The sequence below is a fragment of the Schistocerca gregaria genome, chromosome 3 (assembly GCF_023897955.1).
Source record: "Schistocerca gregaria isolate iqSchGreg1 chromosome 3, iqSchGreg1.2, whole genome shotgun sequence".
NCBI classification, from domain to species: domain Eukaryota; kingdom Metazoa; phylum Arthropoda; class Insecta; order Orthoptera; family Acrididae; genus Schistocerca; species Schistocerca gregaria.
This window is the reverse complement of record NC_064922.1, coordinates 433715735-433859913: the sequence shown is the minus strand read 5'-3', so window position 1 is coordinate 433859913 and position 144179 is coordinate 433715735. Positions and strand designations below refer to the sequence as shown.

At 42.3% G+C, this 144179-nt stretch overlaps 1 protein-coding gene across 1 annotated transcript; it reads left to right on the top strand.

The window, feature by feature from the left end:
• Positions 1-31578: 31578 nt before the first annotated feature.
• LOC126354273 (solute carrier family 22 member 7-like) lies at positions 31579-134666 on the top strand. Its single transcript, XM_050003814.1, has 9 exons — positions 31579-31689; positions 50536-50807; positions 50978-51205; positions 76585-76742; positions 98529-98697; positions 110156-110377; positions 120587-120801; positions 123845-124032; positions 134391-134666. The coding sequence occupies exons 1-9, from the start codon at positions 31666-31668 to the stop codon at positions 134571-134573; spliced, it is 1659 nt and encodes a 552-aa protein (XP_049859771.1). The 5' UTR covers positions 31579-31665; the 3' UTR covers positions 134574-134666.
• The last annotated feature ends 9513 nt before the right edge of the window (positions 134667-144179 follow it).

Genomic DNA, 144179 nt, shown 5'->3' with positions numbered 1-144179 from the left:
AGAAACTGAGTATGTTGATACAAAAGCATAATGAATCTGTTGAATTTTTCTCAGCTGGATACGAAAGATCAGTGCACTAGCAAACACATAATGAAGAAGTCAATTCATCTGATTTGTCACTGTTATCAGGATTAGATCACTAATGGAACAGATAGGTATAGCCACTAGAAGGTGTGGTGGCCGCTTCATTAACAAAATGTCGCATTTGTGGACAATAGGGCCACGTTCTACAACAGTCATCTGGTGGGATGCTACGAGTCTGGACACGTGATTAACGACAAATGTTCTTGTTAAACACATTAGCTAAGATCCATGAGAGGCTTTTATGTAACGGCCTCCAACGTCACACGGAACTCCATGACCTTAGCACCAGGCCGGGAAAATCTATTGACGATGTTATTAATTGGGCTTTACAAATTGTAGAGCAGACGTTACAGAAGTACACATTTGCGATTCTTATTGACACTGCTGGAATTTATGATAACCTTTGATGGTCAACAAGGTTTGCACGATTTCGATAACTATAGGTACTTGTACAAGAGCCTTCGAGACTATTGTGGAAACAGAGTGACTGAGTGGCAAAAGGGCAACCGCAAGGTTGTAAAAAGAGTTACCAAAGGATGTCCACCATGCTCTATCTGCGGACTCATCTTCTGGGATGTCATAACTGAACCGCTCTTGAATTTAATGTGGTTATTGGGGAAGGAGACCAGACAGCGAGGTCATCGGTCTCATCGGATTAGGGAAGGATGGGGAAGGAAATCGACCGTGCCCTTTCAGAGGAAGCATCCCGGCATTTGCCTGGAGTGATTTAGGGAAATCACGGAAAACCTAAATCAGGATGGTCGTACGCGGGATTGAACCGTCGTCCTCCCGAATGCGAGTCCAGTGTCTAACCACTGCGCCACCCCGCTCGGTCTTGAATTTAATCGAGGGAGATGAACGTTCAGATGGAATCGTTGCGTATGGTGGCGACCTGTTAGTTGTGATATCAGTCAACACAAGAGCAATGTTGAAAAACAAGGCCAGTGGTATGCTACGTACCATAAAATAGAGGTGCAACCAAACCAAATTATCTACAGCAGCACAAAAAACACAGCGCACTATGCTTAAAGGTTCATTAAAACACACCTGGCAATAAAAATAAACAACACAAACAGAAAATCCGAAGTATAAATTAGATATGAATCATCTTGGCAGATTAAAACTGTGTGTCGGACCGAGAGTCGAACTCGGGACCTTTGCCTTCTGCGGACAAGTGGTCTACCGTCTGATCTACGGAAGTACGACCCACGACCCGCCCTCACAGCTTTAATTTTGCCAGTACTTCGTCTCTTACCTTCCAAACGTCACAGAAGCTCTTCTGCGAACCTTGCAAAACTAGCACTCCTGGAAGAAAATATATCGCATAGACATGGCTTATCCATAGCCCGGGGGATGTTTCCAGAATGAGATATTCACTCTGCGGCGGAGTGTGTCCTGATATGAAACTTCCTGGCAGATAGAAACTGTGTGCCCGACGGAGACTCGAACTCCTTGCATTCCGCGGGCAAATGCTCTACCATCTGAGCTACCCAAGGACGACTCACGACCCGCCTAACAGCTTTAATTTGGCCAGTATCACGTCTCCTACCTTCCAAACCTCACAGAAGCTCTTCTAGTTCTGCAAGGTTCGCAGATGAGCTTCTGTGAGGTTTGGAAGTAGGACACGAGGTACTGACGGTCGACATGGCTTCAACGAACTCATACGATTAATCACAAACAAAGCAGAAAGTATGCTTCCGAAACAAGCAACATTAAATTCGACACGATACAGACTACCACCCCCACACATAAGAATGTATCACTGTGCACTTTTCGAATTAGTATTGAGCTTTGCAGCTAGCACGTGGGCACACATACTCTCTCTGGTCTTGAGCAGGATTACTGTTAGGCGGTGGTAGAGGAGTGTGCTATTTGGAGTACCTGGGGCGCTTGGCACCACATCAGATAGTGTCGGAAGTTCCATGCGTCTTTTCGCGGATGATGCTGTAGTATACAGAGAAGTTGCAGCAATAGAAAATTGTAGCGAAATGCAGGAAGATCTGCAGCGGATAGGCACTTGGTGCAGGGAGTAGCAACTGACCCTTAACATAGACAAATGTAATGTATTGAGAATACAAAGAAAGAAGGATCCTTTATTGTATGATTATATGATAGCGGAACAAACACTGGTAGCAGTTACTTCTGTAAAATATCTGGGAGTATGCGTGCGGAACGATTTGAAATGGAATGATCATATAAAATTAATTGTTGGTAAGGCAGGTACCAGGTTGAGATTCATTGGGAGAGTCCTTAGAAAATGTAGTCCACCAACAAAGGAGGTGGCTTACAAAACACTCGTTCGACCTATACTTCAGTATTGCTCATCAGTGTGGGATTCGTACCAGATCGGGTTGATGGAGGAGATAGAGAAGATCCAAAGAAGGGCGGCGCGTTTCGTCACAGGGCTGTTCGGTAACCGTGATAGCGTTACGGAGATGTTTAACAAACTCAAGTGGCAAATTCTGCAAGAGAGGCGCTCTGCATCGCGGTGTAGCTTGCTCGCCAGGTTTCGAGAGGGTGCGTTTCTGGATGAGGTATCGAATATATTGCTTCCCCCTACTTATACCTCCCGAGGAGATCACGAATGTAAAATTAGAGAGATTAGAGCACGCACGGAGGCTTTCAGACAGTCGTTCTTCCCGCGAACCATACGAGACTGGAACAGGAAAGAGAGGTAACGACAGTGGCACGTAAAGTGCCCTCCGCCACACACCGTTGTGTGGCTTGCGGAGTATAAATGTAAATGTAGATGTAGATCAATCGATTCGCGGTATGTGGTGTTTCGAATATACCCGATCGATATAACCATTGGATATCGGGATGCAACATATTTTTTGAAGATGGGCAGACCTGAGAGAATGTTGCTGATTACTGGGCAGCCCATAGAATAAAGGCCCCAACTAAAATATTGAAGTACGGACACTGCGGAAAAAGAGTCGAACGAGAGTGTTAAAAATGGCTCTGAGCACTAAGGGACTCAACATCTGTGGTCACCAATCCCCTTTTTGGAACTACTTAAACCTAGCTAACCTAAGGACACCACACACATCCATGCCCGAGGCAGGATTGGAACCTGCGACCATAGCGAGAGTGATAATGGGCGTCAAGTCTATTCATTTCTCTCCAATATCAGGCAGTGGTTACGTTTGCACCATGTCAACCCCGGCAGAGGCTTGGTTCATTTTATGACTGGACATAGCCTTAGCTCACGCACTTGCAGCGCATGTCGCTTTCAGAAAACAACCGTTGCACACAGGAGGAAATTGGTTCCCCAGAACACTTGTTTTGAAATGCTTTACGTACTAGTACTTACGCAGTAACGTAGAACAGATAACGGAAACAACACTATACGATGCACTGAGGAACCCAGATACGTGGACACAGTTGAACGCAATCTCCAAAAACGCCGCAATAACATTTCAAAAGCAGAAGATGATATATAGAAACAGACTCATCAATACAGAAGACGCAGAAGACGAAGGGAGGTCAACATAGATAGTTCGAGCAGCCCCAGTACTGACGACGATACGAATGAAAGTGGCAACACTGAAATAACATGAAATACGTAAAACATGCACTACCATTCATGTGAAAATTAACCATACATTTCAATTCATATCTTATTAAGAATGAATATAATTAGGAGGACAACTAATTAGAATGGTCATTGGATAGATATTGTTCTAGAACCCACGCTAAACCTGTAACAAACTTTGTTAAGTGGTTACATAATGAACACATCATTGTAAATGTAATAATATGAATGTAATATAAATTTTATATAAAGTAAGAAAGGGAAATCAAACAATGTAAATACACAACGGAAACAGATCATGTATATTACGTAATTATACAAAATTAATGGGTCCACTACTTCAAGAAGTGCTACTTTTATTCTACAAAGACGTTTTTACATTGTTAATAATAGGTTAGTGGCGGTTTGTTATTTTCTTACAGCTATGTAGGAACGGTATGTAATTTAATGAGATTAACATTGAGGCAGGATATTGTTCCAAAGTCATGTAGAATTTGTTTAATAACAAACCTACTAGCAGTAGTTGTTATGTAACCTACCAGATATCAACTCACGCAGCACTTCAACAAACCACACAGACTGAACTAATCGAGTTTTCACGAAGAGCGATATTCATGTGATAATTACTAAAATGGGTAACACAATATATGGACGCTGGACTTGAAGTTCAAAACCAAGACTCTTCCCCATGTATTGTTGCTGAAAGTATTCTACATATACTCTTTCCTGCCTCCTTTTATTCTCTTCTTAAATTATACCTATTTCCAAATTCCTGTGTTTTCCTTTAAAAGAATAATTGCTATAAGTAAATAAAAGATAATACCAAAGTGCAGACAAAAGAACTCCACGCAGCCCCTTCCCTATCTGCACATGAACTGCACGGTCAACAGTGCCCATGTGCTCAGCTGTGTAGCACAATTTTGCTGCGCGGTGGTGACGATGGATACTGGCTAAGAGGTCAATGTGGAACACTATGACCTGCATATAGTAATAAAATGGCAGGCCCTACTAGTCATAACGCTACCTGAAAAAAAAGAAAGAAAGTTTTGCAAGATAAGTTGAGAAGACAACTTGGCTGCTGAATTGTGACTGTTAACAAGAGAAGACGTCTCCACTGAGACCACAGTGAGATGGCTATAGTGGCCTTAGCCACTGCAGGCTGCCAATGCTGTTTGGCTTACACACTAACGTACTAATAATACAGGGACCAGGACTGGTAAGTATTTCTCACAGTGGGCTATACGTTTATGTGTGTGGCTTTGGAATGCTCAGGCAGAACCGACAAAACTGTGGTTAGTGATCGAGTGATATGACAATTCTTCAGTGCGGTTGCAGGAGGCACTTGCAGGATAATACTTCTGTTAAATAACGCATTGCAGAAATTGTTTATTGTATGATATCAGTGAATTTTTGTTAAATTAATAAGATGTGGTAACTGTTTTACACAGTGCTTACACATATCTTACAATGGAAACCGATGACAAATACATTAATCGGCAGAAAAATCATGGCAGATTTAAGACAAATATTGGAAAACAATCACCTCACAGAAGCGCTCGAATTACACGTATTATTTAATCCCGAGAGCATCACGTCGCCACAAAATAAAATAAAGAAAAAAAAACCTACTGCTCGCACTATCGTATATCTGACGCACACCCATACACAGAAATGAGCAAACATGGACGTCAAAGGGTGAGGTTTTCTTTTCTGGTACAGTCGATTAAACAAAATATAACTTGCGCTGGAGACATTTGCTAGTGTGCCGATTGTTAATAACAAGTCTTTCCTGGCAATAGTCCACTATTTAGAGGGACATGTAATAAATGTTTTTTAGAGTGAATGCACTCTGCTTATTCTGCTACTTACTCTGACAAAATGAAGGCTGCTAATGTTACTCTTCTCAGCTGCTTCCTGACAGGTAGCACCTCTAAAGTGTTAGTGTGTGTGTGTGTGTGTGTGTGTGTGTGTGTGTGTGTGTGTCTGCGGGTGGGCGAGCGGTTTGGTCCCTCCATCTGTGTTGTCTCCACGTTAGGTCCTGTCGAGTGCTGACATTTTAGTTCTGCTGTAGGACAGAGGCAGTATCAGTGGCCAGCATCTGTACGAGTCGTGGTCAGGAAACACTTCGTGATGACAAGCGGCTGCAACAGTCATTTCCCAGCCGATTACCATGTAAGTTGAATGAAGGCAGTTACGTGTAGGATCCCACCGTTTCCTTTTCTTTACTTTTTTTCAAAATAAAGTGCTTGTCGATCCTACTCCCATCTTATGCTGGTTGGTGAGTTGTTTTTATATTATTAATTTAGTGATATGTTGTGATTGGATATTTTATTCGTCGTTTATTTACTAGTAGCATCTAGAGAGACTCTTATACTGATGTAACACACATTGACTCCGTACGAATAATGCACACTTGGTATGTATTTATTGCTGTGCGCTATTTGTTTAACATGAGAGAGGCACGTATTCGTTACTGACAATTCGGAGAATATGCCATGACATCATTAATTTATGGTATTTAACTACACACTGTAAAGTAAATGTGTCTTACCTTGTAAATTACGGTAATATTTATCGCCATTTTTCCAGTATTCCACCCCCACACTCGCCGAGATTACTAAAAAGTGCATCGGAGTATTGCAGTATAAACATAGGTTACAGATGGATGGCAGCAACTCTATCTCGAACCTTACAACCCACGATGTATGCAAGCACTCGTATAAACTGATCGCATAATCACGATGAAACTCCCTGTTATGAGTGTTAAAATTAGAATACATAATGACACTACCGATAAAAATCGTGTTACATGATTGACGAATACTATGCTGTCAGGCATAATTCGCCTAGAGCAATAACATTTTCCAACATTTTGAAAATATGTCACAACGTCGTATTTATTTTATCTACCTCAGTATGGAAACGTGACTATTTGTGTGAAAAACGGTGTAAAAATATAAATATTGATATGCGGAGGAATGCTTCTGCCACTGTTTTTAACACACTGTCACGTGGTCAGATTGCCATTGTAAATGCCGAGCAGAAGGTGCTGTTTATATACTCGGTGGCTATAATCAAACTCGATATGTTCTGACTGCTGATGTGTGGGCTGTATACATCGCAGGACGCTGAAACACAGTTCGTATGTTCAACAATCAGAGTGCCTGTAGAGCACGTTGAAAAATGTAGTCTTTCCTATACCAGGTAAAAATTTGGCGCTGTAAGCAGGCGTAATGTGATTTGGATGCAGGAAAAGGGGAGTAACGATTAAATATATGTCAAACGTGGTTCTGATACGTTTATTAGGATATAGTCACTATTTACATGTTTGCAATATTGTTTCCCGACCCAGTAACATGCTGCGTCTGTAACATTGCATGGTCGTCGATTGCTCACAGTATATCCAGTGTAATCAGAGTGATATATCATCGTATAGATGATAGAGAAACCAGATACTCGTACATCCATGATAGACACGATCTTTCAGATATCCTCACAGCCAAAGGTCACATGGATTTAGGTTAGGAGAACTGGAAGATCACATATCTTGAGATCGTTTAGCGATGGAGCAGCCATTAACGAAGGTTTCACGAAAGAAATCTTTCACCTGGCAAGCAACGATTGCGTCGCCATATTTTGCATGAAACTAGTGGTGTGGACACATTTGCGTTCATGCATAGCTGGAGCCACTTGTTGCACAATGAGAACCTTCTGACGAACAAATGCCACTGTGCACCTAACAGACCCGCAAAGTGTCATCTCATCGAAGAAAAGCGGACTGACGATGAAGGAGCTTGTGAAACCACGCCACGTAGTCACATAATGTTGGTGCAGTGGACGTTCAGGCGACATTTGAAGGAGTAGAAACACATACGCAACAGTTCTGCGCTTTCACGCCCCCTGTAGAGTAAAATATGCCTCGTCCGTCCTAGGAATATTCCTCATCGACTTGTCATCCATGACCATGTGTGCCGGAAAACGAAGGGCAAAGCTACAGCTTTGGAGATTATCTTGGGCTACGTTTGGTGCACATTCTGAATCTTATATGGATACCTGCGTAAAACGCATCCCCAAAATTTTCTGAACTGTTGACTAGTTTAGGGAGAATTCCCGCCACACGGCTCAACCACTGACTGCAAAATCTGAGGCATGTGCTGCACGGTCGGCTATAGCCACAGCAACTTAATCAACAACTACCACGGCACTGAGCTGTTTCCCTCTACCTGCTGCAACACCTAACACACCTTTTTCTTCAAATTCGTTGATCATATTCCGTAGACCTTTTATTGACACATGGCCTCTTCGCAGCCGTGTCTGCCGGCGACACTACCGCATTGCAGAGCTGTTTGCTGTTGCTACCGTTCTGATAAAACAACTTTCCCAGCAAGGTACTGCCTTTCCTCTCAACTGCCATTATGTTTCGTACAGAAAAGTTCGACCCTTTTAACATTTTACACGCTTCACAAAAGAAATCAACGTATGTCATCAATCGACAAACAGCGTAATGACGTCAGGATATGAAACATTTCACATTCTGACTCCTTATTGATGGCAGAATGTGGAACTAGTTTTTTTTTCAAACTCCTGCATGAGCTCGTCGATTAATAAACATACCTCCAATGTTTCAGTGTCCTTTGATGTATACAACCCACACTGCAGCACTCTAGACACTGTCAGCTTTTAACCACCAAGTACAAGGATTGTTCTCCACAGCTCTTGGTCGTCACAGACTTATATCGCATGCCTGAGTTAAAGGCACGGAGAGAACTGAGTTGGTCCTGGATCAGTCCATGGAAAGATCGTCATGTCAAGTGCACTGCTTCACTTCTTTCAACCTTCCAAGGAAACTGCATGCGTATTTCCATCAGGCTAACCCTACTACCTGATGAACACAGAAGGATTGGTGGACGCAGTACTAAACAGTTCCACACTTTTAGGGGATGTGTGCGCTAATAACTATTGTTTATTTTCTGCACAGTATCGCACTTGGTAAGTGGACTACTTACAGAAAAATGCCCAATACCTTGCTGCTAATTGTGTTAATTAAAATAGAAAACTTGAAAGTAGCTATTTTGAAGCAGTAATGATGGTAATTTTTGCAACCATTCTAGATAGAATAGTCGCCAGCCACACACAGTTCGCCTAGAGGAGTGGATGGATTGACATTTTCCACTACTTTGTAGACTCAGAAATGCAAAATATCTTATAAACCTTAAGAACCAAAATTTTTGTAATTACATGTTCTTTCTTACAAAAAATATTCGATCAGTGTACTTCAGACAGTCGGTGAGATAATGCTAATAGGACTATTCTGCTTCATACATTCGTAAACTTGTGTTTGTGTATCAGCTACATTGACCACACGTCTTTACAAACTCTTAACCCATATCAAGTGACAAGATGGGATGATAATAAGGTTAAGTGCTTATGTTCAGCCAATTCTTACGTATATAGATTTAATTTGAATAATATAGACACCGTAGGAGCAGAAAAAATTATTTGATGCCTCGGTGTGCTTTCATGGTGTTCTAAATCTAACATACAGGTTGTTTCAGAAGTCATGGTCAATATTCAGGGATATGACAGGAATGAACATTCTAAACAAAAAGATGAAGTATACATGTGCTCTAAAATGCATACCATAAAAGTTATGAGCACTTTTTCATTTGAAGATTAGTTTTTAAAAATAGCGAAGATGAACAGGTGCTCATAGCTCGTAAGGTACTCATTTTAGAGCTAATGTTTACTGGACATTTTTTTCTTGTTTTGGTCCATTACCACTTTCCAAAATATGGAAAGCAAAGAACTCCCAATAGAAGAGATTTGTTCCAGAGTATCGAAGATCAAAAAGGTGATATCAGTAATTGTTTCACTTTATTTTCTCTCCCCCCTCCTCCAAGTCTCCTTCCTCCTTCAATTTACATAATACGTTTATTTGTCTTTCTGCTATGATCTGTGTGTGTGTGTGTGTGTATGTGTCACGTATTTTTATTGCATTATGTTGTTATTATTTAATAGTTGTTAACAGGAAAGGATAGGAGATAGGAGAACCACTTGTATGAACATCAAGAGCTCGGATGGAAACCCAGTTCTAAGCAAAGAAGATAAAGCAGAAAGGTGGAAGGAGTATATAGAGGGTCTATACAAGGGCGATATACTTGAGGACAATATTATGGAATTGGAAGAGGATGTAGATGAAGATGAAATGGGAGATACGATACTACGTGTAGAGTTTGACAGAGCACTGAAAGACGTGAGTCGAAACAAGGCTCCCGGAGTAGACAACATTCCATTGGAACTACTTGCGGACTCGGGAGAGCCAGTCCTTACAAAACTCTATCATCTGGTGAGCAAGATGTATGAGACAGTCGAAATACCATCAGACGTCAAGAAGAGTATAATAATTCCAATCCCAAAGAAAGCAGGTGTTGACAGATGTGAAAATTACCGAACAATCAGATTAATAAGTCACAGCTGCAAAATACTAACACGGATTCTTTACAGACAAATGGAAAAACTAGTAGTAGCTGACCTCGGGGAAGATCAGTTTGGCTTCCGTAGAAATGTTGGAACACGTGAGGCAATACTGACCCTGCGACTTATCTTAGAAGAAAGCTTAAAGAATGGCAAACCTACGTTTCTAGCATTTGTAGACTTAGAGAAAGCTTTTGACAATGTTGACTGGAATACTCTCCTTCAAATTCTGAAGGTGGCAGGGGTAAAATACAGGGAGCGAAAGGCTATTTACAATTTGTACAGAAACCAGATGGCAGTTATAAGAGTTGAGGGGCATGAAAGGGAAGCATTGGTTGGGAAGGGAGTGAGACAGGGTTGTAGTCTCTCCCCGATGTTATTCAATCTGTATATTGAGCAAGCAGTAAAGGAAACAAAAGAAAAATTTGGAGTAGGTATTAAAATCCATGGAGAAGAAATGAAAACTTTGAAGTTCGCCGATGACATTGTGATTCTGTCAGAGACAGCAAAGGACTTGGAAGAGCAGTTGAACGGAATCGATAGTGTCTTGAAAGGAGGATATAAAAAGAACATCAACAAAAGGAAAACGAGGATAATGGAATGTAGTCGAATTAAGTCGGGTAATGTTGAGGGTATTAGATTAGGAAATGAGACACTTAAAGTAGTAAAGGAGTTTTGATATTTGGGGAGCAAAAAACTGATGATGGTCAAAGGAGAGAGGATATAAAATGTAGACTGGCAGTGGCAAGGAAAGCGTTTCTGAAGAAGAGAAATTTGTTAACATCGAGTATAGGTGTAAGTGTCAGGAAGTCATTTCTGAAAGTATTTGTATGGAGTGTAGCCATGTATGGAAGTGAAACATGGACGATAACTAGTTTGGACAAGAAGAGCATAGAAGCTTTCGAAATGTGGTGCTACAGAAGAACGCTGAAGATTAGATGGGTAGATCACATAACTAATGAGGAGGTATTGAATAGAATTGGGGAGAAGAGGAGTTTGTGGCACAACTTGGCCAGAAAAAGGGATCGGTTGGTAGGACATGTTCTGAGGCATCAAGGGATCACCAATATAGTATTGGAGGGCAGCGTGGAGGGTAAAAATCGTAGTGGGAGACCAAGAGATGAATACACTAAGCAGATTCAGAAGGATGTAGGTTGCAGTAGGTACTGGGAGATGAAGAAGCTTGCACAGGATGGAGTAGCATGGAGAGCTGCATCAAACCAGTCTCGGGACTGAAAACCACACAACACACAACAACAGGAAAGCTTTTAGAAAGCTTTGGTATCATAGTTCTGGCCATAATTTTCGTTGTAACTCCTCATTTTACGTCACCTCGAGTAGGACTGTGACATTTGTAATAACAGCAGCAACAGTAAATCAGTATCATTGATATCATTTTGTATAGCATAATATGGTGCATTATCTTCACCTTTCTTGAAACGGTGGTCACAATAATTTAAATACGGAAAACATTTCATTTGATAGTGTAGTGTGACTTTCGTCTAAGAGTGGTACTAGTTAGTTGCAATGAGAGTGAGTGCTTACCTGCTAGCGTAGTATTTTATCTAACACGTACTTTTATGCAGTTACAAACCAAATCAGTACGATTTACATCAGCTTCTTAAACCTATCTTCGAAAATAGTGAAATGTCATTAGGCATGGAAAAAGCGTTGGACTACTTACCTTAGAGCTTCAGTCACTAATTTTACGACTGTGCGTGTATGTGGATATTAACATTACAATAATACACATCAACATTGCACTTCCCTTACAATACAGACGTTTTTTTTGCTAACTTTTGAGAATACGGCGACACTTGACAAGCAACACTGATGTGGAAAATGGTCAGTTGTTAGTAATTTTGGAAATAGCATTGGAGTACTTACTTTAAAGTGTTAGACACTCATTTGACAACTATATGCTTTTATGGAAAATCAGATGTAATTACTGAGACTTTTATACTTGGACAGAATACTCGTATTGTGGCATTTCAGAAGCATTATTGACGTGGAAAGTAATTAATTTACAGTTCTGTTGTTTCTTATACCAAGAGCTGTATATAGAAAGAACAGCGTCGTTTTTTCACAAGTGCAGACATCTGTTGGTAACTGCGTGGAAGGGGAGGGGAGGGATACAGCGTGATCTTCTATACAACGTAAACAATTGTGTCAGCTGTAATCTGATACCGGATGTTGACAGTGGAAAAAAATAACTGACATTAGTTATTTTCGATTCAGAATCCGCAGTGCTATCCAACTCATAGGTTACACCAGTGTACAAGACAGAAAATAGGACTAATCGTCTGACCCATATCACTGATTTCGATTTGCAGTTGGGTTTTGGAACATTTACTGTATCGGGACATTACGAATTATCCCGAAGAAAATGATCTGTTGACAACCAATTAGCACAGATCCAGAAAACATCGTTCTCTTCTTATTGACACGAAGTAATGAACGTTGTAAGTAGGCTGTTTATGTGTTTGTATGTTGGCAGCGCTATGTAGCTCTCGGCATTAGTAACTCTGAGAGTGCTGTGCGCCCTCTGTAACAGACTCTGTGTGGCTGGTCGGTCTCTCAGCTGGAGGTGAAAAGCCAGCAGTGGTGGAGGTTGGTAGTGTATACTCAGCAGTGATGGAGGTTAGAGGTCTGAAGTGTTAGCGCGAGCGGATGGTCTGGACGTGTCCGTCATAGAGATTTAATATCACTGACTGTTACATAATTTTTTGGAACTGGATGTCACGGACGATTATATAATTTTTGTACTGGTTATCACATGATTAAGGTAAAATGTGCTAAACACATTGTTTGCTCTGTAACAAAATCTTTCCTTTGCTAACCACATGCCTATTAATAGTTAGAGCCAGCAGTAGTTAGAGCCTGCGGTAGTTAGAATCTTTTATTTAGCTGGCTGTATTGGTGTTTGCTGTATCGCTGTAGTTCGTGTGATGAAGATTTTATGTGAGGTAAGTAGTGTCTCCTGAAATGTAAGGTGGTTGTTAGGTTTTTCTTCTAATTCAGGATCATTCTTTTGTATTAATTATTTGAGCAGTCAGATTTCGTTTGAGTTGTATTTGTCAGTAATAATTCTGTAGGTCAGATATGAAATGATAAGACAAGCAAAATAACTGTAAGTTCAGTTTCACTTAGCAGTTTCAGAATCAAATAAATTAAAAAGTTTCATCGTCTCAATTATTGCAATTTATGTAAAAACATCATATTTAAAAGTTTCAACGTTATCGACAAGGGTATTTAAATTGATATTGTAAGAGGGCTGTTTCTGTGTTGGCAGCGCTGTGTAGCTCTTTGCATTGGAGCTCTGAGTGCGCTTTCTTTGTTAGAGGCTCTGTGGCTGGTTGGGCTCGTTGTTAGAAGTTGGAAGTGTTGTGCAGTTGGAAGTTAGTCTCCAGCAGTGATGGAAGTACTGTTGGGCAGTTGGAGGTAAACAGCCAGCAGTGATGGATGTTAGATGTAAGAAGTTAGCATTGATGGATGGTAGAGGACTGAAGTGTTAGCGTAGGCTAACGCCCTGGAAGTATCCTACTTGGAGATTGAAAATTGCTCATCATTATATATCTTTGTATTGGATGTTAAGGACGATTTCTATTCATTTTTGAACTGGATGTCACATTATTAAGGAAAAAAATAAATTATTTGGTTTGCAACAAAATCTTTCCTTTGCTAACCACATGCCTATTAGTAGTTAGTGGCTTTAGTAGCTAGAATCTTTTATTTATCTGGCAGTACTGACGCTCTCTCTATTGCTGTAGTTCGTGTAATGAAGATTTTTGTGAGGTAAGTGCTTAATGAAATGCACAGGTTATTGTTAAGATTTCTTTTTAGTCAGGGCCATTCTTTTGGATTAATTATTTGAAGTCAGGCTGTAATTTTTCCGAGCAGTCAGATTGCATTGCGCTAGAATATTGTGGGTCAGTGTTGACACGAAATGGAAAAGTAAAGAGAAAGTAGGCTCAGTAAGCTGTTTCTGGATCAAATAACGTAGAAGTTTCATCTTTTCAGTCATTCTGCAATTTCAGTACAGACACACTCTGGAGTTTCAATATTTCTAGGTTTATACACGGCATTTGACACAGTTCCAAATGATTTCTGATGAGATTTTGGTGTCTATGGAGTTGTGCAAGTGGATTCGTGGTTTCCTGTCGGAAAGGTCACAGTTCGTAGTAATTGACGCTAACTCGTTCAGTCAAACAGAACCACTAATGGGATTCCCAGAGCACGTGTTGTAGGACTTCTACTGTTCCTAATCTACATAAACTAATTAGGAGACAGTTTCAGTAGCTTTCTTAAACTGTTTGCAGATGATGTCATTTACCGCCTCATAACTTCATCCCAAAATCAAAACCCACGTGCAAAATGATTTGGACAAGTTATGGTGCGAACAGTGGCAATGGAACCTAAGTAATAACAAGAGTGAGGTCATCCAAGTGAGTGCTAAAAGGATACTGTTAAATTTCTATTACGCCACGTACCACATCACCAGCCGTAGCATCGCCAGCAGCATCATCTGCAGCAGCATAATCAGCAGCTGCAGGAACCACACCATCACAAGTAGCAGCCCCAAAGCTGCCAGTCAACAGCAGCTATGACCTTTACACTGGTACCAGCATGTAAACGTTCCCTACCCTCATTCCTCCCGCTACCTCCCTAACATACCCAAAAAAACCTATTATATAAACTAACAAAACACACCGTAAATGAAAGTTTCAGATTGAAACTAAAAGGACTCAGCTAACTTTGGCAGATGCTGACTATAAGAAGGTCGAAATCAACTGAGAACCACAAACCCTAGCACATTCCCTCTCCTTTTTTCTCAGCAGATCCTGAGTTTCTAAAGCCTAGAAAACTTCTCACACCAATGCAAACCAGCAACTAATCCGTGAGAGATACTACGTCACCATCAAAACAAATGATCCCCATTCCCATTCACACCTAATGGAAATTATCCCCTGTTCTCTACATCTACATCTACATCCATACTCCGCAAGCCACCTGACGGTGTGTGGCGGGGGTACCCTGCGTACCTCTATCGGTTCTCCCTTCTATTCCAGTCTCGTATTGTTGGTGGAAAGAAGGATTGTCGGTATTCTTCTGTGTGGGCTCTAATCTCTCTGATTTTATCCTCATGGTCTCTTCGCGAGATATACGTAGGAGGGAGCAATATACTGCTTGACTCTTCGGTGAAGGTATGTTCTCGAAACTTTAACAAAAGCCCGTACCGAGCTCCTGAGCGTCTCTCCTGCAGAGTCTTCCACTGGAGTTTATCTATCATCTCCGTAATGCTTTCGCGATTACTAAATGATCCTGTAACGAAGCGCGCTGCTCTCCGTTGGATCTTCTCTATCTGTTCTATCAAGCCCTATCTGGTACGTATCCCACACTGTTGAGCAGTATTCAAGCAGTGGGCGAACAAGCGTACTGTAACCTACTTCCTTTGTTTTCGGATTGCATTTCCTTAGGATTCTCCCAATGAATCTCAGTCTGGCATCTGATTTACCGACGATCAACTTTATATGATCATTCCATTTTAAATCACTCCTAATGCGTACTCCCAGATAATTTATGGAATTAACTGCTTCCAGTTTCTGGCCTGCTATTTTGTAGCTAAATGATAAGGGATCTATCTTTCTATGTATTCGCAGCACATTACACTTGTCTACATTGAGATTCAATTACCATTCCCTGCACCATGCGTCAATTCACTGCAGATCCTCCTGCATTTCAGTACAATTTTTCATTGTTGCAACCTCTCGATACACCACAGCATCATCTGCAAAAAGCCTCAGTGAAATTCCGATGTCATCCACAAGGTCATTTATGTATATTGTGAATAGCAACGGTCCTATGACACTCCCCTGCGGCACACCTGAAATCACTCTTACTTCGGAAGACTTCTCTCCATTGAGAATGACATGCTGCGTTCTGTTATCTAGGACCTCCTCAATCCAATCACACAATTGCTCTGATAGTCCGTATGCTCTTACTTTGTTCGTTAAACGACTGTGGGGAACTGTGTCAAACTCCTTGCGGATGTCAAGAAACACGGCATCTACCTGTGAACCCATGTCTATGGCCCTCTGAGTCTCGTGGACGAATAGCGCGAGCTGCGTTTCTCACGACCGTCTTTTTCGAAACCCATGCTGATTCCTACAGAGTAGATTTCTAGTCTCCAGAAAAGTCATTATACTCGAACATAATACGTGTTCCAAAATTCTACAACTGATCAACCTTAGAGATATAGGTCTATAGTTCTGCACATCTGTTTGACGTCCCTTCTTGAAAACGGGGATGACCTGTGCCCTTTTCCAATACTTTGGAACGCTTCGCTCTTCCAGAGACCTACAGTACACCGCTGCAAGAAGGAGGGCAAGTTCCTTCGCGTACTCTGTGTAAAATCGAACTGGTATCCCATCAGGTCCAGCGGCCTTTCCTCTTTTGAGCGATTTTAATTGTTTATCTATCCCTCTGTCGTCTATTTCGATATCTACCATTTTGTCATCTATGTGACAATCTAGAGAAGGAACTACAGTGCAGTCTTCCTCTGTGAAACAGCTTTGGAAGAAGACATTTAGTATTTCGGCATTTAGTCTGTCATCCTCTGTTTCAGTACCATTTTGGTCACAGTTTGTATGGACATTTTGTTTTGATCCACCTACGGCTTTGACATAGGACCAAAATTTCTTAGGATTTTCTGCCAAGTCAGTACATAGAACTTTACTTTCGAATTTTGGAGGGAATGTAACCATAACAACCGCCATGAACCCTCCAACAAAAGAACTACAGCCTCCACGCTACCTCTTACTTCACAGCATTAATAAAAAAGGGTGACAGAGTACACAGATGAAGAAATAGAAGTGAACTGAACTCTCAATCAGGCGCACATTGTCCAAGACTCTGTGCATTAAGAGTGCTAATGGATCTCGCTTCTTAGTAAGCATAATCTCAAAATCACTGAACACCGTCGCCACGCTTATCAAAAATAGGGCCCTAATTTACCATCGTAAGCATCCTGTAGAAGCATGTAAGTGCATCACTTTCATCAATGCCACCAATAAAATGACCGCTTGACCGAAAATCTCAAAAACCCAACATTTCTCCGCAGTACAAGCTTAAAACCCACTTACCTTCCAGACCTGCACCCAGTCTCACCCTAGCTTCTCCCACAAGTGCAAATGTAAATCATCTCTTCAAAACCTTGATCCCACCGTCCCCATCTGCTCAGTTGATTCATCAAAAAACTCCCCCTGTCAGCACTGAAAATATTATACATGTCATAACCTTAGACCCGCAAAACACACCCTTTTAGAGACTCCACATTATACAGCAAATGACACTCGCCACACGGTCTACCTTCCATCTCAAGACATAGGTCAGCTATTCCCAGAGTCACACCCATTCCATTTTTGATTGCCCTCAACAGTAAATACACTTTTATTGAAAATATGGCTGCAGACACAACAAGTTAAAGAAAAATATCGGTTCCCTACATTATAATAAACATCTCCTTATCCATTCCCTCCAACAACACGAAATTCATGCCATCCTTCTCAGCAAAACATTTCTCTGATCCTACCATTCCATGCGCATATCTCCATGCACCCTATATCACACTGATAATTCCAGTTCTATTGCGCATGGCGACACAGCCATCGTCCTTCCCTGAAATCTCCTCTCCCATCGCTTCTAAGTCATCCAATTAAGTATCCCATCCTAGGCAGTTTTCTTCCAAACTTACATTAACCCTATCACTATCTACATCTGTCTTAATCATCCCACCCCTTACGATTTCTTAACCTATGTAGACCGTTACTTTACCACATACATAATCGCAACTGACTTTATCCTTCACTCGCACACACCTGCCAAAAAACGACGGTGGCGTTAGTTTATCAACATCTTTGATGGCCACGATATCGACACGCCTATCTACACCTGTCCTGCCACAGATACTATCCAGGAGGCCATTATTGTCTCCCCTAACCTCTTTAGGCACACCGCATTAGAAAGTCCTAGAGCCATCTGGGCGTGATAAGCTACATTTCTCCAAACCTCATATCATACACCAAACCGAACCCTTCCCAGACGGAATCATTAATCCTGACAAATCCAGGATTATTTCTGTACAGACGGGAATGCGTACTGTCCTCAAATCCATACCCTAATCGAAAGCCATGATTCCCACCTGAAAATCCTGGAAACATCTTAAATGAGACTGACTTCCTACGTCACACCATCTCAGACGCAATTTACAGTCAGATCTCACTCCAAACTCTGTACTATGTCTGTCATAAAAATGTGTGTGAAATCTTATGGGACTTAACTGCTAAGGTCATCAGGCCCTACGCTTACACACTAAATTATCCTAAGGACAAACACACACACCCATGCCCGAGGAAGGACTCGAACCTCCGCCGGAACCTGCCGCACAGTCCATGACTGCAGCTCCTAAGACCGCTCGGCTAATCCCGCGCGGCTATGTCTGTCATACTCTTCCTTCACGTGCTTTTGCCCTTCTTAGGATATCCCACTGAGTCTACAAAGAATTCCACTCTTCTTGTGACTGGGACACGCTCGTACGTTACTGACAGTTCCAGCGACATTTTCGCAAATACTTACAAGCTACATGATGTACACACTCATTCATGATATGAACTAAACGAAACGAAACTTCCTTAAACTCTAGAGAATACTGGAAATCATTTCACAGACTCTCCAGAAACAACCCCACTTCTCCCTATCCCAGCGAACATAAAAACTGGCCACTCATAACAACCTCACCAAGCCCAGCCACTTCGCATGTTACATGGAAGACATATTCACCATCTGACAACCCATCTCTGATTAGTCGATAGACAAGTATGTGTATGAACGTACCTACACAGCTATCTCACTTCTTGTATCAAACCTCCAATACTTACACAGCACTCCACGAACATGTCTCAAAATGTCAAGAGCAACTGAAGACATTTTACAAACACTCGCTAAAAAATGAACACTGCACCTGGCCACATAACAGTTACCTGTTATCACCTCAAGGTCTGCCCCAGAGCTAACACGGAACCCTTTGCCAAGCTTTACAATACCATCCTCTACACATGTTACGATGCAGAGCAGTGGAAAAGGTCTAAAGTCCTCGTCTGCCTAAAACCTGATAAACCACACTCGCAGATCTCATCCTGTTGCCCTATTAATTTCAAGTCATGTTTCAGCAAAAAGCCTGGAAACTATTCTTACCGAGCATATGCATTGTTGCCTTGCCACCACCTACCCCTATCAACTCAATAAAAGGAAATCTGCCTTATTTACTCCCTTGATATACAAAGTGCCTTTGACTGGGTATGGTATTCTGGACTGCTGTTCAAACTACAAGCTTGTACACTCCTAGTTAACAATGTCTGCATTACAGGATCTTTCTTTTCCCGATATCCTACATACTATAATCCACCATCAGCCACACCTTCTTCTGCATATTCCATACTACTGCAGGTGTACCTCAAGGCTCTGTCCTTCCTTCCCTTCTTTATGTTCGGTACGCTGCAGACATTCTCAAATCACCACTCCCAGTCTAACTCTATCTATATGCTGACGACAACGCATGCCTGTTCACTCCAATGAGTCCCTTCAACGCCACTTTAATGTCCTGGTCGAACGGTGTGACACGTAGAAACAACAAGAAAATCCACAGAAAAGCCAGCTACTAACAGGCCACGCCTGGGGTCTACATCCTCCTACCGTTATCCTCACCTATAAATTCTCATCCTCACCTATACCAAAGCCATCTGGATCTCCAACTCCACTAAATTCTATAAGTCCCTTGATATCCTGGAATGGTATGCACACCACCCCACCTTCTGCACCTTCCCCAACTTGCATCCAGTACCAATTCATCAACTTCCAACACAAGTTGCTCTATGAAGGGGAGGCCCTTCCTAGAGCACCTTCAAATATGACACATTAATCGAAAAACCCAGTCCCAGAATTCAGTTGCCCACCTTCACCTATTCACGAATTCAGCCATGTCACTACATCCATATTCCTTTAAGTTGCGAAACATCATGCGTATTCCAGACAGTCAGCGATTTTGTGCTATAAGACGAATGCCCTGGATGAAGAGATAAAATTCCACAAAAGTTGTGGGTGTTAAAATACTCCTTTTTGTTAACTCGAGTTTTACCACCGACCACCGTTCAAATGTTTCACCACTTCTTGCGAAGGACAGCTGCATTTATCAAACTGTGGCTGAGTAAGCACTCCATATTACTTTATACAAGTGGAGCCTGTTCTTTCAGACATGTCCAAAAGAACAGGCTCCTTTTTGATCCTGCACCCATTATTAAACAGGATACAAAGGAATTAAAGACATTAGCTGCCAGTGGGAATTGACTTATTTTAATGAGGCAGCTAACGTTTTCAATTGATTTGTATCTTGATTCACACTGGCTGCAGGATATGTCTGAAAGAACAGATTCCACATATACATATTTTTGTAAAGTGCATTAGTAAGTAACCACAATACTCACGCTAAGAAGCACAATTTATTTTCATAGGTACTGAAACTAACAAATATCATTTAATCACGAGAGTTTGCTGCTGTAATTAGAATAGAAACAATTTTACAATATCTGATATTCGGCGTTGAGGCTAACCACGTTTAAGAGATTCTTCTTGGCTCTTGACAAGTATCCAAGTCCTCTCAAGTCTTTTTTCTTACTTTTGTGGACAAATTTGTTTACGCTTTCTGCATGCTCAGACAAGGTGTTTCAAAAGGCAGTGGGCAACATTGAGGAAGGGGATGTACCTGTGAATGAAGTGACGCTGGAGCTTGAGACCATTGTGCAAGCTTTAGAGCTTGGAAATAAATGTACCTTCACGACTTCTCAAGTAAAAGATTTTGTGTTACACCTGCCACAGTATCAGCAGCAAAAATTTCAAAAGGAATTTATATCATTTTGTCAGACTGTTGTAGTTTACCTTACGGAATGGGTACTGTTGAAGGCTATACCGGATTATGAAAATGTAGATTGTTTATTGAAGTGGCTACAAGAAAATAAAACATTCAGAGTTAATGAATATCTACAATTTTACTAGACAGAAAATTCAAATGTTTTCTAGGAAAGACAAGGTATCAGTATTTAGAGATATTGCCTCACAAAAAATGGGTAGAATTTTTTGAAGATTTTGTTTCTGTAGAGCAATGTTCAGAACTGTTTCCAATCGTGGAATGCTATTTCTGCGTTCCAGATCGTAATGTAAACGTGATGACAGTATTTTCTTTAGTGAATACTCAGTGAATAGATCAAAGGAACAGACTGGCATTAACTTTGATCAGTGCAGTGCCTATAATTATGTATAACATCGGAATACGAGTTGCATTGGTTTTCATAGACTCATTCAGAATCAGAGAAAGTTCCTTTCTTCTGTTCAACACTCAGAGAAATATGTCTGGCGCAAAGCTTAGTGTAAAATAGATCTTAACACTAAAACACAATTACGTAAATTCTGGTGATATGTGTTTAGTGTTTTAATTAAATAGCTGTACAACGAAAACTAAAAATAAATGTTCTTCATTAATTACAACTCTTTTGCCGATGGTGTTGATGCTTGGACTATGTCCTCGAGTAGGGTTGTTTGATTACGGCATCCATAATATTGCCTCTTTCTCGCACTTTCATGTTTTATCCATCCTCTCCGGTCGGAACTCTACTCTCTCCCCCCCCCCCCCTCCCCAACAACGAAACCCGTCAAGGGATATACCCCTCATTTCAACACTAGTGTTTACTCCCCACCTCACCCCTTCCTTCCATTTTTCTCCCCGCCACTTCCTCCCCCCTTGCTGACTTTCAGTCGCTTCCTGTGGTTCCAGAAGGCCCCGTAATCATATCCAATAGTATTCCTTCGCCATTGGCAAGGAAAGCGTTTCTGAAGAAGAGAAATTTGTTAACATCGAGCACAGATTTAAGTGTCAGGAAGTCATTTCTGAAAGTATTTGTATGGAGTGTAGCCATGTATGGAAGTGAAACATGGACGATAAATAGTTTGGACAAGAAGAGAATAGAAGCTTTCGAAATGTGGTGCTACAGAAGAATGCTGAAGATTAGATGGGTGGATCACATAACTAATGAGGAAGTATTGAATAGGATTGGGGAGAAGAGAAGTTTATGGCACAACTTGACCAGAAGAAGGGATCGGTTGGTAGGACATGTTCTGAGGCATCAAGGGATCACCAATATAGTATTGGAGGGCAGCGTGGAAGGTAAAAATCGTAGAGGGAGACCAAGAGATGAATACACTAAGCAGATTCAGAACGATGTAGGTTGCAGTAGGTACTTGGAGATGAGGAAACTTGCACAGGATAGAATAGCATGGAGAGCTGCATCGAACCAATCTCAGGACTGAAGACCACAACAACAATCATGATTATTTTGATGCATCGCCAGTATTCCGCAATATCATTGACATTAACGTTAGCAGTTTTATTTTAAATGTAGCGTGACATGATCTGAAAGCTCTTCAAAATTCTCCTCCAGTGTGCTTCTTTTTTATCTTAATTTTGTCACCTGCTTTACTGCAAAAATCGTAAATATCGTCCACCACTGTGTTTTTAAAAATCATCACATCTTGTCCTCTGTTTTACGTATTTTAAGCTGCATTTCAATTTGTGTATTCTACGGCTGAAGTGAGATTTTATCCGCTGACAATCCACCTCCTTTGTGAGAAATTGAAATAGCATTAAAGGAAGAAGAAAACAGGCGAAACTGATTATCGCTTATACTCCTCCTTCCTGCGGATTCGTAACCGGGATACACTCACACACCACCGGAAAATACAGAGACACGTCGTATTTTACTAAATGCTAAAAAACACCGGCGTCAGATATGTACCAGACACAACGCTACACTCCCCATTAACTACTCCAAGTACTAAATAGCAGTAATTCCATTCCACATTGCCCACTCCGCCATAACAACATCCCTTACCTGACAACTTGAGCAAAGCTGAACACTTTACATCCTATCTCTCAGATTTCCTCTCAGTACGTAACGACCCCAGTTTTGACTACTGCCCGTCCCCTACAATCCGTGAACGCACAAACACTGTAGGCAGTACATGCGTCCCACTCTGTATCCAAAGGGTTTTAAAAATATGACATAAATGTAAACGAATGTTATTAAAAGAGTAAAATTTACAATGATTTTTAAAACTATAAAAATACAGAATTTAGTTGGTGTTTGCTTAAAACACTTGCTGACAACTCTCTCCCATATTGGGCAGGTGAATACAATTACAATGATGAAATAAATAAATAGCGAAACTGAGGTCATGCTGTCCTTAGGCTTGGTAGTCCTTGTTTTACAGCTGTCACCTCTGTAGCACATTAATTTTTTGTTACTGAAATTTAAAAATATATAGTACCTGTTCATTAAGTGGCACTAATTCTCCCAGAGGACAAGAGTACTTGAGTTTTGAATTACCTGCCAGGGCAATTTAAATATCAGTGTGCTGCAGGATGTAAGTGTGAGCTATTGGCCATATGTAACTTAAGTCAGTTTTGTATTTCTCGCCCTTTTTCAATATGGAGCAAAATATAAGCGCGCGTCTTGCATTTTCATGCTTCCTACCATTCTATACTTAGCACAATAGAGCTTCTAGCAGATATATCGAATTTTTTAATTTCCTAACATGCACATTCCAAACTTTTTGAGAAGTGTAGATGTCGACCACGACTGGTGAACCAGATGCTAAATGTAATGGATGAGTCACTTTTGAAAGCTATCTATGAATAGCCCCTAATGGATGAAATCTGTATTTGAATGCTAAGGGTTTGTTGTTGCATTTTAAAACTTGGTTCTTTGGGTGATAACACTGCTGTAGATATGGAATCTCGAGTATCCAGTGCTGCTGGCACTTCACTGCCCTGCTTGGTCTGGTTGGTGACTATAGCCTGTGACAGTCAGCGGAGGTATTGCAGTGTCAGCAAGAAATGGAAGAGGTCCTCCAGGTGCCTCACTCGTTTAAATAAAAACACAGCACCTCTCATCCTACCCTACTAAATGAATGTGAAAGTAATCAAACTTAAATCACAGTGGTTTGGGAAACACAGGGGCCATTGGACTCTTAACACAAGGAATCTGGGAATCTTACAGGCTGCCCTCAGGTACGTCATCTTGAATTTTCTACTTAGGACAAATGATGTGGCAACCATGCTGGCTATCCTCGTATCCACAGCTATGCCATCCTTGATCCCCATCTCGGATATTGACATCATATAGGTTGTCCTCATATTCCCAGGACTGCAATCTTGGATCGCCATCTTGGATTCTGATGTCATAGAGGATTTCCTTAGGTCAACCATCTTGAATTTCGTTCTCAGAACACTTTGCCTATGTCCACCATGTTTAATTTTTTTTTAATTTCCCCCAATTTCATACTTACAAAATTTAGCTATTTTGAATTTCCTAAGATTTTTTTTCAATCCCCCATCATTTTATACATACGGCACCTGCCTTATGTCCACTGTGAGATCATAGGTCTGGGGGCAGAACTGAGGGAGAACTTCGGCAGCAATGCAATTTTTTGACATCATCGAAAAAGTTGTATGAAACCTGGCAACAATGAACACTTCCCCTCCACCCCTTGACAATAAAATAAAAAGATGGCTAACGGTGTGTAGATAGAAGAATCAGGAGAGCTGACTTCATCATCAGTCAGCACTTATTACATTTTTCCTCTTCTTCTTCTAGTTAGTATTTGGCTCATCGGTTTAGGTGTGTAGGATGTCTGTCTGCCTGGGCTCTTATTTATTCTGTCTTGCTATCTTTCGCCGTGCCTTAACCATAAATCCTTCACAGTTCTGTGCTAATCGTCTGCCATAAGAACTTTAGAAAGCAACTGAATAACCTCCAAAATTGTAATACGGTATTTTCCTCCAAAGTGACACACTAATATAACACCTAATTTTAATGTTGTTTCTATTATCACTATTATTATTCAAACACTATTGGCCATTAAAATTGCTACACCAAGAAGAAATGCAGATGATAAACGGGTATTCATTGGGCAAATATCTTATACTAGAACTGACATGTGATTACATTTTCACGCAATTTGGGTGCATAGATCCTGAGAAATCAGTACGCAGAACAACCACCTCTGGCCGTAATAGCGGCCTTGATACGCCTGGGTATTGGGTCAGAGCTTGGATGGCGCGTACAGGTACAGTTGCCCATGCAGCTTCAACACGATACCACAGTTCATCAAGAGTAGTTGGGTTGGGTTGTTTGGTGGAAGAGACCAAACAGCGAGGTCATCGGTCTCATCGGATTAGGGAAGGACGGGGAAGGAAGTCGACCGTGCCCTTTCAAAGGAACCATCCCGGCATTTGCCTGGAGCGATTTAGGGAAATCACGGGAAACCTAAAGCAGGATGACCGGACGCGGGATTCAACCGTCGTCCTCCCGTCAAGAGTAGTGACTGGCGTATTGTGACGAACCAGTTGCTCGGCCACCATTGACCAGACATTTTCAATTGGTGAGAGATCTGGAGTATGTGCTGGCCAGGGCAGCAGTTTAACGTTTTCTGTATCCAGAAAACCCTGTACAGGACCTACAACAGGCGATCGTACATTTTCCTGCTGAAATGTTGGTTTCCTAGGGATCGAATGAAGGGTAGAGCCACGGGTCGTAACACATCTGAAATGTAACGTCCACTGTTCAAAGTACCGTCAATGTGAACAAGAGGTGACCGAGACGTGTAACCAATGGCACCCCATACCATCACGCCGGGTGATACGCCAGTATGGCGATGACGAATACACGCTTCCAATGTGCGTTCACCACGATGTCGCCAAAGACGGATGCGACCACCATGATGCTGTAAACAGAACCTGGATTCATCCGAAAAATGACGTTTTGCCATTCGTGCACCCAGGTTCGTCGTTGAGTACACCGTCTCATGCACTCCTGTCTGTGATGCAGCGTCAAGGGTAACCGCAACCATGGTCTCCGAGCTGATAGTCCATGCTGCTGCAAACGTCGTCGAATTGTTCGTGCAAATGGTTGTTGTCTTGCAATCGTCCCCATCTGTTGACTCAGGGATCGAGACGTGGCTGCACGATCCGTTACAGCCATGCGGATAAGATGCCTATCGTCTCGACTGCTAGTGATACGAGGCTGTTGGGATCAGCATGGCGTTCCGTATTACCCTCCTGAACTCACCGATTCCATCTTCTGCTAACAGTCATTGGATCTCGACCGACGCGATTAGCAATGTCGCGAGTCGATAAACCGCAATCACAATAGGCTACAATCCGACCTTTATTAAAGTCGGAAACGTGATGGTACGCATATGCCCTCCTTACACGAGGCATAACAACAACGTTTCACCAGCAACGCCGGTCAACTGCTGTTCGTGTAAGAGAAATTGATCGGAAACTTTCTTCGTGTCAGCACGTTGTAGGTGTCGCCACTGGCGCCAAACTCGTGTGAATGCTCTGAAAAGCTAATCATTTGCATATAACAGCATCTTCCTCGTGTCGGTTAAATTTCGCGTCTGTAGCACGTCATCTTCGTTGTGTAGGAATTTTGATGGCCAGTAGTGTATTTAGGACATTACTGAAACAATATTTTTCCCCTGAATGTAAGGACATTTACATCGAATTATACATCACTGCACTAACTATATTTCATGCCAAAGAAAGGCAAACTGCTGACAAAAGCATTCTCTCTTTCCCTGCTCTGGAATCACACGGACAGCACTGTGGGATGTATACACTATGACATTGGAACTTAAGATCAGTTCGGGAAGTGTGCACGCGTAGTCAAAATTGTTAAAGCGACCACTCATGAGAAGCCTGATATCAGGTTTCGAGACCAGAATCGGCGCAATTTCTTTTTGTGTCTATAAAATTACAATACAGTTGGTGTAACATCGTACTCGCAATTTACGAATACATTTCATGGTTTAATATGGCTTTAGAATGTCAGCAGTGTCTGTGTCTTCATACATTAAGGAATGTATGAAGGAAATTTCCATTGAAATACACAGACATTATCAGGTAAAAACATTGCCCTACCTGTATTTCATATCAAATGAAGGCAAACAGAAGAGAAAAACATTATCTCTCCCTGTACGGGATCATAGACATTACGACATATGGAAGTTTGTATCGATTCGGGAGACGTCCACAGATAGCCAGAGTGTTCAAGACGAGTGCTCGCGATAAAAGGGAAATACGGGTTCGAGTAGCAGTCCGGCAGAAATTTCTATGTGTCTGTAGTAAAACATACAGCTGACGTAATATCTTGCTCACAGTTTGCGGATACATTTAATAATATACGGTTATATTTATGCAAATTGAGATAACAACAGGCAGTGTAGATATATCTAGTACCTAAACAACTGATTGCTGCAGTAATAAGTCAATTGAAGACAGATGCAGAATAATATATGTAGGATACTGTTGACGACATTTATTCTATTCAACAACACGAAGAAACTTATTAAAAGTATAAATCGCGGTAAGACACTCATTAAATCGGACAACATGAGTGTTTCCAGACCAGATAACATCTACTACCCCATGATTAAATTCTTGTCCTCCAAGGACAAACAGATATTATTAAACATGTTTAACAAGTGTTGATAGCAAGATGAGCGTGCTGGAATTGAAAATTTTACTCAGTATGCCAACTATAAGAAGTCTTGAACAACTTACTAATTACAACAGGGTTTCTGGGTTTCAAGCATGTACAGTGCACGGCAGACATGCGGCAATGACATCCTCTTGTGTTACACTACTACGAATAATTATTTAATACCTTTTTATGAACCTCAGCAATGCCTACAATAAATTACTGTTATCCATACGTGCTCGAAAGTTGATTAACTTTTAGCTTGCGAAAGTTTGAAGATGAGCTGCTAAATAAAGTTATTCGATCCTGCAACAAGATGCTGCACCAGCCGACGTTGCACAAACACATCAACACAACCATTGGTGAAGACATTTTCAATCCTAAGCGTGTTTCAGAATCTCATCCAAAAAACGCGACTGCTATAGTATTTTAAGCAACAGCACCAAAATATTAACCAGTTGCAGGGCTCACGCATTAATATACTAATGAGGAACAGCAAAAAGGTGTTTCAGCAGATTAACGTTATCAAAACAATGGCTATTAGGTGCGCGAAGTGAAGGAACTCTACTAATTCCAGAGCACAATAACACATGACTGGCGAATCAAGGTGGACATGAAAAGAGGACTAGCACAGGCTAGAAGGGCATTCCTGGCCAGTAAAAACTTTATCAGTGCCAAACGTTGACCTATATCTGAGGTAGATATCACTGTTTGGACATGAATAATGAATTGTTTGGAAACCAGAAAAGCAAAGAATATAAATACTTGAGGTGTGTTGCTACAACAGTAAAGGAATGTGGAAAATTAGATGTACCGATAATTGGCAATCAATGCTATACAATTGCAATAAAGTCATGAGGTGTTCAATTGACTCTTTTATTAGAACATGTTACGCGTTTCGGGATTACACCGATCTTCAGACATCACAAACTTCAACTCCTTCCAATCCAACCAGGCGTACAGCCTTGACAACTGAAAGAAAGTGTTGAATAAACCTATCAAAACTTTCTTTGAGTTGTCAAGGCTGTACGCCTGTCTGGTTAGGAAGGAGTTGAAGTTTGTGATTCTGAAGATGGGTATAATCCCGAAACGCGTGACATGTTCTTATAAAAGAGTCAATCGAACATCTCGTGACTTTATTGCGATTGTACAGCAGTGGTTACTAATTATTAACATAAAAATGAATGTAGGCTTCAGGCGGGGATTTTATGTCCTGTATATCCGATAAGATAGGAAATGAGGAGATTTCCGCAAAGTCGGTGAGCAGAGGAACAAAACAAGAAGCGAGCACTTTGGAAGCACTCTCGTCGGTCCTTTTTCAACCAAAGGAAATCTTCAACTACCATCTACCAAGCATGGCGAAAGCTGCAGCTTACAGTAAAACCCGATGCCCTTTGCAACAATTATTTTCGTTCAGAAATCCAAAAAAGCTCCAGAGGTGAAAATATATCAAGTTAAACAATACTGCCACTGATTAAGGCCCAAATTGGGAATGATTGGTTTTGTACCTTTGCCTTATTGGAGGCGAAAAGTAACTTGCACTACGAAAGCCCAAGTAACGCAGAATCGTTTTGATGAATGTAGCTGATGATTTAATACCAATACGTTCCTGATAAACTACACTATTCACGTCGAAGTGTTTCAGCGACTCTCTACCATACTAAAAGAAATGAGGGAGTAATATGTCACAGTGGTTCAGACGCAAGACTCGCTTTCCGAATTAGAGGATGTAATTTCGCCATCGAACCATCACGATTACCGAGGATGTAAAATTTGTTGAATGTCGGAATCTGTTAAGCCTATGTAATTTCGTACCAAGATACGACTTAAGCTAATGTATACTACGAGCTGCCGAAACAAACTGTAGTATAGCATTTCCACAGTTGAGATGGCACATTCCAAAAATCAATACATTCAACAAAATCAAGATTTTTCCACTATTCCAGTAGGACACGGCAACAGAACGCCTTGACATTGTTTTCAACAAGGTTGCGTCTGAATCCTTTCCCTTTCTGACGAGAGAAACTATTCTCCCACATTTTCAACTTTTGTAGACCTGTCTTCCTCAGTTAGCGTGTAATATTACGGTATATTGATAATTTTTACTTATGGACCGTCTTACAGCAACTGAATAAAACACTATTTTAGTGCCATACGCGTTTCGCCTTTATTTTCTGCAAGGCATCATCAGTGGTCTGGAATATGTACATATGTTTGCTATTTAATTTACATTTTTGTCATTGTACCTATAGGTTATAAACAGTTCTGGTGGTTGATATTTCCTATTAAGTAGTGATGTTTTGAACTGTACTTACAGGTTGCGTGGACAATTTCTTACATCCATATTACGCTCCTGTTGCATTTTTGGTGTTGTTCTTCTTCTTATCAACTGCAATTCGCGGTTTTTTCCACATTCTACAGCACTATGAAGTGAACGCTTGTTTCAATGCAATGTTTTGGTTTCTGTTGACCACTGTCAAATGTTTTTGTCAAAGATCGAATATTATTGGCATACTTTCGAGTGTAATTATTGAAGTATCTGTGATCTGTTCGTGTATGCATCTTTGTGTGCGTTTGTGTGTGTGTCTGTGTGTTTGTGTTTTGGTGCTGTATTTATATAATATATATATTTTTTTTTGTTGGTGGGCGCTGCTTGTGTGTGTGTGTGTGTGTGTGTGTGTGTGTGTATTGTACCACATCAAAATACACACACACACACACACACACACACACACACACACACACACACACATACACAAACGCACACAAAGATGCATACACGAACAGATCACAGATACTTCAATAATTACACTCGAAAGTGTAATAACATTCCATCTTTGGCAAAAACATTTGACAGTCGTCAACAGAAACCAAAACATTGCATTGAAACAAGCCTTCAGTTCATAGTGCTGTAGAATGTGGGTAAAAAAACCGCAACTTGGCATTCATAAGAAGAAGAACAACACCAAAAATGCAACAGGAGCGTAATATGTAAGAAACTGTTCACGCAACCGGTAAGTACAGCTCAAAACATTACTACTTAATAGGAAATACCAACCACCAGAACTGTTTATAACCTATAGGTACAGTGACAAAAATGTAAATTAAATAGCAAACATATGTACATACTCCAGGCCATTGGTGGTGCCTTGCAGAAAATAAAGGCGAAACGCGTATGGCACTAAAATTGAGTTTTATTCAGTTGCTGTCAGACGATCCATAAGTAAAAATTATCAATATATCGTAATATTCTCTCACAGTGTCGAGTTACACAGTAACCATCCATTTCCTTTACCGAATTACGTTAGAGGCTCTTTCAAGATGTCTTAAATTATAGTCTTGGAACATAAAAATTTAGCAGCATGCTTATTTAACACAATGTAGCAAAAGAAAGCGGAATTTCCCCGTAAGAGCATAAAGACTAATTGACGTGCGGCTCACTTCGGTTATCTCTTCCGTGCATTCTCAGAACTCAATTACCGATATCGCCTGCTGTGGCACAGGCGTGTCAGGGCACGCATTCGCTTGTTTGTGTCTCTTCACATGCGCACATACACATTAATGAGCAGGAAAGTATCAACTAGTTCCATACAAAAAAAATGCGATAAAAGAAAAGGAGAACCGGTAAAGGAGAAACAATTCGATGGAAGGCGGTTGCTGAGAGTCAACTGCCAGGCTAACGCCTCATTATTTTATCTGCTTGTAATTAACAATTTCAATGTCATCCTGCAGCGGCGCAGTTCCTCTTTCAGCCTCTCCTTGTCGGTCATTCCCCGTATTGTTCCCCGTTATGGTGACTGATAACCTTGCGCTCCACCTGTTGGCGACAAAACACGCACATACATTTAGTCCGTAGTGTTGTCGGGCAGCTCCCCTCGAGAACATTCATTCCTTCCTGTGCTCGCGCACGTCTGCCGTACAGAAATGGCTCCTAACAACTCTACAGTGGTACGTTTTGTTTTTTGCTAATGACATCTTTTTGTATTTGTGGTAACACCTCTTACAATTAGAAATTTTGAGCCGTTTCTATGTTCATTTGAATAGCCGACTTTCCCCATTATACGAACACTGCTGTCAGTGTAGTTTCCTGCTCGTACATCAAAGTATATAAAGTTCTTGTTTATTATAAAGTTATCGTCAGATTTTGCCCCCGTCTAGCAGACAATTTTGATCTCTTTGGAAGTTTCATAATAGTGTAGTCTACGCTATAAGGGAATCGTCTGCCCTTAATACACCCCCTAGACTGTGAATAAGCCCTTTATAAGCTGAATGCTCCTTCTCAGAAGTGGTTATAAGGTATCTTGAAATTTAGCAACGTAATAAAAGTGTTTGTTACAGTGTCAAGGATTCCGAGTGGAAAGCACCTACAGGTGGACAGATTTCTGTTAACCGCTGCCCCTTCTCCTGTCTCCACTCGTACGTTTCACATCTCATGGAAACTTATAACTTTCCTTCACAAAGAGAAATCAAACTTTATTGGCAACACTTTGGAGAACTTTTCGTTTAAAGAATGGCTAACATCTATGTCAGGCTGGGGCCTAAATGGGACTGAGTAGAGCGTGTAACAAAGTGAAGTTGTGATGTGTGGCATGCTAGGTGAGCCTCATTGCAAAAGCACGGCACACGAAAGCAGGATCTAGATTTAAAGGTGGAATTATAAGCGCCGTAAGTCTTATACCATAATATACCCCTTGAGAACACAAAGACAGAGTGAGGCAGTTTAATTTTTTAAATGACTGTACTTTTTTCTTCGCTTTTCAAGTTGGGAAGCTAGTGTAATGTGTAGCGAGTGCGACACTCCAATGATAACTGGACGACCAGAAATTTTTAGTTGAGTAGTCGCGAGTTAAGTGCTGGAGAGGCAGTGGCAGTGTTGTTGATGGTTTTGTGTGTGTACTTGTTAACCGAGCTGAATGCTGGATTAAGGTAAGTCACACGGAATGTTCTAAATGTATATCGGTCTGGAATTTACAAGATCGGTCGCTATCCTTTGCTTACAGAGGATCTCAGAATGACGACGACGACGTCAGTGAGTCTAATTTGGAACGCAGTTGTGTGAATTCTCTCGGTATATATCAAACGTGGAGTTGTAAAGTGTGAAAATTGTGTCATTTCTTTAAAAACCACCATTCTTTAGAATGGTGTTCCACGAAATTTTGGGAAAATTCATGGATTTTTATTTTTTTCAGTCATCAGTGTTCTGTCTGGTTTGAAGCTGCCCGTCTGGAATTCCTCTCCTTTGTCAACATCCTCATCTCAGAGCAGTACGCCCAACCTGCGTCCTCAGTTATTTGCTGGACGTACTCCAGTCTCCGTCTTTCACTACAGTTTTCCCCTCTGCGGCTCCCTCCAGTACGATGGTTATTCCCTGAAATCTTAACGCGTCTCCTATAATCCTGTCCCTTCTTCTTAGTACTTTCCATATATTTGCTTCTTGGGCGATTCTGTAGGTAACCTCTTCATTCCTTACCTTACCAGTAAACTTTATTTTAAACATTCTTGTGTATCACCACGTCCCAAATGCTTCGATTCCCTTCTGCTCCGGTTTTCCCATATTCCGTGATCCACTACCATACAGTGCTGTGGTCCAGATGTACGTTCTCAGGAATGTCTTCCTCAAATAAATATCAGTGTTTGGTACTAGCGGCCTCCTCTTGGCCAGAAATTCCCTTTTTGCCAATGGTAGTCTGCCTTTTATGTCCTGCTTGATTCATCCGATATGGGTTATTTTTCTGCCTTAATTTTATCTCCTTCGTTACTACATCTTTAATGTTACGTTGCTCGATATTCTCACTTCTACTATGTCTCATTACTTCCGTCTGTCCTTAGTTTACTGTCAACCCATATTCTGTACTACTAGTGTATGCCCCATCGAAATATCGTGACAGCAAATTATAGAGATCCGGCGGAGCTATACACTGGAAAATTTTAAATTTCAGAGTGGTTTGATGCATTTCTTCAGGTTTCTGTGTCCTGTACCAATCTTTTTATAGCTATTTAACTACTGCAATCACCCTCCTCTACAAACTGTTTTGGATATTCTTCTGTTTTCCCCTCTAGCGCTACTTCCAGCACCACTGCTCATTTCTCTAGTAAGTATGTTTCTACTATTCCTTGCTCACGTATTCTTTCATGTGTGTCTTCTTTTCTTACTTTATCTGTACACAAGTATCTACGTTCTTCAGCAGCACCACATATCAAATGCTTCCTGTTTATTCTAGCCTGGAGTTACAATGTTCTATGATTCATCTTTATACACATGCTGCCACCAGACGTAAATTTTCAGAAACATCTTCCTCATTTCCATATCAACATCTATAGACGCAAAAAGGTTCCTTCACCTGTGCCAATCTGCCCCTGATCCTTGCCATGCTGAGCAATCTTACGCTGAGAAAGTTCACTTGCGGTGGAATACCATTTACTTTGTAGTTGTTGGAACATCATTTACTTAGTACTCATTCTTAGCTCTTGAGCACACTTTATCATAAACTACCATTACTTGGTAAGGAGGATTTGTATTTATTTAAGATTTTATAAAATTCATGACACCATGAAATTCTCTGACACTGCGCCAACATCTAGTGCCGATAGTCACGTGCCAATTTCAGTTGCAGTTTCCAATGTCGTGGCGTTAACATGGCACACATATGGGTCGTTGGCTGCGGAGCCCCATTGTTAGGAATCTCGGCATACCGTGTGTTCAGACACATTTGTGCTCTGTCCAGCATTAAAGTCTGATGTTAGTTCCGCCACAGTTCGCCGCCTGTCCTGTTTTACCAGTCTCCCCAGCCTAAGACGTCCTACACGCGTAATGAAGGGTGACCGCCCAACCCCACGACGTCTGGACGCGGTTTCACCTCGGTTTCGCCACGAGTAGAGGACACTCACAACGGCACTCCTCGAACACCCGACAAGTCGTACAGTTTCCGAAATGCCCTTGCCGAACCTACGGGCCATCTCAATACGCCCTCGGTCAAACTGAGATAGATTTCGCGCCTTCCCCATTCTACATATGGACAACACGTTCACTGATATTACACCCACCGTGTGTGCGTCTGAATAGCAGTCATTCCTCGCCAGGTGACGCTGATATCGCATGGACAGATTTATATTGATAGTAGGTCTGTTGTCATAATGTTCTGACTGGTCAGTGTGTACTGTCCGAATTTTCCAATAATCCCAAATTCAACTACTGGGCAGCAGAATTATTTCCTGTCTTCTAGAACTACGTCTTTGCCAGTTTCGATGTTATGCAAGTTGTTTTCTGTGTCTACTACTCTTCATCACATTCAGCTTTGCTCTGTCTCCCCCTAAGCCACATTCCGTGCTCAGTGTCCTATCTTATACTTTCATCAGGCTCCTAAGCTTCCTGGAATCCAGGCTGCAGACTACATCGTCTGCAAACAAAATTCCTCCCCGAAATTTTCGTTCAACATGTCCAGTGACAGTGGTGTTAACTTGCAACCCTCATTAACACGAACTTTTCTTTGGTATTATCACATTTAATTATTAGTTAAGAATTCAAGCTGACAGGGTCGCAATAGTAAAAGTCAAACATCAGGCAAGGAACGACTTTATTTCTCGTATGGCGCGTTTCCGAATTTATTCATCATCAGATACCCAGAAGAGATTCCTGAACATAGATATAGACTTTCCTGTTGTATATGAAACAAATATTCGCAAACTTTATATTATTATCATATTTGTATATTTTAGACGTAAATCATTCGTCTCTTTACATTAGTACCAATTTTCTGCAGACAATTTTCATGTTATTCTACCTTATGTCGCCGAAGACTTTTATATGTCCAAAAATGTTATTAAGGTATTCTAAAGGTTCTTTAATCTACTTTCAGTTACTAGGCTCAAAGTCGAAATGGTTTGCCTGTACATTCTCCCACCCTCAAACTAAAATGGTCTTCGTCCAGTACGTCTTCAATTTTATTTTTATTTATAATAGTCTGATCAGAAGTTTACTAAAATATTTTATCGGGTTAGTTATCTGATAATTCCACGATAATTGCTCCGTTCACTACAACCACCTGCATTCATGGCGTAAAATAGTCTGAAAGTGTGAGCGAGACTGGTTACCCTTGCCAACAAATATTTTATTGCGGTCAGGACTGTTCCTAATTCAATTTCATCATAATCTTTCGATAGTTTGAACCCTTTTGTGCACGTGCCTTTTTCGGCAATGCTATGGTGATGTTTTTCTTTAAAACTTATGTTAAGTTATCCGTTTCTCACTTCTCCCATAAATTTCATTAGCTCCGTAGGTTTGCTGCTGACTTACTTGGGCTGAGATTATTCACTGGTCTATCAAAATCTGATGGCGATACTGGATCACCTGTTTCCTCCGTATTATCTTCCTCTTGGTCTATCATCACACTTCGTAATAGTTTGTTTCCATGACTCGTCATTTCGAAGTACTCCCGTTATATATCACCCACTCTCTTGCATCTAATAGATATTTACATCTACATCGTAAATTAACGCTTCTATATTTTGCTTTCGCGAAGTGACGTTCAGTCTTACCGTTAAGTCATGTCGATTTTTCCTCAATATCGTTACAGCTTTCTCGAGTTCATTCTGACATAGCACGTTTCTAGTAACTGTTAATCTCATTTCTAAGTAACCCATAAACCGTGGGTAAGCTCCCTCGTTCCCAAGATTCTGCCATTAAGCTCGAGTACTCTCCAGATCTCCTTCATTTCTGCTTTCGCGATACATACTGCATACTTTCCTCCCTTTCTTCTTCATTATATTACTCCCCTCAAGGCTTTTATTTACGCCAGTGGTCACTACCTCAGACAATATGTACTTTGTCTCGTTCTGCCTTATATTTTCAGTATTTTATCGCGTGTCTCCCCCACCCATTTGCATTATCCTATTGATTTTCTGCCTTACGTCTATCGCTACTGACTCGTGATCGATATCCGCATCTGCCTATGCTCTGTAGATTACGATTTTATTTCTAAATATTTACTAGCTATCTTCTCATCTAAATCAGTATTCGATTTGTTGCCTTGTAATTGGGTTCCAAACACCTATTACTACCAAATTTTCATCCCCTACACATATTTTATCATTTATTCTACTACTAAAACCATGTATTATTCTGTCAAGGGGACACCTCAGTGATCCGTATATTCATCTTGAATGAGTAACACAACCTAGATCACAATACATTTACTTCTAACATCCATAGATAGTCTGTTGAGGGCCCGTAACGTAGTAATTTATGTAGGTCACCATTTAATAATAAGATCGCTACATATGCGACTCGATGTGTTGCCCCGCAATGGCAGCATTGGCTGTTAAACGAATAAGTTTGACAACCACTGGTATAAAATATATTTCCTTCAGAAAAATTTACCTGCCGAATATGAGGTGCCCCTTTCACTCAAATGTTGTCGATGTCCTAGGTGTCATACGAGGAAACGGAAAGACAGTACAAACTCAAGGTGAGCGCTTGTTCGTTACCTCATTTTTCAACTGTAAATCATTAAAAACAAGCAGACATCGCCAAATGTTAGATAAGCTGAAAGCTGCTCTTGTAGAATGACGCCTTAGCAGTGCTAATTGCCGTAGTGGCAAGTCATTATGAAGATTCTCTGTTCCCTCTCTTATGTTTCTCGCCTTTATATTAAGAACAAGCAAGTTTTAAAAAGAACTAAGCGAGCAGAGCGTTGACTGATAAACCTTCGGTACAACGGTGTTCACAATGCATGTAAGTGAATGACTAAGTAAACTTTCACGTGCGAGTACACATGCGACGAATCTTGCTTTTGTTTTATGGTTATATGACTTTTGGTTAATCTAACTGTCTAGAATTTTCACTCTACTGCGGAGTGTGCTCTGATATGAAACTTCTTGGTAGATTAAAACTCTATGCCAGACCGAAACTCGAACTTGGGACCATTGCGCACACTCCGCTGTAGAGCGAAAATTTCATTCTAGAAACATCCCCCAGGCTGTGGCTAAGCCATGTCTCCACAATATCCTTTCTTCCAGGAGTGCTAGTTCTGCAAGGTTCGCAGCAGAGCTTCTGTGAAGTTTGGAAGGTAGGAGACAAGGTACTGGCGGAATTAAAGCTGTGAGGACGGAGCGTGAGTCGTGCTTGGGTAACTCAGTTGGTAGAGTCGTGCTTGGGTAACTCAGTTGGTAGAGCAATTGCCCGCGAAAGCAAAGGTCCCAAGTTCGAGTCTCGGTCTGGCACACAGTTTTAATCTGCCAAGAAGTTGCAACCTAACTATCGTTAGATCGAGACAGTTCTGTTCAGAAAAGTGAAACGGATGGTATGATATGGCTTTTTAACAACGGTATTGTTGCGTGCACTTCGTTGGCGGCAGTGTCGACACTGCTCTGTATTTCCCCAAAATTCTCTTCTTATGGACCACGTAAGTAACTATTTATGACTCGCCACCTGATCTGAATGCTCCTTCATTCGATTAGGCTGTGATTTCTATTCTCTTGATCACATTATTACGGATTTCTTTCTTATTTTCACAATTGGAGAATTATCTCTGCCTATTATTTCATGCCCGATGATAGCCGTTTGTTGTACCCTTTAATATAACGGCGGTTTAATCTTTCTGTGATGTTCAAATCTCCAGTTGCAGTACCTTTTCTTTCTTTTGATTTCATGTGGATTAGAGTTTAATTTATGTTTCTTCCTGGTAATATTCGGTGGCTCTATGTTCTTACGCAATTTGTATTATTTCTAGCATACGTGACTCTTTTGGAAATCTTTATTTCTTTTTCGAAATTTTCCTTCTTCTGCCGTTCTATATTTATTCTCTCTTAATCTAGTCGAGGGATTCAGCTGCATATAAACATTAGGTTTTACTCCCTTCATGTTCAAATTAATCATTCAGCTTCCTGTGAGAAATGGCTCTTATCAGTAACAGTAATTATTGCGAGTGATTTATTACGTGAAACTTAATAGTTCACTTTCAGAAATTAATGTTCGTATAGGGACGGACTACACAATACGCTCACGTCCACAGAGCAAAACGTGAACTGTAATTGGAGTGTTCTTATTTGAGAAGTAGGCTAAACAGATTTATTTCGTGTTGTGATTCCCAGTAATTGGAACATTCCCCAAATGTATCTGTTATTCTGATTATATTCTCGCTATTTGTTGTCATTCTCCGTAATCTTTTGCAGCAAGAATAGCTATTACTCAATTTTGTTTCACGTAGTTGCCTTATCCGTCTTCAGTAATTTTCTCTGTAATAAAATGTTAAGCATGGTTGCGAAACAGCAAGTGTGTAACTCTGAAGAGGTTGAAAAATCAGCCAACCAGTTGCAAATAGTGGTTTATTAGCCCCTGACCATGCTGTCGATATTTGCAAAAATATCTTCTTCAGAAGTATTGACCTTATTACATCATATGATAGCACAATAGATTCGGTGAAGCCGAGCGGCTCTTCTCATAAACGAAATTGATGAAACAAGAATTATTGCAAGCCATGGCTTTACAAAGCCTCAGATTACATATGTCGTACTTCAGAATAACTACTCATTAGTAAGTCCACACAGTTAGAGGCCCTTGCCAACATTTAAATGCAATAGGCATCAGAGGATAAAATATTTGTCTTAGTTACATGTACCTTCTGCCAGAGACTAAGGCCAATTGCAGTTGGGACAGGATAACAAAACACCTCTTAAGACATTAGGAAATAACTTTATTGTACTAGATAGAGCTAGAGGGTAAAGACTATGGATTACGAGGGTAATCTCAAAAGTAAGGTCAACAACTTTTCTATAAGTACATAGACCTGTTTATTTCTACAATGGTTTACATCAGTTTACGGCTTGAACATTTAGCTATATTTCGATATAATCACCATTTCTGTCGATGCATTTTTCTAGACGCTGTGGCAGTTTTTGTATGTCCATGTCATACCAGCTCGCCCCGCCATGCTGTTCAGAAAGTTATGAACTGGCGTGATTGTTGCTTGGTCTCAGGTGTAAAGTGGTATGCCCAGGTTTGGTCACCCGTGACAATTGTGTCCAGAAAGTTGTCCTCTTGGGCTGCAAGGCGGTGAAGAAATGCGCGGCAAGCATCAACTCGTTGCCGCATGTGGTCCTGAGTCATCATGCGTGGCACCCTTCTTGCGCACACCTTCCAGTAGTTCAATGTTTCCGTTAAAATTCTGTGGGCGGTGCTTCGGGAAACCTCAGGAACCAACGTACAGAGATCATCCAGGGTGATCCGCCGACCTTCACGCATGTTTTGCTCAACCTTCAACATTGTCTCCTCAGAAACTGACGGTCTCCCGCTCCTTTGTTCGTCGAGAATTTCGGTCCGACCAGCTACAAACTGTCTACACCACTTACGAACATTTTTGACATCCATGCACGATTCATCATACACTTCCGTCAATTGGCGATGGATTTCAATCGGCGCAGTGCCCTTTGCGTTCAAAAATCGCATAACTACGCCCAATTCGCAGTTGGCCGTAACATCCAACGGGATCTCCATTCTCAACGGGTGCCAAGCCAAGACTGAGCGCCTCAGAGCGGCTTGTGCATGTTTACACACAGTGCGTGAAGCACTCTTCATAACAGTGTGATCAACTGCCACACGAACAGAGTTCTGTACTTACAAAAAAATAGAAGACCTTACTTTTGGGATAACCCTCGTAGACAGAGATTAGAACACAACCAGCAAATATTCGAGGTCATAGGTTGCAATTGCTATTCTGAGACGAAAAGGTTAGCACAGGAGAGGAATTCGAGACGGGCCACGCAATCCAGTCAGAAGACTGATGGCTTTAAAAGAGCCATCATAATTCGGATTATTTCACTGTAATTGTTGTCTTTAAATAAAAGTGTTATTTCTGTTCTCCTCATTACGTATGTCTTTCGTATACCTTTTCTACTATACTGTAGCAGGTCTTTCTAAGTATGATCCAAGTTTCATCGAACTGTGTTACTTGACAGTGACACATTATGCGAAAGTGACTTTCGTACTTAAGTTTTACGTAGCAGTGCACCATTAGCGCTAAGAAATGGGCAACTGAATACCCTACAATCAGTCCTGGAGACTGATTGACGGAAAGATCCCGTGGTTATTTGAAGTCCAAGTGCATCAGCGGAATTTTCTGCCTTGTGGCCGTTAGCGTTCCGTTATCTGCCCTGGCCACTGACGTAAAATTCAGGCAGTGTCCTTTCCTCAATGTGTTGTTGCTGTCCAACACGTTTGTGTAGTTTTGACATCTTATGCACACTTGGTTGTGGGGGGCTACGCCTTTTACCTTCCTTGTGTACTTGTCGGTGGGTCCGTTGACTGTCTCTTGGTTGGGTTGCCGGTGTATCGGATATAGTTGGGCCGACTACCAATCTCCCCTAAGCGAACGTTAATATTTGAAGTGCAGACTGATCTCCGGAAACTTCTAAGCGCCGCTGGCTGTACTGCCTTTTCTTATTGGTGTTTGATTGTCTATTTTAATGGCTCATAGCCGATGGTTTGAATTTGTATGTTTTTAGTTGGGTTTTAAATAACGGGTCTTCAGCAGTTTTAAAACTGAAAGTTCCTTACTTTTCAAGTCTTCCATTCTTTGGTCCTTCAGCCTCATTTAAAATATTTCTTTGGATAAAGCTTTGGGCCTTGTGCGTTTTGAAAATTCATTGTAGATTTGTTTTTCAATCATGGGCCTTCAGCTGTTTTAAAAATTAAAGAGGTCGTCTCCTTAAGCCATAAGATTGTGTGACATATTCAGTCGATAGTTATGGTCGGAAATTTGCGCTGTAATGTTTGGGAAACTAAATAAAGTTATATGTGTTCGAATGTAACTGATAGCTGCTCATTTTTTGCCCCTTTTAACAATTCCAACTACCTGTTCTGTCCTGCGGATTTAACCATGCGTTTCAGGGCAGTTGTAACAATTGTGGCAGTTTCAGTCGAAAGGGAGAGAGACTTAGTGTTGCCGTAGGTCAGGTGCGTGAGCACGTATACAGTTAAGTTCTCAGGAGGAACACTGCTCATCTCTGACTTTCCCCGACCCGCTGATAAGCGGAAGGCGCTCTGTATTCGTCCAGAACCTGACTTGGCCGCTGGCAGTAGATAAGAGTAGGTGTCCTCTGGTCACTCTACAGATGAAGCTTTTGGAATTTACTTAGTATGTAATACTTAACCACGTTTATTTCAGATTTTTTTTATTTTTGTTGAAAATAAAGCTGGCATGGTAGGAGACGTTATCGCAGGTGACTTTACTGTTTCTTGTACTTCGATAGGGAGTACTTTGTATGTAAGTGAGTTGCCCACCACCCCTGATGTGGTACAGAGGAACTTCCTTCCCCCATACAGATGTAAAGGTGAAATTGCGTTTAATGTGTGAAGTAAACCTGTGTTAAGCAATCGCTAGAAGTGCAGGGCATGATTCTGTATTTTTCGCTAGAAACTAGATGGCTTTGTTCAGCTGTCATATCACATGGGGAATGGTAGAATTTATGTCTAATGCTTATTTAACTTTCAATAAACGCTTGTGTTTTAAGTGCGTGAGGATATGCACAGAAAGTTACAAATTTAACTGACATTTCTTTCGAAAACAGGTGGGTTTTGTGTCGCTCGTAGTGTGTTAAGCCATGTGTTGCTTAGAGAACAAGGCATTGCAATTTCTTATTAATCATCGAAAAGATCATCGGACACAGCAGAATGAATGCTCAAATGCTTGCATCATTTTTCGTCGTTTTGGAGTTGGGTAATTTAAATGTAATAGTAATGGTGAAATAAAGTTTGTGAAAATTTTATGTGAATAATACCACCCACAGGAAATGTAAGACCGCGGTTTGGATAAAGTCCAAGGTCTTATCCAAAACCACTGTCAAATAATGTCATAACATCTTTGTATTTCAATGTCACACACAAATAATATGAGTGATTGTTTGCACATGGGTGTATTTATGCCTAATGGAGAAGGTACAGCACCTGAAAGTAGAAAGACAAAAATATTATTTCTAACGTTATGAAGTAAAAAAAAAAAATCTCAGAATTTGATACGCCCGATGTCCGGGTTGCAGTATAGCCTCAAGGGGCGACTACAGTGCAAGAGGGGCAGAACACCATACCGGTACTTCCAAACATCACACAAACTACTTATATAAATATCACGCCTGACAATGAGAATAAATTCTAGAAACGCGTTGTGCTAAGCATGAAGAAATTACGTAACTGCTGCAGTGTATCATTATTTAAATCATGAAAGACAGTTGTTACACAGCGATTCAGAAGAACGGAATTTAGTTAATAATAAATTACGGTAAGAGTTTTATTCGTCACATTTGTTCCTAACTAGTCGAAACAACAATCTTCCACACATTGGTTCTAAAGCTTGAGGCTAAGCACAACACTAACTTTAGATATGATACAACGTCAAACTATATATAAGTAAAGATAGAAATCAACGAGATCATTGACTGGAATTGCGGTGATAATTTTAATGAAGTGTGTTCAAGTGGAGAAATCATAGTTTAGGCACATTTCTGCATATTCTTCAGTAAATTGAACTACCTATAAATTTTGTTGACCGTTAAAAGTTTCGAAATATATTCGCTGAAAGCGAATTCGTTGACACCAGCTGTATTAGGAATAACCCTACCCAGTAGTGACATACGAAAACTTGTGTCGGAGGGGAAGGTCACCATGAGAAAAAGATTGAATAATCAAGGAAGTGACATCGTCTGAAGATGAAGAGATGGAGAAAGTATATGAGGATATTCTATGGGTGGTGCAGTACGTAGGGGGAGATGAAAACCCAATTCTTATGGCGGATTGGAATGTGATTGTATAGAAAGAGCAGAATTAAGGGTTACAGGAAAATATGGGCTTGGTACTAGAAATGAGAAAGGAGAAAGTCTAATTGAGTTCCGCAATAAATTTCAGCTAATAAATGCGAATACTCTGTTCAAGAATCACAAGAGGAGGAGGTATACTAGAAAAATGCCTGGTGATACAGAAAGATTTCAATTAGATTACATCATAGTCAGACAGATATTTCGAAATCGGATACTGGATTGTAAGGCGTACCCAGGAGCAGATGTAGACTCAGATCGCAACGTAATAGTAATGAAGAGTAGGCTGATGTTTAAGAAATTACTAAGAAAGAATTAATATGCAAGGAAGTGGGATATAAAAGTACTATGGAATGAAAAGATATGCTTAAAGTTCTCTGAGGCTATAGATATTGTGATAGTAAATAGCCCAGTAGGCAGTTCAGTTAAAGAGGAATGACCATCTTTAAAATGCGCAAGCACAGAAATTACAGAGAAAAACGTATGTACAAGGAAGGTAACTACAAACAAACCACGAGTAACAGGAGAAAACCTTCAGTTGATCGACGAAAGAAGTAAATACAGAAATGTTAAGGGACATTCAGGAATATAGAAATACAAATCATTTAGGAATGAAATAAATGGGAAGTTCAGGAAAGCTAATGCAAAATGACTACATGTCAAATGCGAAGAAATCTTAAAAGAAACGATTGTCAGAAGGACTGACTCAGCACATAGAAAAGTCAAAACGACCTTCGGTGTAATTAAAGACAAGTGTGGTAATATTAAGAATGCAATGGCAATTCCACTATTAAATACAGAGGATGGAGCGAATTGGTGAAAAGAGTAAATTGAAGGCCTCTGTGAGAGGGGAAAACTTATCTGACTACGTGACAAAAGAAGAAACAAGAGTCGACAAGGATGAGATAGGGGTTCCAATATTAGAATCAGAATATAATAGAGCTTTGGAAGACAAATAAGGCCACTTTCGTGGTTTCCTGTCAGAGAGGTCAAGTTCGTAGTAAATGACGGAAAGTCATCGAGTAAAACATAAGTGATTTCTAGCGTTCTCTAAGGTGGTATTAAGGTCCTCACATATATATATATATATATATATACGATTTAGGAGACAACCTCAGCAGCCGTCTTAGGTTGTTTGGAGATGATGCTGTCGTTTATCATCTAGTAAAGTCATCAGATGATCAAAACAAATTCCAAAAAGATTTAGAAAAGATATCTGTATGGCCCAAGAATTGGCAATTGACTCTAAATAACGAAAAGTGTGCGGGGGTGCACATCATTAAAACAAAGGCATTTTTCGTTGCGGCAGTATCTTCTCAAGAAATTTCATTCACCAACTTCCTCCTCCGAATGAGAAAATATTTTGTTAACACCGACCTACGTACGGAGAAACGAGCATCATAATAAAATAAGGAAAATAAGATCTCGCACCGAAAGATATAGGTGTTCGTTTTTTCCGCGCGTTGTTAGAGATTGGAATAATAGAGAATTAATGTGAAGTTGGTTCGATGAACCCTCTACCAGGCAATTAAGTGTGATTTGCAGAGTATCCATGTACATGTGGCTGTAGACTCCATCGGAATGTCTAAAATCATTGGGGGAAGTGGCAACAAAACGACTATTAACGTTGGTGTATAAAATGTACGAGACGGGCGATATATCATCATATATTTGGGAAAACGTCATCCACACAGTACTCAAGATTTCAAGAGCCGACAAGTGCGCGACCTATTTCACAATTAGCTTCACAACTCTTGCATCCAAGTTGCTGACAAGAATAATATACAAAAGAATGGAAAAGAAAACTAAGGCTCAGTTAGCTGAATGACAAGGAGAAGGGATAGGATGACATATGTGCGTTAAGGCATGAGGGAGCTGTAGAGAGTAAAAACTATAGAGGAACACAGAGACTGGGATACATCCAGCAAATAACTCAGGACGTAGGTTGCAAAGGCTACTCTGGGATAAAAAGGTTGCCAGAGGAGAGGAATTCATGGCGGCCAGCATCAAACTAGTCAGAAGACATATGACTAAAAAAAAGGTATATGTTTAGTAGTGCATAGAAATAATCTAGGTCCAAGAAGAAACATTTGCAAGAATTTATGCAGACCAATACGTCAGATAATTTTTCTTGTGTAGCACACAGCACTAAAACAATGGATTGTGGTACTGGCCGTGAGTGGATCTTGCCAGACGTTGAGGGAGCTCCGATGTGACAAATGGGAAGCAAACAATATCTATATCGTTAGAGCTACTGGTCCTAGGAGAGAGGTACTGCTCCTAGGAGAGACTCTGTGTTTGGAAGGAAAGTATAAGAGGTGTTATTATGCCAAGCTGAAAGTTTGAGTCAGACTGAGTCCGACGTAGAAGCATATTAGGATAGTGCAACAGGTGGTGTACTTCCTATAAAATCCAAGTCTATGTTTTCGACTCCCTATTAGATATAGGTTGTATTTTTAACATATAACCAAAGGTTCTAATATTCTAGCACACTACGTATAAAACGTGAGAGAGATTTAGTATGTTGTTAGCAATAAAGTTGTTCGCCCTTCCATATGACGAATGCAGATGACTGAATCAGTCATCATCACAGAGGTGTAAACATTGAGCAGGGGCAATATGCTTAAATTTTCCTCCCAAAAGGTTTGCTTGAAACCACAATTTTAATTTAGAGTTTCACTTCGCTGCTGTCGATTTTGCTTGTACTCTCATCAAAAAGTGACTGGCTGCTGTAGCAGCATGGGTGCAGACCGCCACCTCACGCCGAACCCAGATGCTTGCTGACTTTCAGTGGCACTGCACTCCCACTAGGCCAATTGCTCTGCAAGTGTGACCTGCAACTCTGTCAGTAATGAGCGTTTTGAGACGCTTTGAAAGCGCTTGGCTGGTTATTTACATGACCTCAGTCACTAGGCCTCCCTTGATGTATATATAAGCTGACCTTCCAGCCAACCTGGCCAAGTTGCGACAGCTGGAGTTCAGATCGGTTTTGTGCTTTGGCTTCTGCTGCAAGGCTGCCAACATTCTCCCATCAACCTGATGGGACCACCAGCTGGGTGTCCAGCCTTAGCCTTTATAATCCAAGGGTCGAGCTAATGCTCTCTCTCCGCTCAGAACCACTCTTGTTCAGCAGCGCCAACCACCGTTCTCCAGTCACTGGTACCAGATCCTGACCTTTGGCCAGCACCATCTACAGCTGGGGCAGCCCATCGGCTTCTTCCAAGGGCAGTTACAAAAACAGAGGCGCCCCCCTCCCTAAATGCAATAACGAAGTATTATGATGTGTTGTTAGCAATGTTGCCGCCTATGTGTGAAATGGAAAGCGCTGGAACCAGCACATCCTCACCAGCCCATTCTGGCTGGGTTCACCGAAGGGCAGCGAGTTCTGCGTCCACCACTTGCCTCCAGTGGAAGCTGTGTCTGGGACTATCCCGCTTAGAACACATTGCTTGTCACCAGTGGCTAACTTCACCTTCTGCACCTGCTCTCCACTCCATCAGTGAACCACTCGCCGCACACAATCCACCCATTTACACAGCTGATGTTTGAACCAGTAACAGGCTTCCATAAAAATTTGTTACAGTTTTGAAGGTGGTGTTGCTACAGAAATTAGCCAAGATAGTTAAAAGGATATCACTTATTGTCCTTCTTTATTTCCTATAATTGATTTCCAAACTACATGTTAAACACACTTTTCCAATAAATCTTTTAGAACCATTTAACATGACGTTTTGCATCGACCATCATTGAAATTCTAAGTCTTGCACTATACTATAGACTGTTCAAAATTTCGCCGGCCGCTGTGCGTTTGCGGTTCTGGGCGCTTCAGTTCGGAACTGCGTGGGTGCTACGGTCGCAGGTTCGAATCCTGCCTCGGGACTGGATGTGTGTGCAGTCCTTAGGTTACTTAGGTTTAAGTACTTCTAAGTCTAGGGGGCTGATGACCTCAGATGTTAAGTCCTATAGTGCTTAGAGCCATTTGAACCATTTGTTCAAAATTTCCTCTCCACCACCCAAATAAACGTTAGGTGAGTGGGCAACATCGGCTATAATAAACAACTCTCTTGGAATATTCGTGATTTGTTGCAGAAGAATCTTGTGAGTATCTACATCTACATCTACATCCATACTCCGCAAGCCACCTGACGGTGTGAGGCGTAGAGTACCCTGAGTACCTATATCGGTTCTCTCTTCTATTCCAGTCTCGTATTGTTCGTGGAAAGAAGGACTGTGGGTATGCTTCTGTGTGGGCTCTAATCTCTCTGATTTTATCCTCATGATCTCTTCGCGAGATATACGTAGGAGGGAGCAATATACTGCTTGACTCTTCGGTGAAGGTATGTTCTCGAAAATTTAACAAAAGCCCGTACCGAGCTCCTGAGCGTCTCTCCTGCAGAGTCTCCCACTGGAGTTTATCTATCATCTCCGTAACGCTTTCGCGATTACTAAATGATCCTGTTAAGAAGCGCGCTGCTCTCCGTTGGATCTTCTCTATCTGTTCTATCAACCCTATCTGGTACGGATCCCACACTGTTGAGCAGTATTCAAGCAGTGGGCGAACAAGCGTACTGTAACCTACTTCCTTTGTTTTCGGATTGCATTTCCTTAGGATTCTTCCAATGAATCTCAGTCTGGCATCTGATTTACCGACGATCAACTTTATATGATCATTCCATTTTAAATCACTCCTAATACGTACTCCCAGATAATTTATGGAATTAACTGCTTCCAGTTGCTGACCTGCTATTTTGTAGCTAAATGATAAGGGATCTATCTTTCTATGTATTCGCAGCACATTACACTTATCTACATTGAGATTCAATTGCCATTCCCTCCACCATGCGTCAATTCGCTGCAGATCCTTGTGCAATTCAGTACAATTTTTCATTGTTGCAACCTCTCGATATACCACAGCATCATCTGCAAAAAGCCTCAGTGAAATTCCGATGTCATCCACAAGGTCATTTATGTATATTGTGAATAGCAACGGTCCTATGACACTCCCCTGCGGCACGCCTGAAATCACTCTTACTTCGGAAGACTTCTCTCCATTGAAAATGACATGCTGCGTTCTGTTATCTTGGAACTCCTCAATCCAATCACACAATTGCTCTGATAGTCCGTATGCTCTTACTCTGTACATTAAACGACTGTGGGGAACTTTGTGAAGCGTCTTGCGGAAGTCAAGAAACACGGCATCTACCTGTGAACCCGTGTCTATGGCCCTCTGAGTCTCGTGGACGAATAGCGCGAGCTGGGTTTCACACGACCGTCCTTTTTCGAAACCCATGCTGATTCCTACAGAGTAGATTTCTAGTCTCCAGAAAAGTCATTATACTCGAACATAATACGTGTTCCAAAATTCTACAACTGATCGACCTTAGAGATATATATCTATAGTTCTGCACATCTGTTCGACGTCCCTTCTTGAAAACGGGGATGGCCTAAGCCCTTTTCCAATCCTTTGGAACGCTTCGCTCTTCTAGAGACCTACGGTACACCGCTGCAAGAAGTGGGGCAAGTTCCTTCGCGTACTCTGTGTAAAATCGAACTGGTATCCCATCAGGTCCAGCGGCCTTTCCTCTTTTGAGCGATTTTAATTGTTTCTCTATTCCTCTGTCGTCTATTTCGATATCTACCATTTTGTCTTCTGTGCGGCAATCTAGAGAAGGAACTACAGTGCAGTCTTCCTCTGTGAAGCAGCTTTGGAGGAAGACATTTAGTATTTCGGCCTTTAGTCTGTCATCCTCTGTTTCAGTACCATTTTGGTCACAGAGTGTCTGGACATTTTGTTTTGATCCACCTACCGCTTTGACATCAGACCAAAATTTCTTAGGATTTTCTGCCAAGTCAGTACATAGAACTTTACTTTCAAATTCATTGAACGCCTCTCGCATAGCCCTCCTCACACTACATTTCGCTTCGCGTAATTTTGTTTGTCTGCAAGGCTTTGGCTATATTCATGTTTGCTGTGAAGTTCCCTTTGCTTCCGCAGCAGTTTTCATACATCACACACATACATACACTTGAATTTCAACATTTATATGTGCATTATAACTAATATATTAGTGGCGAAACTATGAAACCTTACTACCGTTTTCTAAGCTCAAACTGATGATGAGTAAAATTGTTTAACTCAGTTGCTAAATATTTTAGTTACGATGCCATGATATAAATGTTTTATCCACTGCACTACTGGCCTCGATGCTATTCTTAACACTCAATGCGGTGATTGTAAATCTCGCAAATTGTCAGACGAATGAATTACTTATTTTATTATATCAAAATAAAACATTCAGTATACATACCTTAATAAATATATTTTAGTGGTTTTTGCAGTTTGTGCTCCATAATATTTTAGTGTCATAACACTGATGTTCGAAAATCGTAAATGGTTTTATGATATTTCTGGTTCATTAATAATAAATAGTAGTTCTATATATAAATATGATGTCCGAAAGAACAGATACCATCATCATATATATATAGTTAAGACTCACCCGCCATTTGACCATCTTCATCTGTGCAGATGCACAAACAGTGCTCGAACGTTTACGGGAGTCGGCGGTAAAGCCGAGAGTAAGGAGTATGATGGGCGCCGTTACGGTAGCTCAGTGTGTTCGGTCAGTGAGCTGGTTGGCTTCTGTAATAAAAAACTGAGTGAAGGCATCAACAACGAACTTGAACGGATGCCGCAATGACCAAACACAACGATCAGCAACGAACAAAATGTAAAATAAAATAATTGATGGATAGAGTGTATGCTATGTAAGCAGAATATGCCGGGTTCGAGTCCCTCTCGGTGCACACATTTTCAGCTGTCCCCGTTGACTTATATCAACTCCTATATGCAGCTAAGGGTATTCATTTCATTGTAATTTCAAATTGTAGTTCTGTTTATCCGAATGCACATGTTTGATGAATATTTTCATGTCATATGAAGGAATGTAACTTGGAAATCCAGTGCTCAATCTTTTTTTTTCTGCATTTCAGACATTTGAGACACGTGCAGATGGAGAGACAGAAAGATTAAACTTTACGGCACAAAAAGAGCCGACATTCGAAAACATACTAGAGAAGATAGACAGCCGAGGGAGATTCCAAGTTCGTCTGAACCTTGTTTACGTTTGTCTTTCCGTACTGTTATGCACCATGCCTGGTCACATGTTCGTTTTGGCAATGGTGATTCCAGACCACTGGTGCCACGTTCCTGGGAGACCTGAGAATATCAGCGTCGAGAAGTGGAAGGACATGACAATACCACCGTAAGAAGCAGCTGAGATCATGCAGCATCTTTTTTCGTGTTATCGTGTAGTACTAATATTTCTTGATTCCACAAAACATGTAAGATGTAAAACTTAGCCAAAATATATACGTACATGTTTTTCAGTACTGTTAACGTTAATAAAATAAGCGTCATTTTATGTTCTCGCAGGGATGGCAAGTCGTACAGTAAATGTTTCATGTACAAAGATTTTGACAAGAGAAATGAGACAGTTGGATGCCAGGATGGTTGGGAATACGATACGACGTGGTTTTCACTCACTATACCATCTCAAGAAAATTGGGTGTGTGAGAAGAAGATTATAGTCAGCAATACTCTCGCCACCGTCCAAGGGCTTTCTGTGCTCGTAGGTCTTGCCATCTGCTACATAGGTGACAGGTCAGTATGACTGTATGACTAACAATAAATATGGTTTCTTTCTTCCACTTGGCTTCTTTCTTACTCATATATGAGCTAAACTTGTGATAAAAACTACAGGTGCTGAACAAATATGTGGAAAGACCAAAAACACAACACATTACCATGGTTAATACATTGTAGGAAACCCTTTGATATTCAAAACGATTTCCTGTTGTCCCGGATGAATAAACACAGGTCCTGTAGGGATTTCATAGGAATATTAAACCATTCTTCCTGCAAAATAGTGGCAAGTTTAGGTGACGATGATGGAGATGGGAAGCGATCATGCACCCTTTTCTCAAAAGTAGACCATAAAAAGTTCAGTGCCGGCCGCTGTGGCCGTGCAGTTCTAGGCGCTTCAGTTTGGAGCCGCGTGACCGCTACGGTCGCAGGTAGTTCTACGTTCTAGGGGACTGATGACCTCAGATGTTGAATCCCATAGTGCTCAGAGCCATTTGAACCATTTTTTTTTTCAAAGGTTCAGTAGTACTGAGATGTTGCAGTAGACAGGGAAGTTGCGACAGTTCATGCTCATTCTCACAGTACGAGTTCTGAACAATGCGATCTGCGTGGCCAGGAGCCCTATCGTCTTGAACACGGCATTACCACTGAGGAACAAAGATTGTAGCATGGCAAGGACAAGCTAAGCCAAAATGATGGTATAATCATTGGCCGTAATGCGACTTTGCAGAGTAACAATGCGGCCCATGAAATGTAGCTGCCCAAATAATCATCAAATCCCTGCCATTGCGATGTAATAAAATAAAAGTGATGTTGTTATTCAATGGAAAAGTTGGAATTGAGATTTCGTTTACTGTTTTATCAATCACAACTGGCGTAAGAACTATGGATTGACCATTGTCATAAGATATTGCATTATAAAATGGGAATAGTCTTTACTTTCAGTTTCGCGTGGCTTGAGGCAGTCACAGCTAGCTTGCTCTTGATTAAGAAATTGCATTATCGTCGTTCTAACTACCCGGTTGTGAAGTTACTGTTGTGACAAAACAATTTCCTAAGGGACCAGAACGTTCTTAAGGGCGCAAAAACAACTGTAACATCACTCAAAAGAGGAATTCAATATTAAAGCCGACGCAAGAAGACGATAAACCAGTTTTTTTTAATGTAACACGCGCATTGGACTGCTGATCTTGGTGTCTGTAATCTTAGCAAAATGCATAGTTAAAATGAAAATTATACTGAGGAGATGATAGGAATGAGCACTGCTAAATGATTCAATATTTCCAGAACAAATATTTATTATAACTAAAACATATATCGTACCTTATGCTTAGTACAACAATGACGTTAGATTTTTATGTCCGTTTCAAGTCCATTGAGCGCTCTTTTATATAGCCATTGCCCTCTTGAGTCGCCCGTGCGCCGTCACCATAAGTTATAACAGTTCTTCCTTTTACACTTCACTCAAACCGAGACGGAACACGTTTTTATACATTTAGTAAAAATTGGATCAGACCGCCACAAATCTGCGTCCGTCTTCCTTAAGGAAAACAGTATAAGTGTTTAGCGCTCAGGGCTTCATTTGTTCTCCAGCGAACAAAATAGTGAAGGATCGCATATCGATCCGTATTCTTCTGTTTATATTGCCGCCCAAAGAGGACGAATATCATTATTTAGGAAATTCCACCGTCGGTATGAGACGCCTTATTATACATTAATCATTCTTGATAAACAAGTATTCTGGCTGAAAGTGTAAACTTTTTTGCTGTTTTAATGAAGCTAAAAATAGCGAATATCACACCATGTTTCAACCTTGGGACGTAAACTGGGCCAGAAGTTTGAAACAGTGTGAAACAAGACACATCCGACGAAATGACTTTCTTCCATTGTTCCTCTGTTCTGTTGTGTGGCCTCGGCGCCACTGTTTTTCTGTTACGGGCATCTGCATCACTTACGAGTGAGTCTGTAATTTCATTTCACCTTTCGTGTTGCTTTTGCGCTGACAGGATTCGCGAGTGCGACATTCAGTTCTGCAGCGACTTTTGCACCTGTCAGCCGGCCTCGCTGGCCGTGCGGTTCTAGGCGCTACAGTGTAGAACCGCGCGACCGCTATTCGAATCCTGCATCGGGCATGGATGTGTGTGATGTCTTTAGGTTAGTTAGGTTTAAGTAGTTCTAAGTTCTAGGGGACTGATGACCTTAGAAGTTAAGTCCCATAGTGCTCAGAGCCATTTGAACCACTTTTCAGCTGTCGTCTTCTTATTCGTCATAGTACTTTTCGACGACCGTCTGTCACGATCACCCGACACACACTTCCTTACGCCTTGTGACTCAGCGGATGGTGTTCATCCGCCCTCCGTGTATGCGGTACGAATCTTCGATAGCTGCCCCTTGAAATCCCAAACACTTTAGCTCCCTTGGTTACGGAAGAACCCATCATACGAGCACCAACAATGCGCCCACGAACGAATTCACTTAGCTTCAACATAATGCACTCACAACTGCACAGAACACAGCTCTGACCGTGACTGACAAAAGCAGCGAATTGACATTGTAAAGGTGCCGTTCGTGGTTAAGGACAACTGCGCAACCTGTTAAGCTTGTCTGTCATCTGCGTTTGTATTCAAGCGTGCATTTCTCGCGGTGTTTCTATACTTTTGTCGAACCCTTACCACAATAAACCGCACCCTATAAACAGAACTGTTTTTTACACACTGCTTCGATTCCTTTGGTGTGTAGCCAATGTTTCCGGCGGAGAAACTGAAGAAAATGACGCATAATACGTTGGAGCGGAAATATGTACCATTCTGCAGGGTATCAGGGCAGTTGCGAATCTGGGGGATACGAGCAAGGAGACCAAGCAGCTAAGGAGATCTGCAGGCAGTACTACATGAGACAGTGTGCCATTCACCTGCAGTCTGCCTGTTTCAGACCCATACAGCTATGGAAAAAAGAGGAACTTGAGGTGAGGGACAAGAAGCTACCGCTATCTGCCATGTTGTACTTCACACTGGTCACTGATAATAGGCGATAACGTTCTTTTGCCACAGAACAGGGCGCTGTCCCTTAACACGGGGCTTCTTACTCTGGCGAGAGTTGCTCCCACCTGCGGTGCCTGTCACCGCGTATATTTTATATTGTGATGAGAGAGTATAAGCAAATTGAAGTGGCGATCTGTCCCTCTTTACAGTAGTAGAGTTTCTCAAAAAATTTCGTAGTGTCAGTACTCTAGACTACGCTATTAGGACGGCGATTTTAGAGTGTTGCGGAGTGTCTGAGTGATCCTTTTCATTCTAACGATCACATTCGCACTTATATTAAATGCAGATGTTCTCTCTATAGTTAAGAATGAAACATCGTTACCCTAACCTAGAAGTCGAATCGTTATCATCAGTAATGTGAAAATACATGCAACAAAAGATCGACACGCCACGAGAATAGCGAGTGGTAGGCTAGTAGTGTGATTTTTTTCCGGGAAGAGAAAACTTCCAGCAATGAGAGCTGCTGGACCACAACGCATCTAGTGGTCGTCAGCTGGAAGTTCCCGGCCGGAGAGCCACTGATGGGGCAACAGTAAATGACACTGACCAGCCTGTCCCAGCAAAGCTCACCAAAACTTTGCAATTCAGACTGCAAGACCGCACTATTAGTGGCATTCGGATTCCGTGGCTGGTGATCTCTAGGATCATACGCTGTACTGTTATTACTTCTGTGAATACATGCACCCTTCAGGCGCCCTAATATGCTACTGCTAGTTGTCTAAGAGCGTATGGCAACTATGACCCAGTAGAATCTGAAAAGGAGTGCAGTGATATAATGCCTTATTAATGATTTTGTAATTAAATTTCTCGGAAACATATCTGAAAATGACAAAATATAACCTTCAGTGCAACAGTTTTGTCATGACAAAATATAACCTTCAGTGCAACAGTTTTGTCATTTACGGTGATGTTATACAGGGTGTCTCATCAGGAATGTTCAACATTCGGGATCTGACATGAATGAAAGTTCAAAGCAAAAAATTATAGTTCACATGGGTTCTAAAATGCATTTATTTTAGAACCCCCGTTTACTACTTTTTTTATTTTGAATGATCGTTCCCACCATATCTCTGTATACTGTCCTATCGTCCTGTGTAACGCTATGAACTCCATAGCGAGACAAATGAAAGGAAGGCATCCATACGATTGACAGACGCACAGACTTTCTTTTCATGGAATATTATGGAAAAACTTTGGAGAAACCACATTTGAAACAGACAGAAGAACGATTTACTACCACCCCTCGCTCCGTTTGCGAGTGGAATAGGAGAGACAATGAGTGACTAGCAGTGGTAAAAAGTACCCTCGACTATGCGGCTTATGATCGCTTGTGCAGAATGTATGTAGATCCGAAGCGAAATGAGATGATAGTAGTGAAGGTGAATGGAGGCCCTGCATTTATTGAGAGGACTTATCGGGAATAACGGAGCGTCTGCAAAGAAAAGCAAATGCCAGCAAGTCTGAAGTAGCCATCCACTGGTTTGGTGTTGTTATTAGATGGGCATCATAGAATTTATCGAAGACTTTAGAGAGGGCGCAGGTAGAGTACTAAGAGGTCAGCATATCTGTACGAAAGTTCAATAAGGAAGCTCACAAAGCTGAAACAAAGAAGTTTGGGAAGAAGGGGCATATCTGTACCCCTACGAAACGAGTGAAACTATTACCAGAAGACAAGGAGGTGGTATTCTTACAAACTCTTTTCGACACAAGTTACGCCTGTTGCAAGAGAGGGCACATACCAGCAGTCCGCAGGGCAGGAAAATGTTGTGCGGGCCAATGCGCAGCTGTTCGCCATTACACTGTGGCCAGCAGAACCTGACCAAGCGACAGAGTTCGCTTTCATTACAGTCTCTGCAGAATCCAGCCAAGCGCCTAATTAACACCTGCCTTAAGTTGGATAGAATATCAGTGATTTTAAGACACAGTTTCAGGTTGATATGGAGGTAGCAGATTCTCAAGTTAAGGAGTAAACTTTTCAGTGTTTTGGTTTCCCTGTCAGCAGCCACTGCAGTGACAGATTATGTCATATAGCCGGAAAAAATCCCATTGCGAGGGCAAGTTGCTACATGGATAAAATGCAGGAAGGTGGAATGGCAAATCACTTTGTTGCTCGTAAGTTCACCGTTGTCTGTAAATATTTTTGGTGCAATTCTTGAGTTTCTCCCGGCTTATTTGATAATCAAAATATCCACGGGTGTACTGCTAGTCTACAGTGCCCAACGGGCACAATATTTGGGCGATCATACATGTCGCCATCATCACGTGAACTGACGGACTGAGCTCCTGTGAACGTGCCGGTACGGAGATCCGTACGCTATGGCTGCTCAGAGGGTACTAGGTTCGGTCGCGAAGGCGGCCGAATTAAATATCCACCGCCCGCGGCGCCCTCCTTCCGCCGTCCGCGCCCCGCGCCACGGTCGCGCGGTGGAACAGATTGCGACAGCGTCTGAGATGACGTCGGTTTCATGGCTCTGTCCGCCGTGGTCGTCACAACTATACGTTTGCTCGATTTACTCTTGATTGACCCAATCGCTGGTTCCCAAGCCTTGCTAAGATTATAGCCACAGTCACGGTTTATGAGGTCGTCATTGGTGCGAATTTCGATGGCCTCTCTAACAACGCTGTCCCAGTATCTCGATGTCTGTACCAGAATCCTCCTGCGTTCGTACTCCATAGCGTGATTTTTCGACAAACAATGTTCAGCGACCGCCGACTTGCTCGGATACACCAGTCGAGTGCGCCTCTAGTGTTCACGGCATCGACCCTCGACGGTAAGTATCGTCTGACCAATATACGACTTGCCACATTGACACGGAATCTGGTACACGCCGGCCTTCCTCAAACCGAGGTCATCTTTGGCGCTCCCCACCAGTGCACGAGTTTTATTCGGAGGGTAAAACATAGTTCCGACCCTGTGTTTCTTCAAAATACGGGCGATTTTCCCGGAGAGTGCGCCTGTATATGGAATAAACGCAGTGCCTACCTCCTCCCTCGTGATTTCATCCATCTCCACAGGTTGTGCTGTAGTGGTTGGGCGGAGAGTACGTTGAATTTACCACTCTGAGTACCCATTTTTTCGAAATACAGTTCTCAGATGTTCCAATTCCTGGGGTAGACCCTCTGCGTCAAAGATAGTGCGCATCCTATGTACTACAGTTTTAAGTACCCCATTCCTCTGTAAAGGTTGGTGGCAGCTGGCTGCGTGCAAATACAGATCAGTGTGCGTTGTCGTCCGATACACCCTATGACTTAGGGTGCCGTCAGCCCTTTTCTTGGCCAAGACGTCAAGGAAAGGTAATTAACCCCCCGTTTCAGTCTCCATAGCGAATTTGATGTTGTGATGTATGGAGTTTAGATGTGTAAGGACGTCAAGGAGTTTATCCATACCATGTGGCCAGATGACGAACGTGTCATCCACGTAACGGAAAAAGCAAGTAGGTTTCCATTCGGAAGACGACAGGGCTTCCTCCCGGAAGTTCTTCATGTTCAAATTCGCTACCACCGGTGAGAGTAGGCTACCCATGGCGACGCCCTCCGTTTGTTCGTAGTATTCTCCATTAAAAAGAAAATACTTGGAAGTCAATACATGCCTAAAAAGTTCAGTAGTCTTCTCGTCAGGTTGGATGAGTCAGATATCATGGTGAGTTTTGACGTCGTTTCCTTGTTTACGAGGGTACCCCTACGAGAGTCACTAGAATTGATCAGTCAAGCTCCAGACTGTAGCGCCTAGAACCGGCAAAATAAATCACTCAAGAAGGCTAGGTGAGTGTATGTGCTTGAAAGAGCTGATAAACAGTTGTTGGCAACTCACATAGACAGTGTACTGACATCACTTAGTTCCAGTAAGACGGACTTACAACAATTATGGGCAAAGTTTAACCAGATTGTAAATCGGGGTCCGGAGAGTTATGTTCCTGGTATGTGGATTAGGGATGGAAAAGACCCACCACGGTTTAATAACGAAATTCGGAAAATGCTGAAGAAGCAGAGGGTGTTGCATCCTCAGTTCCAGATATAACACATAAATGACGACAAGCAAAGGTTAGTATAGATTCGTGAACCTGTGAAAAGATCTATGCAGGCTGATGTAGCAGTTGAAGACAGCAAATCGAAAGCCGAAGTTTTAAATTTCACGTTCAAGAACTCGTTTACGCAGAAGAATAGTACAAACAAACTGCAATTTGACCATCGGACACACTCCCGTATGGACGACATAGTGAGAAACATCCCTGGAGTAGAGACACAACTGAAAGATTTGAAAGCCAGGTCCGGATTTAATACCAGTTCAGTTTTACAAAGAATACTCTATGGTGTTGGCCCTTACCCAACTTGCATTTATCGAGAATCTTTTGCCCAGTGCAAAGTCTTAAGCGACTGGGAAAAAAGCGTAGGTGACTTAGGTATGCAAGAAAGGTAAAAGAACGGACCCGCAGAATTATAGTCCAATTACCGTAACTACAGTTTTCTGCAGAATCCTTGAACATATTTTCCTTATATTTTCCTGTAACAAGAGTACATGTTATAGTCATAACAGTAGATACAATTTTCACTATAGAGGGAACTCATTACACATTAATAACCGACAACTGACGTCAATTTGTTCCACCAGGAGTTGCAGCTCCCTTCCACACACTCTCCAGGATTAGCTGCATCTGGCCTGTGGGCCCTTAGTCTAAGTTACACAACGCACTACCAGCAGGGCGCAAAAGTGGGGGCTCACACGCTCGGCCAGAAGCCGGGATGAGTGTTGGACGTAATTCTAGGACACAAAGGTCGCCATATATTCCTTGTCGCAGTCGAGCAGGAGCACCTGCCAGATTCGTCACTGAAACCAGATGCGTCCACGTTATATGCAGGAGTCCTCCTCACGCCTTCAACCCCGCCATTCTTGGTGACCACGGGTTTGAGGCATCCCTGTCAATTCTCAGCGTTCCTTGGTATGCACTCTGGACACTGCCACAGCGCTGTTAAGGTCTCCGCCCATGCCATCAATATTTAACTGGTGCAGGACTGGCAACCCATGGAGGTCTCTGATACCCTCAATGCCTCATCAGCAGCTACAGTGTCGAGTGGAGAGGACAACAAATGATCACAACACCACATCTATGTAAGCTACAGCAATTGAGATGCCTTTGGAGCAACTGGCAGGACTACTCACACAGTCTTCCCCAATGTCGCAGCAGACAAAACACAAGCGTCGTGATTCCCAACATGATGTTCCTATTACAAGGCACTGTCCAGAGTTTCTCGGTTTGTTGGCAAGACCCTCTCGTTGCACTGCCAGGGTGAAAGTAAGCACACGTTCCTTGGCCACTTGTTTCTGGTCGCCGATGTTACTGTTTGTACACAGTGACACGATTGTTCTGAGTTATTCTCTCCAGATTTTGTCGGTAGACTATTGACGATTCTTCCATCTTCAAATCTGACTCCCTCTAGGGTCGTCCATTAGGATTTGTGTATGGCTAGCCCTAGTCTATTCGATCTTTTTTGGCCGAATACTGTTTTCCAGAGAAACCACTAGTTGCACTCCCTTACCTGGGTAGTGTGTCACAAAAAAATCCATCTTGGACTCTATACTTAGCAAAAGAGACTTGGTAAAATATGAAGCCTGACGCGTATTCCCAGGTCCACCCTCTTTCATTGTGATTTGATAGGGATGGAGGCACCCAGAAGGTCAATTGGCTGGGGAAAAGCTAGAAGGACGAGTGACCTTGAAGCCAATCTGCCTGGCTCCAGTCTTCATGGGATCTCTACCTGCCATCCTTTATTGCCTAGTATGGATAGTTGGGTCTTCAACATCAGGCACGTGTGATGGGGAAAACCCAATAGGACAAGAACCTACGTCTCCCATCTGAGTTTTTATACTTAGGACAATTTGGCTAGACCCACCATCTTGGATCTTCAAATGTCCTCCCACTTTAAACTTAGCATAAGTGAGCTGTTTTCAATTTCCTGCCATCTACATCTACATCTACATTTATACTCCGCAAGCCACCCAACGGTGTGTGGCGGAGGGCACTTAACGTGCAACTGTCATTACCTCCCTTTCCTGTCCAGTCGCGTATGGTTCGCGGGAAGAACGACTGTCTGAAAGCCTCCGTGCGCGCTCTAATCTCTCAAATTTTACATTCGTGATCTCCTCGGGAGGTGTAAGTAGGGGAAGCAATATATTCGATACCTCATCCAGAGACGCACCCTCTCGAAACCTGCCATCTTACACATCGGGCAATTCTGATGAGAACAACCGTATCACCGAACAGTTAACAGTAACTCACTTTCTGCCCTACCTTCCTATTCAAAACGAATTCTACGCTCGTTATACCACTTACTCTTCTGTTGATATTACCCTTTATTTATCTGACCAGAAATCTTTATCTTCTTTCCATTTCAGTTAACTGACCCCCGCTATATCTAGATTTTGCCTTTGCAGATTTTCTAGCTTCCCTAACACGTTCAAACTTCTGACATTCCGCATACCGCCTCGTTGAACGTTATGCTTTCGTTGATTGTTCGAACTTTTTCTCATGGTCATGTTCCTTCACGACCAGGTAAGAGAACCAATCGATAAACTTAGCCACAATGAAACTTTCTTTTCGAGCGATTGGATGTGGTGTACAGAAAGCCAAAAATTGTTACCAATGCAATGGTGCTCAGTAAATTAAAAATTCTCAATAACTGCACCAACGTTTCATCAGAAAGCCAACAATTGTTAGAATCAGGTGCAGTTACCACTTACTTAACTTGTATATGCTTCTGCGCCTCTTACGTGTAGTTACTTATACAGATTATTACAACTCGCAGAATGAAGGCTAAGTAACATCTTCCTTTTACTCACTCCTGATCCCCTCGAAGACTGCGACCGAAATGGCCCTAACCAGCGACGGGCGGCTCGTTAAATCAACGTTGACAGGGGACGCTGAACTCTGTCTACCTGGAGGTGTGACGCTGCCCCACGCCGCATCCCCGACATCCGTACTGCGTTCCAAGTGGAACCGTAGGTCGGAAAACCACTGGGAGGGCGCCCGCCCTCTTCCTAAGCTGGTCCGACGCAGAACAGAGAAGACAGTGATGACGACGGCGGCGACGGCCCCGGGTCAACGGTGAGGGCCAGGGCGGCGAAGGCGATGGGCCCAACCCCACCGGTTCCGCAGGCGGTGCCGAAGGGGCGCCTGAAAATCTGCTGAAGAATCTCGTAAGTGACAAGCCTGAAACTGGTTTTGATGGCGGCGAAACAACACAGCAGGACCTTAAAATAAATACATGCAAGCACCCAAGTTTTGAATAATCGTTTCCCTCTTCCAGCGGCTGGTGCGACCAAAAACTCTGAAAAGAATGTAATCGTTAGGAGCAAAACGATACTTGCGGGTCGTGGGAGGCTCCGTGCACTGTGGTGGGTGCAACAAGTGGAGGAGGATCCGATGGATCCGGCCATGTAGAAACTCCGCTGGTGACGGACCGTCTCTGGGCTGGGAGCAGTGTGTTGCGAGAAAGAATAGAGGCGCTAGCTCCAGAGTGTGGGAGGCACGTAACTTGGTCATCTGTTGCTTGAACTTACGCACAAAGCGTTCCGCTTCTCCGTTGACTGAACTGAGCACTGGTAACGTGAGTGACACCAGTGGTTGCACAAAACTGTTCAAACTTCCGAGCGGTAAACTGTGGTCCGTTGCCTGCAATGAAAACTTCGGGAATAAGCACCACTGCACTGTTTGTAATATGAAGGTTGTCTGTGCCTCCTGATTACCGGAGTGAATCTTTTAATACTGAATACTGGCAAACACATCCTGCCACAGACAACATGGCTGTACATCTCGACTGCCTAATCCAAATTGACGGAGAGGAACTAAAATAAAAATTGGAAACACATCCTACGACAGAAAACATGTCTGTTTTTCTCGAATGCCTAATCCAGAGTGACGAACAGCCCGAAACACTTAACACGCCATACCAGAGAAGGCGTGACCCGAACACATCCGAAGTGCTTCGTCTACTATTTCGTCAGTCTTTTGTTTTTGATTTAAATTCTAAAATGACTGATTGATAGTCAGCTGTTGAGACATATTTATATTAAAAAGTGAAGTCATTCCAGTGAGTAGTTTAACTAATAATAATAACTATACATGACGTTTTGGCGCCCTTGATCCGAACACAGCAGCCAATCACAGAGCATTAGCATTATGCAGGTGGTCTTTCTCGCGGGAATGGTAGCGAATCTGACATCTGTCACAGGTACCTCACACCACATTTCGTCATCTATATACTTCTTGCATCTCCACTGCTCTGGGAACAGCTTCTTGGAGCCTAATATGATGGCTGACTAAGCCAGAAATATCACATACTGTGGCAATAGCAAAGCCCAGCGTTGCACCTTCTGAGCCGCGCGCGGCGGAACCGGGTTGCACGGATGAAATAAAGACTGAAGTGGCATATGATCCACCACTTGGTAAAACTTCCGACCAAACAGATTATGGTGGAACTTTGTTACGTCACAGATAAGAGCGAGCGCTTCCTTCTCGTTTTTGGGAGTAGTTACATTGAGTCTTGTTCAATACCTTGGAGGCGAAAGCAATCGGTCTGTCCTGTGAACCAAATCTGTGCAAAAGCACAGCTCCGATCCTGTACGAAGAAGCGTCCACTGCCAAAACCACAAGCTTGTAGAGATCGAAATGAATAAGGCACCTGTCACTCAACATGGCATGAACTTTCTGGATTGCATCCTGACACTCTTTAGTCCAAACAAAAAGCACATTCTTCCGGCGCAAACCATGCAACGCAGTTGCGATCTGGGCTGCTCTGGGTATAAACCGGTTGTAATATGTTGATTTCTCAAAAACTGACTGCAAATTCGTCACGTTACGCTTGGCAGCGAGGTCCCCGATAGCCATTAGATGTGACCAGTTTTCTGTATTAAAGAATATGGCCTAAAAAACGGCCGGCCAAGGTGGCCGAGCGGTTCTAGTCCACAGTCTGGAGCCTCGGGTATGGATGTGTGTGATGTCCTTAGGTTAGTTAGGTTTAAGTACTTCTAAGCTCTAGGGGGCTGATGACCTCAGAAGTTTTTGAACCTAAGTAACGAGTTTCAGACTGAGAAAAGCCGCATTTATCCAGGCGACACTTCCGACCTGCAGCTGAAAGCACTTGAAAAAACATACGAAGGTGACTGATATGACCCTCCTATGTACGTCCTGACACCATACTATCGTCCAAGTAATATGAGCAGAATTTAACTTTTGCAGTAAGTTGTTCTATGCAGCGTTGGAACATGGCAGGCGCGGAAGAGTTTCCTAAGAGTAAGGGCAAAACTTTGAGCAACCCTAATTGTGTGTTGACCGCAGACAGTTTCTGGGACTCCTCATCTGGCGGAATTTGCAAATACGCAAAGCATAAATTAATTTTTGAAAAATAGAGGGCCGCACCAACCTGTTCATTAATTATAAATCTACATCTACATGTATACTCTGAAAATCACATTTAAGTGCCTGGCAGAGGATTCATCGAACCAACTTCACAATTTTCTATTATTCCAATCTCGTATAGTGCATGGAAAGAACGAACTCCTATATCTTTCCGTACGACTCTCATGTCCCTTATTTTATCGTGGTGAACGTTTCTCCCTATGCAGGTCGGTGTCAACAAAATATTTTGGCATTCGGAGGAGAAAGTTAGCAATTGGAATTTCGTGAGAAGATTCCGTCGCAACGAGAAACGCCTTTCTTTTAATGATGTCCAATCCAAATCCTGTATCATTTCTGTGACACTCTATCCCATATTTCGTTATAATACAAAACGTGCTGTCCGTCTTTGTGTGATACAGTGTGAAAAGCCTTCTGGAAATCCAGTAATACGGGATCGATCTGAAATCCCTTGTCGATAGCACGCAACACTTCATGCGAATAAAGAGAATGTTCGAACGCAATGTATGTTCCAGAATCCTGCTGCATATCGACGTTAATGATATGGGCCTGTAATTAAGGGGATCACTCCTACTACCTTTCTTGAATGTTGGTGTGACTTGTGCAACTTTCCAATTTTTCGGTACGGGTCTTTCGTCGAGCGAACGGTTGTACATGATTGTCAAGTGTGGAGCTAATGCATGAACATACTCCAAAAGGAATCTAATTGTTACAGATTCTGGACCAGAAGGTTAGGTTAGGTTAGTGTTGTTTAACGTCCCGTCGACAACGAGGTCATTAGAGACGGAGCGCAAGCTCGGGTTAGGGAAGGATTGGTAAGGAAATCGGCCGTGCCCTTTCAAAGGAACCATCCCGGCATTTGCCTGGAACGATTTAGGGAAATCACGAAAAACCTAAATCAGGACGGCTGGAGACGGGATTGAACCGTCGTCCGTTTGATGCCCGTTATTAACACAGAATTGCTAAGTGGTGAAGTGCGTTTTCACAATCGTTTACCATTCGCGTGGGCTCATGAGCTAACTGATCGAAATAATTTTCAGAGAGTGCGTTTAGCACAATTTCGGATTATGTCTTATGCGCACCTCCGGAATTAAACATTTATTTTCCCCAACATATCGATGGTAAATTAAAGTCACCACGAACTACAACCGTATGAGTCGGGTACGTATTTGAAATCAAAACTCAAGTTTTCTTTGCGTTACCTCAGCGCATGCTAATGCATAAGTGTCAATTATTGTTTGTGGATTCACAGTGCATTTAAAGTCAACACCAAGACGAAATCTTCGAGAAAGCTTTGGTAAGGTCACTAAGGGAGAAGCCCATTGAATAGCCTGGACAGGAGTAATAACAGCACTGTCTTGCCATTCTTTCAGTTCACTAGCAGCTTTGCCTCTAAGAGCATGAGGGATGGGACGATCCCAAGAAAACATAACTTGTGAATTGTCCTTCTTTGTAATGTGCACCACAAAGTTATTTTCTCTGCCAAATACTTCAGAAAATAAATAAGGGAACTCCCTAAGCAATTTAGTAACACTGTTTATATAGTTGAAATAAGAAATAAAAAGTACGTAGTCCTGAACACAAAGAGAAAACAAATCAAATGAATCAAACCCAACAATGTTTTCACAGTCTCATGAAAGCAAAATCGTAAATGTCACTGTTCTCGTGTTAGACTGGAATGCGGCAGGCAAGCTACACGTAACAAGCACTGGAATGTCCTGACCGTTATGCGCACTAAATTGCTTCAAGATTGTGTCAGCTGTGGGGAACCCAACTGCTCATAAGTGACACGATTAAACAATCTAACGAAAGCGTCAGTGTCTAACTGAACTCGCACACAGCATCCGGAAATGACTAGATCACGAACATTTTGTCTAACTGTCATTGCACAGTTCAGTACCAGTACCAGTAGCTAGTTTAGAAGAAACTACCTTCTGTGAAGGAGAAGATGCTCTGTGCTTACGAGAGCGCACTTGGATACAATTATTTTTCTGTTGCAAATACACAGGCTGTACATGAACTGGCTTCCGAAAAGCAAAACAAGTCACATTCCGTGCAGGGCAATGTTGTCTTTTATGCATGGAAAAGCGGCGGGGACATGACGTCACAGCAGATACAAGTGGTAACACTTGTTTACTCCGGCCGCGGCGCGGTGGCGTGTTTGCACGCGGCGGTCGGTTGTAAGGCCAGACCGGTTTGTCACTTTCCGTTACGCTGCAGACGGGAGCTACCTCAATATTTTCCACATCACTGTCGCACGAGTTCTGACGTTCACTAGTTTGTAACATTTGACTCAAAGTAAGATCACGATGTTTAAAAATTAGTTCACAAAATTTACTGTCTGGCAGATCGTACATAATGGCATCACTAATCATTGAGTCACTGTAGGACAGTTCACAGCAACACTGAAAACGACAGCCGGCCGTAGTGACCGTGCGGTTCTAGGCGCTACAGTCTGGAAACGGGCGACCGCTACGGTCGCAGGTTCGAATCCTGCCTCGGGCATGGATGTGTGTGATGTCCTTAGGATAGTTAGGTTTAATTAGTTCTAAGTTCTAGGCGACTGATGACCTCAGAAGTTAAGTCGCATAGTGCTCAGAGGTATTTGAACCATTTTTTGAAACCGACATTGTCATGTCAAACCACGATGCTCAGTGACCCACTGACGGTATGTGTGTTCTGACTTTTTCCGTCCTCGAAAGAACCAGCAACAAGCTGCAGGAACCTGCGCCTGATCCTTGTAATCATTAGTGAGGGCAGAAACTAAATCTTCAAAAAACTAGCAACTCTGCCCTACTAGTCGGGAATAATATCTGAGCGAGGTGGTAAACTCCTGTGCCGGCTGTTGACAAGAAAAAAGAAAGTTTCATAGGACTTGGCAATTCATGTGTAGCACAATGAGCACTGAATGGAGTGTAGTATTCGTTCGCCGGCCGCGGTAGCCAAGCGGTTCTACGCGCTGCAGTCCGTAACCGCGCGACTGCTACGGTCGCAGATTCGAGTCCTGCCTCAGGCGTGGATGTATGTGATCTCCTTAGGTTAGTTAGGTTTAAGTGATTCTAAATTCTAGGGGACTGATGACCTCACATGTTAAGTCCCATAGTGCTCAGAGCCATTTGAACCATTTTTGTAGTACTCGTTCCATTCCTTTTGTTGCTGATCAAAAGCTCAGAGCAGTGGAATGAACGGACGCGGGAACGTGGATGTGGGTGGCTGTTGAGATGGCGTTGATGCAGCAAGGTTTGTGCATTAATGAGCTGCTCTACGGCCGTCATCAACTGAGACATTTGGTGGCTCTGAAACTAAGTAAACTGCATTAGATCAGAGGCTGCAGCATTCGGAGGCTTAGGCACAGATGGTGTAGGGGACAGGTTAGAAGAGGTTTCACTGAGAGGAGCACCACAACAAGTTATGTAAGTAAAAGCAAGACAAAAGAAAGAACGATTAGTAGCAGTGTTCCTCTGAAAGAAAAGAGAGAAATGTTAGTAAGGTGCTGTGACGGAGCAGTGTAGAGTGAATGCAGAAATGGGTGTGGAATTCTCTCCACCAGATATTGTGTTGTCTGCTCTGGGAGTTGACACCGTCACAAACAAGGAAGGAGAGCAGATGTGATTGCCGGTACCAGGAATACAAAATAAGCTGCATAAAACTCTCTTTCCAACCATCAATCCCGACTTATGGGGTCTGCCGGTTAATCAGATATGGCATGTTAATTTGAATGGGTGGCTGGATGCCCTTCTTGTCGCCACACTGTACCCCCCAGAAAGTAGTTAGTATACCCTAACTGTCTGTGTCTAGTACAATCCATGGAATAGTGCGAATGTGTTCAGATGTACGCGACCCAGGTAACTGAGGCGGAACGTGGGGACCAGCCCGGCATTCACCTAGCAGGATGTGGAAAACCCCCTAAAAACCACATCCGCTAGGCGTATTCGATCTGGGGCCAGCGCGCCTATCCGAAGCCAGGAAGCATCGCGTTACCGCTCTTGGCTACCATAGCGGGTCAATACTCCATATTTAAAATTGTGTTGCAATAATTGAACACTATAATCCTACAAAGAGGAGAACAATTACTTAACTTGTATGTTCTTCTCTGTTTCCTACGCTTAGTTACTAATACAGACTATTACCACTTGCAGCATGCAGGTTAAGTAACGTCTTCCTGTTTTGTTCAGTAGTGATGATCTTGAAGGCTGCGACCAAACTGGCCCCGACCACCGATGGGCGGCTGGTTAAATCCGCGTTGACAGGGAGCACTGGATTCTGTCTTCCTGGAGGTGTGGCGCTGCCTGCTCTTTCCATTGTTACACGGGGCAGCACCTTGTTGATGCCATTTCGTGGCGCTGCACCGGCCGGTATGCAGTCGATGCTTTAGGAATGCACACTCGGTAACTTCACCACTGGCTTCAGGCGGAATTAAACAAAAGGAGGGAACATTGCTATAACATACGCTAATACGATTACAAGGAAAACTGGAGATTAAAAACGTGAATTCTTGAAACCAGCGCTGTCTCACAAAAGCTGCATCATGACTGAGTATTTTGTCGTGCTGGTACAATCGCTGTCTCTGAACTGTTCCTCTACTGTATGCAGTACACAGCGCTGTAATGTGTGTCTTTATACTTCTGCACTGTTGGCATCCGCATGTTTAGCTTGGTAGTGACGTGTTCGCTTCCCATGCAAGCTGGCCCGTGATCGATCCCCGGCGGGGTTGGAGATTTTCTCCACTGCGGGACTGGATGTTGTGTTGTCCTCATCATCATTTCATCCTCATCACTGGCGCGCAAGTCGCCCAACGTGGCGTCGAGTGAAATAAGACTTGGCGGCCGAACTTCCCCGAATTAGGGCCTTCTGACCAACGATGCCATTCGCTCATCTCATTTTGCATTGTTGGCTCTGTACATGACGGTAGGTAACGTTCTCCAGGAATTCACCAAACCCAAACCCTTCTGTGGGATTTACAAGAGGTGTAACACGACTGATCAGTCCAGATCATCATTTTGCAGTCCTCCGTTGTCCCGTGGCGTCACTCTTTACATCACCTCAAGCGTCGCTTAGCACTGATTACAGAAATTTGCGGCTAAAGAAGGGAAGCTCGACTGTTGTTTTTTCGACTCCCCAGCCACAGTCAGTATGGTGGCTGGACTGCTCGCAGCACTCTGTAACACACAAGTGACGCCTTCCGCTTATTTCATGAGGTTTTATTACTACAACACTTCTCAAAGCTCGACGGTCTTTTGCCCGTCAGCTCATGTGGTCTGCCCTATCTTGGCTAAGCTGTGGTCGTTTCTCCTCGTTTCCAGTTCACTATCACATCAGTAAAAGTCGACTTTGGCCATTTGAAACGTACTTGATTCATTTGTTACTTAAGTGACATCCAGTGACCAGTACTGATTCGCAGTCCCTGACCTCTTATGACCGACACGTTCTGCAATTACTGCTTCTCTCTAACAACACAATATTACACACCCACATCCTTTTACACTGGCAGGCCCTGTAACACCCCAACGGCCCGCTTAAAGTCAATTAAGACAGAATATCATAATATGAAGTAGGGAAGAGTTATCTTGGCAAATACGACATCTTGGCCGGTAAGCTAAGACCATGAAGTTTTGATAACAACAACATTATACCTCACTGAGATTTTTTGTTATGAAAACAGGAGGAAAAAACCTCACATTTAATTAATGGACAAATATCCAAGTGATAATTGCAATTAATATCTTGAAAGCTAAGTCGAAGATGATGTTAGTCAGAGATAACTTTTATGTGGAAGAGAGTTGTAAGCGCAACGAAGAAATTCAATGCGCCTACAATACTCTTCCACAGAAGAAGTCGCTTACTGGCTCTCGTCCTGTAAAGACGTGCGAGAACAATTCTTGTCTTGTGATTCTTCAGTTTCTCCTGGCGTATTTGTTGCACGAACATTCCACGGGTATACTGCCGGTTCATAGTGTCCAACGGGCACAATATTTCGGTGATCGGACATGTCGCCACCGTCAGGTGCGCTGACGAACTGAGCTCCTGAGGGTGGGCGGCCAGATCCTGGCTCAGACCTCTAAATATTGGGACAGCGTTATAAGGAAGGCTATCAAAATTCGCACCAGGGAAGATTTCGGCTACAATCTCACCAGGCTTGGGAACCGGCTTTGAATGTAATTAAGAAGACTCTCAGCAAGAAGTACAAACTGGCGACCAGGGCGGACGTAGCAGGCACATCGAAGCTACGACAGATTCCGACGCCCACGTCTTCGCGACCGCCGGCGCGCGGGCGCGGACGTCGAAGAGAGTGGCCCGCGGGGGGAGGGGATTTAAATCAGCCGCCCGTCCTCAGGAGCTCAGTTCGTCAGCGCACCTGACGGTGGCGACATGTCTGATCGCCGAAATATTGCGCCCGTTGGACACTGTGAACCGCCAGTATACTCGTGGACTGTTCCAGCAATTCTTGTCTTAGTTATTGAGAGTACGGAACGCGACGAGATTTGTTTTGCGTTCAGAAGTGTTTCTAGCGTGACGTGATTCACGAATATCGGAAACTGATTTTCGAAGCAGAGACAGGAAGTGATAGGCGCGTTTAACCGTGCGTAACGGGTTAATTGAACTTTATTGACGAAACTAGTGAATGTTGGACTTGACTTTCAAATAGTTGCAACTAAAAGAAGAGTGGATAGTATATCAAAGGACTACACTCAATTAGTCTCCAGTAGGACACAATTACGCTGAAGAGTCAAGTTGTCGTAATTGGCAAGAAACTTAATTTTAATAGAACTGACTTTACTAACCAACCGCGTGTGCGTGTGGTGCGAAAGTTATAAAGTATTTAGTGGCCAAGGAACAATAAACTGTTCGTTCCAAGTGAAATATCAAGCGTGGACTACATTATTAAGTGATTTAATCAAAGACAATTAACCAACTACTGTTCATCAGGGACAATTTAATCTGAATATCAAAATACCTACTTCATTAATTGAAAAGAGAACTTTTAAACATTTTTTTAATATTACGGTGGAGATTCACTCAGACGTGATCAAAGAGCATCTGTGGATCTCGCTTCATACAGGTTCAAAAACTCCATAGCAACGAGCCAACAACGTACGAGAAGACAGATAATTACAATGTTTCCTCGCAATTGGTGGTGTGTACGTTGCGGAAGAGATAAGATTTAACAACTACTGCATATCCGGGCAATGAATCATTCAATCTTAAATCAGAAGAAGCATCCATTGTACGAGTTCGCATTTCTGTCTCCCGTTCAGCAACGGGGACCTACGTCATTGCGCATCGTGTCTCCACTCCACTGCGAGAGCTGTGGCAGTAGCAGCTCTACGGCGTCGACAATATCAGCACGCGGTTGGAGCGCGGGGATGCCACACAGTCCGCCTGTCGTGACATCTAGTGCTTAATTCCGCATACCATGGAAGTGTCTGGCGTCTGGATACCTTTGAGCAGGTTTCGTATGTCCTGACCATTAGCCCGGGGAAATTTCAGGTTATTATTATTATTATTATTACGTTTCGGTTAGTGTCATCTACGGGCCACTTTTGAAAATGTTTCCATTACGTGTCAGTGTATCATGTTTATACACTGTCAATATTTTTCTGTTCTTCTTGGAAGTAGGTTCTTTCCTTTTACACTGAGTCTTCCTCTGTCTCCTCGAAACCAACGAACTTGTCAAATTTTCCATATAGTTCTCAACCAGACGTTTCCTTCCCTAATCTTGTCCAGATGAAACTTCACTTCCAAAAACTATACTGGTCTTTTGTTCACCGAAATATTCGAAGAGTCTTAAGTCAGATCTTCAGCATCTTCATTGTGCATCACCAGTCTCCTCCTTGTGGAAGAATCTGCTCTGCTTTCTTGTCTGCTTACGCTATTTTTATATGAGTACAGAACATGAACATTGTTTACCTGCAGTGAATGTCCGTAGATACAGTACGTTCATAAAAGAGTGTATTTCCCTTCCTCATCAGTTCCGCCTCTCCTGTCACCCGGTGAAATTTTCTGTAGATCGTATTTTCATTTCCGCATCTTTTACTATTGCCCCCTTGATATGTGGTTCTAGTTTCCTGTCCTGTGGGTCCTGTTGCATACTGGTGTTACAGTTTAACTGTTATGTGTATGTGTCTCAGTTTACCTGTAGTTTGCTAAGTCCGTCTTGTTAAAATATATTTCCTACGGTGACAATCCATTTACATTTATCATTTGCTGTTTAGCCGCAGCTTGTCTGAGAGCTTTTTCTGAAATGGAATTGTTCTCTTGTGTTATCTGAATCTTTTTATCGTCTTGATCTACACCGAAGCTCCAAAAAAACTGGTATATTCATGAGTATTCGAATACAGAGATACGTAGACAGGCAGAATACGGCGATTCCGCTGGCAAAGCCTATATAAGACAACAAGTGTCTGGCGCAGTTGTTAGATCGGTTACTGCTGCTACAATGGTATGTTATCAAGATTTAAGCAAGACGGAACGTAGTGTTATCGTCAGATCACGAGGGATGGCACACTGCATCTCCGAGGTAGCGATGAAGTGGGGACTTTCCCTTACGACCATTTCACGAGTGTACCGTGAATATCAGAACTCCGGTAAAATCTTATAGCTCTGACATCCGTCCGGCCGGAAAATGATCCTGCAAGAACGGGACCAAAGACGTCTGAAGAGAATCGTTCAGCGTGACGGAAGTGCAGCCCTTCCGCAAACTGCTGCAGAGTTCAATGCAGGGTCTTCATCAAGAATCAGCGTGCGAACCATTCAACGAAATATCATCGATATGAGCTTTCGAAGGCGAAGACCCACTCGTATACTCTTGAAGACTGCACGAAACAAAGCTTTACATCTCGCCTGGCCCCGTTAACATCGACATTGGACTGTTGATGACTAAAAATATGTTTTATAAATGATAGATCACAACAATCAGTCGTCCTTTTTTGCAGATTGTATTTGGCAAATCCAGTTTTCGTCTAGTGCCTAGCCACCATCAGTGCTCAGTATTCAAAAAACTGTGACTGACGCCCAAAGAACTTGGAGCTGACATGCATTGAGACTAGAAAATAATGCTCTCATAATGGCTAGACATTAGCCGAAATCTGGATTTGCCAAATAAAACCTGCAAAAAAGGACTACTGTTTGCTGTGCTCTATCATTTATAAATCAGATCACAGTCGCTGAGTGCACCCACGTTCATAACGGAAGGTAACCTGATAAAAAACATTTTTCCTGGTCCGACGAGTTTCGTTTCAAATTGTATCGGGAGGAAGGACGTCTACGGGTATGGAGACAGCCTTGTCAATCCATGGACCCTGTATCTCAGCTGGGGACTGCTCAAGCTGGCGGAGGCTCTGTAATGGTGTAGGACATGTCCAGTTGGAGTGATACCTCTAGATAGAATGACTGGTCACACGTACGTAAACATCCTGTCTGTTCGCCTGCATCCATTAATGTCCATTGTACATTCCGACGGACTTGGCCGATTCCAGCAGGACAATTCGACACCCCAAACCCCCATAGATTGCTACAGCGTGGCTCCAGGAATACTCTTCTGAGTTTAAAGACTTCCACTGGCCACCAAACTCCCCAGACATGAACGTTATTGAGCATAGGTGGGATGCCTTGCAAAGTGCTGTTCAGAAGACATCTCCACCCCCTTGTACTCTTACTGATTTATGGACTCCCCTGCAGTATTCATGATGTCAGTTCCCTCCAGCACTACTTCAGATATTAGTTAAGTCCATGCCACGTTGTGCTGCGGCACTTCTGCGTGCTCGCGATGACCCTATGCGATATTGGGCAGGTATACCAGTTTCTTTGGGTCTTCAGTGTATATGCTTTCAATTACATGCTGAAGGAACCATCTATGTTGGTCATGAACTCTTTTCGTATGAGATTTATAACCTGGTGATTCTGTTACACCGACGTCTTCAAAACGCTTTTTCAAAAATGGCTCTGAGCACTATGGGACTTAACATCTGAGGTGATCAGTCCCCTAGAACTTAGAACTACTTAAACCTAACCTAAGGACATCACACACATCCATGCCCAAGGCAGGATTCAAACCTTCGACCGTAGCGGTCGCGTGGTTTTCCAGACTGTAGCGCCTAGAACTAAAATACTTTTCTCCGCTGTTTCTAGTTCGTTAGTAAGTGGTGCCGTATCATCTCCATATGCAAAGTAACAGAGCTTCTCTTTCCTTTCCACTCCCTTATCCCATATACTTTCTCATTTGAATTTCTTTAGTTTTTTTTTTCTTTTTCGTTCCGTAATTACTCGTTCGAGAAAGTAGTTACATGTAATCGATGAAAGTGCTTCCCATTGTCCGACTGCAATCTTGAACGTAATTGCATCTCTTGCTCCCTCCCTCCGACCGCTTTCAGTTGCTAAGACTGGATGATGTGGCACAAAGGTTAAATATTGGGCTTGTATTCCATAGGATGCTGGTTCAGAACCATGTCCAACCATTCATGTTTCGTTTTTTCCGTTGTTTGCTTAAAATCGCTGAAGGTAAATCCAGCGATTGTTCCTTTGAAAATGACGTGGTCGATTTCTTTTCCCCATCCTTTCCGAACCGATCTTGTGCACCGTCTCTGACTTCTTCGTCGATGAGACCCTAAATCCATGCTTCATGTTTTTGAGTTAAAACTGTTGGTTTCAATGGTCATTTTTATTGTCCACGCTGAAGTCTGTAGCTTTCTATCTAAAGACTAGTATAGTTTGTTCAAGTCAATCAACATCGCCGCTTACTTGTTCTGCACAAACGTATAATATTTTATTATGTTCGTTTACAGAAAATCTGTTAAGGGTGTTACGTAATAGGATTCTGGAAAATATACTGTATTCCAATATCATGAAAGAAAACAATCTCTTGCGAAATTATCAGTACGGAAACAAACAGTATTGTCCTTATGAAACACCACTGGCTCATAACTCACACGAAGTAAGGAGTGCTATCGACAAGAGATCTCTAGCTGACTCCATATTTTTAAATTTCCAGTAGGTTTTTGACCCCGTTTATCACAGGCAGCAGCTAGTCAATTTGCGTGCCTATAGGAATCGCCTCAGTTGTGCGACTGGACTGTCAGAAAGTCAATTGATGGGAATTCACCTAATCAGATCGAAGTGTGACGTGGGGTTCCCCAATGGACAATTTGACAATTTGAGATGCATTATTTTAATCATGGCAGCGACAACAGCAACCGTTACGAAATTGTCTCGAACGAAAAACAGTCCACAGTTGCACTAAATTATGTTTATTTTAAACCTTGACCATGGTTTCTGCTATAATAATACAGCCTTCTTCAGAAGTCCTAAAAATGATCGAAATAACATCTAGACCAGTGCTACAATCTACACATAAACTTCCAAATTAGGTAAGTGACAACACATTACTTACATATCCACTAATAAATGGAAAATGTCTTAGCCCAGCGGCTGCGTCAAGATCAATAGAATAACTTCAACATACATAAGTCTGTTTCGAACAAAAGTAAAATTACATACGGCACCGTATGTCCTCCGCCAATACCTCTGTTATACTGGGCGCACATTTGTCAATTGTGCCGGACATCATAGGTGGCGCCCACCACAGTGAGCTACGTTGCATCGTTTATCAGGCAACTAGTCAGTTTTTAAGTTCATGAGTCGGTTGTATCACTGGTTTATACGTTTTTGATCGGTTTTAGGACTTCTGAAAACGTCTATATTATTATAGCAGAAATCATGGTCAAGGTTTCAAATAAACATAATTTAATGCAACTGTGAGCTGTTTTTCATTCGAGACAATCTGAGATGCGTTCTTAAACTGTTTGCACACGACGCTGTCGTTTACCGTAAAGTAAAATCATCAGAAGATCAAAATGAATTGCAAATTGATTTATACAACATATCTGAAAGATGTGAAAACTGACGATAAAGAGTATGAGGTCTCCCACTTGAATACTAAAAGAATTCCGTTAAATTTCGGTAAATTTAAAAGTTGCAATTTCCGCTATATACGTAGGGTCTACAGTTACAATCAACTGGAACTATCACAAAGAAAATGTTTGAGGAAGGGGAACCAAAGACTGCATTTTGTTGGAAGACAGTTTAGAAGATGCAACAAACCTACTATGGAAAATGCATACACTACACTTCTCAGACCTTTTCTGCAGTACTGGTGAGCGATATTGGGTCATTACCACATCGGACTGACAGAGCACATCGGAAAATTATTACTCGGAAATTACTCTGCTATTAACTTCATGTGGCCCCATTCAAGCTCTCTTTATATCCATGGGATATCACTTGACATCGCTTTCCTCCGAGGTTTGAAAGGTAGTATGCTACAGCCTCTCATCATTAAGCTTAACCCGAAACACTTTTCCACATGTCGTAATTATCTGATGCCCACAAAATTATATATTAATTTATATTTGTTGATTTATTTATTTCTCCAAATAACGTATTCCGTAGATAGCGTAAATAAATATGGCCTATGCACCTTTGTGTTTAATTTTCCTTGCTCCCAGACTTCTCCCATCGTTCGAGAGAGTCGTTCGGTTTCTTCCTGTGTCCAATTCCAATTCCTGACGTCTTTCTTTCGTGAGATCCTCCTTTTGTGCTTCATCTCTCTTGAGTCCGTTATAATTCCATATCTTTGTCAATTTCAGTGAAAGAAATGGTTCTGTATTTGTAGCTATTTCCTAAGTTGAAGATCTGCTTGCGTTATATCTTTCGGTGTATGCGTCCATAAGACTGTAGTCATCTTTCTCTCATTACATCGGTTACCTTATCAATTTTCAAACGGAGCTTTGTGATCTTTGTTTGTATTTGTCATTACCATTACTTTTAGGTCCCAGTGTTTTCCGTAGAAGTTATTTTATTTCAATATCTTAGTTTTAACTTACACAAATCAATAACATAACGAAAGGAGGGAGATCCTGTCAAAAATTTATGGCTTAAATTTTATTTACAGGTTTGGTCGCCGCATGCAGTATTTCGTGTCTCTTTCCCTGATTGCTGTTTGCCGAACATTGAGTGTACCAGCAGCAAATATTTATCCCTTATTCATTCTGCTGTCTGTACTTGCAACTGCCGCGGATAGTTCGACAACAGAAGCAACTACAGCCGTCGGTAAGATTTGTGAAATATATTTTACATTAGTCTACTCAGCATGCATCTCAAGATCTAACGAAGGTACATAGAGATTCGTAATGTGTTCCATTAGTGACTTGCTCTAGAAGCTTGTTCATCTTTTAGTTGAAACTCTTGTCCGTGTTTGCTTTGAAATATGTGATTATAAATATAGGTTCCGGCTTAAGCTAATATAAATTTCTTCTTTAACTCCCATACATGTTTCAGTGAAGCTTCACCATCGTCAGTGGGCTCATCTCATTTTCATAGTTTCACATATTGTTCGAGTAGATGTCTCTCGTTTGCAGTACAGCTCATATTTTGCTCCAGCTCGTCATCTGCAGTTTTTGATGTTTCCATTCTGCGGTATCCCTCGGTACTTCGGAATGGGTGCATATCTCGTAAACAGCGACACAGTGCGTGTGAGCAAATTCCATTTATGTGCAGCCACGACAACGTGGGATCAGATAAAATTGCAGATGACAAACTAGAGCAAAACATCAGCTAAAACTGCGAATGACAGTACAGCTCTTTAATGTAAGGAAGGAAAACGGTGAAACTTCACAGGAAAATGAATGGTGCTAAAGAAGAAAATCGTGTTTGCTCAAGGCAAACTCAGTTTCCCCAATTATATATTTGAGAATCTAGCATAACATCTATTTATCTGTAAGTAAACACAGTTCGTTCTATTTCAATCTAAGTAACAACTTACATAAACAAGTGCCTCATATCTTGAACTCTTCTCGGGTCCTAAGCAGGGTGGCGTCAATCAGATGGCAACATCTGGAGGACACCACATAGTCGAAGAAACGAAAATAGTTAAAAATCTTCATGAGCCTGGAAATTCTAACATCACATTGGTTAGTTGGTTGATCTGAGAGAGGGAACCGAACAGCGAGGTCATTAGTCCCACCGGATTGGGGAAGGATGCGGAAAGACGTCGGCAGTGCCCTTTCAAAGGAACCATCCCGGCATTTGCGTGAAGTGATTTAGGGAAATCACGGAAAACCTAAATCGGGATGGCTGCGCGTTTGAACCGTCGTCCTCCTGAATTTGAGTCCCGTGTGCTAACAACTGTACCACCTCGCTTTGTATCACACGTGTCCCCTATTCTTACTGGTAGTAATATTCCTCAAAACCCTAAATCTTTAAAAATACGACTGGAAAAACATACTCGATGAGATATGGACCATCCAGTCATTTGATAGCCATATGTCTTTCAACACTGAAATAGGTACTGAGAGTGATTAACCAAACTCTTTCTCAAACACCGTTCAGTCCTCCCTCATAAACAGACACGAAGTTTCAGAACGAGTTTTACACTCTGCAGCGGAGTGTGCTCTGATATGAAACGTCCTGGCAGATTAAAACTGTGAGCCGGACCGAGACTCGAACTCAGGACCTTCGCCTTTCGCGGGCACTCTACCAACTGAGCTACCCAAGCATGACTCACGCTCTGTCCTCACTGGCAAAAGTAAAGCTGTGAGGACGGGGCTCGAATAGTGCTTGGTAGCTCAGTTGGTAGAGCACTTGCCCGAGAAAGGCAAAGGTCCTGAGTTCGAGTCTTGGTCCGGCACACAGTTTTAATCTGCCATTTCATATCAACGCACACTCCGCTGCAGAGTGAAAATCTCATTCTGGAAACAGCCCCCAGGCTGTGGCTAAGCCATGTCTCCGCAGTATCCTTTCTTTCAGCGGTGCTAGTTCTGCTAGGTTCGCAGGAGAGCTTCTGTAAAGTTTGGAAGGTAGGAGACGAGGTACTGGCAGAAGTAAAGCTGTGAGGACGGGGCGTGAGTCGTGCTTGGGTAGCTTAGTTGGTAGAGCACTTGCCCACGAAAGGCGAAGGTCCCGAGTTCGAGTCTCCGTCCGGCACACGATTTTAATCTGCCAGGCAGATCCAGTTACGAACTTGTTCGAACACACTCTAAAACACAAACTAGCCTCTGATTTTCTCACTTGTATAGATACACGCTCCTGTAACACGTGCACGTTATTGGAAGCTCGGGAATACGACAATACTTTTAAATGTCGCTCAGCCAGAAACGTAAGGGATTAAGGTTAAGTGAGCGGGAAGGCCAGGCTGCTGGAACTTCTCGACTAATCCATTGCTCATTAAACGTTTGATCCCCAGCGGTGGATCGACTTTTTGAAACGATCTATATAGTGATGTAGGTATCACACACTGCAGCCGTTCTCCATGTTGGTCCCTTCCTTGCAAGTAACCAGCGAAAAAGAAATTCGGCATTTGACATAATAATCTACGTCTTTTTAAAAAAAAGTCTTGTTATAGGCACTGGTTGCACTGCGTAATGATGCAGTTACAGTCCTCACATGCAAAGCGTGTGGTCGCTAAACAAATCAACCGCTTTGAAATTTTTTATTTTGAAATCTTTATCGAAATGATTTGATTTGTACTTGTATTCAATTATTGCTTTAAGTGTAATTTATTTTTATTTCTCTGCTTCGTCAAGATACTTTAATGTTCGTGTTAACTTTTCCATTTGCCCTGATTTTTGTTCAACCGCTTTGAAATTATTTATTTTGAAATCATTATCGAAATGATTTGATTTGTACTTGTATTCAGTTATTGCTTTAAGTGTAATTTATTTTTATTTCTCTTCTTCGTCAAGTTACTTACATGTTCTTGTTAACTTTTCCATTTGCCCTTATTTTTCTTCCTATCATCTTTTTCACTTTTAATCTTCGTTCATGTGATGTTGATTATACTTAAGTATTAACTTCGACTTGTTCTCGTTTGTTTTATCATCCTACATTTTAGTCCATACTGTTGCATTCATTATTTCTAGTCGTCATTTCGTTTTCTTATAATCCATTCTTTCATTTAATCTTAATCTGCGTTATTTTCTCCGTAGTGCAATAATAAATTATGTATCAAATGTTTTTAGGATGATAACCATTGAAAAGATGCACATAATCACACCATTTCACGTTCAACGTAAACAGATTATTTTGTCTTTTGTTTCTTAACTGATAGATCGGCATTTTGTGATGTTTAAATATTATGATAGATAAAAATAATTAAGTTTTCATTCACAAAAATTCGAAGTGCAAAATTAGTGATAGAAAGAAAAAAATTAGAGCAAATGAAAAAGATCATACAGTAATTAAAAAGATGTCTCAAAGGAATAGAAATAAAAACATATATTTAAGACAATTAATTAAATAAAAATAAGGATCAAAGTCGCTTGATAAAGATTTAAAATAAAAATATTGAAAGCACCTTACCAAGTTCGAACCCACAACATTTTACATCTGAGCAATGTACGCTACCCATTACATTACGCAACCATTCCATGGAGCATCACACGAAGCTTCGAAATTTTCTTCTCGAATACTCGCAAAGCAGGGTGACTCCGTGCTAGGTGTGATACCTGGGACCTTAGCCTGCATCACCTTGTAGATTGTTTCAAAATGTGGACCCCACGACTGGGGACCTCTCTCCGTTCGTGTTAACACTGTTTTGTGGTGTGGTTTTGGAACTCACCAAATCTGTGCCACACGCGCACGGTGTGATTTTTCCAGTTCGTTGAATGTTGTCGGATAGTGTCGTATGAGGCGTAAAAAGCAGAGTGGTGACCAGTCGTGTTTGACACATATCCGCTGTCTTTCCGCAAGTGCAACTTCTCCATTAATAATAAAGTGCACCTGTGATTAATTTGTCCACTAAAGATATGGTCTTAAGTCTGTCACCCACAATTGTTTCCCACAAATTGATACTAAATTTGGTTAGAGTGAAAAGTTTGAAGCGACTACTGTGTGAAATCTGTCTTCTGCGTATCCGTATACGCAATTTACAGAATGTCTTATGCTATCCCAAATACAAGTTTTAAGCATTGCGACGCGCATATGCGTCATTACATTCCTTAAAGCATATTGAGCCTCTTTCATTCAATGTTCACATCAAGCGAACCTGATGCCTTGCATCCAAGATCGGACGAGGGTTTGTATCTGTCCGTACAGGGTTATTGCAATACACAACTGGCCATTAAAATTGCTTCACCAAGAAGAAATGCACATGATAAACAGGTATTCATTGGACAAATATATTATTCTAGAACTGACATGTGATTACATTTTCACAAAATTTGGGTGCATAGATTCTGAGAAATCAGTACCCAAAACAACCACCTCTGGCCGAAATAACGGCCTTGATACGCCTGGGCATTGAGTCAAACAGAGCTTGGATGCAGCTTCAACACGATACCACAGTTCATCAAGAGTAGTGACTGGGTCGTAACACATCTGAAGTGTAACGTCCACTGTTCAACAAGAGGTGACCGAGACGTGTAACGAATGGTGCCACATACCTCTGAGCACTATGGGACTTAACTTCTGAGGTCATCAGTCCCCTAGGACTTAGAACTACTTAAACCTAACTAAACTAAGGACATCACACACACCCATGCTCGAGGCAGAATTCGAACCTGCGACCGTAGCGGTCTCGCGGTTCCAGATTGTAGCGCCTAGAACCGCTCGGCCACCCCGGCTGGCTCACGACGGGTGATACGCCAGTATGGGGATGACGAATAGACACTTCCATTGTGCGTTCACCGCGATGTCGCCAAACACGGATGCGACCATCATTAAGCTATAAATAGAACCTGGATTCATCCGAAAAAATGACGTTTTGCCATTCGAGCACCCAGGTTCGTAGTTGAGTACACCATCGCAGGCGCTCCTCAAGGGAAATCGCAGCTGTTAGTACATGCTGGTGCAAACGTCGTCCAACTGTTCGTGCAGATGGTTGTTGTCTTGCAAACGTCCCCAACTGTTGACTCAGGGATCGAGACGTGGCTGCACGATCCGTTACATCCATGTGGATAATATTCCTGTCATCTCGACTGCTAGTGATACGAGGCCGTTGCCATCCAACACGGTGTTCCGTATTAACCTCCTGAACCCACCGATTCCATATTCTGTTAACAGTCATTGGATCTCGACCAACTCAAGCAGCAATTTAGCCTTACGATAAACAGCAATCGCGATAGGCTACAATCCGGCCTTTATCAAAGTCGGTAACACGAGACATCGCAACAACGTTTCGCCAGGCAACGGCGGTCAACTGCTGTTTGTGTATGAGAAATCGGTTGGAAACTTTCCTCATGTCAGCACGTTGTAGGTGTCGCCACCGGCGCCAACTTTGTGTGAATGCTCTGAAAAGCTAATTATTTGCACATCACAGCATCTTCTTCCTGTCGGTTAAATTTCTCGTCTGTAGCACGTCATCTTCGTGGTGTAGGAATTTTAATGGCCAGTAGTGTATATAATGTCACAGAATGCGAACAGTGAATTTTGGATTGTCAGTGGTCCGTCTTATAATCCGTTGGCAGAACTGTAACCTGGCATGATGGTCTAGTGGCCTGGGACCTTGGACACTCCGTTTGATTTCAGAGTTGCGATAAATGGCTGGAAAGAGCAACAAACGTACAGTTCCAAAGAGTAACCGTTCGGAGCGACATGAAGTGGAATAAAACTATATTTATGAAAAACAGAAGCAAATCTGAGAGTCGTTGGCAGAATCTTAAGAAAACTAATTCATCAACGACGGAAGTGCCTTACGAAAGAGTCGTTCGACCGACCGAGCGAGGTGACGCATTGGTTAGCACACTGGACTTGCATTCTGGAAGATGAAGGTTCAAATCCTCATCCGACCAACCTGATTTAGGTTTTCCGTGACTTACCGAAATCGTTCTCCGCCACTGACGGAAAGCGTGAAAGCAGTGCTGGAGGGTGTAGAACCTCAGCTGTCCCGCAGTATGGGGATATCTCTGCATTCTCCAGTCACAGCAAGGGTTTACATTTCTTACAGAGTCGTTTCACGACATCGGACTTTCTTAAACTGTGCGTCTTTCAACTATGTTCAACGTAGTCTCTGCATGGAGCGCTAATGAGACTCAACAGCTATGTTCGACATACTTCTTTAGGATTTATGAGCACTGCTGCCTTTCGTTTTCACTTCGCGTCAAAAACCTTTGCCTCCTCCCTTGAACAACAACCAAAGATCCGTAAGTAATGATACGTTTGACGTAAAACAATCACTAAAAGCAACAAAATAATTGGTGGCAGAACACACACACGCGCAAGTGTTTATTTAAGTCTCAACTCACACCGCATGAGAATTTTCAAAGTCGTTCTCCAAGGTAATTTGTGGCGAAGTGTTCCTTTTCGTCACCTGTCCTCATTAAATCGTCAAATCTATAATATTTTACTGTCGGTTGCATTCTACCCTTGTTTATTTGTTGCTGACCCGTGTTGTTGCCACGTAGACCGAGCCTCGTGAACTACGTACCTATTTTCTTAGTATAGCACAAAAAGTGTTTGCAGGTGTATGTTAATTTTAACTATTCTAATTTTGATGATGTTAGCAATCGGTAAACAGAGGAACATGTCAGTGATGTAGAGCAAGAATTAGACGAAAAAAAGGTTTATTTTGTATGTAGGCTGTTTAGGTTTTTATAGTGGTAACGCAACGTAGCGCTCTGTATGAAAATCACTCGCTGTGCTGTGTGCAGTCTGTGGCTAGATTGCATTGTTGTCTGCCATTGTAGTGTTGGGCAGCTGGATGTTAACAGCGCGTAGCGTTGCGCAGTTGGAGGTGAGCCGCCAGCAGTGGTTGATGTGGGGAAGTGAGATGGCGGATTTTTGAGAGCGGATAATCTGGACGTGTCCATCAGAAACGGATGTCATGAACTGCTATATATATTACGACTATTAAGGTAAATACATTGTTTGTTCTCTATTCAAATCTTTTATTTGCTAACTATGCCTATCAGTAGTTAGTGCCTTCCGTAGTTTGAATCTTTTATTTAGCTGGCAGTAGTGGCGCTCGTTGTATTGCAGTAGTTCGAGTAACGAAGATTTTTGTGAGGTAAGTGATTTGTGAAAGGTATAGGTTAATAATGTTAGTCAGGGCCATTCTTTTGTAGGGATTATTGAAAGTCAGATTGCGTTGCGCTAAAAAAATATTGTGTGTCAGTTTAAACACAGTCATGTATAATTTTTGTAAGGGGACGTTTCATATGACGATCCTTAGCCGAGGATACCTCACTGGAATCTTCTGATTTTTTTCTTGTAGTTTGTGTAATTAGTGTAGCTATTGTTTATTACTAGTGCGTAATTGTAGAGGAAATCTCCTTTGTAGTTGCAGTCTTTTATTGTTGTACAGTAAAACAGTTGTGGCATGAATGTATATCTGCACCAAGTATTTCGCAGCTGCGCTTGCAATTAACTAGATATTATTTTCAGTGCCATGTTAATGTGTTCTCTCATTTTTACTCTTCAAATTGTGCTTTTTTGCGTTATCCTGTGAAATATTGTGACAATAATGCCATGTGAAAAACATAACACTAGGCTCCAAAGTAAACTGAGAAATAATAGTGACGACGAGCGTAGCTTATCAGCACCACTGTGTAATGAATTAACAGACATTCGAAGTAGTAATTTGGTAACTGTGCGAAGGGAAATGGAGCTGGCGGCAAATAATGGTGTAGACAATGAAACAAGTAGTTAACAGAGAAGCATTATCGATCGATCGGTCGGCAACAGTTGGCTTCAGGAATCCGAAATGACAGAACACAATATTGCAAATACTGTAGACTCAGGTTTTGGGTCCTCACCGTTTGCTCAAATGAGCCAAGACACATTTTCCACTTGTCAAAATGTGAATGTTGCCGGTGAAAATGCACTGCCAAAAAGCATAGAGAAACAGATTCCAGACACTAACACATTATTATTGCAATTAATGCAACAAATGGAACAAAATCAGAGACAAAGACAGCAAAAGCTTCAAAAGTTAGACACAATTTCACAAAATCAGAGACAAACACAGCAAAAGCTTCAAAAGTTAGACTCAACGCTTGAACAGACACGTGAAGATTTAACTACTGAGTTACATAACATTGAATCAAAATGTCAAAAAGTCTGTAATGACGTAAAAACACAAATTTATGAGCATTTTCAACCTATTTTTTCGCGACATGGAAATGCATTACACAGTCACGAAGCAGCCATAAAAGAACTGCAAACTATTGTTCATGAAAATCATGAGACCTTGCAAGCTAAAATTGACTCAGTTGCATCTACCGATTCGGTTACGCAACTTGCAAAAACTCAGGAAAACTTAAAGGACACAGTAGATACTCTGAAAATTGGTTCAGAAAGACACATGGAGGAAATTAGTTCATTATCAGAGAAAGTAGTTGAACTTTCGGATCAGCTAAATAATTTATCTACGAAGGTAGATGATAATCTAAATGACACAAAGCCGGTAGTCTTTAATGACACAGAAGAGTGCGAACAAATTAGGAAATTCAAACAAAATCGGAATCAAATTAATACGCAACACCAAAGAGAAATCCAGGAAGTACAAGATCAGCTGACACAGATAATACAAGAATTACGTATTTCAAAGGACACTCGCGCTCCAATACAGGAAGAGGGACATAGGAATACGGAACAGCCACAAAATAATAACACGGGGTACTTCGGAAATTATGCAAGAAATTGACAAGGTACACCGAATTTTGAGATGGAACCGCCGAAACGAAGTAACAGTGACCGATATGCAACTCGCCGACATATGAAAGGTCGCCTTAGAAAAATTATACATGACTGGGCTTAAACTGACACACAATATTTTTTTTAGTGCAACGCAGTCTGACTTTCAATAATCTCTACAAAAGAATGACCCTGACGAACATTAACTTATACCTTTCACAAATCGCTTACCTCACAAAAATCTTCGTTGCTCTAACTACTGCAATACAGCGAGCGCCACTTCTGCCAGCTAAATAAAAGATTCAAACTACGGAAGGCACTAACTACTGATAGACATAGTTAGCAAATAAAAGATTTTAATAGAGAGCAAACAATGTAGTTACCTTAATAGTCATAATATATATAGCAGTTCATGACATCCATTCTTACAAATGTACTGCTTCTGATGGACACACGTCCAGATTATCCGCTCTAAAATATCCCCCATCTCACTTCCCCACATCCACCACTGCTGGCGGCTCACCTCCAACTGCGCCACGCTACGCGCTGTTAACATCCAGCTGCCCAACACTACAATGGCAGACAACAATGCAAACTAGCCACAGACTGCACACAGCACAGCCAGTGATTTTCATACAGAGCGCTACGTTGCGTTACCCTTATAAAAACCTAAACAGCCTACATACAGTTTTGCAATAGCCAGTGATCACAATTCTGCTGGCGCACGAGAGTATCATTCAGAAAAAGAACTTCAGGATGGTTGCGTTTGGAAACTTACAGTTTCTTCAATAAATTACTTCAAATATTAGTTAACGTTAATGTTTTCTGAGTGATGGTAAACGAAAATGTTACTTTTAAGAACTTCGTTTTTGTAAATCCAGTGAAATTTCTATGTACGTGTTTTAACTCTAGAATTTAGTTTTATGTGAAAATTTACCTGCTACAGAGCTACTACAATTTTTCATAATGTAAATGCAGTTCTCTAAAAATTTGTCCATGTGCACTATTTCAAAAACCGAACGAAGTTATGTGATTTTAGAAACTAAAATACTGCACCCTTTACTTAGTGCAATAAATTTAAGATGGAGTATTTAAACAGTACTGAAATAATTATAAAAATGAATGATATATAACTTAAATGAAACATTTCAAATGATTTAGCCCATAAATATCAGTTTAAACTGTACCCTGTAGTATACGTTACAGAAAAGTCACCTCGAAAGTTACGACTTAAGGAAACGAAGGACGTTGTAAATGGTAAAAGTTGACTATACAAGTCTTTCAGACTTTTGAAACTGCCGCAGGGAAAGATGTTGCACGACTCTGAAATCACTACGCTCTTCGTAGTGGAAGGTGTTATTCTGTACTAGATCTAATGCGCTTACAGTTTCACTCATGGACTGAACTAGAGAAGAGCTATGCTTCTAAACCCCCAGTTGTTTTGCTTTTGATGTTCATGTGCCTCCTAACATTCTCTATTCCCTCTTCGACTTAATCAATGAGCTATTTACACGAAAGTTTTCGATCAATTGGCTGACATTACACATCGACGGATTAATTCATTGAATATTCTGGTCACATTTCGCTAGAATGTCGCTGGGGAGATCACCAAACACTGTGTGATCTCTCTCATAAACGCGCGAATCTCTATTTATCACGATTAACCGGTCCCCTTCAGTCAGTTTGGCACAGGAATTGTATAATTTCCGATATCGTAGCGCTTTTATAATGTTATTGCTACTCCTAAGAAGATATTCTGAATGGTACCAAAAATGTATTATTTCCGATATCTTAGCCTTTCTCTAAAGTTATTACTACTATACAGAAGATACTTTGCTGCTCGCACAGCTTAACAGGCGCCGCGCTAGCTTGGAAGGCAGGGATATGAGCCAGACAGAGAACGAAATCACGTGGCTTGGCTGACAAATGACCGTTGGTGTGGGACGCTGGCCAACCTGAATGTGGTTTTCACGCATTTTTCCACGCCCAGTTAGGCAAATACTATACTGGTCCCCAGTTTTCTCTAAAAGAACGGTCCATTAAAATGTTATAATACGAATACAAATTTAATAAATTTAAGACGACTCACAGACAAATTGCGTATCATCCGTTACGTTAACTGACGACCGTGTCAGTTAACGGACAGCTTGCCTCAAAGGTAAAACTAAATTTTTAAAAATTTGAAAAAAAGAAAGTCTACTTTTTGTGAAATGATTATCTAAAAGTAAGAAATAAAGTAGATTAGTGAAACATTATGTGTACCTTTGAATAATGTACAACAAATTGGGTGCACCGAATGTTTCCCTAATCTATTTTATTTTTTTACTGTCAGATATACCATTGCACAAAACATTTGAAATTTTTCTTAATTTAATTTTATTTTTAAGCTGTTCAGAATGCATGAACTGTAATATATTTAAATTTCGGTCGCTGTTCTATTATTATTAAAAGTATACAGGGTGGTCAGACTGGTCAGAAACAGTGTGAAAAGCTTGCAGGGGTATTGCAGGGTAGGTTGTGATGAGAAATAACTGTGAAGGAAAAAATTCTATACGTTACGCTGTTTCCCAGTTAATTAGAGCTGAATTTAGCGGATCTGGCCGTTGCGACCGCAAATTAAAGCAACCCAACAGATACAGCTGGTGTGTTTTTCTCACAGTGTAGATGACAGCGCACAAGACTGCTCAGTCCATGACTCGCGTTCGTTCGTTACTACCGTCCTATCGCTCTCTAGTTTGGTTCTGCGCCCGCAACGGCCTGATTGCTAACACCAGTGCTAATTAAATCTGAAACGGCTCAAAGTGTCGAATTTTCTTTTCTTAAAAATTATTTCTCAACAAAATGCACCCTGCAACGTCCTTGCAGCCTTCTCATGTTGTTTCTGAGCAGCCTCTATAGATCAACAGAAAGCAGACAACTGTCAGTTTATTCGGCAATTTAATATTTATTTTATTTTTTCGACGTGAAAAAAAAAATTCCGCAATTTCTAGACCAGTGTATCTTCCTATGCGCAAAATAGCTACACCTTGAAGAGATAAAAGTTTTGTGACTTCATTTACATATTAGCAGCAGATGTTCCATGAAATTTTTAAATTTTCCCTCAAACCACTAATTAAATTTCTTATTAGCCTGGTTACTCTCAACAATTAAATATTTTTTGCAGAATTATGCCTCAGGCTGGTCAATTTTACACGCTATTTGCTCATTCCACTTTTAGTTTGTTTGCACATTTCCGACGCTTAGTTTGGCTACGAAAATTCTAACAAAGATCCATTGTGTGATTTCCAGGCAGTCTTGTTTTGCGCTCCGCTCAAACATTTGACCATAAAATTGACCACATTGTAAATACAATGAACCCTTTACGCTGGGATCTTCCAGCGCGTATGTTGCCAGTGTATACTGGCAAATATACCTGATCTTGTACAAACATTCAGTATTCCACTGAGTGTTGGAGGTGAACAATGTTTTTCGATGGCAATAGATTAATAACCGTCTTAGTCAAATCTTTGAAACACTACGGTGTCCTGTGTTTGTGATAATTTGTTTGACGTGAAATCGTCTACCCTCTTATCTGTTTAACTTTCTTGCGTCGGAAAATACATCTACATCTACACATATAAACCCGCTAGCCACCAAGCGGTGCGTGGCGGAGGGCACAATTAGTGTCCCCTCTGTTCCACTAGCGGATCTCGCGAGGGAAAAACGACTGTCTGAAGCCTCAGTACGAGCTCTAATTTCCCTTATCTTTGAATGGTGATCATTGATCGATATGAAAGTTTGTGTTAATAATATATACTCTACATCCTCGGCGAAGATCGGAATTTGGAATTTAGTGAGCAGCCCTTCCGTCTAGCGCGTCGTCTATCTGCAAGTGTGTCCCACTTCAAACTTTCTATGAGATTTGTAGAGCTCTCGCGATGGCTAAACGTACCAGTCACGAATCTTGCCGCTCTTCTTTGGACCTACTCAATCTCTTGAATAAGACCCAACTGGTAAGGGTCCCGCACAGACGAACAATACTCTAAGACTGGACGAACTAAAGTATTGCAAGCAATGTACTTTGTTGAAGGACTGCATCGCTCTAGGATTCTACCAATAAACCGCAATCTAGAATTCGCCTTACCCGGTACTTGTGCAATCTGATCGCTCCATTTGAGATTATTTCGAATAGTCACACTATGATTCTTGACGGCTGTTACCGCTTCCAAAGACTGGGCATATATTTTGTACTCGTACATTAAAGGGGAATTTCGCTTTGTTATGCGCACTAGGTTATACTTACTAATATTGAAAGATAACTGCCAATCATTACACCAAGCATTTATTTTCTGCAAATCCTCATTGATTTGTTCACAACTTTCGTGTGATACTACTTTCCTGTAGACTTCAGCATCATCGTCAAACAATCCAATGCCGCTGTCAGTGCCATCAACTAGCTTGTTTATATAAATCTTAAAAAGCAGAAGACCTATTACGCTGTCCTGGGGCACACCTGAAGTTACGCTTGTTTCTGTTTTAAGTCTCCCCATTCAGGACGGCATACTGCTCCATGTCTGTTAGAAAACTTTCTATCCAACAGCATATGTCATCGGATAGACCGTAAGCGCGCACTTTTTGGATCAAGCGACAATGCGGAACTGAGTCTAACGCCTTTCGAAAGTCGAGGAATACGGCATCAACCTGGGAGCCGGTATCTAGAGCCTGTTGTTTATCATGCACAATGAGGGCCAGCTGTGTCTCGCATGACCACTGTCTCCTAAAACCGTGCAGGTTTCTGCAGATGAGCTTCTCAGGGTCCAGAAAGGTCATTATGTCTTAACACAACAAATCTATGTCAGTGAAATTGGCTGGTAATTATGTGCATCTGATTTTCTACCCTTTTTATAGATTGCTGTGACCTGGGCCTTCTTCCAGTCCCGTGGAACTTTCCGCTGCTCCAATAATCTCTGATAGATGATGGATAATAATGGTGCTATATTTGTAGCATAGTCAACGTAAAATCTCACGGGGAAACCGTTTGGGCCAGATGCCTTCCTGACGTCTAAGTATCCTAACTGTTTTACAATCCCAGATACACTAAACACTATGTCAGCCATCCTTGCGTTTGTTCGATAATTGAAAGGGGGAATGGTGCTACTGTCTTCTACCGTAAACCACTTTTTGAAAGCTAGGTCTGGTTTGAATCACTAATAACTGGGAAACTAATAGCGCGTAGTGGTTCAGCCCAAAACGAATAGATCATGTCTGTATGTACTTGTTACGTAGTATTTGTTTTGACTGTGCTGTCATCATACCAGCACAGGCTCATACGCATGATTCTTTCGTATTAGCTTCGTCGATGTAGCGTGTAAACACGTTTCGCTGAAACATTGATTCGGATGTCATTGTGGAGCACTACTAGGACCCAAATTGAAAAATCAATATTAAATTGAAAATTAAAAAATAATGAAAGATGTCTCACGTTACTCGTAAATACCCTCTGAATCATGGGAAAGCTCGCGAGGAAAGCAACCTAAAAGACACAAAAAGACCAGTGTCGAGCGAATATGAGAACTACGGCAGTGTCGAAAAGGAAATGAAGAAAAATTCGCAAGGCGATAACGTTACAGGTCTGTGGAACCTACAGCAACCGGGGGCAAAACATTTACAGATCGTCTGAAGGCGTCGTTGGAAGATGTCACAGTGAACAGTCATGATACATAGATGGCAACATGGCGGCACTTCTGATTTGTCTATCTTCGCTGTTGACCATTGTATAAAGTGATTAATTATTAAATTACATATTGACACGAAAGACATTGATTTAATCCCAAAGCTTTCACGAAAAATCTACGGCGCGGAACAGAAGAAAAAATGTTCAAATGTGTGTGAATTGCTGAGGGCCCAAACTGCTGAGATCATCCGTCCCTAGCTTACACACTACTTAAACTAACTTAAACTGACTTATGCTAAGAACAACACACACACACATATGCCCGAGGGGGACTCGAACCTCCGGTGGGAGGGGGGAACAGAATAGCGCATACAGAATTTTTTTTCAGCTTTTTATCTTGTAATGCTATTCTTGTCCCCACTACCGGTTTTTTTAACAACAGGCTTTTTAAGGATAATCAGCGTGTGTTGGAAAACAGTTGCTCAAGGTATTCCAAACACTTATCAGGTGCAGTATTGCACATTGTTTTGCAACGGTATTTATCTTTCTCCACGAACGGAGAACTTGTTTCGCTCACGGTCACTTGTACTGAGTTAAAATACCGTATATGATCTCCATTACGACAACTGCTTGGTTTTAGTACTTCGACATCATCAACCTGAGCTGCGTTTGAAGAATTTTGTATCTTCACCTGCAGACTCTGGCTGTCAGTCGTAACGCCTCTTCTTTGTTTGGATCTGCATTTATCAAAATGATTTCTTTGGAGCAGCTACTATACTGGTAGACATGACACGTTGGCGATCACCTGCGCAATATAATTTACTACTTCGTTTAATAGTTCACTGCTGTTCACGTATACTTTGTAATGTTTTGGTATAAGGAACCCGTGATCTACGATGGCTCGTTTAATACACTGGAGTATAAAATTTAAGGACGAAAGTAACATTGACGTGACGTGTCACTCTCAAGTAACATACACTCCTGGAAATTGAAATATGAACACCGTGAATTCATTGTCCCAGGAAGGGGAAACTTTATTGACACATTCCTGGGGTCAGAAACATCATATGATCACACTGACAGAACCACAGGCACATAGACACAGGCAACAGAGCATGCACAATGTCGGCACTAGTACAGTGTATATCCACCTTTCGCAGCAATGCAGGCTGCTATTCTCCCATGGAAACGATCGTAGAGATGCTGGATGTAGTCCTGTGGAACGGCTTGCCATGCCATTTCCACCTGGCGCCTCAGTTGGACCAGCGTTCGTGCTGGACGTGCAGACCGTGTGAGACGACGCTTCATCCAGTCCCAAACATGCTCAATGGGGGACAGATCCTGAGATCTTGCTGGCCAGGGTAGTTGACTTACACCTTCTAGAGCACGTTGGGTGGCACGGGATACATGCGGACGTGCATTGTCCTGTTGGAACAGCAAGTTCCCTTGCCGGTCTAGGAATGGTAGAACGATGGGTTCGATGACGGTTTGGATGTACCGTGCACTATTCAGTGTCCCCTCGACGATCACCAGAGGTGTACGACCAGTATTGGAGATCGCTCCCCACACCATGATGCCGGGTGTTGGCCCTGTGTGCCTCGGTCGTATGCAGTCCTGATTGTGGCGCTCACCTGCACGGCGCCAAACACGCATACGACCATCATTGGCACCAAGGCAGAAGCGACTCTCGTCGCTGAAGACGACACGTCTCCATTCGTCCCTCCATTCACGCCTGTCGCGACACCACTGGAGGCGGGCTGCACGATGTTGGGGCGTGAGCGGAAGACGGCCTAACGGTGTGCGGGACCGTAGCCCAACATCATGGAGACGGTTGCGAATGGTCCTCGCCGATACCCCAGGAGCCCAGGAGCAACAGTGTCTCTAATTTGCTGGGAAGTGGCGGTGCGGTCCCCTACGGCACTGCGTAGGATCCTACGGTCTTGGCGTGCATCCGTACGTCGCTGCGGTCCGGTCCCAGGTCGACGGGCACGTGCACCTTCCGCCGACCACTGGCGACAACATCGATGTACTGTGGAGACCTCACGCCCCAGGTGTTGAGCAATTCGGTGGTACGTCCACCCGGCCTCCCGCATGCCCACTATACGCCCTCGCTCCAAGTCCGTCAACTGCACATACGGTTCACGTCCACGCTGTCGCGGCATGCTACCAGTGTTAAAGACTGCGATGGAGCTCTGTATGCCACGGCAAACTGGCTGACACTGACGGCGGCGGTGCACAAATGCTGCGCAGCTAGCGCCATTCGACGGCCAACACCGCGGTTCCTGGTGTGTCCGCTGTGCCGTGCGTGTGATCATTGCTTGTACAGCCCTCTCGCAGTGTCCGCAGCAAGTATGGTGGGTCTGACACACCGGTGTCAATGTGTTCTTTTTTCCATTTCCAGGAGTGTAGCTCGATGAAACTTAGAGCATACATAGAAATAACCACTACAGTTTAGTACGGAAGCTAACTGAAAGAAATACACAATGAGACGAACAGTAATGGCACTGTCATTGAAAGGCAAAATTTAAACCGAAAAACAGCGGATTAAGAAGGTCTACTCGACATAAAAACAGGCAGGAGGTGGTTCTTCACACGGTGTGTGATAACCACTGACGGCAGTGTATGCTCTGAAACATGCTCTCACGCTCGACATAAGGTTGGCAAGGAGTTCTTGTGGTAGAGCTTTCCATTCCTCACCAGCGTGTTTGACATTTGCTGGATGGTCATTAGTGCATGTGGCGTTCTGCAGTACTTCTTCCTCACGCATCACGCAGGTACTTAATGGGACAGAGGCCGGGGGAGGGGCATGTCATTCCAATCGCCGAATGCCCTCTCGTTTCGAGAGCTCCTCCACTTGCGCAGTAAGATTCCGTCGAGCATCGCTGGAAACACGCTTACTGGAAGGGAGCACAGTGTCACAGGCACAATGACCGGTTAAAAGATCTGGAAGGCAGCACACCGTTGCAAAGTTACACAGTGTTGTTGTTGTTGTTGTCTTCAGTCCTGAGACTGGTTTGATGCAGCTCTCCATGCTACTCTATCCTGTGCAAGCTTCTTCATCTCCCAGTACCTACTGCAACCTACATCGTTCTGAATCTGCTTAGTGTACTCATCCCTCGGTCTCCCTCTACGATTTTTACCCTCCACGCTGCCCTCCAATGCTAAATTTGTGATCCCTTGATGCCTCAAAACATGTCCTACCAACCGATCCCTTCTTCTAGTCAAGTTGTGCCACAAACTTCTCTTCTCCCCAATCCTATTCAATACCTCCTCATTAGTTACGTGATCTATCCACCTTATCTTCAGTATTCTTCTGTAGCACCGCATTTCGAAAGCTTCTTTTCTCTTCTTGTCCAAACTAGTTATCGTCCATGTTTCACTTCCATACATGGCTACACTCCAAACAAATACTTTCAGAAACGACTTCCTGATACATAAATCTATATTCGATGTTAACAAATTTCTCTTCTTCAGAAACGTTTTCCTTGCCATTACCAGTCTACATTTTATATCCTCTCTACTTCGACCATCATCAGTTATTTTACTTCCTAAATAGCAAAACTCCTTTACTACTTTAAGTGTCTCATTTCCTAATCTAATTCCCTCAGCATCACCCGATTTAATTTGACTACATTCCATTATCCTCGTTTTGCTTTTGTTGATGTTCATCTTATATCCTCCTTTCAAGACACTGTCCATTCCTTTCAACTGCTCTCCCAAGTCCTTTGCCGTCTCTGAGAGAATTACAATGTCATCGGCGAACCTCAAAGTTTTTTCTTCTTCTCCATGAATTTTAATACCTACTGCGAATTTTTCTTTTGTTGCCTTTACTGCTTGCTCAATATACAGATTGAATAACATCGGGGAGAGGCTACAACCCTGTCTCACTCCTTTCCCAACCACTGCTTCCCTTTCATGCCCCTCGACTCTTATGACTGCCATCTGGTTTCTGTACAAATTGTAAATAGCCTTTCGCTCCCTGTATTTTACCCCTGCCACCTTTAGAATTTGTAAAAGAGTGTGGGGCAAATAAAAGTGGTCCCAACAAGTGGTCCATTGACCGTGACCTGCTGAATATCTCACGAAATAAGCGTCAAACGAAAACACTACAAAGAACAAAACTTGTGTAGCTTGAAGAGGGAAACCAGATGGCGCTATGGTTGGCCCGATAGATGGCGCTGCCATAGGTCAAACGGATATCAACAGCGTTTTTTAAAATAGCAACCTCCATTTTTATTACATATTTGTGTAGTACGTAAAGAAATATGAATGTTTGAGTTGGACCACTTTCTTCGCTTTGAGACAGATGGCGCTGTAATAGTCACAAACATATGGCTCACAATTTTAGACGATCAGTTGGTAACAGGTAGTTTTCTTAAATGGAAATACAGAACGTAGGTACGTTTGAACATTTTATTTCGGTTGTTCCAATGTGATACATGTACCTTTGTGAACTTGTCATTTCTGAGAACGCATGCTGTTACAGCGTGATTACCTGTAAAAACCACATTAATGCAATAAATGCTCAATATGATGTCCGTCAACCTCAATGCATTTGGCAATACGTGTAACGACATTCCTCTCAACAGCGAGTAGTTCGCCTTCCGTAATGTTCGCACATGCAATCAAAATGCGCTGTCGCATGTTGTCAGGCGTTGTCGGTGGATCACGATGTCAAATATCCTTCAACTTTCCCCACAGAAAGAAATCCGGTGAACGTTCGGGCCATGAAATAGTGCTTCGACGACCAATCCACCTGTCATGAAATATGCTATTCAGTACCGCTTCAACCGCACGCGAGCTATGTGCCGGACATCCATCATGTTGAAAGTACATCGCCATTCTGTCATGCAGTGAAACATCTTGTAGTAACATCAGTAGAACATTACGTAGGAAATTAGTATACATTGCACCATTTAGATTGCCATCGATAAAATGGAGGCCAGTTATCCTTCCTCTCATAACGCCGCACCATACATTAACCCGCCAAGGTCACTGATGTTCTTGTCGCAGCCATCGTGGATTTTTTGTTCCCCAGTAGTGCATATTATGCCGGTTTACGTTACCGCTGTTGGTGAATGACGCTTCGTCGCTAAATAGAACGCGTGCAAAAAATCTGTCAACGTCCCGTAATTTCTCTTGTGCCCAGTGGCAGAACTGTACCATGCAATTCCTGGTGCACAGAAATATGGTACGGGTGCAATCGATGTAGCATTCTCAACACCGAGGTTTTTGAGATTCCCGATTCTCGCGCAATTTTTCTGCTACTGATGTGCGGATTAGCCGTGACAGCAGCTAAAATGAACCTACTTGGGCATCATCATTTGTTGCAAGTCGTTGTTGACTTTTCACATGTGGCTGAACACTTTCTGTTTCCTTAAATAACGTAACTATCCGGCGAACGGTCCGGACACTTGGATGATATCGTCCAGGATACCGAGCAGCGTACATAGCACAAGCTCGTTGGGCGTTTTGATCACAATAGCCATACATCAACACGATATCGACCTTTTCCGCGATTGGTAAACGTTCCATTTTATTACGGGTAATGTATCACGAAGCAAATACCGTCCGTACTGGCGGAATGTTACGTAATACCACGCACTTTTACGTTGGTGACTGTTACAGCGCCATCTATCACAAAGCGAAAAAAGTGGTCCAACTAAAACATTCATATTTCTTTACGTACTACAGGAATATGTAATAAAAGTGGGGGTTCCTATTTTTAAAAAACGCAGCTGATATCCGTTTGACCTATGGCAGCTCCGTCTAGCGAGTTTCGTTCTCTATAGTTTTTTTCGTTTGATGCTTATTTCGTGATATATTTGGCCCGGTTACGATCAATGGACCACTCTGTACATATAACCGCACACCGTGACACGAACAACACGTGTACGCTCGCCACAAGATCCACACCAGTTCAGAGCGTACTACGGGTTGTATCAGTGTGAATGGAGCTGTGCGAAGGAGATAATGGTCCTCACAATGGAGTATCGGGTGTTCATTGTGGAAAGTTACTTGACAACAAAGTCGTGGAAACGGTGTGGTCAGTTGTTTGCTGAGAATTTTAATGCTGTCAAAGTGCCGGCAAAGAGTGCCATGCAACGCGTATTCCGAAAATGGCGTCAGATAGGATCTGTTTTGAACAAGTCATAAACATTCCGAAAGATGCACGCACACCAGAAAATGTGGCTGCAGTTCAGGAGAAAATGCTTCAGAGTCCTACCAAATGAAGCCGACGGCAGTGGAAAAAAGGCCGGAATATCACGTCGATCACGCGGACGAATACTCCATTTGGAACCTGTAGTCTAATCGCGACTCTAGCCGACCACTCACGTTGCCTCATCTGTCAGTGTGCGATTACTTTGTGTGGGGAGCTCTCAAACCTAAGTCGTATCCATCAACCCTCATAGTCTTCAAGAACTGCAGCAGAACACTTCGGAACAGACTGCCGCAATTCCAGCAGTTCAGCTTCGATCCGAGGTCAGCAACTCGGTGGCCAGGGTCCAAAAGTGCCAAGAGGGGAACGGTGGTCACTTTCAACGTTTGATATAGTCAGTTTAGTACTTTATTTCCATTTCTCTGCTGTCTTTCTTTCTACTCTGGAACTCTGCTCTCTGGGCCACTTTTATTTGCCCCACCCTTTACCTTCCAACAACGTAACATCTAAGCCACCAAAGCGGTGATGTGTTCCTAGGTGCACTTCCTGTTTCTACTTTAATGCACCGAGGTGCAGAAATGCGACGCCCTACTACGTCCGGAGCATATGCTGCCGTCCTTGGTGAGCATACATCCTGTTGAGATCCATTTCCCGCGTTATGTAATAATCATGGTACCATCATCAATCACGACGACTTCAGTACAATTATAGTCTTTGAATTAAAATGTCACTTCTCTTCGTCTTATTGTGTGTTTCTCCCAGCTAATTTCTGTACTATTCCCTATCAGTTCTTTCTACATACGGTGCCAGTTTTGTCGAGCTTTGTTACTTGGCAGTGACACGTCATGCGAAAGTTACCTTCGTTCTTAATTTTTGCACACAAGTATAGTAACTGCATTTCGTCTGATTTCTTACTCCCATTCATCTTTGCATCAGCAATACACTATGTCGGTAATCTCTGCACAGCAGTACAAATGTCAAGGATATGCGCTGTGTGTCCTGTTTGGAAACAAACTTGTTTCATTCGCCCAAGGTCCTTGCTGCTGACATCAGCAATTTCCACTCCACTATTCACGTTCAAACGTGCATTCTTTATCTCTTGGTTCTTTCACAGGTTATTTTTCTCAGCAGTCTTAGTTTAACAATAAAATATATAGCAGCATGGAAGGATTTCCACATGAGGAGTATCAAAAGCAGCAAATGCTAAAGTACTGTGATGTGGTTGGCGTCGCAGGGAGAACAGATCGACATAGCGTCGTTGTGCGCTTTTCCATTGCATGTATGAGATGGATATCGCTCACTTCCTGGTCAGTAAATGTATGTGTCTCCTAATGACGGCTGACGTTTCGATGAAATTTCGTATGACTTTCACAACGTGTTACGGCGGCCAACCGATAGCTGTAAATTCAAAATTAGTGCGTCTTTCATATGACGTGACACCACTTCAAAATTGCAGGGCTTGAGCTGACGGACATCATGTACCGGTCGAATATCAACTTCCAGTTCGCTTTAATGATGAGTGTGGGTTCAATGCTGAGTCCCCTTATCGCTTGGGCATCTGGAAACTGGGTCACGTTTATGCTGGCGTCATCAGTTCCATGTTTTCTTCTCTTCACCTGCCAAAGGTAAGTTGTTCTCTATTAGTATGTAAATAGTAGCTTTTCTGTTTATAGCATGTATTTCACGAAGAAGTATTAGAAGCAAGTATTAATGTTGAACATGCATGATCGGTCGGTTATTTAATAATAGAGTAGTTTAAGTAACCTCTTGGTGGTGGTGGCGGCTTGCGCCTTGAAAACTTTGTCTGCTGGGTTGTAATTGAGTTCTTCTTCTCCGTTATTATTTGATTTCCTTTGGAGATGCACCAAGAGAAAATACTGCGAGCAATCAAATCAGAGTACCTCAGAGGCTCTGAAATGCCATAGTTGTGTGAAAGGACTAATGACTTCCATTGATTACTATGTTGTAATGGTAGAAATTAGTTTGGTTACGTCTGCTACTAACTTAACGACCCGATGTTACAGTTCTTGCAACTCCCCTCACAACAAAACAAGTGGCTTTTGATACGACACAGCACTCCACACGTAATGCTAGATGTTGAAGGTAGCAAAGATTTTTTATTATTATTCAGGGAAGTTCCGACGAAGTTGTTTGTTAGAAATGGATTTCTTCTCACATTAACACCTAGTTTTAAAAAATCGGGCCGTTGTTAACATCAAGCAATACTCGTTCGAAAACGCAAGACAGTATCGTGAGTATATAATTTCTCTAAAAGTTCTAACTTATATTGACAGATCTGAGCTTCATGCATTTTTGTAGGAATCCTCCTCATCCCAGCTATAGCATCCTTGTATGATTTTTGAATAGACCAGCGATGACTCCTTTCGACGAAATCTGTAACAGAAAAACTAATATCAGGAGAACATACGTTTCGAACTTCAGCGGGAGACTTCTTTTACTAGACTGACCCTGTCTCTTCGAAATTATGCATCCATGTTGTCTCAAGTGGGTTGACGATACACTGTTCTAAATGGCACCAGTTGCACTCTCACAGTTCCTATAAAATACTGTAATACAAGGCTTGTCCTGAAAGGAAGTTCCGATCAGTCGCGAAATGGAGACTACATTGAAAATCAGAAAAGTTTTATTTGCAAAAGTTGACTCCACCTTCCAGCTACTTCTCTACATAGTCACCTCTCCAGCTAGGACATCTGTCGCACCGTTATACCAACTTTCCAATAGCCTCGTCATAGGAGGCAGCCGCCTGTGCTACCCGTCAATTGTCTACGCTCATCTATAGCTTGTCGTCTGCGCGAAAATGTTGTATTCATAGCCAGTAGTTAATGCGAACAGAGACGAAACACAGAGGGAGCCAAATACCGCCTGTAGTGCGGGTGATCAAACACTTCGTATCGAAAACGCTGCAGGGGCAATTTTATTGTCCCTGCAGATTGCGACCGAGACTTGTCACGAAGTAGGAACCGTATGACAGTTCTGTAATGTGGGTTGCATAACATCAAGCGAAATCTCTCACAAGGACCTCATACTTCGAGGGAGACACTATTTTCTACGCACCTTTATGTGTTCACCGTGCGCTCAGAACTGAAAAGAGCGAAGTGGTGCAACCGACAGGGATACTGGAGATACTGTCGAACACATATGTGCAAAGCTTTATTAGATTTTCACAGTGGTTTTCATTTCTTGACCGATCGGAACTTCCCGTATCAAACATTTGTACAGTCTTGCTTTTCCTGCTCCATGACTAAGAATCATCCCAACAAGCGCAGATTCCGGAAACATAGGCCATGAGAACCCTACTAGCGCTTTTCTCACATAACCTATGAGTCAAGGAAGTCAGCTTGATGCAGTATTTCTTGGTTTCCGAAAATCATTTGACGCAGTGTCTCACATATACTTATTGTCTAAAGTATAATCTTATGGAGCATCAATGGAAATTTGTGACTGGGTTCAGGATGGTGGAAGGATGTAGCATGCTTTCGTAAATGGAGAGTCGTCGACAGAAGTATAAGTAGCCTCAGGTGTGCCCAGGGAAATGTGTTGGGACGCTTACTAATCACGTCCTTTAGAAATGACATCAAAGACAATGCATCTCCATCTTCATCTACATCCATACTCCACAAGCCACCCTTCGGTTTGTGTGGCGGAGGGTAGTATATGTACCACTGTCATACATGTACCACAGTCATTTGCCCATTCAAGTTTCAGTAGCGAATTGTGTGCGGAAGGACGATTTCCGGCAAGCCTCTGTATGGGTTCGAATCCTCTCTAATTTCATCTTCAAGGCCTTTCCGCGAGACATGCATAAGGAGAAGAAATATGTTTGTTGACTCTTCTAGTAACGTACGCTCTCGAAACCGATAAACTTTGGCGTGATTCATAATGCCTCTCCTGCAGCGTCTGCCAGTGGAATAAGTTGATTATCTCTGTGACGCTTTCGTCCGTACTGAACGAATTTCTAGCGAAACGTGCTGCTCTTCTTGGGATCTTCTCTGTTTCATCTTTGTCCTATTTAGTACGGATTCCACACTGATGACCAATATTCAAGTATTGATTGAACGAGTGTTTTGTAAGCTACATCTACATCTACATCTACATCTACATCTACATTCATACTCCGCAAGCCAGCCAACGGTGTGTGGCGGAGGGCACTTTACGTGCCACTGTCATTACCTCCCTTTTCTGTTCCAGTCGCGTATGGTTCGCAGGAAGAACGACTGTCTGAAAGCCTCTGTGCTCGCTCGAATCTCTCTAATTTTACATTCGTGACCTCCACGGGAGGTATAAGTAGGGGGAAGCAGTATTCCGATACCTCATCCAGAAACGCACCCTCTCGAAACCTGACGAGCAAGCTACACCGCGATGCAGAGCGCCTCTCTTGCAGAGTCTGCCACTTGAGTTTGCTAAACATCTCCGTAACGCTATCACGGTTACCAAATAACCCTGTGACGAAACGCGCCGCTCTTCTTTGGATCTTCTCTATCTCCTCCGTCAACCCGATCTGGTACGGATCCCACACTGATGAGCAATATTCAAGTATAGGTCGAACGAGTGTTTTGTAAGCCAACGGCTTTGTTGATGGACTACATTTTCTAAGGACTCTCCCAATGAATCTTAACCTGGTACCCGCCTTACCAACAATTAATTTTATATGATCATTCCATTTCAAATCGTTCCGCACGCATACTCCCAGATATTTAACAGAAGTAACTGCTACCAGTGTTTGTTCCGCTACTTCTCTTCCTGATGGGCTACGTTTCCTCCCGATTCTTCCAACAATTCTCAGTCTAGTATTTGTTTACCTGCAGTTAATTTTATGCGATCATTCCATTCAAAATCGTTCCATACGCATACTCATAGATATTATATGGAAATAAGTGCCTTCGGTGATTGTTCTGCAATCGTGTAATCACATAATAAAGGCTACGTCAGTCTATATATTCGTAATTTTATTTATTAGGCGACAGTAAGGAAGTCTCGACCCGTAGTCTACGTGTAGCGTCTTTGATTCATAATCAAAACGTCTTCGGTCCCGGGTTCGATCCCCACCACTGCCTAAATTTTGATAAATATTCAGCATTGCCGGCCGAAGACTTCCGGCATAAGAAGTCAGCCTCATTCTGCCAACGGCCTTGTCAAAGAGGGCGGAGGAGCGGATAGAGGTTCAGGGCACTCTCTTGTCCTAGGGGTGGGAAATTGCCCCTAAAGGCGGAAGAATCAGCAATGATCAACGACATGAGGATGCAGAAGGCAATGGAAACCACTGCATTAAAGACACGTAACGTGTATCCATAGGACATGTGGCCTGTAGTTGAAGAAGTGTCATGATTATCTCTCCATTGGCAAAAGATTCCGGAATAGTCTCCCATTCGGATCTCCGGGAGGGGACTGCCTAGGGGGAGGTTCCAATGAGAAAGAGATTGAATAATCAACGAAAGGATAATGTTCTACGAGTCGGGGTGTTGAACATCAGAAGCTACAACGTGGTAGGGAAACTAGAAAATCTGAAAAGGGAAATGCAAAAGCTCAATCTAGATATAGTAGGGGTCAGTGAAGTGAAGTGGAAGGAAGACAAGGATTTCTGATCAGATGAGTATTGGGTAATGTAAACAGCAGCAGAAAATGGTATAACAGGTGTAGGATTCTTTATGAATAGGAAGGTAGGGCAGAGGGTGTGTTACTGTGAACAGTTCAGTGACCGGGTTGTTCTAATCAGAATCGACAGCAGACCAACACCGACGACGATAGTTCAGGCATACATGCCGACGTCGCAAGCTGAAGATGAACAGATAGAGAAACTGTATGACGATATTGAAAGGGTAATGCAGTATGTAAAGGGGGACGAAAATCTAATAGTCATGGGCGACTGGAATGCAGTTGTAGGGGAAGGAGTAGAAGGAAAGGTTACAGGAGAATATGGGCTTGGGACAAGGAATGAAAGAGGAGAAAGACTAATTGAGTTCTGTAACATGTTTTAGCTAGTAATAGCGAATACCCTGTTCAAGAATCACCAGAGGAGGAGGTATACTTGGAAAAGGCCGCGAGATACTGAAAGATTTCAATTAGGTTACATCATGGTCAGACAGAGATTCCGAAATCAGATACTGGACTGTAAGGCGTAGCCAGGAGCAGATATAGACTCGGATCACAATATAGTAGTGATGAAGAGTAGGCTGAAGTTCAAGACATTGGTCAGGAAGAATCAATACGCTAAGAAGCGGGATACGGAAGTTCTAAGGAATGACGAGATACGTTTGAAGTTCTCTAACGCTATAGATACAGCAATAAGGAATAGCGCAGTAGACAGCACAGTTGAAGAGGAATGGACATCTCTAAAAAGGGCCATCACAGAAGTTGGGAAGGAAAACATAGGTACAAAGAAGGTAGCTGCGAAGAAACCATGGGTAACAGAAGAAATACTTCAGTTGATTGATGAAAGGAGGAAGTACAAACATGTTCCGGGAAAATCAGGAATACAGAAATACAAGTCGCTGAGGAATGAAATAAATAGGAAGTGCAGGGAAGCTAAGACGAAATGGCTGCAGGAAAAATGTGAAGACATCGAAAAAGATATGATTGTCGGAAGGACAGACTCAGCATACAGGAAAGTCAAAACAACCTTTGGTGACATTAAAAGCAACGGTGGTAACATTAAGAGTGCAACTGGAATTCCACTGTTAAATGCAGAGGAGAGAGCAGATAGGTGGGAAGAATACAGTGAAAGCCTCTATGAGGGTGAAGATTTGTCTGATAAGATAGAAGAAGAAACATGAGTCGATTTAGAAGAAATAGGGGATCCAGTATTAGAATCGGAATTTAAAAGAGCTTTGGAGGACTTACGGTCAAATAAGGCAGAAGGGATAGATAACATTCCATCAGAATTTCTAAAATCTTTAGGGGAAGTGGCAACAAAACGACTATTCACGTTGGTGTGTAGAATATATGAGTCTGGCGACATACCATCTGACTTTCGGAAAAGCATCATCCACACAATTCCAAAGACGGCCAGAGCTGACGAGTGCGTGAATTATCGCACAATCAGCTTAACAGCTCATGCATCGAAGCTGCTTACAAGAATAATATATAGATGAATGGAAAAGAAAATTGAGAATGCTCTAAGTGACGATCAGTTTGGCTTTAGGAAAAGTAAAGGCACGAGAGAGGCAATTCTGACGTTACGGCTAATAATGGAAGCAAGGCTAAAGAAAAATCAAGACACGTTCAGAGGACTTGACGACCTGGAAAAAGCGTTCGACAATATAAAATGGTGCAAGATGTTCGAGATTCTGAAAAAAGTAGGGGTAAGCTAAAGGGAGAGACGGGTCTTATACAATATGTACAACAACCAAGAGGGAATAATAAGAGTGGGCGATCAAGAACGAAGTGCTAGTATTAAGAAGGGTGTAAGACAAGGCTGTAGCCTTTAGCCCCTACTCTTCAATCTGTACATCGAGGAAGCAGTGATGGAAATAAAAGAAAGGTTCAGGAGTGGAATTAAAATACAAGGTGAAAGGATATCAATGATACGATTCGCTGATGACACTGCTATCCTGAATGAAAGTGAAGAAGAATTAAATGATCTGCTGAACGGAATGAACAGTCTAATGTGTACACAGTATGGTTTGAGAGTAAATCAGAGAAAGACGAAGGTAATGAGAAGTAGTAAAATGAGAACAGCGAGAAACTTAACATCAGGATTGATGGTCAGGAAGTCAATGAAGTTAAGGAATTCTGCTACCTAGGCAGTAAAATAACCAATGACGGACGGAGCAAGGACGACATCAAAAGCAGACCCGCTATGGCAAAAAAGGCATTTCTGGCCAAGAGCAGTCTGCTAATATCAAATACCGACCTTAATTTCAGGAAGAAATTTCTGAGGATGTACGTCTGGAGTACAGCATTGTATGGTAGTGAAACATGGATTGTGGGAAAACCGGAACAAAAGAGAATCGAAGCATTTGAGATGTGGTGCTATAGACGAATGTTGAAAATTATGTGGACTGATAAGGTAAGGAATGAGGAGGTTTTACGCAGAATCGGAGAGGAAAGCAATATGTGGAAAACACTGATAAGGAGAAGGGACAGGATGATAGGACATCTGCTAAGATATGAGGGAATGACTTCCGTGGTACTAGAGGGAGCTGTAGAGGGCAAAAACTGTAGAGGAAGACAGAGATTGGAATACGTCAAGCAAATAATTGAGGACGTAGGCTGCAAGTGCTACTCTGAGATGAAGAGGTTAGCACAGGAAAGGAATTCGTGGCTGGCCGCATCAAACCAGCCAGTAGACTGATGACCAACTAAAAAAAAAAAAAAGGAACTGTGTCGAACGCCTTATGGCAGTCAAGGAATACGGCGTCTATATGGGAGCCTCTATCTGCTGCTTTCTGGATCTCGTGGACGAACAGAGCGAACGGGGCTTCACAAGACTGTTGTTTTCAGAATCCATGATGGTTCTCCTATTGAGGAGATTTTCGACCTTCAGAAATGTCATAATCCGCGAGCATAAAACAAGTTCCTCAAATTCTACAATTCACAGACGTCACTGATATAGGCCTATAGTTTCTTGCATCTCTTCGACAAACTTTCTTGAAAACGGGGATGACCTGTGCTTTTCCCCCCAAAAACCTACGGTACACAGCTGTTAGAAGAGGGCCACGTTCTTTCACATACTCTTTTTAGGATCGTATTGGTATCCCGTCAGGTCTAGTTCCCTTCCCTCTGCGGAGTGATTTCAGTCGCTTTTCTATACGATGGTCATTTATTTCGGTATCAGCAATTTTGTCGTTCGTACGACGATTTGAGGGAGGGACTACAGTGCAATCTTCCTCTGGGAAACAGTTTTGGAAAAAGAGGTTTTGAATTTCGGCCTTTTCAGTGACGTTCTCTGTTTCAGCGCCATTAAGGTCACAGAGTGTCTGGAACGATGGCTTAGATTCATTTATTGGTTTAACGCAAGAATAAAACTTCCTGGCATTTTCAGTCATGTCGGTAGTCAGAATTTTACTTCCGCATGCGGTTAACGCCAATTTTGACTTCGTTTAACTTTTGTTTGTCTGTGGGACTTGGGCTACGTTTAAATTGGCGTTCAAGCTCTCTTTGCTTTTGTAGCAGTTTTCTGACATGGCTGTCGAACCACGGGGGGGGGGGGGGGGGGGGGGAGGGGGGGGGGGCGTCTTTTACACCCGTCGCGTCGCAGCTTACTCAGCAGATACTAGTCTAGTCCATGAAGTGTAACGCTCTTGAGCTTTTTCCAATGATACTCAACGTTTTTAGAATAGGAGTTTTCGTGCTCACCCCTTACATGATCTGAAATCTGTGTCTTGTAGCTCTTGCTAAGCAGCAAGATTTTCCTACATTTCTTTGTGTGCCTATTTACTGCCGTATTTAGTGATGCTGTAACGGCCTTATGATAACTGAGTACCTGTTCTACGCTGAGCCGGAAAGTTCGGATCTGTTTGTTATCAGCAGGTCAAAGATGTTATCTTGGTGAGTTGATTCTCCGATTAACAACTCAAGCTAATTTTTGTATAAAGAGCTTAGAACAAATTCAAATGATTCTTTGTCCCTACTGCCCATCCTAATAAGTTGGGTTTTCCTGTCTATAACTGGTAAGTTACAATCTCCACCTAACACTACAACATGATCAGGAAATTTACGTGAAATAGTCTCCAAGTTTCCTCTGAACTATTCCGCCACTACTGTTGCTGAAACAGGTGGTCTGTAAAAACAACCGCTGACCATGTTTGATGCTCCTCTAGCATATTAATCAAAATTATTTCACATTCTGGACCCATACTACTTTCACTACATATTATTGCATATTTTGTGGCTGAGAAACGCCTCTACAACCAGCTTTCAACTTATCTTTGCGATGTACACTCCTGGAAATTGAAATAAGAACACCGTGAAATCATTGTCCCAGGAAGAGGAAACTTTATTGACACATTCCTGGGGTCAGATACATCACATGATCACACTGACAGAACCACATGCACATAGACACAGGCAACAGAGCATGCACAATGTCGGCACTAGTACAGTGTATATCCACCTTTCGCAGCAATGCAGGCTACTATTCTCCCATGGAGACGATCGTAGAGATGCTGGATGTAGTCCTGTGGAACGGCTTGCCATGCCATTTCCACCTGGTGCCTCAGTTGGACCAGCGTTCGTGCTGGACGTGCAGACCGTGTGAGACGACGCTTCATCCAGTCCCAAACATGCTCAATGGGGGACAGATCCGGAGATCTTACTGGCCAGGGTAGTTGACTTACACCTTCTAGAGCACGTTGGGTGGCACGGGATACATGCGGACGTGCATTGCCCTGTTGGAACAGCAAGTTCCCTTGCCGGTCTAGGAATGGTAGAACGATGGGTTCGATGACGGTTTGGATGTACCGTGCACTATTCAGTGTCCCCTCGACGATCACCAGAGGTGTACGACCAGTGTAGGAGATCGCTCCCCACACCATGATGCCGGGTGTTGGCCCTGAGTGCCTCGGTCGTATGCAGTCCTGATTGTGGCGCTCACCTGCACGACGCCAAACACGCAAACGACCATCATTGGCACCAAGGCAGAAGCGACTCTCATCGCTGAAGACGACACGTGTCCATTCGTCCCTCCAGTCACGCCTGTCGCGACACCACTGGAGGCGGGCTGCACGATGTTGGGGCGTGAGCGGAAGACGGCCTAACGGTGTGCGGGACCGTAGCCCAGCTTCATGGAGACGGTTGCGAATGGTCCTCGCCGATACCCCAGGAGCCCAGGAGCAACAGTGTCCCTAATTTGCTGGGAAGTGGCGGTGCGGTCCCCTACGGCACTGCGTAGGATCCTACGGTCTTGGAGTGCATCCGTGCGTCGCTGCGGTCCGGTCCCAGGTCGACGGGCACGTGCACCTTCCGCCGACCACTGGCAACAGCATCGATGTACTGTGGAGACCTCACGCCCCACGTGTTGAGCAATTCGGCGGTACGTCCACCCGGCCTCCCGCATGCCCACTATACGCCCTCGCTCAAAGTCCATCAACTGCACATACGGTTCACGTCCACGCTGTCGCGGCATGCTACCAGTGTTAAAGACTGCGATGGAGCTCCATATGCCACGGCAAACTGGCTGACACTGACGGCGGCGGTGCACAAATGCTGCGCTGCTAGCGCCATTCGACGGCCAACACCGCGATTCCTGGTGTGTCCGCTGTGCCGTGCGTGTGATCATTGCTTGTACAGCCCTCTCGCAGTGTCCGGAGCAAGTATGGTGGGTCTGAGACACCGGTGTCAATGTGTTCTTTTTTCCATTTCTGGGAGTGTATATTCCAATAGGAATTCAGAGTTTCATTGCTGTTCACATCTAGCTTCAGCCATCTATCTGTTCTTAATTCTATGTGGCCATAGTTACCGTTAATAAGCGAGATTAGTTCCATTACCTTTCCATAGGCATTCCAGCGGTTAAATTATAGAATATTAAGATTTTGTATTCCCGATTTACTGCTCTGACGAATGTTACTCTTGACTGAGAAGACATCTTATCGGGTCTGTGGAAGGATTTCTCTTTTCTTATAAATCCACATGTGCACATCACATGTACTCCGTTATTCTAACAGTGGCGTGTAGCGCACGCCTGGTCTATTAAGGGGAACACTAAAGTTCTCCACCCAGTAGTGAAGGTCAAGAAATATCCATCCGTTACCATCTCAGAACCGTCTGAAACTCTGACTTAGACCTTCCACTCTACTCCAAACGAAAGAATCGCAGTCGTTTCTGGGAACGACGCTGTAAGACGCTAGGTCTGCTTACACGGTACGAGCGAGGCTATCGGTCTCCATCACATCAGCCAGCCGCCTGTATGAACCAAGGAAAGCCTCTGAACTCAGGTGCCTCCTGGTGTACCACCTCCCCCCCTCCACTCTCCACCCCTCTAGTATTCTCAGTTTCTCCTAATTGAGCCTCGCAAACTTTTCACCGATGATGGAGTTGTCGATAATGAAGTACTGTCTGTGAAGTGCTGGAAAAATCGTAAGTCAGATCTTGATAAGATTACAAAGCAACTTGCTTTAAATGTTCAGAAACGGGAACTCGTGAAAAAAAGGTAGTGTCTTATGGCTGTATTATCAGTGAGTCACTACTGGAATCAGTGGACGCAGACGAGTGTAACAATCAGTAGGGATACGAAACCGAAAGATCCCAGTGAGTCACTACTGGAATCAGTGGACGCAGACGAGTGTAGCAATCAGTTGGGATATGAAACCGAAAGATCTCTTAGGTTCAATTGTAGGTAACGCAGGTGATGGATTTCGGTTCAATGAAAGGTTACTGGGAAGATGCAACCAATAGGTTGGTTATAAAATACTGGTGTGACCCATCCTAAAATGCTGCTCACGTCTGTGGAACCTCCACCAAACACGTCCAGCAATGGACACTGATCATATAAAGAAAAATAGAAAAACTGATCACCAGTTTTTTTCAACTCGTAGGAGAACGGCACGAAGGCGCTGAAGAAAGTTAGGTGATAGACACTAGAAGACAGTCGCAAACTATTCAGTGGAAACCTGCTTACAAAATTTCAGGAACCGGCTTTGAAAGAGAAATCTAGAATTATACTACAGCTTTCTACGTATCGCTCCCGTACGAGTTGAGGAGATAAGATTAGGCTAGCTACTACACGCACAGAGGCGTTCAAGCAATCATTCATACGTGAATGCAATCGGAATAATCTTTAACAATTGCTAGAACGGGAAATACCTTCTGCCATGGACTTCAGAAGAGTTTTCGGAGTTTACGTGTATTTGAAGATCATGGTGCCTCCGCTGTAATCATGTGGCGTCGCTAAAGATTTGCCAAGAATATACTGAAACTGTCATATTTTCTGCGTCAAGGCTATATATTGTATGATGTTAAATAAATTTTACCTGTCAAGATATTTATGATTTTCAATTTTGAAGACATATAAGTAACATACTACTGCTTTAATGACAAGAGAGACAAAAAGCTGATGTTTATGCATAATAAAAATCCATCACAATTTCTGTTCACTTTATTTATTTGTTACTTTCACAACTATTACAGTTTCCTTCCTGAGTCACCCAGATGGCTGCTTAACAAGGGACACACGAAAAAAGCGTTTTCTGTGATACGCAAAATCGCAGAAACTAACAAGAGACCTGTTCCAGATGACACATATGAAGTCCTCAGCAGCATGAGCAAACGCCACACTGCCAACATGAGTGTGCTGAGCTTGGTCACAAACAGAAGTTTGTTCAAGAACACACTCATTCTGGTTTTCGGCAGGTAATTAATAATTTGACAGTAACTCAGAATTTTAGATTAGCTTCAGGCACTCGATAAACACTTTTACGTGCTGTACCAAATTATCTCAATTTACACGCAATTACATAAGTTATAAGCGCACTTATTAAAATTAACTTAGCCCACAAGTGTTGTAACTGTAATCCTTTGACTGTCGGAGTTATTCACGCCAAAATTCTCGCAACATTCTCAAGTTATTCTACAAATAACTCCTGAATAACAAATAGAGGGTAAAGTCAGATCCTGAGATTAGAGGCGGCGCAGGATATGGTGTCCGGTGCGCAGAGACCATTTTCTGTCCTAAAGCACTGAGCGAGTTTACTCGTTTGTTCGAAAGGAGAGGCCAATAAGTGTTCGCCCCTTTTCGGACGGTCGCCGATGACAGAATTCAGGCACACGCCCAGCAATCTTTCACAACGATTTTACAGAAACCATTCGCTATAAAAAATTCGTACTTTTTGTTTCATGTGTGACGTTCATCATGAGTTGCCTGTCACTTGGTTAATGATCGTAGGTATTCTAATGTTTACGTGGAAGTAAGACAACGCGCGAAATTCTGAAAAGTTTACAATGAAAAATAGGGGTCGCTATTATTTTGCTTTAAGTGCGCATTACATACTTTCCTGCTGCATATGAAATTTAGCTAACATATTGAATTTTTCTTTAGACTTGGGTAGAAGTATCTAACTGTCAGCAAATTCTATAAAATTTAGACGGCCTGTGTGGACGAGCGGCTCTAGGCGCTTCAGTTAGGAACAGCGCGACCGCTACGGACGCAGGTTCGAATCCTGCCTCGGGCATAGACGTATGTAATGTCTTAGGTTAGTTAGGTTTAAGTAGTTCTAATAGTAGGGGACTGATGACCTCAGATGTTAAGTCTCACAGTGCTCAGAGCTATTTGAACCATCTAGAAAATTTATCTCACGTGGCACACTCATTTACGATCGCGCAGCGCCAGTGATAGGGCCAGAATGAAATATCCACAACATTCCTCATATTTCATAGACGTTTTCATATCTCGAAATAAGATTTTGACAAATGACAGCACGCAAAGGAGAGAGTATTTTTCCATATCGTTGTTATGCAAATTTTCTTTGTCTACCATGTTATTTTTAAGGTCCATCGATTTCTGATGAAAGATAAATGCTCATAAATGTAAAGCGCTCCGTCTTCAGGCCACAAGTGAACCATCGGGACCATCTGACCGCCGTGTCATCCTCAGTTGAGGATGCGGATAGGAGGGGCATGTGGTCAGCACACCGCTCTCCCGGTCGTTATGATGGTTTTCTTTGACCGGGGACGATACTATTCGGTCGAGTAGCTCCTCAATTGGCATCACGAGGCTGAGTGCACCCCGAAAAATGGCACCAGCCCAAGGCGCCTGGATGGTCACCCACCCAAGCGCCGGCCACGCCCAACATCGCTTAACTTCGGTGATCTCACGGGAACCGGTATATCCAATGTGGCAAGGCTCACAAATGTAAACGTTACACATTTTTTGTACCGAAGATGTGCTTTTTCATAAGCAACTGGCTTTACTTTTCCTCAGTTCCTCACTGTCGACAAAGTTAATTATGTTGGTGGGTTGTTCCATGAAGACAAACAGCAACAGTGAGAAACGATAGGATTAATACCATGGTGTTGTAACTGGCTAGTAACAATGTTTGAAAAACCGTAGTGATATGGTAATAATGATTAAATAAGTGCAGCCATCATTGGAAAGTACGAACAATTCACGTCATTATTTAATATTCACAATTTAAAGTTACGTGCTGTAGATGGAGACTAGCCGCTCTGAAGCAGTACCGTGCGACCTGTCTTCAGTGAGCCACCTCTTATTTTATGTAACCTTAGGCCTAAGCAAGCCACCAGAAAAGAATATAAGTAATGGTTTTCACTACAGATGTTTTAATAGTTCGTAAGTGTTTTGATAATATGTCACATGAACTGGTTTCTTCCCCTTAGAGGGCGACATTTCTATTATTAACCTTCTTGGTGTGGATTACGTGTAATTTGTTATTCGGTTTCAGAAACAAATAAAAAACTGCTAAAATAGATTACACGAAATGTAATGACACTTATTTAAATATGTGTAGTGTTTAACAACTATTACAGTATAGTTTTCTCACGAAAACCGCCTGACCCAATGAAGAGAACCAGTCCCCTAGACTGGGCCGATGACAAACCTTTTAATTTTCCAAATATTTCATTAATAGTGAACATTTCTGACTTCTGTGTCTACTACAGCGAAATTTAAAAACTAATGTGTTACGCTAAAAATAAAATATTTATTTTATTACGCTGCCCTCCAAAGCTAAATTTGTGAGCCCTTGATGCCTCAGAACATGTCCTTCCAACCGGTCCCTTCTTCTTGTCAAGTTGTGCCACAAACTTCTCTTCTCCCCAGTTCTATTCAATACCTCCTCAATAGTTATGTGATCTACCCATCTAATCTTCAGCATTCTTCTGTAGCACCACATTTCGAAAGTTTCTATTCTCTTCTTGTCCAAACTATTTATCGTCCATGTTTCACTTCCATATATGGCCACACTCCATACAAATACTTTCAGAAACGGCTACCTGACACTTAAATCCATACTCGATGTTAACAAATTTTTCTGCTTCAGAAACGCTTTCCTTGCCATTGCCATTCTACATTTTATATCCTTTCTACTTCGACCATCATCAGTTATTTTGCTCCTCAAATAGCAAAACTCCTTTACTACTTTAAGTGTCTCATTTCCTAATATAACACCCTCAACATCACCCGACTTAATTCGACTACATTCCATTATCCTCGTTTTGCTTTTGTTGATGTTCATTTTATATCCTCCTTTCAAGACACTATCCATTCCGTTCAACTGCTCTTCCAGGTCCTTTGCTGTCTCTGACAGAATTACAATGTCATCGGTGAACTTCAAAGTTTTTATTTCTTCTCCATGGGTTTTAATATCCAATCCAAATTTTTCTTTTGTTTCCTTCACTGCTTGGTCAATATACAGATCGAATAACATCGGGGAGAGGCTACAACCCTGTCTCACTCAATTGCGCACCACTGCTTCCCTTTCATGTCCCTCAACTCTTATAACTGCCATCTGGTTTCTGTACAAATTGTAAATAGCCCTTCGCTCCCTGTATTTTACCCCTGCTGCCTTCAGAATTTGAAAGAGTGTATTCCAATCAACATTGTCAAAAGCTTTCTCTAAGCCTACAAATGCTAGAAACGTAGGTTTGCCCTTCCTTAATCTAGCTTCTAAGATAAGTCGTAGGGTCAGTATTGCCTCACGTGTTCCAACATTTCTACGGAATCCAAACTGATCTTCCCCGAGGTTGGCTTCTACTAGTTTTTCCATTTGCTTGTAAAGAATTCGCGTTAGTATTTTGCAGCTGCGACTTATTATTCTTTGGGACTGGAATTATTATATTCTTCTTGAAGTCTGAGGGTATTTAGCCTGTCTCATACATCTTGTTCACCAGATGGTAGAGTTTTGTCAGGACTGGCTCTCACAAGGCCGTGAGTAGTTCCAATGGAATGTTGTCTACTCCGGGGGCCTTGTTTCGACTCAGGTCTTTCAGTGCTCTGTCACACTCTTCACGCAGTATCGTATCTCCCATTTCATCTTCATCTACAGCCTCTTCCATTTCCATAATATTGCCCTCAAGTACATCATCCTTGTATAGACCCTCTATATACTCCTTCCACCTTTCTGCTCTCCCTTCTTTGCTTAGAACTGGTTTTCCATCTGAGCTCTTGATATTCATACAAGTGGTTCTCTTTTCTCCAAAGCTCTCTTTCATTTTCCTGTAAACAGTATCTATCTTACCCCTAGTGAGATAAGCCTCTAGATCCTTACATTTGTCCTCTAGCCATTCCTGCTTAGCCATTTTGCACTTCCTGTCGATCTCATTTCTGAGACGTTTGTATTCCTTTTTACCTGCTTCATTTATAGCATTTTTATATTTTCTCCTTTCATCAATTAAATTCAATATTTGTTCTGTTACCCAAGGATTTCTACTAGCCCTCGTCTTTTACCTACTTGATACTCTGCTGCCTTCACGACTTCAACCCTCAGAGCTACCCATTCTTCTTCTACTGTATTTCTTTCCTCCATTCCTGTCAATTGTTCCCTTATGCTGTCCCTGAAACTCTCTATAACCTCTGGTTTAGTCAGTCTATCCAGGTCCCATCTCCTTAAATTCCCACCTTTTTGCAGTTTTAACCTACATTTCATAACCAATGGATTGTGGTCAGAGTCCATATCTGCCCCTGGAAATCTCTTACAATATATGTCTTACAATTTAAAACGTGGTTTCTAAACCTCTGGCTTACCATTATATAATCTATCTGATACCTTTTAGTATCTCCAGGATTCTTCCAGGTATACAACCTTCTTTTATGATTCTTGAACCAAGTGTTAGCTATGACTAAGTTATGCTCTGTGCCAAATTCTACCAGACGGCTTCCTCTTTCATTTCTTACCTCCAGTTTATATTCACCTACTATGTTTCCTTCTCCCCCTTTTCCTACTCTCGAATTCCAGTCACCCATGACTATTAAATTTCGTCTCCCTTCACTACCTGAATACTTTCTTTTATCTCATCATACATTTCATCAATTTCTTCATCTGCAGAGCTAGTTGGCATATAAACTTGTACTACTGTACTAGGCGTGGGCTTCGTGTCTATCTTGGCCACAATAATACGTTCACTATGCTGTTTGTAGTAGCTTACCCGCACTCCTATTTTTTTGTTCATTATTAAACCCACTCCTGCATTATCCCTATTTGATTTTGTATTTATAACCCTGTATTCATCTGACCAAAATTCTTGTTCCTCGTGCCACCGAACTTCACTAATTCCCACTATATCTAACTTTAACCTATCCATTTCCCTTTTTAAATTTTCTAACCTACCTGCCAGTTTAAGGGATCTGACATTCCACGCTCCGATCCATAGAACGCCAGTTTTCTTTTTTCTTTCTCCTGATAACGACGTCCTCTTGAGTAGTCCCCACTCAGAGATCCGAATGGGGGAGTATTTTACCCAAGAGGACGCCATCATCATTTAACCATACAGTAAAGCCGCATGCCCTCGGGAAAAATCACGGCTGTAATTTCCCCTTGCTTTCAGCCGTTCGCAGTATCAGCATTAGAAGGCCGTTTTGGTTAGTTGCCCCTGCAACTACTGAAAAGACTGTTGCCCCTCCTCTAGAACCACCCGTTTGTCTGGACTCTCAACAGATACCCCTCCGTTGTGGTGGAACCTACGGTACGGCCATCTGTATCGTTGAGGCACGCAAGCCTCCCCACCAACGGCAAGGTCCATGGTTCACGGGGTGTTGGGGGGTGGGGAGGTGGGGGCACTTCACCTTAGTCAGTAATAAACTGTAAAAGTAATCTCAACTTTTTAACAAATTTAACGCAGACCTCGACGACCGAAGAACCCACCTTGTTAACCAATGTTTTCTCGCCTTGTTGTGACGCTTTAGGAAAAGGGAAGTTTCAACCTTTGTCGAACTCGCACAGACGAAGTTGCCGAAGTTTCTGTTCGCTTCCGTTCTACGGAATCCACACGTGAACACAAGGCAGCTTGAACAAGAGACTGACACTCCTAACACCAGCGTACATGTCACTGAAATACAACAGCATTTCCATTCCATCATGTACACTTATTGCAAGAATAGCACAGGAACTACTTCCATAACTGCTTGAGAACAGTTATCTGAGCAGTATTCTCTGATAGAAACGTACAAGATTCTGGAAATCATTCTTAAGCCATTCTTGCTTTATGTCTAAGACACGGATGGAGCTGCTGTCGTTTTTCAGTTGGATGTACACTGGTTTTAGGTGCGCCAGTCTTTTATACAAGCTGTCGTGTGCTCACTTGTGGATTCATTGGAGCGACAGCGAGAGAAATAATGTCGGTGGCTTCGTCTGATCGAATTATATGATGACTGCGTTGCCTTGCGCTGAAATTTCCCGTTTCCTGAAGCGTCACGGCAGTGCCAAAAAATATCCGTCCGCAAGATTGGTTCTTGTCAGCATATCGCTTTCTGTTGATTTCCTCCCTCAGATTAGAGTTACGATTACCTTAAAACACAATAACACAAAAACAATGAAATAGTTTTTAAACAATGACTGAATTTATTGTACATAACCTATGGTTTAAGACCTACCTTACTGTACGACATGTGCCCGTAATATAAATAAGAAGACATTACTGCATTGACTTAGTTGCTGGCAGGTGCGCCCATAAGACAGTTTGTAGGGGGTGTGAGGCTAGATCTGGGGTATGGTGTATATTTAATAATTTAACAGACGAATGGTGAATTCAAAGTAGAAAATTTTTTGGATCCCACCATGTTAAAAACTTGGCTAATACTGACTTTTAAATCATTTTCTTGAAATAACAGCACCTGAATAAACTATATTTCTTCCTTCCCTGATAGCTAGGGGAGAGCGGATCCCCTCCTTGCCATCGGTATGGGCGGACTTGGCTGCTGGTGAATATTCCATGTTGTATGGTCGTGGCCCACGAAACTTTTCCTAACTTTTCGTCCAGAGTTCCGGTGGACATCTTTAGAGGTGCTACTTGTTCTGCGGAATCTTGTTGACTGACGGGTCGGACGTCTGAGAGCAATGTAAATACCGTGAAAAAGGAGGTTCGGTTGAACTTAAAAAGTGAATGTCAGAGATGGTCCTTGTCAGAAATAAAACTTAGCTGAAGATTGTGTGGTACAAGTGCCCATGTATCACGAAGTTTCATGGCACTTCTTTTCCGTTAAATTAACCCCAAGTTCAAAAATATGTCATGGACCACGATCATACAACATAAAAGACTCACCAGCATCTAAGACATTCAGTCGTGAAAGGCTTCATTGTACGATCGCAATGACTGATATGCTAAATTACATTCTACATACGTAAGTAACGTTTCTAATTTATTTTCGAACAGATCTTGTAGATAGGAGGCGGATTACCGAATTCATGTCATCAATCAGAGGCCTGGTTGAATCACCGCCGTGCTTCAGTTCCTACATTTCATCGTAGAGTCAAAACCACGGTGCAGCTCGGCATTTTTCATATCAACAGACGTTGCTAGTGGTGAAAGAAGTGATAAGAGACAGATAAAAATCTTAGGATTGGCAAGGAACCGAGCCTGGCTCCTTTCGATTTGCAGAAACTCAGTCTTACTGATTTACGCTCACTGGTACCCTAACAAAGTTCTGTTTCTGATCAAGATAAATGGAACACCTTGTATGCACATTTTTTATTTTGTTTCTGGTCAAGATAAATGGGACACCTTGTACGCTGACCAAAATAGAAAGTGCGACACAATAAAACATCAGTTCGAAATTTATGAAACATTGTGAAATTTTTCGTCAAATACCGTAACGGCTATTAAAAGATTGAATTTTCATCAACGCCAATGTGTGGTACGCCCACTGTGGGCAAGAATACACTCTTGTAGTCTTTCTGATGTGGAATCAAACAGCCCTCGAAGGTCATCTTGATGAATTTCTCGCCATGCCTGAAACACATGCTGCGTCAGTTCCGTCAGTCAAGGATCTGTACACTCTTCAGAGACTTTATGGTGTGAACTGCACTGTGGACTCTTGCGTTATCCTACTGGGATACGTCATTTGACACCTTGTATGTGAAGGGTACAACATCAGGATTTACCGTTCTTGCTACATACTGGAGGTCATTCAGCCTCCCCTCAAACAAATCAGTCCTGTTTCATTTTAATACCGTCGCACATGGCTCCACAGAAACACCGCAGAAAACTACTTTAGATCCCAACTGACTCTGGCTCTACGTCGCGTCAGTTTCTGTTGCCTCAGGTGCGGTGTCAGCGGCAAACGATGCATGGTAACCCATGATTTCAATCCAGCTTCCAAAAATTTGCTCCCGACTGTTCGTGGTGACACCTACCTCTAAACTCTCCCCAGATTTTAGCTCTTATCAGTTGTCTTTTCATCAGAGCGCGCTGAACAATCCTGCGATGTTCTCGTAGTGTAGCATGCCTTGCAAGGACCTGTGCACATTCTTCTTGCCAAAGTGGTGTCTTGACACTGTCTCGTCACTCGTTCTGAGGCCACGGAATTACAGCCCAGTGTCTATGCGAACCGTCGTTGTGATCTATACCTGCATCTTCATGAGTACTGTGCAAGTTACAGAAGGCTGTTCGAACCACCTTCAAAGTACACGATCCATACACATTAATATGACCACCGAATATGTTCTGCATCAACCTGCAAAAACCACTGATGCCAGCACTAGCAGTGGAGGGTATATAATACTTGTTGACGGGATGCGATCGTTGGGAAATGCGGAAACGGAGCGATATATATGACGTCCAAAAGGGCATGATCATTGACTTTCGGGCCAAGGGTGGAAGCGTTTCCGAAACGGCTATGTTTCTAAATCTTTCGCTTGCCGCAATGGTTAAAGTACGTTGTGCATGGCAAAATGGCTTTATCCATAACTGGCACCAAGGCAACTTTGATGTGCCATGAACTATAGATGATTGGGGTGAACGACGGCTACAGGGATGTGTACTCGCGAATAGACGTGCAACTGTTGAACAACTCAACTGACCTTCAAGTCAGCAAGGGGCTATCAACAGTGTCTCTTCAGTGACCGTTCAGCGAACATTGGTGCATATGGGCCTCTGCAGCAGGCGCCTTGTTCATGCACCCATGCTGACTGCTGTTCATCGGACACGAAGACTGGAATATGCACACCAGTACAAAGCTGGACCTCCACTAATCGGCGACAGATTTCCTTTACAGGTGAATCGCCTTTCATGCACCATCCGACGGATAGCCGTTAGCTTGTACAGGGTCAAACGTGTGAAAGCAAACATCGTGCAACAATCATAAGAAGGGTCTTCGATGTGAAGAATGTTTTACTGGCATATCGTGGGTGATGTAGTCATTCTAGAAGACGTAATGGATCAACAGAAGAATACATCTACTATGCGGGACCATGTACAGCGCTGCATGCTATTTGTTTTTCCTCGGTAAAATGACATCCACCTGCAGGACAATCACACAGCCCACAGGATGCGTGTGTGGTTCCAAGGCATCAGACTGAGTTTACTGTACTCCCTTGGCCGCCAAACTCCCCGGATTTGGTTATTTCAAACGGTTCTGAGCACTATGGAACTTAACTTCTGAGGTCATCGGTCCCCTATAACTTAGAACTACTCAAAACTAACTAACCTAAGGAAGTCACACACATCCATGTCCGAGGCAGGATTCGAACCTGCGACCGTAGACTGTAGCGCCTAGAACCGATCGACCACCACGGCCGGCTCCCCGGATTTAAACTCAATCGAAAATCTGTGGGACCACTTCAGTCGGGCTGTTGGCGCCAATGGTCCTCAACAGAGAAGCTTAACTTCGAGTGGCAACGGCACTGAAGTCGGCATAACTCCACAATCCTGTCGGTACCTTCCAGAACCTCATTGGCACTCTTCCTCCATTTCTCGCAGTGGTCCGCACTGTAAAACGTTGTTACTTAGGCTTTTGACCGGTGGTCACATAACGTCACTATACAGAGCACCAGACGTCGTTTGGCCACAAATTCCCTCTTAGGCTTGCTCTTTTCATGTCCTCCTCGTTTCATCCGACACGTGTTGTTTCGCTTCCAAACTAGCAGAATGCCTTCAATTTGTCACCAATTTTGATGCTATTCCTCATTCCTTGCGTCTTTCTTCGGTCTATTCTCAGTTCATAGTGTATACTCATTAGACAGTTCATTCCACTTAACAGTCCTGCGGTTCATCTTCACTTTGAACTCAAGATAGTAGTGCCAACAGCGGATCACTGATTTTCTTTCGCGTGGAATTTTAATTCCGCTGCTGACTCTTGCTTCTATTCCCGTCATTTTCCATCACGAAGTACGAAGCCTACTTTTCTCCAATAGAGCATCTTCTGAAGACATCTTGTTTCTTTATGTTGGTTAGTAGTCTATACAGAAAAGCTCTAAGGAAACCATCCATCCAAAAAAATTAGACATATATTCTTGAATGATAACGCAGTGTCTGTATAGGCATTTATCTCGCAAAACTCAGACCAATGATTTTCATATATCAATGTGAATTACTCTGAAAAGCTGAGTCCCTGGAACCGCTGCACGTTTCAGCCTTAATAGAAGAATAACGTCGCATTTTCTTTGTCCGCAGGAGTGTCTGCGTTCTGACTACATGCAGCATGATGTTCAATATTGGAAACCTTGGTGGAAACCCATTTTTGGCGTTCATGGCTCAGGGAGCTGGCGACTTACCAGGAAATCTAGCAGCACATTTCTTGGGAAACAAATTTGGGCGCAGGTTTACAGAAGCATTCTCGTTATTGGCAGCAACCTTGATATCCATATTTATTATCATCGTTATAACAGGTAAGACAACTTGTTTCAATGTAAAGTATAAATGTTAAATGAGTCTTCCTGCCCCCCGCCCCGTCCTCACCTACCCTCCCTCCCCTCCCCCCTCTCCCTCCCCCTCCCCCTCCCCCTCCCCCTCCCCACCCCCACCTTCCCATGCAGTTCCTGTGCCTCTGCAGAGTGTGATATTGCGTGCCTTGTATTTCAGTTAAATTGCTGTTGCAGCTTTCTAACTTGTTACACAATGTTACGGTTATCTGCTGCTGTAGTTGACTGTGGTCGACCGCCACCCCCACCCCTCCCCCCTTGGGCAACAGTGCCTGCGGTTTCGAATGTTCCCGATGCACGTTAAACAATGCTGTCAGCCATACCAGACTCCTGGGCTACATTCATCATACTTCGTCTTTCGTCCAGTTTTCCGATGACTCTTCACCGTGTGAAGTCATCCAAATGTTATCTACAGGTCTTACTGTTATGAAGAACATTACAACAGCGCGCCACAACTGCTCGCTAGTTAACAACACACTTCTTTTCCCGTTACATCTCGAGTTGTGGGCTCAACATCAATTGGCTCTATTGGCACGTTTACCTCAAGCCATGTGACGTTCAGCTTCCTGGGCAAGACTGGTAGACCTATGGCAACATGCTCCCGCACTTTCACTCATTCTACCGAGTTGCTAATACATTCTGTTTCTTTATCTCGTCCGTAAGTTTTGCTGAATAGTGTACTTAATTCAGCTAATAGCTATTATTTAATAGCTGTTAACCATCTTCTATCAAACCATTAACAATGCTGAAACCCGTCGCTTGTATATTTTTAGTAATTCATGAAGAAATATTTAATCTAATAATTCCTATATAGGAGCTCCGTCATTTTCCATTGTGGGTTTTTTAAATGAGGTGGTTTATGGGAAATACACTCCTGGAAATGGAAAAAAGAACACATTGACACCGGTGTGTCAGACCCACCATACTTGCTCCGGACACTGCGAGACGACTTTACAAGCATTGATCACACGCACGGCACAGCGGACACACCAGGAACCGCGGTGTTGGCCGTCGAATGGCGCTAGCAGCGCAGCATTTGTGCACCGCCGCCGTCAGTGTCAGCCAGTTTGCCGTGGCATACGGAGCTCCATCGCAGTCTTTTAACACTGGTAGCATGCCGCGACAGCGTGGACGTGAACCGCATGTGCAGTTGACGGACTTTGAGCGAGGGCGTATAGTGGGCATGCGGGAGGCCGGGTGGACGTACCGCCGAATTGCTCAACACGTGGGGCGTGAGGTCTCCACAGTGCATCGATGTTGTCGCCAGTGGTCGGCGGAAGGTGCACGTGTCCGTCGACCTGGGACCGGACCGCAGCGACGCACGGATGCACGCCAAGACCGTAGGATCCTACGCAGTGCCGTAGGGGACCGCACCGCCACTTCCCAGCAAATTAGGGACACTGTTGCTCCTGGGCTCCTGGGGTATCGGCGAGGACCATTCGCAACCGTCTCCATGAAGCTGGGCTACGGTCCCGCACACCGTTAGGCCGTCTTCCGCTCACGCCCCAACATCGTGCAGCCCGCCTCCAGTGGTGTCACGACAGGCGTGAATGGAGAGTCGCTTCTGCCTTGGTGCCAATGATTGTCGTATGCGTGTTTGGCGCCGTGCAGGTGAGCGCCACAATCAGGACTGCATACGACCGAGGCACTCAGGGCCAACACCCGGCATCATGGTGTGGGGAGCGATCTCCTACACTGGCCGAACACCTCTGGTGATCGACGAGGGGACACTGAATAGTGCACGGTACATCCAAACCGTCATCGAACCCATCGTTCTACCATTCCTAGACCGGCAAGGGAACTTGCTGTTCCAACAGGACAATGCACGTCCGCATGTATCCCGTGCCACCCAACGTGCTCTAGAAGGTGTAAGTCAACTACCCTGGCCAGCAAGATCTCCGGATCTGTCCCCCATTGAGCATGTTTGGGACTGGATGAAGCGTCGTCTCACGCGGTCTGCACGTCCAGCTCGAACGCTGGTCCAACTGAGGCGCCAGGTGGAAATGGCATGACAAGCCGTTCCACATGACTACATCCAGCATCTCTACGATCGTCTCCATGGGAGAATAGCAGCCTGCATTGCTGCGAAAGGTGGATATACACTGTACTAGTGCCGACATTGTGCATGCTCTATTGCCTGTGTCTATGTGCCTGTGGTTCTGTCAGTGTGATCATGTGATGTATCTGACCCCAGGAATGTGTCAATAAAGTTTCCCCTTCCTGGGACAATGAATTCGCGGTGTTCTTATTTCAATTTCCAGGAGTGTATGATCAATCATCCCTGGGCTGTACAAAGCCCACTCCACACTTCCATCAGGTACTGGAGACTCTCTCTGGCGTCCACAATAGCCAAGAGGATGAATCCCTGGGTGTGGTCAGGAATGAAATGTTCTAGGGATCGGAATAATTATCTGTTGTAACGTAGGGCGAACACAAGTAAGCCGAGTATTCTTAGTGACTTCTTAGTCAGTTCTTTCGAAGCCAAGTTGCAAACAACTGTCTTCTATCAGGGACCATTTCAACTTTTTAGTCCACTGCCACTTCCGTTTCATGAATGTTTCTCAACTTTCTCGGTCCCTATTAATACAATCTGCAGTCTTACTGCGTATTCATTTTCTACCTACTTTCTTCTTGTTTGTTTTCGTTACATAGTTTTCCAACTGACAGACATCACAGCCTCTGAGGCATTTTTGCCATGTCCAATCTTAAGCAGTCCTTTCTCTACTCATTTACAACATAAAACTCGTTACTGATAACCACTAACATTTTTCCTACTTTGAAGGTCTAGCCTCCCCAGCCGAGACGTTTACATTATTATGTCACAACGCTATGGAGTTCATGTTATTCGTTTGTAATATGCTAAAAGGTGGTAAAACTTCTGTCGACAGGACGACGATTAGTCTCTGCTAGTGGCAGATGTATTCTCAATACTGCCAGTCAGGTCTAATTAGAAGTCACCGAATTCACTCACAATATATCAAATCTGACTAAACATTTTTCTCTGTTCCAGTATCTGGACCTCACTGGATTGTGACAACCGCAGCTGCGTTCCTCAAGTTCTTCTGCGTAATGTCTCTCTTCACAAACGTACTGCAGAGTATGGAGATCCATCCTACATGTATTAGACAGATTGGTTCAGCTATAGAGTGGGCTTTTGTCGCAGCAGTAATAGGAATCGCGCCGTATATTGTTTACTTGGTAATTATAGTGCACATGAATTCCTTAGATATGCATGCAAAGTAACCTATTGTTAGCTTTTTTCTATCTTTACGATATGGTATAGACTGATCGATAGCTGCTAAGGAACAACCGCACATTTAAAGTCTTGTCTGTACGTTGAGGTGAAAAAGATCATGGGATAACTCTCAACATCATGTCGGACCTCTTTTAGGCCGGCGTACTGCAGCATGGACTCAAACTAGTGAATGGAAATACTGTGCAGAAATGCTAAGACATGATGGCTCTACAGCCGTCTATAAATGCAAAAGCGTTGCCGCTGCACGATTTTTTACGCGAACTGGCCTCTCGATAATGTCCCATAAATGTTCGATGGGATTCATGCCGGGCGATCTAGGTGGTCAAATCATTCACTCGAACTGTCCAGAATACTCTTCAAACCAATCGCGAACAATTGTGGCCTGGTGACATGGCGCATTGCTATCCATAAAAAATTCCATTGTTGTTTGGGAACATGAAGTCCATGAACGGCTGAAAATGGTCTCGAAGCAGCCGAACGTTACCATTTCCAGTCGATGATCGGTTCAGCTGGACCAGAGGACGCAGTCCGTTCCGCGTGAATACAGCCGACGCCATCATGGAGCAACCACCTGCTTGCAGTGACTTGTTGACATCATGGGTCCATGGCTTCGAGGGATCTGTGCCAAACTTTGGTCTACCAACAGATCTCACAAACTGAAATCGGGACTCGTCTAAAAAGACCACGGTTTTTCAGTCATCTAGGGTGTAACAGTATTGGTCACGAGCCCAGGAGAGGCTCTGCAGGCAACATCATGCTGTTAGCAGAGGCACACGCGTCAGTCGTCTGCTATCATAACCCATTAACGACAGATATGTCACTCTGTCTAACGTATACGTTCGTCGAACGTCCCACATAGATTTTTGTGGTTATTTAAGGCAGTGTTGCTCTTCTGTTAGCACTGACAGCTCTTTGAAAACGCCATGCTCTCCGTCGTTAAGTGGAGGCCGTCGGTCACTGTGCTGTCCGCCGTGACAGGTAATGCCTGAAATTTGGTATTCTCGGCACATTCTTAGTACTGTGGATCTAAGAATAATGAATTCTCTAACTCTTTCCCAAATGGTATGTCTCCAACTACAATTTCGCGATCAAATTCCGTTAATTCCCGTCGGGAACCTTTTCACATGAATCACCTGAGTACGAATTACCACTCCTCCAATGCACTGCCCTTTTATGAGGTGTGACAATAAAGTAATGAGACTGATGTTACTTACCATTTTAGTCACGTTTAGTGTTGTCTCCTCCAAAGTAGTTTCCTTCTGATTGCACACACTTTTTCCAGCGCTTCTGCCATTGATGGTAACATTTCTGGAACTTATCTTCTGTAATATCCTCCAAGACCCTAGTCACACCTTTTTGGACATCTTGTGTTGTTTGAAAATGATGTCTCATGACCGCCGTTTTGACTCTTGGAAATAGAAAAAAGTCACACAGAGCGATATCTGGTAAATAAGGTGGATGTGATAATTTGTTTTGAGGTTAAAAATTGCTGTACTGACAGAGCAGTTTGGGATGGCGCATTATCGTGATGCAGAATCCAATTATCACCAATGTTGGCACTGACACGAAAAACTCTTTTACGAAGTCTTTCTAAAATTTCTTTGTACTAATATTGGTTAACTGTTTGTCCAAGAGGCCCCCACTCTTTATGAACAATTCCCTTGGAGTCAAAGAAGCACACAAGCAAGCATTTCAATTTTGGCTTTGACATTCGTTTGCCTTCACTAAACATTTTATGCCAACGAAAAACTTGAGCTCTTGACATAACCTCCTATCCAAAAGCTTTCTGAAGCTTACCGAAAGCTGTCGTCGCGTTTTCACCCAATTTAACGCAAAAAGAAATGGCATACCGTTGCGCTATATTACGCAGTTCCATTTCCGTGACGAGAGTCACAAACACGTGTTAACTTCTTACACCACAACTCACGACTGAGCAGTTGCAGCGGTGAGCTGATTAGACCAGAAGTAGCTTATAGACCAAGGTCAAAGTTATTGTGCCTACGCAAACCTGCAAGGTTGCCACATCTTGCAAAGAACATCAGTCTCATTACTTTATTGTCGCACCTCGTATACCTTGTGTACGCGATACTACCATCAGCTGTATATATGCATATCACTATCCCGTGACCTTTGTCACCTCAGCGTAAGTCTCCCAGAGCCACAAAGATGATGTGAAGTGTTTTTATATCATACGGTAAGATACAAAAACCATTAGTAAAAGACACCGACCGCCGTGTCATCCGTTGCCAGTGGTGTCATCGAATGCGGTATGGAGGGCACGTGATCAGCACACTGTTCTCCCGGTCGTTGTCCGTTTCATTGACCTTGGAACCGCTACTAAACGGCCGTTTAAATCGTGTTTTTACTGTTTAGAGTACGTCCAGCTTACGTAAACAGGTGTGCTTCTGTGTACTGTGTTTTTTGAAATGTAGTAAGTATCTGTGAGCGATATACACTCATGTTCAGAGAAAACAGGACACATTGAACGATGGAGAAAGGACGTTCATATTCACAGGGCATGTACATTAATATGTTTTGCAGAAATGATTAGCGCTTCAGTCACCTCAGTTCACCCTTTGTCCTGTTGACTAGTAGACACAGGATCCGCCATGGGACCTGGTAACTCATTCCATGTGTGATGGCACCTATGCATATAAGGCGCGAATGTCATCCTGTGATATTGCCATCCAGGTTGCATTGACCTGGTTCCAAAGTTCGTCTATGGTGGTTTTCATTGGGTCACAACAATGCACCTACCATTTCACCATATTCCGCACATTTTCGATTAGCAACACATCTGATGGGGCAGGGCGAAAGGCTGACATCCTGAGACACCAAGAAAGCACGTGTTTGAGCGGCAACGTGTGGTCATGCATTGTCTTGCTGAAAAATGGTGTCTTGGGTGTTGTGTAGAAATGGTGTGGCTACAGGTCGCAGGACATCATTCACTTAGGACAAATGTACCCAATAGCACCTCACACCAAAAGGCCTTGAGTTGGCACTGTATGTCGTGTGCGAATGTAGTCACGGGGATCCCGCTCCTCTTGTCTGCGATGAAACAAAATGCGATCATCATTTTCAAATAAACAGAAACTGGATTCATCTAAAACCACTACGTGATGCCATTTATGTCCCCAGTGACGTCGTTCCACACACAATTACCGTCTAGCAGTTTCTGCACAGTCCTCAAAAGTATGCAGAGAAGTGGACAATGTGCACGTAACCCACGCCGTAATAAAGGGCGACGGACTGCCACCCATAATAGTGTGCAATGTGTTACACTGTACCACTGTTGTTCCAGAGCCTAGGAGGATGCAATGCCATTCTGATGAGGTGACGATCCTCTGAAGGGGTAGTCTGTATGGTGTGACCTGACTAATCTCATAGTGTTCAGAGGCCTTCCGTGAACCATTCTGCACACCCCCATTGCACTGCCGAAATACTTCATCCCACATGAAAAGCAGGTTCCTTGATCACATTCTCTCATACCAATAAAACGCCCTTTTTGAAACTCACTGATGTGACGGTGCGGTTTGCGCATACGTCGGGGGATGCATCCTTCATATTTGTTCAAATCACCCTGATCCAAAACCTTTGGTTTATAGCTGCAGCGAGAGCTGCGGGCAACTTTCACTGGTAGGTGGCTTTGCGCCTCGATATCGACGTTGTCCTTGAACCCATTGGTTCAAATGCTAACCATTTCTGCAGAACATACTAATGTATATGTCATGTGAATATGAACATCCTCTCGCTAGTCGTTCAAGGAGTTGTTTCTTCTGAATATGAGAGTATATACGTTCATAGCCATTTGCATGAGGTGCTTTAAATTTTAAATACGAAGGAAAATCATAAAGCCTTTGTCCCTATTTTTTATTAGCCTAAGTAAGGTATCGAGTGTTCAAAAAGTCTCTCCGCAGAGCCATATGATTGTTAGTCGCGCGTGCCGTATGCCCCAGTGAATATACTGAAATGAAACTCAATGAAATACAAGTTATTAATGTATTGAATATTCATTTTTACTTAAAAATTTTCACATTAAATGTTGAAAGTGTCCCCCTGTTGTTGAATACACAGTTCAATTCGTCTAATGATGTTTCCAAACACAAGCTGTAACATTTATTCCATAAGAGAAGCAGTTAAAGTGGGTATTGCAGTTTTCATTCATCGATGAATTTTATAGACAGTTGCTTTCTATGCACCCCAGAAGAAAAAGTCAGGAGGTGTTAGGTCAGGTGATCGTGGAGGCCGAAGTCCCTGAGAAATCATGCGATCACCAAAAACATCAGCAAGCAGTGAGATTGAAACGCCGGCCGCGGTGGTCTCGCGGTTCTAGGCGCGCAGTCCAGAACCGTGCGATTGCTACGGTCGCAGGTTCGAATCCTGCCTCGGGCATGGCTGTGTGTGATGTCCTTAGGTTAGTTAGGTTTAAGCAGTTGTAAGTTCTAGGGGACTGATGACCACAGCAGTTTAGTCCCATAGTGCTCAGAGGCATTTCAACCATTTTTTTTTTTTTTTTACATTGAAACGCGAGCTGTATGCCCGGTTGCACCATCTTGTTGAAAATAACCATTTACTATTTCACTTGACACAACTTCTCCTATGAAAGGGTACAAAACATCACTGCAGTATCGTTCTGCGTTTATTGTTTCGTTGAAAAATATGGGACCAACAATCCGACGTTTAATTTATGGAATATTGCAATCCAAATTCCTATTTTCACAGAATGAAGTGGTTCCTCAAGAACACACAATGGATTTGCAGTATTCCACATACGAGAATTTTGCTGGCTTATGTACCCGTATAAATGAAACCACACCTAATCAATGAAAAACGTTTCATTAGGAATATCCCTTCCACTTTGTTAAACGAAATTTTTGAACCATTGACAATAAATGCAGTCTCTTGCCATGATCAGTAATTGTCAATTCTTTCACGACTGTCACTTTGTAAGAGGAAAATTTCCATTTATTTCCGTACAGCCGAGCGGGCCGTTTCGACACTAACATCGACTTGCTGGGCGAGCTTTCTTGGACTTGTTCGGACTCATGGACGTTTTACCGGAAATATCGAGTAGTTTATCCTCAGACAAAACGCTAGGACGACCACTTCTCAGTGTATCTGTCACTGAACCCTTACTTCGAAATTTGTTAATCAGTTCTCGCACAATATCGCGATGTGAGTGTGTTGTTTCCGGAAAAGATGAATTAAATGTTTGACGACCTGAAACTGTGTATTTACCGCCAGCTTTGAACACTTGTTCGACTAAAAACACACGTTCTTCAATGATCAGAAATTTAACAGGGGCAAAAACGAAACAAACGAACAAAGGAACTAAACTTAAATGTTCACCTCAACACGTAACGACACACACCAACAATACTACGACGCTGGCTGAGATAAACGAAACAGCGGAATGTTGGGAGAGTCCACTTGAAGGAAAGTAACCCAGGCAAGCGAACAATCATACTGCACGCGCGGCTAACAATCATACGGCACTGCTGAGAGACTTTTTGAACACCCCGTATATACAGTTAATGACAAATATACATCCTGTTCTCCGTACCTTAGACTATTTTTCCACATAGTCCTCCAGCTGGATTACACATTTGTCGCATTGTAGCAGCAAATTTGAGATGCTCCTGCAGCAGAATTCATCTGGCTGACTATGGAACCACTGTCGGACTGCTGTCTTGGCTTCATCTTAACTTGTGAATCGCTGTCCAGCCAGGAACTTCTTCAGCGGTCCAAAAGCGTGGAAATCACTTGGGGAGAGATCTGGACTGCATAGCTGTGATCCAAAATCTCCCAGTGAAGTGCCCAAAGATCTTCGGCGGTTCTGATTGCCACATGTGGTCTCGCATTGTGGAGCTGAATCACGTTATCCACTTCGAGAATTCCTCGGAGCCTTCACCTGTTGGCAGCGATCAGATACAGTGTGGAACAATAACTTGCGGCATTGACGGTTGCACCTAGTCTACATCTACATCCATATTCCGCAAGCCACCTGACGGTGTGTGGCGGAGGGTACTTTCAGTACCTTTATCGGTTCTCCCTTCTATTCCAGTTTCGTATTGTTCGTGGAAAGAAAGATTGTCGGTATGCCTCTGTGTGGGCTCTAAACTCTCTTATATTATCCTCATGGTCTCTTCGCGAGAGGGAGCAATATACTGATTGACTCCTCGATGAAGGTATGTTCTCGAAACTTCAACAAAAGCCCGTATTGAGCTACTGAGCGTCTCTCCTGCAAAGTCTTCCACTGGAGTTTATTTATCATCTCCGTAACACTTTCACGATTACTAAATAAACTTCAACAAAAGCCCGTACTGAGCTACTGAGCGTCTCTCCTGCAAAGTCTTCCACTGGAGTTTATTTATCATCTCCGTAACACTTTCGCGATTACTAAATGATCCTGTAACGAAGCGCGCTTCTCTCCGTTGGATCTTCTCTATCTCTTCTATGAACCCTACCTGGTACGGATCCCACACTGGTGAGCAGTATTAAAGCAGTGGGCGAACAAGTGTACTGTAACCTACTTCCTATGTTTTCGGTTTGCATTTCCTTAGGATTCTTCCAATGAACCTGTCTGGCATCTGCTTCACTGACGATCAACTTTATATGATCATTCCATTTTAAATCACTCCTAATGCCTACTCCCAGATAATTTATGGAATTAACTGCTTCCAGTTGCTGACCTGTTATATTGTAGCTAAATGATAAAGGATCTTTCTTTGTGTGTATTCGTAGCACATTGCACTTGTCTACATTGAGATTCAATTGCCATTCCCTGTACCATGCGTCAATTCGTTGCAGATCCCCCTGCATTTCAGTACAATTTTCCACTGTTACAACCTCTCGATATACCACAGCATCATCCGCAAAAAGCCTCAGTAAACTTCCGATGTTATCCACAAAGTCATTTATGTATATTGTGAATAGCAACGGTCCTACGACACTCCCCTGCGGCACACCTGAAATGACTCTTACTTCGGAAGACTTCTCCCCATTGAGAATGACATGCTAGTGCCGTGAAATCCAGCAGGAACGGCCCACGCCTATCACAGGTGGGCGATGGTGAGGCCACGGAACTGACGCGGGCTCACAGCATGATAGCCTTGGCTTGTGGGCTACTGCAGTGCTCTTGGCTACACTCTTGACCCACCACGGCGGTGGGATGCGCTGATGTAATAAGAGACTAGCAGCACAATTCGTGATTTCCTGTCAGGAAGGTCGCAGTTCGTAGTAATAGACGGCAAATCATCGAGTAAAACTGAAGTGATATCAGGTGTTCCCCAGGGAAGCGTCCTGGGACCTCTACTGTTCCTGATCTATATAAATGACCTGGGTGACAATCTGAGCAGTTCTCTTAGACTGTTCGCAGATGATGCTGTAATTTACCGTCTAGTAAGGTCATCCGAAGACCAGTATCAGCTGCAAAGCGATTTAGAAAAGATTGCTGTATGGTGTGTCAGGTGGCAGTTGACGCTAAATAACGAAAAGTGTGAGATGATCCACATGAGTTCCAAAAGAAATCCGTTGGAATTCGATTACTCGATAAATAGTACAATTCTCAAGGCTGTCAATTCAACTAAGTACACCTGGGTGTTAAAATTACGAACAACTTCAGTTGGAAGGACCACATAGATAATATTGTCGAGAAGGCGAGCCAAAGGTTGCGTTTCATTGGCAGGACACTAAAGAGACAGCTTACACTACACTCGTTCGTCCTCTGTTAGAATATTGCTGCGCGGTGTGAGATCCTTACCAGGTGGGATTGACGGAGGACATCGAAAGGGTGCAAAAAAGGGCAGCTCGTTTTGTATTATCGCGTTATAGGGGAGAGAGTGTGGCAGATATGATACACGAGTTGGGATGGAAGTCATTACAGCATAGACGTTTTTCGTCGCGGCGAGACCTTTTTACGAAATTTCAGTCACCAACTTTCTCTTCCGAATGCGAAAATATTTTGTTGAGCCCAACCTACATAGGTAGGATTGATCATCAAAATAAAATAAGAGAAATCAGAGCTCGAACAGAAAGGTTTAGGTGTTCGTTTTTCCCGCTCGCTGTTCGGGAGTGGAATAGTAGAGAGATAGTATGATTGTGGTTCAATGAACCCTCTGCCAAGCACTTAAATGTGAATTGCAGAGTAGTCATGTAGATGAATTACACACAGCTACAGCACCCAGCTCGCTACAAGGTAACATCACCAGCTTGCTGAACGAATTTGGTGATATTTCCTAGCCGCCCAAACAGTATTCGACAGCAACCAAAATTTTATGTCCTGCTCTAGGACCAGATGGTGGGACATTCCACTTTGACACCAGATTGTACAGGTGTGTAGTGGAGCGACGGATAAGAAGTAAGATGAGGTTTTTCGAAGGGAGTTTCCATCAAACGAGTTAAATAAACTGAATATTGTTACATTATGTAAAAACTTTGAGTAAACGGGAGCTTGCCCAGAGCACACTGTGAGTCCGCTTGCCAGTCTAGGTGAGCATAATGGCTAGAGGAACAGGCAAAGAGAGGAGAAAGTTAATATTTGAATCAGCTGATAACTGGTCAAGAAGAGCAGTGCCAGAGATAGGTTTCCCACGCCATCTGCCCTTTAAAAATGCTGAAGGATGTAAGAGCGACTATCCTGGGTCCTGCGCTCCAAGAAGAGGCCAGCCACCAGCACGTTACAAACCTCCCCAGCTTCCTACTGGGTCGAAATTGCGGCGTGTATGTCCAGTTTTGTCAGCAGATTACCTGAAATAACAGAGCCCGCTGAATTCATAGTTTTATGTGTGACATAGGCCCAATAGTTTTATATATGTGACTGAATAAAGTAACGAAAAATCTGGAATAAAATTTTGTTCCATAACCCTGAAATGTATCCATAATGACTAGGCATCCTGTACACGATATAATGCTAACCAGACACATCTTGGACGAGCAGCAATTAATAAATTGATTAAAACTATTATTGATGAAGACTTTACACTGAGGTGACAGAAGTCACGGGTTACTTCGTAATATTGTGTAGGACCTCCTTTTCCACTAGGTAGTGCAGCGACTCGAAGTGGCATGGATTCAACACGTCGTTGGAAGTCCCCTGCAGAAACGTTGAGACGTGCTGCCTCTGTAGTCATCCATAATTGCGAAAGTGTTGCCGGTGCAGGGTTGTGCATGAACTGACCTCTAGAGTATGCCAAATAAATGTTCTATGGGATTCATGTTGGACGATCTGGGTGGCCAAACCATTCACTCGAATTATCCAATCGCGAACACTTGTGGTCCACTGATGTGCACAGTCAATCACAAGAATTCCATCGGTTTTTGGGACCATGACGTTCATGAATGGTTGCAAATGGTCTCCAAGTAGCTGAGCACCATGAGGACTCAGTCCATTCCACGTAAATATAGTCCACTCAATTATAGAGCCTTTCACAGCGAACTCTTGGCAATTTCGTTCCATGCTTTCGTGGATCTGCACCACATTCGAACACTGCCATGAGCTCTTACCAACTACAATCAGAATTCATTTGACTAAGCTAAGGTTTTGCAGTTGTCTAGGGCTCCCCATACATGGTCACAAGCCAGGAGAGGCGCTGCAGCCAATGTCATGCTGTTAGAAAAGGCCCTCGCATTTGTCGTCTGCTGCCACAGTCCATAACTCCAGATTTCGACACCCTGTTCTAATGGATACGTTTGTCGTACGTCCCACGTTGTTTTCTGCGGTTACTCCACACAGTGTTGATTGTCTGTTAGGACTGACAACTTCACGCAAACGCTACAGTACTCCTCTCAGTCGTTAAGTGGAGGCCGTCAGCCTCTGCATTTTCTGCGGTGAGAGGTAATGCCGAAATGTCGTATTCTCGATACACTCTTGGCACTGTGAGTAGCGGAATAATGAATTCCCTAACGATTTCCAAAATGAAACGCCCCATGTGTATAGCCCCAGCTGCTATTCCGAATTCATAGTCTGTTAATTCCCATCATGCAGCCCGTCAATGCGGTGCCCTTTTTTTATCTCGTGTATATGACTCTACCGCCATCTGTATACGTGTTTATCTCTATCCCATGAATTTTGTCACCTCTGTATATAAACAGCTGCAAAAGTGGCATCCACCATACACTCTGTAGTGATCCATGGAGTATATAAGTAGATGTAAAGTAAGAGCTGGATACAGTGGGTCATACAGTGACTGACAGACTGCTACACGTTTTGCATGAAATTGTAAAAGCTAGAAAAATCTAATAAATCTATCACTTTTATGTGTTACACAGATGGTGCTCGAACCTGTTTTTCTATCCACAGGGTACTGCAATAGACCCTCGATGCCTCTATGGGGTTCTTGGACTACTTCTTGCCTCAGCGGCCATTGTAACATCATTCCTGCCTGAATCGTTGAATGAGAGGTTACCTGAAACGCTGGAAGATGCTACCAACTATGGCGCCTGTCAGAAATATTGGAGTTTGCCTGGTAGAAGAAAATGCTGATAAATATTCACCAATGACTTTATATTTATTTATTGATCAAAATGCTCTATCCAACCCTTTATTGGATATAATAAAAACTTCATTTAAACTAAACAGGTTTTATTGGTGTAGCTAATAATAAACGTAGATGCAGTGCCTTAGGAGAAACAAAAGAAAACCATGTAATTGATTTATGGTCACAAAAAAACTACCATCAAATATTTAACACGATGTTCAGCAAGTTCAGTAGACAGAAGTAACAGGCCATGGTGTTTCCTGAATAAATGATCACATTTTGTAGCCTGGCGCAATCATCTGCCTTTGTGACATGTTGTAATGTTGTTACAAGTAAAACTATGTTAAAGATTAGCCTCACAGCAATTTCTGATTAAGCAACAAGTCTCCTGATTAAATATTTATGATCAGTATCAACAACTAGCCCATCACACATATGTTGAAATCGCTATATCTTTCCTATTCCCCCCCCCCCCCCCCCCTCTCTTCATCCCCACATAGCACCAAAGTTTATGCACAGTTGCCACTTGCCCACAGCTCAATGTTGTGGGTTCCAGTGTTTGGCTGCCATAACACCAAATTAATAAAAAAACTAAAAAAAGAACACTTATTTCAGGCATCGCTCCTTTCCTAATTTTTTCTCTTAATTGTTGCTGATTTTTGTACGTTTTCCTTGTAATCATTAATTTTTTCGAATTTAACAATTCCCAAAAGCATAATGTTAGATACGATAAGCCCAATAGCAGTGAAGGGCAGCTTCTTGTCTCCCTTCCCCATAGTTAGGAAAAAGATCTTTGCAAATTGAACTCATAATCTGAGCCATCAAACAAGCAGACATATTAGTTCAGTACCACTCTGAAGAAAGCTAAAACATGTGGTGGATATTTACTAACAGAAAATATAACCAGACTCATTTTTGTGAAATCTCAAGACTATCTCCTCATTCACTGTGAAACTAACATGAATTACTGTCTCCTTCTCTCATCTCCCCTCACCCCCTTCCCTCACCCCTCCAGCTCAGATTCCAGGTAACCTCTTGTTAAACAATGTGTGAAGGTAATAATAGTTAAGGCAGAAAGGGTTTTATACAGTCTTTATAATACACTGTATAGATTCTTGCAGAATCTTAGAATGATGTATAACCATCGCATGGCAGATGATTTCTCGGGAGGGACATTTCACATTACTTACAGCCTCTGCCACTATTGGTCATGAGACATTAATGTTGATGCAGACAAGTCCGGGGACTTTCTCATCAATCTCTCGCATAATCACAGTCACAGGGGAGGGGGGGAGGGGGGGCAGTGTTGGGTAATGGAAGAAATGTGTGATAATTACAACAGATTTGGTGAAAACAAAGGTGACAGTGCATTTGCAGCTCTGTGAAATCAATTAACTCCAAGCAGCCAGTTAAAACATATTCTCAAACAAGCATATAATCTACATCAGATATGCAGTGGAGAGAGATTATGGCTGCTATTGGCCAACATGTGACTGCATGTGTGGCATAGACTGGTATCAGTAAAAGTCACTCTTGTGGGAGGAATGCAGTGCTACCCAACACATAATAAAATATTTTTAAAGGTAGTGACATGATTAAACTTGACCTGCACAAAGTGCTTACTCAGATCACATAAGAATGATTATGAGATCTGGGAGGGTAGTCTTTTCTCATAGATACTGGTTTAATTATAAATAGTTGTTCTCAGTATGTAAATGAGGAAAGCAAGCTTAAATTACTTTTCATTGAATAAAGGACGCCATCTTCAGGCCACGAGTGGCCTACCAGGACCATCTGGCCACCATGTCATCCTCAGAGGAGGGTTTCATTGAATAGCTGTAAAGAAATTTGCAATGGCTCATATGCTTGTTTAGTGTAGTGCTTCACTTTAACATGCACACAATTATTATATTATGTGTCTGACTATAGATAAAGTCTGTAGAAACATCTTGAATCAATATGTTAGATGTAATTAACATTACTGGGGAAGGTATAGAATCATTCCTATTTACTATTTCCTAAAAAGAAAATACCTCTACTCAATCATTACTTGAAGGTGTTTGATAAGTTAAGAGTAAAGTAATCAATAAAATTCTCAGACAGTATTCCAAGGAGCATATGCAGAATATATCACCAAATTTAGTAGATGAGTTTGTTTTGAATGTGAACCATCATTCAAATATGCTGGTAACATAAAAACTGCTAAGCATTACAATTAATTGCTTCTGTTGATAATCACAATGTTTGTGTTTTACAATGAGATTCACATTTTTATCAGCATGTGATGAAGGCTATGTTAGTTGTCTACATATTCAATGGAATGTAGTACAAGAACCTAGTTGAGTTCAAATAGAACTGTCTGTTACCTCTTATGGTGGAAAAAATTAGAGATCATCAAAACATAATTTCTACACTAACTGACAGCTGGTGCTGACCATCAAGCTTTACATACCTGTCAATGTGCTACAAAAACAAAGTTATCAAATAATGAAACACCATAAGATGGTGGTGCATAAAAATATTTATAAAAATATGAACATTCAAATAAAATTTAACACACACTATACACAGGAAGTAAGGTCTGAAACAAGATTGTCACTTTTCTCCAATATTATTTAACATTTCTACTGATTGATCTCTAATAGAATAGAGCTCTAAGTAAACCTAGGTACGAAATTAAATTAGAGATGTTGTTTCAATATGCTGATAAAGTTTATGAAAATAACAAATATATCCAAAAGGCAGTGGTGGCCACTGAGACATTCCATTGGTGGTACCAAAAAAGACTTAGTTTTGTAGCATCAAATATATTATGGAATTTTGTCAACAATTCATATATTTCATAGGACATTACATCAAACAAAGCGTTTAGGGAAATAGAAATAAACACCTATTACAACAACTTCCTTCTTATGCACAGTAAGAGACCAATATATTCTGGAGAACATGAGATAGCAAGGGTTTGTATAAGATAGAGAGAGGGAGTGGGGGAAGGGGGTGTAGCTTCAGGTGTCTTTTGCGTATGTCAGCACAAGATATAAAATGTAACACCATCTCTGAAAATCTCTCTCGCACAGAAAAATCCATGCACGCACGCACATACCAACAGCACAGTTATTCACTGCTCACGTGGTATGTGTGGACACTTTTATGTGACAGAAGTAAGTAGGGCATGTTTTGATGTACCATTGCATAAGATGCCAGTGGAGATCGAGCCTGAACTACCAAATTAACAACAATGCCAACCTCTTCTAACAACTGACTCTAGCATTTACCGAATGATTTGTGTGCTCTGCTTTTGTTTGAGTTGTACTTGCTGGTTGTTTCCTATCCTTATTTTGAAATGAGTGGAGAGAGGAATTGCTCTGTCACAAGAGTTCGAATACGACTCCCACAACACCAGATGGAATCAGCAATCCATATGTCCATTATTATGTTGGTTCTGCCTTCTCAGTAGCACAGAATACAAATGTAGGCTGCCAGTCCTGTGAGAGGGAGGCATGAGTTGTTGCTCTTGTCCATTCTTCTACCTTCGACATCCAAAACTCCTCATTTGTTTTACATTTGCAGATGACTGCCAGAAAAGTGTCCACTACAACATGAGTACCAATACTACAAATAACAGAGGTATCATAAATTATTCAAACTTGTAATCTGGATTTTGCAAAGCAAATTTAATCAAATTACCAACATTTGAAACTAAAAGCATTGTACTCACCAAAAGCAGGAACTCCATGCCTTTTGAAAGACAGCTTCAAAATAATTAGTTGGAATAGTATTAGAAATACATTCATCACTCCTTCTTGTTGACAAATAAATCCATCACTCTTGAATTTAAATCTTCAATTTTACACATGAATGAATTTTCACAGGATAGCATTCCTAAGGCACTCGGTTGTCTTCTTTCATGGTGTTTCATAGGAATATTTTAATTCTCTTGAGCGTTCAAAAGCACCGCTCAGCTTTGCAGTAGAGGTAGCAATTTCAAAACTTTAATAGTCTCTTCGAATGTGTCACGAAGCTCATCCTATAGAATCAGTGAAAGAAACACTACTGTGCCAGAAACTGCTCTCAACTCCAGCCTAGCATAGAAGACTTGAAGCTCACCCTTCAACTTTCTTTTTTCCCAGAAATGTATGTGTGTCTGTATTTTCAAAGTATTTGAAAATTTCTGATACATTTGTCAAACTGATTTACATCAAGTAAGTTGGCTGCAATGAGAGGTCCAGTGAAATGAAAATGTAATTTTATTTAAGAAAGAATGGCATGGCGTACTTCCAAGGCATCTCTCTTTTTGTGCTCATCAAGAACCCATGGTTTCTTGGCAGGCATTGTTTCGACATTTATGAAACTAATCTCATTAAGGATGGAGTCAATATCATCTCTGATATTTTGCATTACCGCTTCAAAATTCTAGACATCTTGTTTTGTTTTGGGCAGTTCGGCTAACTTCTTTTGAAGCTGATTAAAAAGTATATCTGCATGAGGCATTATCGTATAGAAAAATGATAACAAGAAAATGAATTTGTTAACTTGCAGTCTTTGTTTGTATAAACCAGCTTTTTCACTAGTAGAAGACACTTTTATGCTCCCAGTTGCTTCATTGACTTCAGTAACAGTAATAAGATCTTCTATGTTTTCAATAACATCTTTTTCTACTTGTGAATGGTAATTCCATCTTGTGACACAAGCACAGGGCAAGCTTTATTGAACAATGCTATACAACACTTTTGATCTCTGTGGTGAGTTGGAAAAGAAAGAAGAAATACCTGGAAGATGTGTAAGAAAGATGCAGGCTTTGCGATTTACAGAGGCGGCCATAGACACAGTAACAACTGATTTAGTTCACATTTGGGTATTTGTCTTTACTTAATTTGTGAACCGCATTTGACTTGCCACTCATAACATTTCCACCGTCATAGCTCTGAGCTCTTAGTTTTGCTTGTTCTTCACCAGTTAATGGTTCAATTTCTTTCAGAATACTTCAGCTATAGTATGAGCATTCTGATTGTCTGGATTAACAAAGTTCCAAATATCTTTCAACAGGTTTGCCCTGAATAACATAACACAAAACAATGACCAATTGAAATTTGCAAGTCACATCTGTGTTCTCATCTGTGATTATTGCAACATAATTTGCATGTTTTATTACTTTACAAACTTCATCATGACACACTTCCAACATACATTGTAGTAGTTCGTTCTGAAGAATCTTCGAAATGTCTTTGAACACTGATGCTTCACTGAAATGAACTTGAAGATCTTTATCCAGTCCCACACTGAACTAAATTAGTTCACGAAAACTCCATTATTTTCAGAGGCATCAGATTCATTGAGTCCCCTGAGAGCCAGCTCCAAAGCACCGCAGAACCCAATACAGTTTACAATTAAATTCAATATATATCTATTCTTTTCTACACATTTGTTGTGGCTGTCAGTTGTTTGTCTAGATAGTGAATCTAATGTCTGCTGAATGTTGGCTTTGCCTAGAAATGAAAGACTGAGCACATTATTCATGTGTCACTATGACATTTCGTGTACTTTCGTTGTAGACCGTATATGCCCAATATCAGTTATTACAATCTTACACCAATGAACATGTCCCCCAAATAACACATGAGGAAAATAAAAAAAAAGTGTTGCTCTCTTCACAGCCACAAATCCATTTGTTCTTTTGGTACATTTCTGGGTTCAATTTATGGCACTGGTTTTTCATTTGCTGCTGTATACTCAGATTCAGGAGTGGCCTACCTAGCATTTTTATCTGAATTTTTTACACTAAGAGTCCTGACACCAAATGACGTTTTTAATAACTCGCTTATTTTGTTCATGTTTGCTATTTTAATAGTCAACTGAATTCTCACTTACAGATAGCACTTTGCACATAGCTATATACGGTCAGTTACCTGATCTCAAAATAACGACAATGTGTTTGTAAAAAACTGTATTACATGAAAGTAACAAGTAGAAACAGAAATACTATGGTACACAATTGTTTGAAAAGCAGATGCTCAACAGGTGGTGAATATGTTCGATTTTTTGTTCAGCACCAACAGCTCTGCTGTTGTGAAATATACCAGTATTGAAATAATGCTTCTTAGTTCCAAAATCAAAAGGCATAATTATATTTATAATGATATTTAAGTGTATTATTTCTATAACCAATTTAATTAAGCATTAATTTACATTTACAAATTCATTAGCATTAACTTGCAAAAAGAGTGTACGACTGGATTTCAGGAAGTTTGCACCCTGATGTATTCTAACATGATCACTAGCTGGAAGAGCTTGCTTCTATAGGTTCTGCACTTTACTGCTCTCTGGTGGAAGGAACATAAGGTCTGAGCCAGACCAGCTGTGGCTCCACTTCCAGAAAAAGGAGTGTAGAAACCAATAGCTGAGCTTTTATCACAGTGCTTATGAGGTCAGATGGTGCCATTCTGCAGTTGGCTCCAAGCTTCATAAAACTACCACGAGAGGGCACGCAGCAAAACCCGCATCTTCAAATCAGAAAATACATACTCCTAAATAATGTTTTATACGCAATTCACTTAGATTTCTCTTTTTACTTTTAAAATGGCTGAAGGCCCATGATTCAAAACACCACTATAATAAATTTTTACAGGGCAGAAAGCCAAAACAATGTAAGATTTAACATGTAAGGAATTTAAATTTTAAGATGGCTGAAGGCCCAGATTTAAAAACATAACAATAAATTTTCAAAGTGGAAAAGGCCCAAAGCTTTATCCAAAAAAATATTTTTAATGAGGCTGAAGGCCCAAACAATGCAAGACTTGACAAGTAAGGAACTTTCAATTTTAAAACAGCTGAAGGTCCACTATTTAAGACACTGGACTCGTATTCGGGAGGACGACAGTTCAATCCCGCGTCCAGCCATCCAGATTTAGGTTTTCCGTGATTTCCCTAAATCACTCCAGGCAAATGCCGGGATGGTTTCTTTGAAAGGGCACGGCCGACTTCCTTCCCCATCCTTTCCTAATCCGATGAGACTGATGACCACGCTGTCTGGTCTCCTTCCCCAAACAACCAACCAACCAACCCACTATTTAAAATCCAGCTAAAAGCATACAAATTCAAACCATTGAGTGTGAGCCATTAAAATCCACAAACACCAATAAGAAAAGGCAGTGCAGCCAGCGATGCTCAGAATTTTCTGAGGGTCAGTCTGCACTTGAAATGTTAACGTTTGCTTAAGGGAGCCCAGCTATATCCGATCCACCAGCAACCCAACCAAAAGACAGTCAACGTACCCCATTGACAAGGCGACTTGCTTTCCACCCATCCAGTACACAAGGAACTCCAAAGCCAAAACATAAAAGGTGTAGCCGCCCACAACCAAGTATGCATAAGCTGTCAAAACTATACACACATGTTGGATAGCAACAATATGGTAAGGAAAGGACACTGCCTGGATTTTATGTCAGCGGCCAGGATAGGTAACCAGAATGCTAACAGCCACAAGGAAGAGAATTCCTCTGCTGCACTTGGACTTCAAATATCCAAAACACAGTTAAACTCCATCAGATGGTAGCCAAACTTTCGCCAACTCGAACACTTGCTGTTGCTCACGGAAATATCCCCAACAGCCAACCATGAAAACCAACAGAACAATGTGAACAGACTGGCTTTGGTAATTAAATCACCACTCAACTTTGATGACATGGGCTGGTGAGCCACAAACCTCATAGCAATTGGAACAGTTCCCACATACTCCAGCACTGGGTAGAGACTGCCAGTGGGCCCAGCCCACTGCGCCGGGCGTAGATTTCCTGGTTGATATACATCAACTGACTGACTGCTGCTCACCGGCTAGCCGGAAACTATCAGCACCAGACCAAAGATAGTACAAGGTGTAAATATATACACACACTGCTGCTGCCACATGTAGAAACAGGAAGAACCATGGCATAACTGCTGTAACCATGGGAAACCAAACACAGAGTAACAGTCAAGGTTTAAACCAACACACAAGCCAGGGCCAGCACAGCTCAGCAAAACCAAATACAAAAGTAATGAATTTCAGATGAGTGTACATACAATGAGTGGAAATGGAAAACTTTCAGGCATCACATTTTTTACAAAACACATTTTCAGGGTTATTGTATTCTTGGTAGGAACTCTGTTGCATGCCTCTAGACTCAATCGAGGTGCCAAACCATGGAGAGTGTGCATTTGTAGAAGCACAAGGTCTTTGTGCCAAGCTGTGCTTCCCTCTAGGGTTTTAAGAGTTAAAAGATATGAGAAGTAGCCTTTGTTCACTACAGCTATACCAGTTAAAACCTAATGCTATATTTTTGTATTTGCATCATCACATATAAAATATAGTGCCTCAGTGGTAATGGCACTTGGAACAAAAGTGTTGTTCCTGGTATTTTGTCTAAAACTGACATTCTTGAGACCATAGCTTTGTTGACTTGTGCAAAGAAGAAAATAGCAACCACCCACTGTTAATAATGCTATTTATTTACAAAAGTAGTCCTGCTACTAGTCTTGAATTGAAAGGCTCATCTTCATGTTTACATTACATTTGTTGTTGGTTGCATTAGTCAGTGGGAAAGAAACAGCCAACACATAATGTAAATAACACCAAATGTAATATAAACCTAAACAACTGTCTCGAGGTGAACCTGTCACTTGTGATGTGACATGTTGTCCATTCATAACAGCTTGTTACATCTCTTCCTCTCAGGCCAATGAAAGACATGCAAGTACAAACATTGTTTACATAGTATTTAAGTAGAGAACTTCACTCAGTGGACTGTGGTTTGAGGTAAGAGCAGGTGTGGTGAGAGAAGAATGATCTTCAGACTTTGGCAAGGTGCGATGGCAATGATCAACCAATTCTGCGTGCTGATGTGGGGTCACTTATACTTTGGCATCACAGTATGGTCATGTCTTGGAGCAAGAGACTGGATACAAAATATAGAGCAGTTATTGAAAGATGTTTATGTTCTTAAGTAACCTGCATAGTTCAGGGCTCTCTTAGAGCCTCCAACCCTCTAAAGAAGGTGAAGTCTCTTGGTAATATTTTGTGGTATTACATAACAGACCAACTATATCAAGAAACTTTGAGAACGGTGACCATAAAAAATATATATTAAGATAAATGTTATCATAAATAGCATCAGGGTGACAGATCATTTGGAAGATAACACTTCATTTTGGCTTAGTCCAGCTACAGAATTTGGCTGTTACACTCCACATTTTGAAACTGGTAACAGTCTTGCATCTGTAAATAAAAAGCATTAGTAACAGGGGCTGATCACTGTTTTCCTCTTTGCAAGAATCAACTGTAATAACTGTCCCACTGACTCTAGAATGATCCAGCTTCCTTGTATACCACATGAAGGTCACTCATTGGTAGGCCACTCATTACTTTTTGTGGTGATGTGGTGAGCAGCATAATTCTGTGGTGCCAGAGCACCTTATCAATTTTGAGTACAAATCAGTTATCTGCAAACAGAGGTATATTGTTTTATCATTCTCCTGACAAATGTCATATTTGTCACTTTGAATCTTTATCTTTTATACTCTTCATGTCATCTTTGGAAGGAACTTTAGTTTACCTCTTAATGTGTAATTATACATTA

Coding starts and splice junctions, on each gene's coding strand:
- LOC126354273 (XM_050003814.1), top strand. CDS start 31,666: ATGGCTCCTAACAACTCTACAGTG. Junction 76,743..98,528: donor AGAAGCAACTACAGCCGTCG/GTAAGATTTGTG, acceptor TCAAAATTGCAG/GGCTTGAGCTGACGGACATC. Junction 98,698..110,155: donor CTTCTCTTCACCTGCCAAAG/GTAAGTTGTTCT, acceptor CAACTATTACAG/TTTCCTTCCTGAGTCACCCA.